We start from the raw sequence: 144,179 nt of genomic DNA on the forward strand, positions 1-144,179 counted from the left end.
TTTAAAACTTCCGTTTGTTTATTGGTTTAATTATTTATTTATTTTTTATTTATGTTTATTTTAGTTAACATTTGGAATAATTGTCTTCACTCATCTTTCCATGTTTATTATTTTCTTACCATATCGTATGCATCTATTGTTTTTCGATCGATCCCTCACATAATGAAAAGAGGCAAGACTGAGTTAACATTTTTTGCGATACAACAGAATTTTTTAAGGTTTGAATATAAAAAACTATATCCTAAAATATTTGTTCACATTTTAGTCATCGGATTATATTAAATATATAATCCGTTGATTGGTGGTAACCACATTCTTATTTTAATGAGCATCATAGAATTATACACTCTACCAATCGCCTAAACCGGCCATTATGGATAAAATACGCATCTTCATACGCTTCGTATCCATCAATATTTCAATGTAATATCAATGATATTACAATTTTAATATGCACTTCGCATCCATGATAACCCTGACGTTCATAGATGTCTTGGCCGGTAGCGTGGTTACAACAGGAAGTGGTAAGTAAGCGTTCATTGAAATAGAATGTTATGAAATTTCTCATGAAATCGCACTTGTCAGGTCAGTATTCTGGTATTTATCTTAGCAAGAAGTGTCGAATACTTAGCAAGAAATATGGAAGTGTGTTAAGGTAATAAATCCATTATTTATGTGGTCTCTGTTGGATATGTTGATTTTTTGTGAGAGGAAGGAAATAATGTGTGTAAATATATGTGTTTTTATGATAAACAACTTTCATCCTAACATTTTTATTATTAATATTATTATTAGCAGTAATCATAATAGTGGTAGTGGAAGTATCATCATCATCATCATTATGATCATTTTCATTATCACCATCATTTTGTTTTAAAACAAAAATTCTTAGACCATCCAAGATACCGATACTGATACGAAGTTTATACAATCTATTTTGGGGTTTTTGAGATTTTGATAAAAATTATTTAGAAAATGTAAATTATAACCAAAAATCTGTTTTATTTCTTCGAAGTAAAATCTTACTTCAGTCTTCTCTACTTTGATAAAATTCAGATATCCTCTTGTGTTGACTTTACCCCAGATCTATCCTTGCACAAATACACGAGTTACGTGCTCTAAATTATCACCATCATACCAGATTAAAATTTATCATCTTATTTTTCAGAACAGGGATTTAGATATTACCCTAACTCATCCCTATTTATCACGTTTCTAAATTTTCGTGCGTTGGATTGCCCTTAAAAAGCGAGTTTATTTTCTTTGATTCATAAGAATTAAAATATATTCAAAGTTTACATATTTTGCTATAAACGTTTTTAAAAATCCTTACTTGAACTAAGAATCAAAATGATTAAAGAAAAGGAAAAAAAAAGACTCGATATGACTTACAGATAAAATACTATGAATAATAATGTGAGTACTTATAAAGAAATTAGAAATAAGGAAAATATTTTTAAAAATATACTTTAATCTATAGATAATTAAAAGTCTATAAAGTTAACTACTTAATTGTATAAAGATGACTTTTAAGTATCTTTGCAGGAAGCTTTTGAAATTAATTTTTATATTCGGTATTTTGCATTTTAAAATTTTTCGTGCCATATCCGATGCACCCGTTGTTTATCAGTAAAATCCCTTACACATCAGTCGAATTCTTAAAATAAAAATAAATAAAAAAAAAGAAGTAATATTGAGATAACGATTTCTCAATATTTCTTATATCTCAGTTCAGGAAACCTATCCACTTAATAACATGTATTTATTCTAATTGAGTTTCAAAAATTTCAGTGATCTTTAACGATATTCCTATTTTAATGCGCGTTTTAGTGTACAAACATAACAACAGATGGCAGTAAGCGTTCATTGGCAAAGAAGGTTATCAAATTACGTACTAGACTCGTTATCTATGGCATTTGTCCAAAAAAGACAGACATTGTTCATTAGTTTCAACTGACATTGAAAATAAAGCAGACATACTCACAGGGTTGGAGGTATCTCAGGTACTGAGCATGGAATGGAATTTTATAAGCTTTGTAGAGAAATGCCTTACAACATACACAATAACCGCCTTTCTTACAGTGTTATGCGCATATCTTATGCTTCCTCGCTTACGTAGTAGAAAGAAACTACCACCTGGTCCGACTGGTTTGCCTATAGTTGGATATTTCCCTTTCATTAAGAAAAATACGCATTTACAGTTGGTGAAACTTACTAAGAAATATGGGAGCGTGTTCAGGTAAGAAACTAATTATTTATGTAGTCTGTATTGGATATGTGCATGTACTGTGAGAATATTGAAATAAATATCGAATTGTTCTCTCCGTTTTCGTAATAAGAACCTTTGATATACTTAAGATTATTATTATTGTGTGTGTGTGTGTGTGTGTGTGTGTGTGTGTGTGTGTGTGTGTGTGTGTGTGTGTGTGTGTGTGTGTGTGTGTGTGTGTGTGTGTGTGTGTGTGTGTGTGTGTGTGTGTGTGTGTGTGTGTGTGTGCGTGCGTGCGTGCGTGCGTGCGTGCGAGCATTTCTCAATCATAGATTTCGTAGCTTCCCAACACAGCAAAAAAACCAATAAATAATAACCAACTGGATCATCCTCAGATAAGCATATATATAAGCTTCGAGGATGAAAGTAGAGAAATTAGTTCTCATCCAAGATGTATCATATGTAACCAAATGCATATAATCTACGTATCACATGCATACCAATGTATGTAATGTACGTATCACATGTCTACCAATGTATGTAATGTAAGTATCATATGTAAACAAATGTAAGTAATGTATCATATGTAATCACATGTATGTAATAACTGTAACAAAAGTATGCAATATAGAGTGATTATATCCATTGATATTTTATATATAGAGTGTAAAAATTGCAAAGAAACATCTGTAATAATCATCATTATGAATATTATAATAATATACGTTGTAAACAGTTATTGTTATTATTATTATTTAAAAAACTTTATGTACGAGAAAGTATTTATTATGCATAATTTGTTCCTATAATGTATGTAATTTATCTGAGAAATAATAAAAATGTTAAAAAAAAATAAATAATAATAATAATAATAATAATAATAATAATAATAATAATAATATTATTATTATTATTATTATTATTATTATTATTATTATTATTATTATTATTATTATTATTATTATTATTATTATTATTATTATTATGAAAAGGAAGTCGCCATATTAGAAATTACAGCAAGATCGTCAGACAAGAAATATGAAGTGCTACAAATGCCAAGAAGACTTAACGGGGAAAGAAAACCACGTAACATGTAGAAACTGCCAGAGAAACATGCATTTTCTATGTTCAGGATTGTCTGAGGCTACTTAGAAGCGAAAATCAAACAAGACTCGTGACGAGTGGAAGTGTCCCCATTGCAAAGACAACAAAGGAATATCGCCTTCGACCGCAGGCGGAAAACAGCACATGCAGAAAACAACCGGAGGCAGTAAGCAGCTATCAAGAACACAGGGAATTAAAAACAAAGAAAATAACAACGGAAACCCTGGTGAGCCAACTTTAAATGCATTACTTGAAAATAGATTACAAAACCTAACAGTTGTTGGAGAACTATTTAAAAAACATACAGCACAAATTACAGAAAAATTCACCCAATATGAGGAATTTATTAAATTTAATAATAACTCGGTAGAAGGTGATTTACAGACCGTTAGAGAAATTAAAAACTGCGTTAAAGAGCTAACGGAAAGACAGCATAATTTAATTAAAGAGACAACGGAACTACAGCGAGAACTAAACTCTTTAAAGCAACAGTACGAACTCTCAAACCAACAGCAGCACAAAAATGATCTCCTCATAAATGGTCTCCCAGAAATAGCTACGGAACATCTAAGAGACACCGTAATACAACTAAACCAAAAAATTGGCTCTCCCATTGAATCAAGTGAAATCCAGTCGGTGCATCGGTTACCACAAAAAAGGAAAAGAGAAAATAATACCCGTCCTTCTCCAATCGTAGTGCGACTCACCAACAGCCCAACAAAAACTACATTTATAAAAGCTAGCAGGATTAAAAAAAACAGTAGTCAAGGATCTGAAAGGAGACCACGACAATACCCCAATATCCTTGTCAGAAAATATTCTACAAAGCAAGGGAAGTAAAAACAGAAAACAATTACCAGTTTATATGGATAAGAGACAGCAAACCATTCATTAGTAAGACACAAGACGCAAAACCAATAGAAATAAAATCCGTAGACGACCTCAACAGGCTGCCACATTGAAAGGAATATTGACAACTCGTAAAGAAGGAACAGCATACCAACCGACATGAATGCAGACCATCAAGCAGACGTAATCACCCCGGAACATGATAATTGTCACATTCTGAAATCAATAACAGAATGGAAACAAGTGAAAATCCCCCAAAAAGGACTATCTATTCTCCACAACAATATCAGAAGCATTCAAAAATACTGGCTGACCCTGCAAGCTTATCTGAAGGAAGATATAGACGAAATAGACATTTTAATACTGACTAAAGTATCTACGACAAACGAAGAGCCATCCACCTACCAAATGCCACACTTCCAGCAACACAAACACTGCAGACAAAACGAGGCGGTCTTATAATAATATTTACCAAACATAAACTAGAAGTAACAGAAATAAACTATAAACTAGAATACGCAGAAAACATATGCATCGAAATTAAAAACATCAAACAAGAAAACTCCCTGATATTAAATGCAATATACAGACCACCCAACTTAAGCACCACAAAATTCCTAGAAGAACTAAACAGATGGCTTTCAGCCACGGAAGTAGGCACCGCAGAATACTTGATAATAATAGGAGACATTAATATAAACATTAGGAACATAAATAACAACACAGAACAATACCTAGACCTATTATCGGCATATAACATAACCCCATCCATACAGTCGTATACACGAGAAGAGATAGTCGGGAACACAACAACCTCATCCTACATTGATCATATAAATATAAGGCCCTCCAAACAGCCACACAGTAGCCGCCATAACATGCAAACTGGCAGACCATTATTGCACAGCATTACAGTTACACACTGAACCAGAACCCATAAAAATCACTGAGACTACAAAACAGTATCATAGCATTGTAAACGAAGCAATAGTGAACGATGAAATCAGAAAAACAGACTGGATTCAGATAGCATCTTTAGAACCTACAGAAGCTGTATATAATAATCTTAAACTTGCATTTAACAAAATATATAACAAAGCATTAACAAAAATAAAAATACGCCCCAAAACGAAACAAAATCCATGGATAACAGACAACATACTAACAGATATACAAAGAAAAGATGCACTATGGAAAGAACTTAAGAAGTCGCCGAATAATATCGCTTTAAAAGCTGAATACAAAAGAAAACGGAATCTCCTAACATCACAGATTAGAACGGCAAAAAGAAACTCTTACAGCAACAAGTTAACAACAGCTCAGAATGACATAAAGAAAACCTGGCACCTGATTAATGAAATGCTGGGCAATATACACAGAACCACTGCCACAGAAACAATAAAACATAGTTTTGCCTGTGACCCCAAATCCCTCAAAGTTGGCAAACAAATTTAATCAGCACTTCGTGAACTCTGTCCAAAAGCTACAAGAAACAATCCTTCCTCACACAAACAAACATTCTCCACTAGGTCCACGAGCAACCCAATCGATGTGGTTCCCCACAGTAACAAAAGAAGAACTATCATTGGCAATTCAACAAATATCCCCAGTCCTTTGTTAGGGTTAACAAAGACGGAATCAGACCAAAAGACATGAAGAAACACTCAACCAATCTACTTCCAGTTATACAAAAACTGTTAAATAAAATCTTCGAAATGGGACACATACCTGAAACTCTGAAGACTGCATTAATCACACATATACACAAACAGGGAAAAAGAAACATTATAAGCAATTACAGACCCATTGCCACGCTGTCTGTAATCAACCAAATCATGGAGCGCATCGTGCATCAGAAACTCTCCACATACGTTGAAAAATTTCAAATCATACCCAAAACTCAATATGGCTTTCAAAAAAATAAAGGAACAGCAACACTCCTGGAAGATTTCACAGATCTAATAAACGCTGCATTGGATAAAAACAGAATAACATGAGTGGTATTCATTGACCTAACAAAAGCATTTGACACACTAACACACAAAACCTTGTTAACGAAACTAACCCATATTGGAATTGGAGGTCCTCTACTCCAGTGGTTTAAAGCATACACGAAAAACTGAAAGCACACCACACGTATAGGATCAGCATACAGCAAAGAGGTACATGTAACCTGTGGAGTACCGCAAGGAGCTATTCTATCTCTCATTCTATTTAACATATACACACACGACATAAACCAAATCCCCCGAAAAAGTAAAATCTTCCAGTACGCAGACGACAAGCCCATAGTATCCATTCACAACAATGCAAATATCGCTTACACAAATATGCAACACGACATCAATCAAATCACTAACTGGTTAACCGAAAATGACATATATATAAACCCAGGAAAAACAAAGCTAATGGTATTCAAAACCCCCCAAACCCTGCCCATAGAAACTAAATATCTCGCTATCCAATATTCATCCTCCTATACACAAATGGCAGAACCTTATATCACACCCATCACACAGTTGAAAATAACACGCTATCTTGGACTTCACTTCGATGCTGATCAAAGTTGGAATAGCCATACAAACTACCTACATACCAAGCTTAGGATAATAGCAAGCAAACTATACAGATTAAAAGACATTTCCCCAACCTACATAAAAATACTAATCTATAAAGCATTATGTGAAAACATTTTAAGATATGCAATCACATCATTCACATTCTGTGCAGACTACAGACTTAACACGCTACAGTGGTTACAAGATAAAATGGTAAAACTGATATTTTGGGAACAACCCACTCTTATGCAGGAAGCACGGACAAAACACAAAATATTTAAGGTGAAACACTTATGCCACTGTAGTAATGTTTTAACATGACTGTGTTAAAACATTACTACAGCCCAACATATTGAATAACCAGGACAACATACCAAATAACAAGACCACAGTCAGAAAACTATATAACATATAAGTACAATAATCAGAATGGCAAAGCCACCCGAAACTTCTACGTACCTGACATGATAAACAAACTGCCGTTTGACAACAGAAACCTAGGAACATACAGAGAGCTGAAACAAGCGCTATATAAATATTATAGCGAGAATGAAAATTAGAACAATTCCTGTTTCTCCCCCCCACACAAACCTATGACAAACCCCCTCTCAAAAACCATCACTACAAGAACACAAAGAAACAAACATACCATGTCTAAATCCAACCCTATTTGCACACAAAAAAAGTTAAACCATAATAGCAGTCGAAGTCTTCCAAGCACGTACCAACAAACAATAAAATCAATACCTGTCTTGTGACCAGTATAGGAATATAACCATGAAACCACCACCATCTATCATCTATTATCTTCCTCAGATAAGCTCTGTTAAGCTGCAAAGAAGAAAATTATTAACTTGCAAGTATCTGTTATTCACAATTGTAATGTGTTATAAATATTATATATATAATTATTACAGCATCTATGTATGCAGTTTATCTGAGACAAAAAATAAATAAATAAAATAAATAAATTATTATTATGTATATTCTATATTCAAAAATTCTGTATAAACTTTATTGTAAATATTAGAAGAACATTGTTGTAAATACATAATATAACGGCAAAAAGTATTATTAAAATTTTTAATTGAAATAAAAAATATATATATATATTATTATCCCTACTTAGATACGATATAACAGTCTATGCAAACACATCAAACAGCCATCTAACAAAATTAGAACTATTACATAGGAAAATTGTGTCAACAGTGATTTGGACACCTTATACACAACAGCCAATAACCTACCAGCACATGGCGATACACAGAATCCTGAACATTAAAAATCTGAAATACTGCATAATATTACTAAGGAATTACTTCAACATCACCTATCGAAACAACCGAAACATATATTATAACACGACCCACAACAACTCTCTACATCTCTACACCCTTTAACAACTCATATGGTTCTTTGGTGAGATCACATCAGATACCTACGCAACTCAACAACCTACCAAGAAATTTAAAACACGTAGATAACTACAGAACATTAAAAAAAGAACTCTGGAAAATATACCAACAAAGTTAATATACCGCTAACGCTAACATGCGCATCACAAATCCCTAGCATCCAATGCCTACATCCCATCCATAAACAGTAACAACAGCATAAATAGTGAAGGTTAAAACATAATCTCTTCATAAAAGCTAACCCAAGCTTCGAAGAAGGTGGGATTAAAATCGTCTCATTCATCTACACGTAATCCTCATAATCAAAGACTTCAAATTATGTTACAATATAGTCAGTACGGTGTATAATAATAATGAAGATACATATATTAAATAAAAGTATATGAATTTGCATCCAAGGAAAGAAATACTGAAAAGAAATAAGTGCTTTATACTGCGTACAGTATAATGTACAGAGCATCAAGTGTAATATTCATTAATTGTAAATATATAAATATTCTGTACGATGAAAACAGAAAAATTGCTATTTTATAAATAACGTGTAAACATGCAAAAAATATCTGTGATAATCATATGTATGTAATTTATCTGAGATATTATCATATTATTATTATTATTATTATTATCCACGAATACACAGCATCCCATAATACTAAATGCTATTTACAGGCCACCAAACCTAACCATGATAAAATTGTTACACGAACTCAATTGCTGGCTTTCAAACCAAAACATATGCTCAACCGAACACCTAATGATAATTGGCGACATAAACATAAATATTGCAAATGAAAACCAGAACACCACTGTACAATACCTAGACACACTATCCATGTACAATCTAATACCAACAATAACATCATGTACTAGAGAAGAAATATTCGGAAATATTATCACCGCCTCCTGTCTAGACCATCTGCATCAAAACTGCATCTGTCATAAAGTGCAAAGTAGCAGACCATTACTTCACCTCTCTAAACCTGCACACCAAGACAATACCCCACAGAAGAAAAACGACAGAAAACAATAATAGACGAAGAAATAGTCAACCACAAAATAAGAAAAACAGACTGAGAACACCTGGCATCAGATTCAGCAGATATCTTATACAACAACATTAAACTCACACTGGAGGAAATATATAAGAAAGCTACAAAGAAAGTCCGAATTCGATCAAAAACAACACAAAATCCTTGGATAACACAAAACGTAATCCTAGAAATACACAGAAAGGAGGCTTTATGGAAAGAATTAAAGCGATATCCAAATAACACAACTTTAAAAACTGAATATAAGATAACAAGGAATCGCCTTACAACACAAATCAGAAATGCAAAAAGAAGCTACTACAGAGACAAACTAACCTCCGCACAAAACAACATGAAACAAACCTGGCATCTGATTAATGAGATGCTAGATTCTGTTCCCAACACCACTGCCTCCGAAACCATAAAAGACAGCTTCATGAAAGACGTAAAACCTATCCAACAACTAGCAAATGACTTTAACCAATACTTTGCAGACTCCATCCAAGAACTTCACAGAAATATTCCCCCAATCACAAAACGAGACCCTCCACTTGGACCACGATCAAAACAGACATTATGGTTCCCAACCATAAAAGAAACAGAACTTCTCTCAACAATACATCAAATCAAACCAAACAAAGGCCCAGGAATAGATGGTATGAGACCTAAAGATATAAAGCAACATGCAACTAGTTTAAGTCCTTCCTACTAAAACTAATAAATAAAATATTTAAAACAGGACAGATACCAAGTATGCTAAAGACCGCCATAATTACACCCATATACAAACAAGGAGAAAGAAATTTAATCAGCAATTACAGACCCATAGCAACATTACCAATTATCAATCAAATTATGGAGCGGATCATACTGAAGAAACTCACAGCATACACCGATATCTTTAATATTATCCCCAAAACATAATATGGTTTTCAGAAAAATAAGGGAACAACATCTCTCTTGGAAGACTTTACAGACGTAATTAATACCGCCTTAGACAAAAGCAAAATTGGCATGGTAGTCTTTATAGATCTAACTAAAGCATTCGATACACTTACACATCAAACCTTGTTAGAAAAGCTGAGGCATGTTGGAATAGACGGACCTCTTCAAAGGTGGTTTACAAACTACCTTCAAAATAGAAAGCATATCATACGTATCGGGTCAAACTGAAGCAGAGAGCTACCAGTAACTTGTGGAGTACCACAGGGAGCTGTACTCTCCCCAACTCTATTCAACATTTACACTCACGGTATTAATCAGTTACCACTCAAAGGTAAGATATTCCAATAAGCAGACGACACAGCAATAATATCCATCCATACTAACGCAAGCATAGCCCAAACAAATATGCAACATGATATAAATAAGATCATAGACTGGCTCACGAAAAACTCCATACACCTAAACTCAGACAAGACAAAATTAATGATATTCAGAAATCCACTGATTCGACCAGTTGATAACAAATATATAACCATACAACATCCACTTTCCAACACAAAAAACACACAGAACAGCAAAACCACTACAATCACTCAGGTTGAAACAATACGATACCTTGGAATTTACTTCGATGCTGAGATGAACTGGAATAGCCATATAAAACATCTACACAACAAACTCCGAACAATAAGTGGCAAACTCTACAGATTAAAAGACATAGTTCCCATACGCCTAAAAACACTAATATACAAAGCAGTGCCAAAATATACTAAGATACGCTATAACAACATATGCGTTCTGTGCACCCTACAAATTAAATAGATTAATGTCGCTACAGTACAAAATGACAAAACTGATCTTTTGGGAACAAAGAGAAAATCACGACCTTATAAACATTGCAATGGCAGAACACAAAATACTGACAGCAAAACATTTATGTCACTATGCAGCCTTGCTAAAACATTATTTCGATGCCAACTACAGGACAGTTAGAAATACATACCGTATAACAAGACCTCAGACTACTAATTATATCACATATAAATACAATAATCACTACGGAAAGGCCACCCGAAACAACCCAGACATAATAAACAAATTACCTTTTGAATACAGAAACCTTACAAACTACAATAGCCTGAAAAGAGCTCTAAGGGCATACTACGAACAAGAATCAAGCATCCAAAATACCATACAAGCTTAATGAAACACAATACAATATATTCGCTCAGGCTTCCAGTTCAGCGACGCATCAGTACATTCCAATTTATTGTATGGGGGGGGGGGGGGGCGCGGGCGCGCGCGTGTGTGTGAGTGCGCGCACGCGAATTTTTCAATCATAGATTCAGTAGCATCCTAACACAGCAAAAAAAAAAAAATACATAATAACCAACTGGTGTCATCCTCAGATAAGCTTACAATTAAGCTTCGATGATGAAAAGAAAAAAAAAATTAGTTCTCATCCAAGATGTATCATATGTAACCAAATGCATGTAATGTACGATCACAAGAAAACCAATGTATGTATTATATGTAAACCAATGTACGTAATGTAAAAATCACATGTAAACAAATGTAAGTAATGTATCATATGTAAACAAATGAATGTAATATATATAATAATTATAACAAATGTATGTAATGTATATAATAAGTGTAACAAATGTATGCAATGTAAAAAAAAAAAAATATTTTTAAAGTAAATCATGAGTTTACACCGTATGTTTGTGAAAATAAGGACACATAATATTCAGATTGCATACGTGTAAATACTTTGCATAATCACACCTTTTCAAACTAAAAAAAAAAATAGTAAACCACAACATGTAATATTATACAACTTATGTAACTCTGAACAATATAATTTGTAAATTATTATTATGATTGTTATATAAAAAAAAACTTATCACCATTACTATTTAAATCTCATTATATGTAGCACAAAGTGCTGAACCTTGTAAAATAATATACTGAATAGATGATCATTGTACATATGTAAATATTTGAAAGAATAATAAAAAAAAAACCCATTATTCAGAAATTCCGTGTAATTTTCATTGTTAAAATAAGAACAAGTGTTGTAATATAGATGCAAAAAAGTATTATCAAAATTTTAATTGAAATGCAATGTAGAAAATAAATCATATATGAAGCATTTAGTGCTGAATTAAGATCACAAGCTGTGAATATCATTTCAGACGATAACTGTAATTGTGTAAAAAATATTTCAGAAATCAATGTAATTTTTATAATCTTTAAATTATATAATTTGTCTAATTTTATAACATATGTAATTTGTATATAATTTTTGTATTATATTTTATGTTATTGTAATGTATTATTATTATTATGTAACACCTCCAGGGAGTGCAAAGACTCCTCGTGGGAGAGTGTGTCAACAACATCGAATGATGGATCCCTTCCAACTGCTAACCGCGCTCAAACTTACTTAACATTTTGCGTGAGCCATTAGTAGCAGAGGCTCTATCAATCGACCAACTTTTGCTGGCATTATATATTAAATTATTATATGTATGCAAACAAAATAAAGTGTTAAAAAAATAGGGTGTTGCTTCGCTCCACTGTGAACAGGCGTGTATATTCTGTGTTCCGTATATTAATTTGCTTGTATAAACTGTTTTTTGTTAAATTTGTTTATAGTAATAATTTGCAATATCAACTTAAGGTAAGCCAAATTCAACTTTTTACAAACACGTTTAGGTGACCTCGATCTGACGTTTCCTCCCGGCGTGCAGTAGGCAATAGCAAATCTCCATAACTGGTTCGAAGGCTTTCTGAGAAAAAAAAATATCATTACAAAAACAAACCATACCCACAGTAATAGAACTGAGATTGTGATATTCCTCAAGGGTCAATTCTGTGGCAATTCCTTTTCAGTATATGTGGAAAGGATTTATCGAACATACATCTATACAGCCAAAACTATTAGATACAGATGAAATACTGCCCATAGCCATACACAGAGACGCGTCAACAGTTTTACAACATTTACAATCAGACCTCAACATAATCACTGTTTGCCTCATGCGCAGTTCTATTGTAATGAACAGCAACAAGCCAGCCTCAACTCATTACATTTAGAAACTCTCTCGGGTAGCTATAAATCTCTTACACATATCACTAAAATGTCACATCCCACAATTTGTATCCTTTCCACAGCTTTTTTATTCCCTTTGAATCCGGGAGACCAAATCTGCCCACAATAATGCAGGTGTGGTCTTATCAAAGCCTTATAAAGGGGCAAAATGACTTCCTTATACTTACATGTTAAGGTTCGCTTCAACATCGCAATTATCCTCTGAGTTGTATTTGCAAATTTTGCTATATTACTCTTGAATTTAAAATTCCTATCCAGCATTACGCCAAAATCCCTTGCTTCCTCAGTTTCTTGTAGCATAACTAGACTAATATAATATGCCGCTGGAACTGCATAACTTTACACTTACTGACATTAAACTGAATCCATTTTCGTTTGCCAAAATTTTGAGCCTATTCAAATCATTTTGTAAGTACTGAATATCAATAGCATCTCTGACTGCCCTATCGCTTCTCATCATCGGCAAACAATTGCAAACATCTGATGTTAGACCCTGCCTGATATCATTAATGTATAAATTGAACATTGATTGCCCAGAGACTGAACTATGAGGTGCACTAAGAGGTTACCTTAAATCTGGAAGAGTGACGCCCACTATATACCAACCATCTCCTGATCCAAGTCAGAACTTTATATTTTAATCAGTTTATGCAACAACTTTTCGTGTGGTATGCTAACGAATGCCTCAGAAAAATCTAACATTGTCATAGTGTATCCATTCTCTTTATCCAACTCGGCCTTAACATTCTTATAAAATATGAGCAAATTGCTAAAACATGACCTTCGTTTAGTAAACCCGATCTTACTTTCGTAAACCCATGCTGCTATTTGCAGAGCATAGCATTTGTGTCTACCTATTTCTGTATGTGAGTTCTTACCAACTTCTCTAAAATCTTTACTATCACATCAGAGATACCGATAGGTCGGTAGTTATACACATCAGTTTTTGTCCCATCCTTTGTACAATGGAACTATCCTACATTCCTTCTATTCCTGTGATATTATTCCTGAGATGATTCTCCAGTTATACAAACATGTGAAAGTCTAACCAATTCGGCTGAACGTTCCTTTAGAAAACGGACTGATATACCATATGTCCCTGTAGACAAATTTTTATCCTAGTTATACAATAGCTCTTCAACCTCATTTTCGTGATCCTCTAACTCTTCATCCAATGTAGTGTTAATACAGTGCACCATGTTGCATACACCTGGTTGATATATCTTTGCAAAGTGAACAATCTCATTCGCTTCCGACACCCGAGTACAATCTCCATTCAACAAAAATATTCTTTCACATTGATTCTTTCCTACAATAATACTACAATAAAAACTACAATAATATACTAAAATTACACAAATAAATTAAAGAAACCATTTAATAAATCAACAAAAATCACATACAGCCCAATAAACAGCACGTCTTTTCATCTGATAGCCTCGAAAGTTTATAAATGTAATGGAAATTCTTGTTTGTTTTTTTTTCATTATATTCCATAGTTTTTCTCTGTGTATTTTATCAAAAGCTTTCTAATAATCTATAAACGCCAGATGAGCCTTCACTTATATCTTTATATCAAGGATATCCTCCCTCATTCTGCAAGTTCTCACTTTCCCTCTAAACTAAACTCAGATATTTTTTTCAATAATTTCTTTTAATACATAAATATTGTATATACAAGAGCATACATGTCTGAAACCATTTGATCTTCTGAAAGTAAACTGGTTGCAATATTTCCAATTCTTTTATTAAGATTTTACTGTAATGTAACCTGTATTTAATAATCTTATTCCTCTGTAATTTTCACAATCATCACTGTTTCCTTTCTTAAATATTGATATAACCTTAGGTTTTAACCAATCTTCTGAAACCTCACATTTTCTCCAACAGTTATTTATTAATTTTAAGAATCTGTGATGTAAATTCTCCGTAATATTTCCAAAGGTATTTATACCATCTAATCCTGTTCCTGTTGATTTTCTATATTTTGATACTTTTAGTGCTTCTTTTATTTCTTCCAACTTTATTGGTGCTATTTAAGTGCTGATTTCGTCATTATTATTTTGTGTAAGTAAATTTGGGTCATATAAATTCTTATGATGTTTTAATCATTTTTTCCCTGGAATTATGTTCATTTTTTGCTGTATTTCTTTCTTCCTTTCTTAATTCCCTTAATATTTTGTAGGCTATGTGTGCCTTCTATGAGTGCATTCTTTTTTTATTAATAAATCTGTTCCAATAATCTTAGTGATTATTGGAACAGATTTATGTATGTTTTTGAATAAGTGATTTGTATGCCCTTTGTTTTCCTTCTGTTCCAGATTTTTATTGTTTTTCTTTTTAATATTTTATTTTTCTTTCCAAGTACTTCAGAACCTCTTTATGGATTTTCTTTATTAAAGTTTTCCATTCTTCTTCTTCTTCTTCTTCTATATCTTCACTTCACTTTCACAAAACTTCACTTATATCTTTATATCAAGGATATCCTCCCTCATTTTGCAAGTTCTCACTTTCCCTCTAATTTCCGATGCCTACAGGAACCCCACAGCTCCTACTGTGTTGCTTTATTTTTACTCCATGCACAGCTGAACAGTTAGAAAATGAAACTGGGAAACTTCCGCTCTAGTTCACATTCGTGTCACACCCTCTTACTGCTTTGAATTTGAAGTTGTATTTGAAGCGATGAAATTCTCTCTTCACAGAGCAGAAAAGTTCTTTAATATTAATTTCAAAATAAAGCAACCAGAAGAATTTATAACAATTCTTCCTTTCTCAATCCTTTAGGACATAACGGTGACTTCTTTTGCTTCTCTTGTAATTTACAACAAGATATCTTGTGGACAACGTTTCTCAACATTTAGAACACGTGACAGTTCATACAAAATTACAATTTAGCTCTAATATCGAATTTAAATAAATTTATTTTACATCTAAGCAAGACTGCAGTATTCAAAGATAAAAATAACATCTCGAAACGTCTTGCTGGCGATATACAAAAGCCAATAAACATTTTAACAAATAACAAAATAGTGTCACGTTACTAAACGCTTAACTTTGATTGATTCATATGTCGCAGGGAAATTATGAAAACAGGGATTTGATCAAATCCCTAAGGGATATGATCAATTCATTTAGTTGAAAGTGAAAGTGTTAGTGAAAAGATGAAATAATTATTAAATGTAGAATAGTTAATACAACAATAGTCATTGAAACACAAGTTATTTATTCGAAACTAATTAACAAAAGAAATAGGTACTTAAGCTGATATTTTTAAAAACAAAAAGGATATTTTTAGTGAAATATTAAACATTTTTCGTGAATGTAATTAATAAATAATAATGTTTATTCGTTTTTATTAAAACACGTTGTTGATTTGTGGCATCTCGAGTTACAAAGTGCGTTACTTTTTTTACAGGCACATCTTTTTGTTTTACATTGTAATTTGGAATGCTCACAGGAACACTTCTTAAATCTTTGACCTCCAAATACGAATAATTTTCCTTCAATCTCACGCAGACTTAGGTTAATCTGTGGAACTGTTTCGGTAAATGTTGCAGTAGCTATTTGAAGAGCGTTTCTAGGTAGCCAATCTTTTATAATTCCAACTGAGGTACCAATTTGGTATAAATTATTTTTTATATATAATACGATCCCCACGATGTTATTTCCATCTAATGGGCCTCTATCTACCTTAGGTACATACACCAAAACTGTGGAATTCACTAACACCTCTTTAAATTTCTTCAAAGAAACTTCTTTCATTTTTTAAGCTGATCTTTTCAGGTGTTTTGCAGCATTTTCCCTTTGATCTTTAATGTTCTCTTCTTTTTGGCATAAATAGCATAGAATTTTCGATCCATATCCTTCTTCTCCTACTGTATTCCCACATATTGAGTGCACCGGAGTTTTACAAATGTCATATGAATGGGCTCCAGTAGATTCCATTCTACAAACAACACAACATGCTTTACTGTCGCTGACAGCTGCTTCCCCTTCTGATGCAAGTAACACTACAGATGTTTTAACTGTTGAAGCAGGAGTTGAAGTAGAGTTGTTAACTGGTTCGAGTTGTCTTATTGTCGATAAAGAAATTGATTCAGTTTCTGGTAGATCCTCTAAATTTATAGCCATTTTGGTGAGTAAATCAGCTGTCGGTAGATCGTGTGACATTGAAGTGTTATTGTTGGTTGATTTAACTATTAATAGATCATTTGAAGTTGAAGCATTGTAATCAATTAATTCAGATGCTGGTGGATCTTTTGAAGTTGAAGTGTTGTTGTTGTTCTCTAGGGAAGCTGCTGGTAAGTCTTCTGGTGTTAAAATAATGTCATGGTCCTGCTGATTAAGAAGTAGATCCAAGTCCTCTTCAGTAACAAGTTTTTCAAGCAACTCTTTCGAAATATGACTAGATTGGAGTCCTGTTTTTGGTTCTGTTCCAAATAAAGCTTTTGTAAGGTGATCGTTTAATGGTTCGATGAAAAGAGGAATTCTTTTGGAATTGAACAAAGTAACAACCTATAGCCCAATTTTTTGTGTCATTGTCAATTAGCCAAGCACGTAACATAGCTTCAACATCTTGATTTGATCGCTCAACAGACCCTTGACTAGCTGGATGTCTAGGCCTACCATTTACAATTTTGCACGTTGGCCATAGGCTTGTTAATTCTTGTATGGCAGCAGCCGTAAACTCACGGCCGTTGTCGCTTTGTAGTATATGAGGACAACCTACTTCCAAAAATATTTTTAATAGCTCCATTGCTACTTCAGCAGCTCTTTTTGTAGTCAACGGTCAAAGAAAGCTGAATTTCGTCGCGTGGTCCTGGTAGTTTAATAGCCATTTGTAATTTCTATCTGGTGTCGACTGTAAGTCAACTAAATCGACTTGGCCACGATGATTGAAGTCGCTAGATACAATTGGGCAAACAACGATTCCTTTGTTTGGAATTTTTTTTTAGACTGACATACCGTGCACAGCTTTAAAAACTCCAGTACAGCTGAAGTAAGTATTAGGTATTTCGATTTCAAAATATACAGCATTTTATCTCTTCCTCCGTGGCCAGTTGACTGATGGGTTTCCCGAAGTATGTGGTAAAAATTTTCCGTTGGTACTATTTTCACAATTGGATCGAATTCAGACTTTCTCTTCAAAATCAAAGATTTTTTAGTACCTAATTCCATAACATCGTATTTTTTTCCATAATAGTACTGTTCATGTGTCCGTTGCAGTTTAAGTAGTGGTGCTAATTTAAATTGTTCAATGACTGTGACAGCTTCTTCTATCCTTTCGCGAGTCCACAAAGGTTTTTCTTTTTCATGCCGCTTGTTCAAAAACATCCTGACGGTTTCATTGAACTGTTCTTCAGATACAAATTCGGTCAGAGTTTGATTTTTTTCTATATCTGAACTCATTTTTCTACGGTAGGTACTTGATAAAACTCGAAATATAGAAAACAATAATAAAAATGCGCGCAACCTTCCTCGCGTAATGTTTGGCCGGCACGGACGCCAGAGGGGAGCTTGTATCCAAAAAATGTTTAAAATTTCATTAAAAATATCCTTTTTGTTTTTAAAAATATCAGCTTAAATGACTATTGTTGTATTAACTATTCTACATTTAATAATGCATGGTTTACTAAATAAATACTTTTAATATCTAAACAATATTATTTCATCTGTAATAAATACTTTTAATATCTAAACAATATTATTTCATCTGTAATAAATACTTTTAATATCTAAACAATATTATTTCATCTGTAATAAATACTTTTAATATCTAAACAATATTATTTCATCTGTAATAAATACTTTTAATATCTAAACAATATTATTTCATCTGTAATAAATACTTTTAATATCTAAACAATATTATTTCATCTTTTCACTAAAACAGTTAAGAGATTTGATCAAATCACTAAAACAGTTAAGGGATTTGATCAAATCACTTACTTTCTTCAGGGAAATCACCCTGCAGAGTTGTTATTTTAACATCTTCCGTGAATTGACCATATCCCTTAGGGATTTGATCAAATCCCTATTTTCATCATTTCCCTGCGACACATATATTTTTAACTTGTGGTATATCTGAATTTTAACGTAGATATCCCACAAGGCAGCTTGTTTCATGGCATTGGAGACAATAATCTCTAAAACTTAATGCACTTTGGGCCTATTATGAGCAGATGAATCAATGGAAAAGGTAGTTATGTCGGGAAGACCAAGGGCATGAGAGGATAAGACGATACATGAGTTGGTAAGTTCTTTCTATTGCTCATGTAACGTCTTGTGAACAAAGGCTCTCCAACTAGAGAGTTGGAGAGCCTTTGTTCACAAGATTTTGAAGAGTGTCGTAACGACTGGATGGTACATAACAACCGCGATATCATATCCACGAACATAAAACACATATTATTACATTCACAGATTTGTTATGAGAGAAAAACAGTTATTTGCATTTTCTTTTGTAAATTTGTTAAATTTATTCGTCAATAATAAGAAAAAAAGGTATAAATAGCTTCATATCTGGTAATCAAAGTCATTCTTTTTAGTAAAAATTAAAGTCCCTTGCGTAGATTTAAATTACTCCCAAAGCAGACAAAGATAAAGTCAACTTATGTCCATTAACACTCTTAATGGACATAAGTACTGACTTAAGCATAGTACTAACTATGATTACCTGTTATAATGCTCTTCTAGGTTTGTATGATTAACAGAATGGTTTCTACGCAAGGTAGAAGACTGGTGACTAACATTCAGCTAATAATCTTCGTATAAAATTTGATTAGCTAACTAGATAGGAAAACAAACCTCATTCTCCTTGATAACTTAATTCTGATTGTGATAAATAAATAAAAAGAAATAGAATTAATGTAACTCCATAACATGGCAATTTTCAAATACTGGTTTTGTGTCTTCTAGCATGAACGTTGGAAGCCGCTATGTTGTTTTTGTAAACGATTTTGAAAGTCTAAAAGAAGTTTTCACTAAATCGATTTTTCTAGACAGACCAGTACCATCGCTCCTAAATCTTCTGCCTGGAAGCACAAGTAAGCAAGGAATTGTTTTACTTTATTGTCTATGCGAATGCAAAGTTTAATTTCTTTCATTCTAGTTTACTTTAAACTGTTATTACACTGAAGCACATTTAATTACAAGTATGAACAATTATGTTTGGACATATTCTCCTTAGTATTAAATGCTTTAAGATTTATTTTGTTTCATTTACCATTATGAACGAGTATGCAGTTTATGCATTTTATAATAATAGATTTTGCTACTGAGAATGGTGCTGTATGGCAAGAACAACGAAGATTTGCTCTTCATGTACTTCGTGATCTGGGATTTGGCAAAGGTCAAATGGAAGATCGAATAAAGGTAATTACAAACAATGTCATGACCTTTATTTGAAATCATTTAAAAGTTTCCAGATATTATATTTATCTTTTTTCCCTTTTCCTTCAACTAAACTTCTTCTTCTTCTGCAGTTTATCCCACTTAAATAGGGTGGCTGTTCTTAGTGAGTATCCTGCACATCATCCTGTGTTGGGCTGTAACCACATCCAAGTTCTTATTCTTCATCCTCAAATACTCTTCCACCGGTTACACCAGTTTCTTCCATCTCTTCTTTGGCCGCCCGCTCTTCCTCCTCCCCTGCACATCCATCTTCATGACCTTTCTTCCCACATACTCATCCTCCCTCCTCATTACTTGATGAAACCATCTCGACCTTGCTTCCTGTATCTTAGCTCCTAAGTTTTTAACTTTTACCGTTTCCCCTTCATTGTAATTTCTCATACGATCCTTTCTGGTCACACCCCACATCCAACTAAGCATTCTCATCTTCGCTACCTCCATCCTGCTGATGTTATCTTTCCTCAGGGCCACAACTTCCATTGCATACATTATAGCTGGTCTCACTATTTTCCTGTAGATTTTGCCTTTTAGATTGATCGACACTCTCTTATCGAATGGCACTCCAGCCATCCCTCTCTCCAGTTCCTCCATCCTGCTTCTGGTACCTTCTTCTCCTTCAGACACTTTCAGACTTCTTGCCTTGTCATTTTATCATTAGCTTTCTCGATATCAATAAAGATCAGATGTAGCTCCCGTTGCTTCTCTCGAAACTTCTCCATCATCTGCCTTAACCCGAAGATAGCATCAGTCCTCGGTCGACCATGCATGAAGCCAAATTGCTTCTTTGCAATCTCCACCTCCTTCTTCAGTCTTCCATAAAGAACCCATTTTAGGATTTTCAAGGTGTGGGAAATCAACTTTATTCCTCTGCAATTCTTGTAGTCTTCTGTATCCCCCCCCCTTTACCCTTGTAGATGGGGACAAGAATACTTTCCCTTGACTCCTCGGGTATATTTTCCTGTTGGCTAATTTTTATGAATAAGTCCCACAACAAGCCAATTCCCTCTTCCCCAGTGCCTTCCATGCCTACACTGGGATCCTGTCAGGACCCACCGATTTTCTATTCATCATCCTCATTATTGTCTCCTTCACTTCCACTTTACTGATCTTCTGCACCATCCCCTTATAAGGCTGCTCATATTCTCTAAGCGTCCTCGCATTTTCCTCATTCAAAAGCCCTTCAAAGTATATGCTCCATCTGTTTCTTATATTCACATCCCTCCGTAATACACTTCTTCCAGCGTCTTTGATCTGCCTCACATGTAATATGTTCTCTGATGCCTTATTTCTATATTTTGCCAATCTATAAATTTTTGTCTGTCCTTCTTTTGTTTATAATTGATCATAAAGTTCTTGATATGCCATTGCCTTCGTCTGCGTAACAACTCTCTTGGCTTCTCGCTTTCTCTCTCTCTCTCTCTCTCTCTCTCTCTGTACTCCTCTCTGTCCTCTTTCCCTCTTGAATCGTCCTACTTTGCTTTCCTCTTATCCGCCACTCCTTCTTTTACATTATTGTTATTCCACCACCAACCCTACTTCTGCTCTCTAATATTTCCAGATGTTTTATCAAGCACCTTGATTGCACAGCTCAGAATTGCTTTTGAATTATGTCTCCAGCAATCTTGTACACTTTCTAGTTAATCCGAATTCCTCTCTAACCACCTTTTCCCTAAAACGGTTCCTCACACTCACTTCTTTTAAGCGAAACCACTTAATTCTCTTCACCAGAGCTTCCAGAGGTTCTTTTCTTCGACTTTATTTTAAAGACTGCGCACAGCAGTCGGTGTGCTGCGCCACTTGATCTGCTGGGATTACATTACAATTTGTTACTTCCTTTAAGTTGTTTTCTTCTAGTCAAAATGTAGTCGATCTATGAACTGTTGATACCACTTGTAAATGTTATCAAATGTTCTTTCCGCTTGCAGAAAAACGAGTTCACAATTGCCAGATCAAATGTTCAAAGCTACCACGAAGTCCACAATCCTCTCTCTCTCTCTCTCTCTCTCTCTCTCTCTCTCTCTCTCTCCTTCCTGGTTCATCATTTCCACTCCATATCCGCCATACACCTTTCATAGTCCATATTCTGTCTCCCTATGTGTCCGTTCAAGTCTCCTCCGACAATCAGCATCTAGTTTCTTCCAGTTCTCTCATATCTTCATCTAGCACGTTCCATAACTCATGTTTCTCCTCTGCTGCACAGCCAACTTGTGGGACGTATACACATAAGACGACCACTTGCTCTTCTCCAAGACCCATTTCATTTGCATGATGCTGTCGTTCCTCCTACCAACTCCCAGTAGTTCACTCTTCATTCTACCACACACCATAATTCAGAAACCATTTCTTCCCTCTATTCGCTCTAGAGTAGAACAATTTATACCCGTCTCCAAGTTCCTTCACCTTTTCTCCTTTTCCACCTTATCTCATGAACACATAAAATGTCCATCTTCCTCTTCCTCATCATGTCTGCCACCTTTCTTTCCCTTCCAGTCATGATTTCAACATTCAATGTTCTCATTCGGAACATTCTCTGCACCTGCTGGGCTCGCTTCTTTAACCGCATCTTCTTCGTCTGCACTGATATAGGAAATTATGAAATATTAAAGACATACGCAGGTCAAGAGAAATACCTGTCAGTATAAACGTATGGAAAATAAATCGTTTCTTTTTTTTTAACTTCTAAATTAGCTTCTAAATTCTAAATTAACTTATCTTGAACAAATTAAAAAAACTAAACAAATTATTCTATTATACATAAAAGATTAATACTATAACTAATGTTGGTTTGTCAATAGAGAATTCTCTGTTATTACGATTATACCAAGTAAAAAGAACAAACCAGTGATGCAAACTAATATTTCTTTCACTTCAATTTTCCCAAATGCGCTTAGATTGATATATTCTAGCAATCAAAAATCGCCTGAAACTGTAACATATCATGAACTTATTCAAAAAATCCCAAATGTTTTACTAACAGTATCTTTAGTTAAACGTATATCGATTTATTGTGAAAAAATCAATGGTTTGAATGAATTCTCACTTCTGCATTAGCGAAAAAAGAGAGAAGGAATGATTTTAGAATTGTGGTGTGTGGCAGAATGAAGAGCGAAGTACTGGAAGTGGGTAGTAGGAACGACAAGATCATGCGAATGAAACTGGGTCTTGGAGAGGAGCAAGTGGTCATCTTTTGTGTATACGCCCGCAAGTTGGCTGTGCAGCAGAGGAGAAAAAAAAACTGAACACTCGCGATATTAAGTTATGACTGCAAGTTTTTATTTTCTTGTTTTATTAATTAACCACAGCTCTATTAATTAACTACAGTAATGAATAAGATATTTTAGTCTCTCTCTCTCTCTCTCTCTCTCTCTCTCTCTCTCTCTCTATATATATATATATATATATATATATATATGTATATATATATATATATATATATATATATATATATATGTATATATATATATATATATATATATATATATATATATATATATATACATATATATATATATATATATATATGTTCATTTTTAATGTAAACTGACTAAAAACCCGAGAATAATAACAAATTGAGATTTATTTGAAAACGCAACATGTTTCGTCGAGATTGACTTCATCAGGCGTTAAGAACATAGAAAGATATTAAAAGACACTGAAATAAACATTGAGACATTCTAAAGCTATATAATTATAAAGTTATGATATTCGACTGTAAATTACAGTTATTATGAACTTGAGCTATAGTCCGTGTTAAAGTTCTATTGTCGTACACTTGTGCGTGTGTGGAACCACGCGATCTCCAGTATCTGATAGTAGAGCTGAAAGAGTGAGGCAAATAATAGCTGAGATTATTGTTCATATGAAGAGGATCCAAGGTGATTTCTTTTGACTCGACAATGCGGCGTTCTACTTCATCGTGGAAAATGTGTAGGTTTGAAGTTGTTGTCCAATTTACTTCATGTTGGCGGCTTTCGTTGTTCGTGTTTATTGAAAACAGGACATGGCCTGATAGGGCAGTTGTTCTGGTTCTCTTATAAGCAATGTCTCTCTGGTGTTCCTCGAATCGTAGTAGGATAAATTTCTCCGTTTGGTCATAGTAAGGTTTTCTGCACTCACATGTGACTTTGTATACACCTGGAAATCGTAGAAGGTTGTGAGATTGTTTATAGTTGCTGAAACTTGATCTTATTTTTGGAAGAGTCGAGAAGCACGTTTGTATGTTGAATTTCTTTAAGATTCTACACAGTTTTTTGGATAGTGTGCTGATATATGGCAAGGCTATATAACCTTTGGAGTCGTTCTGTTTCTCTACGTTGACGGTGGGATAATTGTTTGTTGATACTTTTTAAAGAGTAACCATTGCTTTTAAAGGTCCATTTAAGATGTTGTAGTTCTTTTTCTAGTTCTTCTTCATCTGACAGTACAGATCTTGCACGATTCGCAAGAGTTGATATAATACCCAACTTTTACGCTCGATGGTGATGTGAGGATGCATGCCAACACACAGGGACAGATATTTGCATGAAAATCCTTTTTTGTAAGTAATATACATTCTTATAATATGTAAATAGTCCGTTTTTGTTATCTACTTTCCAATGTATATTTTATCTAGTTTAATAATAATATATATATAAATATATATCATATTTTATTATATATCATATTTTACGTACGAGGAAAACAAAAATTATTGCAAAAATTATTGGGACTAATAGTTTCCTTAAATTTTCACAGGATGAAATATGTTCTTTCTTAAAAATAATTGAAGAGTACGGTGGAGAACCTACTAACCTGAGAGATGTTCTTATGGCTAGTACTCTTAACAATGTCGCCTCCATGATTTTCGGGAAACAGGTGGATGAACAGAGAAGGAAAATACTCCAAGAAATCACTACTACTGCAATTGACACTATTCATTACTTTGAAGTAATTACATACTTTCCTTGGTTGGCTCCAATAATGGTGAAAGTTTTACAGTGTTAGCCGATAGTCAAAATCTTTGAAGAAATGAATCAATTTATCGAGTAAGTGTGAAGGTTTGAAATATTTACTTTATGTACGAATTTCATATTTAAAAAAAATACTTATTCTAATAATAAGATTTGAATAGAATAATAAAAATCAGTTAATTTTGTATACCGAATTTGCAATTCGGTATTTTGCTTTATAAAAATTCCTTTTTTAATTAAGATGGAGGGAACTTATGTTATTCAGTAGCAATCCGAAGCTTTTATAAAGCGTATCAACATTTTAATTAGAGAAATAATAAATCAAATATTTGCAACAATTTAATACTTTTTAGAATTACTTAGATTCAGTAAAATGTCTATTCGATAGTTCGCTATTTCATATATAAACAGTGTTCTTAATTTCAAAGCCAATGTGGAATGCCCCCAATCGAACAGCAAAGGGCACTTGCTTATTTTTAAAGCAAATGCAAAATAGGATTTCCACCTAAGTAAACATTTTGTCAGTAATAAAGGTATTCATCTTTTAACTTACATTCAGATAGTTTTCATAAAATTTGAAACATGTTTTTCATTTGTTTGTAGGGAGGAAGTCGAATTTGTTAAAAAGAGTACGGAAGAAAATTCCATTGGTAATTATATTCAAGGTTTTGTTGTTGAAATGAAGAAACGAGAAAATGATATCAACAGCTCATTTAATGGTAAGAACATATTTAGCAAATTAGATGAATCCTTTCCGTTTATTTATTTTTTATTTTTGTTGTACAGTATTCGCAAAGTAAACATGAAGGACAATTATTTCAATCCTTGGTTCTACAGAAAACAGTCCCCCTTTTCTGACATAAATATTTAAAACTTAAGTTCAAACTTAAGTTTTAACACAAACTGTGTGTTAAATATATTAATCATGTTAATGCTGAGTGTATGTTTTGAAAACGTTACTATACATACTACTAATACTAAATTGGGTTGAAAGTTGGAAAAAAAAAACATATCTACGCCCCCTCCGAGCTTCTTGTAGTTTGTAGTAGTCTTGCAGAAAACAGTCCCCCTTTTCTGACATAAATATTTAAAACTAAAGTTCAAACTTAAGTTTTAACACAAACTGTATGTTAAATATATTAATCATGTTAATGCTGAGTGTATGTTTTGAAAACGTTACTATACATACTACTAATACTAAATTGGGTTGAAAGTTGGAAAAAAAAAACATATCTACGCCCCCTCCGAGCTTCTTGTAGTTTGATTTATTTCATTATAATATCAAATAAAATATGTATTCATATGGAAAATATGAAAAAAGAGTTCTTCAATCTTGATCCAGAGTTGAAGAGACACCGTTAAGTATGGGGATATAAAAAGATGTTCTAAGCCAACCTCTTCGAAATTTTCAATGTTCACCACCTGATTGGATCCTTTGTCGATCTCGGCTTTGAGAAAAATATTTTCTCTGATATATGCATTGAAGAAATCTCGCTGTAGATTTCAAAACGTCTAAAGTAATCCTTCGTTCTGTAAAATATCTGGAAACTTTTATAAATACTATAGCACAAATTTCTTTTACAACCAGTGTTAACTTAACTTATTAACTGTTGATGTTTTAATCAGTGAAGTGTTAGCCTCGCTAATCCTAGACGTTATCAATTAAAGTATATATATATATATATATATATATAGATATATCTATTTTAAAGTAAGCACTTACTGTAAGCACACAGCTATAAGTACTTACTTACTTATTCCTATTCACTCCATTGGGAGAATGCGGCTTCGACCACGATTCTCCATCTGAGTTCAGGTCTTTCCAATCTTTCTAAAATCTTCTTCCACTCCTATCATCTAACTCATCTTTGGTCTACTTGATGAATACGGAAATATCAAAGAAGATCCTCCTCTTTTCTTATGGATTCCACTCTAATTCTTGTTTGACTGTGTTTTCTTAGAACATTGTATCTCCAATTTCTCTGACTGATATCATATATTATTTGTTTTTTAGTATTCTTGCCATAACTCTTTATTGGATATCTTTTCTAGTCTTTTATTTGTATAACCTTCTTAAACATTTATTTCCAAGACTTTTGTTCCATATTTTCATTGATATGTTAAAATTATCTGTGCACTCTGTATCTTAGATTTTATATCTTCCTCTGTTCCTCCCTGTTTATTTATTCTTGATCCTAGGTAATCAAATGTCTTCACTGTTTCTAAAATTTAACCATCTACTACTACTTTTTGTTTATTATTTTATTTTCATTTTCATTTTATTTATTCTTAATCTAAGGGTCAAGTCTTTTTCCTTTTTTTATTGTTGTTTTGTGAGTGTAACAGTAAACTCATAATCTACAAAATCCAGGTTATGTAGCCGCTTTATTAAATTCCACTGCATTTGTGTGACATTTTCATGGCATTTCTCATAACCCAATCTACAACAATAAAAATATTGTTGGGGAGAGAATACAGCCTTGTATGACTCCTGTTTTAATTTTAAACTTTATTGAAAGTTCTCCATTGTGCATGATTTGTATCTTATATATTTCATAAATTTTTACTGTCTGTGTTGATAATTTTATATGGTATACTGTTATATGACATTCGTTTCCATTTTCTCTGTTAATGCTGTTAAATGCTTTTCCCAAATTAACAAAGTTGATATAAAGATCTGACTGCCATTGTTCTGTTGTTATTCCTAGTATTGCTATTTGAGCTATACATGACCTGTTGGCTATAAAGGCTGCTTGCGTTTCTCTTAGCTTTTGGTCTATTTATTTATTTTTTTATTCTTTATAATATCATTCTTATTAGTATTTTACTTGTTGTGTTTAATAATGATATTCCTCTACAATTATTACAATCAGTTAAATCTCCTTTTTTTAAGTAACCAAATATTCCAGTCATCTGGCAATTCTTCCTGCATCTCTGTGGTTATGACATGGATAGATATTCACTCTTAAATCTACATCTGGTTTTAAGAGTTCATTTGGTATAGCATCCATATACCAGTAGTTTTAGCATATTTTTGAATTCTTTTGGGCCTTTTACATATACTTACTTTTTTTTTATTTCTTTGGTGTATATTTTTAATATGTTTTCTTTTCTTTCTGGTATTTGAATTTCTTTTTTCAGGATTTTTTCTATTTATTATCGCTTTAAAGTATTCTACATATCTCTCTATTTTCTTTATTATTGTTTATTTCAATTCCATGTTTGTCTTTAATAATATTTCCTCTACTTCCTTGCCCGCCATTATTTTTGCAATTTTACATGATGTTTTAGTATCAACTTTTCTAGCTGCAATTTTTGCCTAATTTACTAGGTTTTCAATAAACTTCATCATAACTTTTCTTGCATTTTTCTTAATCTCTTTATGTCTTTCTTTATATTTCTCTTATAAGTTGATGCAATTTTTATTTTGTATTATTTTTTTTTCTTAATTTGTTTTCCTTCTTAAAATTTGAGTTTGATGTATGAAGGTATCCAAGTGTATTTTTTCTAAGCACCCCTAGTATTTTTTCTGAGACTTTTCGTTTCAAATTGCTGTCCATATTTCTCCAGTGCTTCAGATTTCTTCATGTTCAGGTTCTGAGTAAGAACGTGATATCTATTTTTAACCTGTACTGCATATTTTCTTTTAGTTTCTATATTTTTAGTTTGTTTATATTATACATTATAATTTTGCCTATTGCTTTCTTTATGTTCATTAATCTTATTTTAATTTATCCTATTATTAAAAATGGTCTGTATAAGCATTTGCTCCTCTCAATGATCTCAAGTACAATAAAGATCTTCCCCATTTTCTTTGTATCATTATATGATTAATTTGATTATATGTTTTTCCATCTGGTACTCTCCATGTTACTTTATGTATCTTTTTATGCTTAATTCTTTATTCTTTTATGCTTCCTATTACAAATTCCTTCGCCATGCACAAATCGTATACCATCTCTCCATTTTCATCCATATTTCCTATACCTTATTTTCCCATTATCATTAATCTGCCTGTGCGATCATTCCTATTCTACTATTTAGGTCCCCCATTACTATAATTATATTTCTAGGATTTGCCAGTAATATAATTACAGAGATATCTAGGATATTTCTATAATTATATCTAGAGATGTAATTATATGTCTAGAGATGTAATTATATGTCTAGAGATGTAATTATACGTTTCTCTGGGATTTATTTGTTTACTTTTCAGTTTACGGTATAGTATGTTCAGGAATTATTAATGTTCGTTTATTTTGTATCGTAATAAAGGAAAGAAAATAATATCAGAAATAAATAAACCAACTTTGCAGTGCACTAAAGAGAACAATTTTATTATATTTAAATAGGAAATATGTTAAAAGGGAATGTAGCATTGTTGTTTGGTGCAGGAAGCGAAACCACTTCAACGACTGTTCACTGGTCTCTTTTACTTATGGCAACATTCCCTGATGTGCAAAACCGTGTTCAAGCCGAAATCGATGAAATTGTCGGCACTGAAAGGATGCCATCATGGGACGATTATTTACATCTTCCGCACACTCAAGCTGTGTTGTGGGAATTGTTTAGATACCAGCCAGTCGTTCCACTGAGCCTGCCAAGAGTGTAAGTGTTCGTTATATTTATTATATTTAACAATACCACAAGAGAATATTAGGATTAGTTTTTTTTTTTTTTAATATTAACAAGCATTATACAGAGATGCTTAATAACGCTAAAGAATTAATATGTCATATGAGATATATATAGTAGACGTCCCTGCAGGGGTGAACTATCAGTATCCATCTAAGGATAATATGTACATCACAACGATTTCCAAGTAGTATTTCTGTTCTATAATTTTCTTATTTTAATAATACGTTAATTTAACCACGACGTGTACTACTGCAAAATTTTTATTCGTACTATCACTTCAAAAACCATTAATTGTATCTTCAACGTTGAAAGGTTTCACTGTATCTATAGCATTTAACATAACGACAAATGTTACACTTGCTATAGAATGAATTTATATATAGAAATATGAATATAGAAATAGAATTGCTATAGAGCCATTATTAAAACTTACGTAACTGTTGGAAGCGATTGATGACATAAATATAAAACAAATGCACCCAACAGAGTAACAGCTATCGATTCACTTACTATATGCGTGAAACAAATCTTAGGTGTTATTAATATAGAATAACAGTTATTTCATATAAATGAAACGTCATATTTCACAGAATGGTATGTAAACGCTCCTTCTGTTACTGCATAATTTAAAAGGTCATCGTCGGACGCACTCTTCTTGAAGAGCTAATAAGTTTTGAAGTAAATGCTGATGTTCTTTCAGCAAATTGCTCTATCACAACAGCCCCACAGTGAATGGTAAATATCGACAAACAACATTATTTTGTTTCTCAAGACTCAAAATTTTCTTGAGTCTTGAGAAACAAAAAATATATATAATAAAATAAACAAAAAAATCACAAATCATTCAGACTACCATTTACACGTTCTACTGTAGCCTAATCAGTCTCGCACACATTTCCCGTACGTCCAAACATCATTTTCAAGGTTTTACACTGACGCCTCCGATTGGTGGCCTGATAGTCTCGTGTATCTCGCAGGTTGCAACACAAGGATGTACGGGGATTGCCGGAACCCGCAGCAGCTTCGATTACTTCTCCCCACATACTTACAGGAGTTCGATGTGTCTAACCGTTTGCGTCTGTGCACGTATCTTTTTCACCAAGCATTTTGCACACTATCTCTAAAAAGAAGCGTTAGTTACGTTCCGCGGGAAAAAATCGGAGAAAGGGCGATAGCGTTAAAAAAATAAATAAAAAGAAATCCTGACAAATGTTAAACGGAAAGAATGGGGTCACCACGTTAGCTGCGCATTATTTATTTGGACTTAACATTGAAAATGGTCAAAAAAGTCAAATCATTTTGACTCGAGATCTTATTATAAACGTGAGTGTGAGAATGAAATAAAATTTAATTAATAAGAAATTACGCAAATAACTGTTTCATTATTTCAAATAGTTCTCGCAAGAAACGAAAATAAAATTGTAGTCGTATATGTTTTATGCCATTTTCTAGCAGAAAAAACACAAGGAGAAATCAAAATCATTGTGCACTGCATTCGGTTTGTTACATAACATGAAACGATTCAATTATGTAACAGAAATACGTATTGCAGCTTATCATGGTAGCATAATTCCTTCAAAACACTTCTGTCAGAACTTCGATTGCTTTTTATTCCTACACACGCGAACTAGATCTAGTTTCTCTCTCTCTCTCTCTCTTTTTCAGATTAATGGTGTTCTACATCGCTGTTGATGTAAAAATCATTTACTATATTAAGTATGGTAAATAATTTTCACATAAACACATCCTATCCTTCTCATCCGTCCCTTAGGACAAGTTGAGTTCCCCATAACGAGGAACTTACCACGAATTAATACAGCGGCCTCGTCACTCTCCTGCTGAATTCACTAAGAGCAAGCATTCATGACTATAGATCCGTGTATGTTGAGGGACAAAACAGTTTGCCTATTCTGGAGACGAAAAATCCCCTGTCTCTATATGAGACAGACTAATTCACCTTTAGTCGAAACAGATAAAGATGCATCACGTCTTGCAACGGAATCGAACCCAGGCCTTTCCGATTATAGGGTTACAAGGATTCGTCTATACCGATTGAGCTACGGAAGCTCACACATAAATACAAGCTTTTAAAAATATTTCAGTGTTTTCATACCATTCTATTAAAAGTATAGGTTAAAATATTACGTTAACAAATGCAAAGGCTAGGAAATAAATATATAAACCTTTTAAAAGTAAGAATTATATTAAGCTATTATTTTAAAGCAAATTTAGAAATGAATATTATTTAGATATACTTCCTTCCTTTTTTTGACATTTAGGGAATATTTTATATTTTTAAAATCACGTATTATAGCTAAAATAAAGTTTTTATGCATTTATATTAATAGAACTGCTGAAGATACAACGATAGGAGGTTACGATATTCCTGCTGGAACTATACTTGTTACTAATATTTTTGCAGCAAATTATGATCCGAAATACTGGAAAAATCCAGAAAGTTTCAATCCAGAGAGGTTTTTATCTCCAGATAGAAAAACAGTGATAAAACCAAAACACTTGATTCCGTTTTCTATGGGTAAGCTTTGATTCATATGAAATAATTTTGAAATAAGTAAAAAGCAATAAATTTATTTAAATAAAATAGCTGAACATTTGTTTAGAACACAGGAGTTTTATAATAGTTAAGTATTTGTATTATCTTCTTTACATTTACTTATTATATGTTGTATAAAGTGAAATATGATTAGTCTGCTCTATTCTTCTTCTTTTCATATTTCATATTAAACATAAAATAAAACGATATCTTATATAATATCAAGACATATAATATTAGAAATTTGTTTTCACATTAAAAGTCCTTTTTCCATTGTAGATATTAAAGACTGGAAACGGCATCATTTCTGTATAACCTTGAGCAAGAGGTGTTAAGTGTAGTGTTTGGGAATATTGTCTGCATTTCTTTCATAAAAACAAGTGGTATAACTTTCTATAGAAAATAGATCGCACAGTGATCACAAATTGCTTATGAATTCCAATACGCTGAAGGAGAATAATTTGCATATAACCAACGCCTTCACTTTCCACGAACTACCGCACTGAAAGAATTTTTCATATGATCGCGTGATAAATTCAATCTGACTGTATTAAAACCTTCAGCTATTGACATTATTATAAGAACCATGTACATAGCTACCAGAACCAATGAAATGTAACGTTCATTTTTTTTTTTTTTATGTTTTTCTTTTCCAGTCAAATGGTTGTGTACCTCAGTGAATGTGGCGTTTGCACACCACGGCGCTTGGCCACATGAAGGAAGACTTAGTTTCGAGTCTAATTTCGAGGAAATTTTTCTAAGCCTTTTTTCGACCGGTTCCCGACTTAGTCGATCTCTGGCACGGGCAAGCAGGTTTTTCCTCCCGGAAACTCGGGTTTTTCGTCCTGTAAACTCAAGAAAATCGACCGTAGAACTCACATTATTTCAGACATTAAATATATTGTGTTAGGGTTAGGGACCACGAGATGGCGGCACATTTGAGCCGTCTCTCTTCACTGTGTACCGCTTAATTAGTGATAGCCTTGGGCCATCTATCTCTGATTAGTACGAGTGGAGATTGAACTGCCCACTCAGTCTCCAAAAGTTAGATAGGGCTAAATGGCCTCGCCTACTCCCCGTATACGGGAATAAAAAGTCGTTAGCTGATTTGTTTTTTTTTTGGTTTGTTATTTCTGATGTTTTTCACATTCATGCAATCCACGCACACAGCTGAAAGAAAATCTGCATAGCTTTGAGAAATACATTTGGGATTCCAAAATATGCACAATGCTCCACCTCACCAGAATGGTTCCGTTTTATTACACTGTTAGGTTTGGGAACAGGAAACTAGTAAATTATATTCTCTCTACCATGAAATGTATATATCCGAATTAAGTTGAACAAACCGATAACATTTAACTTCCAGGAAATCCAATAGGATGTTGTAATGTTTGTCATCGAAATGCATAGAATGGCTTAAAGAGTTCGAAGTTAAAGTTCAGAATTGTAAATTCACATAAATAAATTTCAGTCTATAATTTGAGTATCATCATGATACGCATCCTAACGAGATATAGAATATTATGACATATTAGCACTGGATTATTAAGTTTAAATTATTACTAATGACCTGTCAACACTTTTTCTCTGCTAACAATGTCGTATTCCTGTAAATTCATAATCATATAACTCTACAAATGATTCCATATGTTCACTGTCCTATGTGTTTCTCTGATATGTGTATTCTCGTATTTGATCAATTGTTTTGTTTCTAACTCAACTCTCAGAACCATAAGTTACAATTTGTTTGAACATTGTGTTTATATCGGTAGTTTAGTGTTTTAGCTAAAACACTAACATTTAATCATTTAACCTCTTACTATAGTAGGTTTTTGCTTATTATTTCGTCCATTTCCATATTTAATTTGCCACCTTCGATAAACATTCTGACAAATAACTGAAATGTTTTACTTGTACTAAAGTTTCCCATTCAGGATGCAGTCGCGGTTTTTCGGTATTATAACATATTTTCATAGTCTTTATGTATTTATTAATGACACATCAGATTTAGTACAGCAGTTATTCAGTTTAATTAAGTAATCTACAGACTTTACTGGATTATACGAGTATAACATCATCTGCATAACACAAAGAACTAAGATGACATCTAGTTTTGAATTGAGGCCTTATACTACTTTTCTTCTAAGTTATGAGGAATAACAGTAACGTTCATCCCGTCTAACAACTGATTTTACATCGGATCACCTTCCTATAGTTCTCTCAATTCTAACTACTCTGTTCATTGATCTCTTTTCCCAATGTAGGGCACAGTACAGATTTCTCTTGCGACTTTGTCATAAGCGTTTTTCAGATTTACAAAACTTAAATACAGATCGTTGTTATAGTCTCGAAATTTCTGAACTATTTTTCGTATAGTGAAAATTTAATCCTGAGGACCTCTATTTAGTCGATCCATGTCGGTTTTCTCCAAGTTTCTATTCTACATTTTCTTCTGAGCACTTTTCAGGCATGGTTGCATTAATCTATGAACGCTCGTAATCCCTAATTCGATCCTGTTACTAGTTCTTCTTCATAATGGATTGTACTCAATGTAAAAAATTCATACCATCATATATTAGAGCATTTATGGGCTGCTCATCAATTCAACTGACTTTCTGCATTTTAGGATTCTTATGGCATTTTCTGCTTATATATTTCCTGATTGCATTCCTCGTGAATACTTTATAACTTATGTCACAGCTTGTTCAATTTAAAGGAATCATTCTTGATGTCCAAAATTCTTTTAGCTTCAGTTTTTATGTTACATTTATCATCTCTGTTTCCCTTTTAGTTTACTCTTTCCTTAATTTCGAATCTCAGCATTATAAAAAACAAGAGCTCTTAAAAGTTTTTGCTCTTTTCTCACATTGTATTAATTCGGGGAATTTTAAGTTTGAATAGAAAATTGATAAACAGAATAAAGGACACGCTATTGGCAGCCCCTTGTCTTCAATACTGGCCAACATTTACTTCGAGGACTTCGAGGAAAAGGCCATCTCTAAAGCAACATTAAAACCAAGAAAATAGCTCCGCTGTGTGGACGATATATTCCTTATTTGGGAGCATGGTGTAGAAAATCTTTACATCGTTCTAAATCATTTAAACAACTTCCACCAAGACATAAAATTTACCGTCGAGATTGAAGAAAATAGTTCCCTTTCGTTTCTTGACATGAAACTTACTAAGATGTCTGATTCTTTAAAAATTGCAATCTTCAGGAAATCAACACACACAGATAGATACCTACATGCGTCCTCACATCGCAATCCTGCACAAACGTTAAGCATCTTTTCGACATTGGCTCACGTTGCACGCTCAGTATTGTCCGATGAAGAACTAAAAATGAACTAAAATGTCTAGAAAGAACGTTCTCCAATAATGGATACTTTTCTAAAAACATCAAGAGGCAACTATACAAGCGCCTCGAAATAACACGGAGATTCCTAACAACCCCTAAGGGTTATATTTCTTTACCTTACAACAGCTCGCTCTCCCGGAAACTAGGAAGAATTTTGAAAAAAATTGATATTAAAACGTGTTTTTCAACTCTTCCAAAACTAAGGTCAGTTCTAAGCCACCCAAAACAAGTTCAAAACCATCTTCAGTTGGTGTTTAGAAATAATATGTGATTGTGGGAGGACATAATATGGCAGGACTGAGAAGCCAATGGTCCTACGGCTAGAGGAGCACCAGAGAGACATTTTATACAATAGAATCAGAACAAGCGCATTCTCAAGTCAAATCTTATTCTCAGTGAACATAAACGATGAAGGCCGCCAATACGAAATAGATTAGAATGCAACATCAAACTTTTATATTTGTCACGATGAAGTGGAACGTCGCATAATGGAATCCAAAGAAATTATCTTAGACTCTTCTCACATCAACAGCAACCTCAGTTATAGTCTACCTGACTCGCATAGTTCTGACATTAGATACTGGCGTACGCGTGAATTCACACGCTGGCAAATGAACAACAATAGAACTATAGGACTATAACGACAATTCAAACTTAACTTCAGTTTCTCTTCTTCTTCTTCATGTAGCTTCCTTAGTGAGAGGGTGCAGCACCATGTCCTTCCGGTTCTCTCTGTTGGTGGCTTTCCTTTTTGTTTCTGCATAGCCATGTGATCCCCTGTCCATGATCTTATAACTTCAAGCCATGTCCTTCGTTTTTTGCGTCTTCATCCTTTTCCCATAATTTTTCCTTCTAAAACTGTTAGTATCCTCTGTCCTGCTGAACCTCTCAGTACATGTCCTGACAATCCCATCTTTCTCTGGATCATTTCCTGTAATAAAGATCTCTGTATTCTCATTCTCTATAGGACATCCGTATTTGTCACATGTTCTGTTCATGGGATTTTCAGAGCTCTCCTATAGCACCACATTTCAAAGGACATTATCTGTTGACTTACTCTCTTCTTGAATATCCAGGTCTCACTTCCATATGTGAAAATTGGCCATCCTAATGTTCTTATCATTCTTTTCTTTGTCTCGATACTCACAGAACTTCTGAGCAGATCTTTATTTTTACAGAATGCATCTTTAGCTACGGCTGTTCTTATTTTTATTTCTTTATCTTGCTTTCCATCTGCAGTAAAGTAGGTGCCTAAATATTTGTATTCTGTTGTATGTTCAATTTTCATATTGTTTATGAATATTTCTGTCTCGGATCTGCTTCCTTTTCAGATTTTCATAAATTTGGTCTTTTTTGCATTTATATCTAATCCAAATTCTTTACCCTCTTCATTTGGTCACTGCAGTAATTTGATTAATTTGTTTTTGTTTTCTGCTATTAGAATGGTATCATTAGCATATATAAGATTGTTGTATTTTATAAATTTGTATAAAATACAACAATCATACCATTGATACTAATTCCTATTTTTTGTTTTTCAATCTTTTTCATCACTGTCTCACTATAGATATTAAATAGATTTGGTGAAAGGATACAACCTTGTCTAACTCCTCTTTTTATTTTCACTACAGAAGTGTCATTGTTAAACAGCTGCATTTTCTGTTTGGTGTAAATCATTTTTATAATCTTAAGTACATGATCGTCTGTGTCTAATTTATCTAATATATTGAACATTTTATTATGTTTAACCCGTTTAAAAGCCTTCTGAAAATCTATGAAGCATATGTAAATGTTCCTATTTCTTTCCAGTGATCTTTCTATTAGTGTTTTTAGTTCCAGGATAGCATTAATGGTTCCCATTCCTCTTCTGAAGCCGGTCTGTTGTTCACTCAATTCACCGCTTAAGGCCTTTCAATTTGTTTGTAATGAATTATAATATCTGTCGATTTTCTTTCTAAGCACTTTCCGTGCTATGCTTTCTTTTCAAGGACTGCCTCTTTAATTATTTGCATCCTACTTGAAGTTCTGATTTTGCTGTCCTTGCTGATAACTTCACACTACATGCCACTGAGAATCGGTTTGGTTCTGTTTTTTCTTCTAAATACTTTCTTTTATTTTCTCGAGCTTCTCTCATACAATTATTTTTAAAACTATCTTATATACTTTTCGTTTCGATATTATATTCATTTTTATCTTAAAATGCCAAAATCGATGTCATGTTCACATCCAGTTTCACATCTTTATACTGTTGTATTTTGAACCATTATGAATATACCACGATATCACTATCAACGATAATACAATAAATAAAATGTTTTTTTACTTATATCTTCTAGCCATGAAGATGTGTGTCACACGTTTATATCTAATATGGTGTCAGTGATTATCAATCTGTGCCCTGAACAGCACTCTAGAGAACAGATTAATAAATATTTTATTATATTTATTATTATTTAGGTAAAAGATCCTGTCCGGTGCAAAAATGGGGATGGTTTCAGTTTTTCTATATTTTACAACAATCATGCAATCATGCAATAGTTTGATGTGAAATTACCAGATGGAGAAGTTGCTGATTTTGAAGGAAAATTTACAGTTGCATTTAAAGCATCAGAAACTATGCTTTATTCAAAGAAAATGAAGGATGATGGAAAATGCAGGAAAACTAAAATAGAAATGTTTTCACATTTTTGACATAATACCGTGAGAGAATACCAGATAGACAAGTTGCTCATTTAAATGGAATAACCTTGCAACCAAATCTCCAGTAAAACCTTGAACAAAACAAAATGAAAAAAATGTAATTAAAATGTAAAATTGTGAGAAATTTTGTAGCAGTCGCTTATGAAATTACTACGTCTGGAAGTGGAGGAGTTTGAAGGACAACTTGCAACAACCTTGAAACGAAAGGCTCAGAAACTATTCCTGACTAAAACAATTTCAGTGCTGTAATGAAAGTTATCTAAAATGACTGTACTAACACCCTCCGTTTATGAGATGAACTAGTTGTTTCCGGTATCAGACCCCAAATACTTTTATTATTATTATTATTATTATTATTATTATTATTATTATTATTATTATTATTATTATTATTATTATTATTATTATTATTAGGTTTGCCCTTTGGGATATTTTATCTAAGATTTCCCAAAATTTTTCTATATGCCTGTGATTAATTTCATACACTTCTATCTCCAATAAGCACCAGGTTTTCTTTATGTCGTCTGAATTCTCTTCTCATAATGATTAGAAACATTTCTCCAGAAGTTACTGCTAAAACCACATAGCTTTAGCAGAAACTTTCTGTTTGCTAAACTTCCTATTTGTGCAAATGTTTCTTTCGAAACTTTGGCAAACACTGCTTTCATTACTCGCTAACTTATTTTGCATTTTTTCTCACATGAATTTGCTCGAAACTGACTGACAATCAATAATTTATCATTGTGTTGGTTTTAAATGCATTCGCTACTCCTTCCCTTCCTTGATTAAGACTTTCCAGATAGTTCCTATATTTAGTATTTAGTACGATGATTTCACCTGTTTTAGTCTTCCTTCTCTCAATAGCTACGAATATTCCTCACAGTACAGTTCTAATTCTTACCCTAGTTCAAACTTCTTTTCCGTTGATATTTCTAATGCTAATAATTCCCAACTTCAGTTCTGCCTTGCGTTTGCTGCAGGGCTAACTTTTCGTGTTTGTTCTGGTTCCCGAGGAGATTAGATCATAAAATGCAATATCCTCCTCAAGAAAATATTAGAGCAAAAGATGTAGTAATTTCTTCACTCAGTCTCCCCAGTTATCCTTATTCGACCCTTAAGCGACGGTTACTAACATGATGTAATTAATATTTATGTATTAAATAAAAAGTGTATTTATTTGTATATTTTGTGAAGTAGTTGTATTAATTTATAAATATTTTATTATAATTATTATTATTTAGGCAAAAGAGCCTGTCCCGGTGAAAAAATGGGGCTAGTTTCAGTTTTTCTATATTTTACAACAATTATGCAACAGTTTGATGTGAAATTACCAGATGGAGAAGTTGCTGATTTTGAAGGAACATTCACAGCTACCTTGCATTTAAAGCCTCAGAAACTATGCCTTATGAAAAGAAAATGAAGGATGACTGAAAATGAAGGAAAAACGAAAATGGAAATGTTTTCACATTTTTGTTATAATTCGTTGGGAGAATACCAGACGGACAAATTGCTCATTTAAATGGACCACTTGCAATAACTTTGCAACCAGGTATCCAGTAAAACCTTGAACTAAACAAAATGAAAATAATAATTAAAATGTAAAATTGTGAGATATTTTGTAGCTCTCTCTTATGAAATTACTACGTCTGGAAGTGAAGGAGTTTGAAGGACAACTTTCAAGAATCTTGCAACGAATGCCTCAGAAACTATTCCTAACTTAAACAATTTCAGTGCTGTAATTTAAATGCAAATATACAATGCTTTTTTATGATTTATTATTAAACTAAACCTTGCCGCTATCCGAGAAATCAACTGTTTGCTTTCCAGTTATGTGTGATTCTTACTCAAATTTTCATGCTGATTTCAAATATAGTTCTAATTCTTACCTATCACTTATGTAATATTTGAGAAACAAGTCTATGCATATTTATGATATAAACACTATTAACAATATCATACATACAGAATGAAAATTTACTAAAATGATGTGAATCCGGTATCTAGGTGTTTCCGGTATCAGATCCCAACAGTAATCATCAACCACGGTATGACTCCACTTCCTCTTATACCTACCTTCAGTCCTCATAACCTGGAGATGAAACCTCTGCGCGTTCATCAGGTTCGGACCACAGATCTTCTAATAAAAATTATACATATGAGTTTTGACATCTTGCATTCCATGTCATTATATGCTTTGAGCAAATAAGAAAATATTTCTCTGTAATCTGAAGATTTTTGGTCGCCCAAATATTTTTCAGCAACTATCTTAAAATATGTCCATGCATTAGCGTCCTTTCCGGGTGCTTCATTAACAATCTAATTTCTGGTCCAATGAAAATTACCCTGAATTTTTGCGTCAGTATTTTTGGAAAATTTTGCTTGAAATAACGAAACCCTGCCTCTTCTGATTAATTGCTTTCACAAAGTTCACATGAGTCCAAATTTGACGTAGATTGGTGGCAAATAATTTTTTTCTGTCTCCACCAATAATGCATGTCTAACATCCTCTTCTCCACTGTGTGAAATGTATATACACATGCCACCTGTTTAACAACATAATGATTACTTCTGGTCTTGCTGTCCAATTCACCTAGCAAGCAATAATACTTAGAGTATCGTAATTGTAACTTAAGCAAATCGACAATGATTTCAAGATGGTTTACAGAAAACATGCTAAACAGGATTGAGACAGAGATGCCTAACGAACTAACAGGTTTTAGGAAAGGTAAGGGCACCAAAGATCAGATCCTTTGCCTTAGACAGATCATAGAAAAATATAAAGAATTTAGGCACTCGCTCTGGTAATGTGTTTTTTAGAATACTCTAAAGCTGTGTTAAGCATGTGAAACTGTGGGAAGTAATGAAAAGAATGTTTTTTTCTCAACACACTACCAGGTTGATAGCTGACTTGTACAGGGAGCCAGAAGACATTGTAAGAACAGGTGTTAGATTGACTGATTGGCTTCACGTTGGAAAAGGAGTTAGGCAAGGATGTTTACATTCTTCTCACTTGTTTAGTATAGTTACGGAAGACATCATGCGTGAAGCATTGAATAAGTCCAAGACAGGAAATAAGATAGGAGGTAGATTGATCTGTAATCCGAGGTATGCTGATGATACAGTGCTCCTATGCAATGAGATGGAAGAACTAGGACAAATTCAAATACAAAGTTATCAAGATCAATAATAACAGAGAACTTCAGCTCAATCCTAGCAGGACAAAGATTATGGTTCTCAAAGCAAATATAAACAGGGAAGCCCTTGAGAAACAAGTGTACCTTAATGTAGAAAGAACTGAGGAAGTCAGCATGTTTGAGTACCTGGGATCCATTATTAATGTGAAGAATTGCTGTTCAGAAGAAGTGAGAAGAAATTTAGAAATGACTAAAACGACGGTCAGAGATTTGTCTGAAATATGGAAGGATGGGTATATTTCCATGGGAACAAACTTGAGGATTTTGGATGCAGTTGTTTTTTCAACAGCGACTTATGGATATGAGACTTGGAACCTAAAGAAGTCAGATAAGAAACAGATAAATGGATATTTGAGATGCGGTGTTACAGAAGGTTGCTGAGGATATCATATACTGAAAGGCGTACAAATTAATGGGTGTTAGAAAAGATCCAAAAATACAAAATGAAAGGATGGAAGGAGGATTTTTCAGAACAGTAATAGAAGGTAAAGTTCCTGGAAAAAGAGGAAGGGGTAGCCTATCAATGATATGGATGGATGGTGTGTGTGGAGTGACTGATCTTCAGAGAGTTGAGGCCTCCAGAAAAACAAACAACAGACTACTGTGGTGAGGCCAATTGTGGCACATTACCGATCATGGGAGTAACCATACGGCATCTGTGGATGCCACGTGAACATATAGCTAGACAGATTCATCAAATTCACTAAAAACAATATATAGTAAGATAATTTATCGAATGGGACTTTACCGAAAGTCAGCTTATCGAAAACCCAACTAATAGAATAAACAATTAATCTAAAATCACTTCAACAACCGCTAATACGGCTAATTGAAAAACAATTAATCTAAATGCATTTCCTCGAAAAAATCATCATCAATGGGAAATTACTCGAAAACGCAATTTATCGAAAGACAATTCATCGAAAACCACAATTGATCGAAAAATTACAATTCATCAATTGCAATTTTTCTGCTTGATTAATTGTTTAATTAATCAAACAGTCAAATTAATCAAACAGTCCTTTTACAGACATTTCCATTGACCCTGTTTCAAGAACTGGCCATTGTCATTCCTTTACTTGACAGTAATCATATAAGAACAAGAACTGTTCCTAGTCAACATCGACACAACGTTATTGAACCGACTTCTTGGTCATTTTTTATTCTATATACTCTGTTCTCTGGATCAACGTTTCACACCGTTTTCAGTAACACATTGTAGGTAAATCTTTTCAATTTACCAGCTATTGACAAGAAATACGATGATATTACCTTTATCTGCACTTGCAATTCCCGAAATATAGGAATTTGGTATTAGAAACGGTATGCCTTATATTTTTTTTTGATACTAATCATATAATAATTCAACAATCCTGCACCCTCTAAACTCCACACGATTATATATGTATTGTTTAGAGCAAGAGTTATGTTTGAAATGTGGCATGAGTTTTTGGAAATGTCTATCTTTTAGGTAGACACTCTTCAATGCCACGTGCAATTTTCACCTTCATACCACATGAAAACTTATCACGCAATTTTTCAGAATGGCGGATTCGATATTGCCTTAACTCATCTCTATTTCTCACATTGATAGTTTTTCGTGTGTTGGTTTGTCCTTAAAACGCGAGTTTATTTTCTTTGATTGATGAGAATTAAATGTATTCAAAGTTTAAATTCAATTTAAAGTTTAATTTCAAATATTAATTTCAAAGTAAACTTTTTAGAAATCATTACTTGAACTGAGAATCAAAATGATTAAAAAAAAAGGAAAAGTCTCGATAGATTCACAAATTTACACAGACTTACAGATTAAAATAATATCAATAATAATATGAGTAGGGGCTTACAAAGAAATTAGAAATAAGGTGAAATATTTTTATTAATATACTTCAATCTATAGATAATTAAAAAATTATATAAAGTTATAGACTTAATTGTATAAAGATATCTTTTAACGTGTTCAAAGAATGAAAACAGAAAGATTACCAAAACAAGCCTTAAAGTACAAGCCATTAGGAAAAAGAAAACCAGGACGTCCTCTTAAACGATTCAACGATGACTTCTAAGGCCGGAACAGGCCATGCTAGGCCTAAATCCTTGCTATGTACGATGATGATGATGATGATGATGATGAGATATCTTTTAAGTATCTTTGCAGAAAGTATTTGAAATTAATTTTATATACAGTATTTTGTACCATATCGTATGCACCCATTGTTTATGAGTAATATCTTTAACACACCATTCGAATTCTTAAAAATAAAAATGAATAAATGAATAAGAGAGGTATTATTGGGATAGCGATTTCTCGCAACAGACGTAAATTTTTTAGTGTTTGGATATATATACAGGGTGTTCGGGATAAATTTGACATATTTATAATTAATTATATTTTTCCGTAAGTTACATGTATTAACACACACTTCTCTTCATTTAAAAGTTTGGACCCTTCTTCATTCATATACAAGATGTCAGAAAGGATGGATAGCTGGAACCCACCTGAATCGTGGAAGAGAATAACTTGTATCATGATGATTCGTGCCCGCCATCAAAATAAGGATATTACGACTGCTGCCCAATGCTCCCTGAATACAGTAAAAACAATCCGGCATGAACTAGAGACTTGCAATGGTGACTACGAGGATGTAGCAAGAAGAAAGATCCCTAGCAGACGATCTGATTGCGTTCGTACAGCAGAATTCCTCGCAAATCTGCAGGAACAGGTGTTGAAGAACCCTGGCATTGGAATTCGGGCTTTGTTCGTGGAGTTGCTAACTGTAGTCAAGCCCTGGATAACAAGGGTAGCCAATGGTAGGCCGTATGTATGGCAGCAGGATTCGGCCCCTTGCCACACCTCTGGGAAAAGTCAAAAATGGTTGTCTGAAAATTTCTACGACTTCACCAGTCCAAATGTTTGGCCTCCAAACTCCCCAGACCTTAACCCCATGGATTATTTTGTATGGGGCGCAGTTGAAAAAGACACCAATCGCACTTCCAGTAATACAAAAGCCCAGTTAATGGATAAAATTAAAACAGTTTTTGCGGCCCTTCCCAGGGAGACTGTAGCATCAGCTTGTTCGAGGTTCCGAAGCAGAATTGAAGCTGTGATCGATGCTAATGGTGGTTATTTTGAGTAAATCTTGTTGATAGTATTGTAATTAACTCTGCCTGTAATGTTTTTTTGTCAATTCATTAAATTTAATAGATACAAAGAAGATTTTCTTTTTCCTTACGAAACTGTCAAATTTATCCCGAACACCCTGTATATAGTCAGGGCCGTCGCCAGATTAAATCGCGCCCTGAGGCAAACAATTAAATATCGCCCCTGATTATAAGACAAAATATAAGAACATCTACAATTGTGATTTTTGGTTTTATTACAAGAGAAACATCAATGCAAAACGATTACATAATATATTAATTAAACGTTTCGTCTACGGAGATGTCGCACATTAAAACTGTTTATAAGCTCTTCTAAATTTAAATTATAAGCTATGGCCACCTCTATCGATATAGCTAAACCAACCAATCTTTATTGGGTCATTGCTATTTGCAAATAATTTTTAATCAGTTGAAGCTTGGAAAAACGTCTTTCCGCACTTGCTACGCTGCTTATAGGCATTCTTAGCGTAGCGACGGCGTCTACCGCCATCGCTACGCATAGAGGTGTAGCATAGAGGCAGAGTGCCTCAGGCGCAGCTTAACAAAAAGCTCGTTCCTCCATATGCTACACCCTGTCGACGGTACTGTATATAGTGTATCCTAAAATAGTTCTTATATCTCAGTTCAGAAAACCTAGCTACTTGATAACATGCATTGATTCTAATCAAGTTTCAAAAATTTGACTGGTCGTTAACGATATCATGTTTTAATCCGCATTTTGATATATAAACATAATTTCAGATGGCAGTACATGTTCATTGACCATCAAGAACGTTATCAAATTACGTACTTAGCTCGTGATTCTGGCATTTGTCCAAAAAGACAGACCTTTACGTGTACAGTCTTCATTTATTCCAACTGACATTGAAAAATAAAGCATGCATACTCACAGGATTTGAGATATCTCAGCTATTGAGCATGGAATGGAATTTTATAAGTCTTGTTGAGAAATATCTTACAACATATGCTATAACTGACTTTCTTATAGTGTTATGTGCACATCTTATGCTTCCTTGTGTATTTAGTAAAAAGAAACTTCCGACTGGTTTGCCTGTAGCCCCCCCCCCCCCATAATGTATAACATCATACATGTTCGCAAGGAGATGTGCTTTACATTATGGGAAACACTAAGGAAAGTGATCAGAGCTTATTCCACCTTTACCATGAGTTTCCCTGTCATAAAAGGTTTGCTTGCGCTTGGATCCACCGAAACGTTTATAGTTTCTATATTCGGCACGAAACTCTTGCAGTTTCTCTATTCGGCTTTGAAATAATTTTGGATTCAATATCCACTTAATTTGAATATTTTCCTTTCATTAAGAGAAATACGCATTTACAGTTGGTGGAACTTACGAAGAACTATGGTAGTTTGTTCAGGTAAGAAACCTATTATGAGAGTAATCAAATAAATATCAAATCGTTCTCCATTTCCGTAATAACCAAAACTTTTTTTCTGAAGATTATTATTATTATTATTATTATTATTATTATAATTATAGGTGTCGCTTCATTCCACTGTGAACAAACGTGGAACTTTTGTTTTCCGTATTAATTTGCATTTATAGCCGCTATAAACATTTTTTTGTTAAATTGGTTTATAGTAATAATTTCGGATATCATCTTAAGGTAAGCCGAATTTTAAACGAAAAAAGGTGATCGATCTTTATGTTCCAACGTTCCCTTGTCTTACTACCATACAACGCTTTACGTGATCTTGTTTCCGACGTTTTTTCCTTTCCACCTTGGTGCATATCTTATGCAGTGCCTACATTAGAGGAAATCTCCATATCTGGTTCGAAGGCTTTCTGAAAAACAAAACGAACATTACAAAAATAAATCATACCCAGATTAACAGAACTGACAGTGTGGCATTCCTTAGGGAACAATTCTTTCGCCAATCCTTTTCAATATATTTTAAACGATCTATCCAAACTACACAATCTATACTGTCCCATCTACTAGTACAGATGAGACACTACTCATAGCTTACACAAGGACCCGTCAACAGGTTTACAACATTTATATTCACACTTCTGATAATCACTGATTGGCTCATACAGAGTTCTATTGTAACAAATAACAATATATCTTAACTCATCATATTTAGAAACTCTCAAATAGCTATCAATCTCCTACACATATCACTAAAATGGCATATCCAGCATTGTCTAAAGGAAACTAAAACTTGTCCTTGCCCTGCAATCCAGGAAGTTACACACCTTAAATATAAAATATATAGGCCTGCACTTTGATTAGAATATATGTGATTGAACACACACATTAACTATATACACCAAAAAATTGAGCATATTATTGTATAAAATGCTAAAATGCACTACTCACAAGAAATATTGTTTTCAAATTCTAAGAAAATCATCTAAACACCAATCCCTAGGTGAGTCTATACTGAAATATGGAACATCTTGCTATGGTTCTGCATCGCAATACTTAATAATAATTTAAACTCATTAAAAATAAGCTAATGGCAACAACAGCTTAGGAGTGCATAAATAGTCCTCTTTTCCATCCATCAATATATAACAACAGGTGACAGCGAACTATAAGAAATCTTAGACATTGATCTTTCATGCTAAAACTACTTTTCCAGAAAATATCGAAAAACAATTCAACATTAAATCAGACCTCAGCGTCCAAAAGTTCACAGACTTCTGTCATATCACCCGCTTTTTCTCCTGTTAACTGTCTGTAATTCACACACTTGCAATCTGTCCTCATAATCAAAATCTCATTATCAAGATAAAATAGTTTTAACTCTTCTTTGCATCATGGAGACCAAAAGATGCACAAAATCTTATTTTGTGCATCTGTTTCTTACTACGGATGAGAATTGGATTCACCATTACACACCAGAATCCAAACAGCAGTGAAAATGGACAGAAACCTGTTGTTCAGCTCTAAAGAAGACGAACTTGGTTCCATTAGCAGGAAAGGTCATGACATCGGTGTTTTGAGATGCTGGAGGCATTTTTTGTTAATTAGCTTGAAAAGGTTAAAGCAATAACCGGAGAATATTATTCCGATCTTTTACCCAGAGTAGACGAAAAATGCCTGAGAAAAGACCTGATTTGCAGAAAAAAAATTTTTTTTCATCAGGACAATGCACCTGCCCACAAAGGTGTTTTGGTAATGGGAAAAGTAAGGGATGTGCACTATGAATTGTTGGAACATCCACCCTGTTTTCTAGATTTGGCTCCCTCTGACTTCTGTCTCTTCCCAAAACTAAAACTCTTCCTCGCTGGTCAGGGTTTTTCTTCGAATCAAGAGGTGATTGCAGCTGTGGAGGGGTATTTTGATGATCTTACTGAGAACCACTACAGGGAAGTGATAATAGCGCTGGAGCATCGCTGGAATAAATGTATTAGTCTTAAGGGATATTATGTTGAAAAATGAAAATAATTTTGAAATTATAAATTCGATTTTTCATTGTTAGGAAAGAGACCATTTCAGACCACCCTAGTAATATGATTACCAAGTTCAGTACTTTCCTGCCTGTTCTTCTTCTGATCATTTTTCTTATCCTTTCTAAGTTTAGACAAATGTTTTTCCACCTTTTCTAAGTCTCTTCTCGAGTTTCTAATAATTTCTTTTAATCGAGATATTTCTAATGTCAACTTATCGTCACAGAAATTATCATCATCACTGCAGCAGTACTTTTCTTCTCCAGGACAAACAATTTCCTCAGTAATGTCATCTTGAGCTTTAGTTCTTCCTTTTTATAACGAGTATTTGGCGCCATTCTTAAGAATAGCAAAAACCAGAAACGCGCCAAGGGTATTTGCCACTCGGGTGCAAACTTTTAGCGGCCGTCCCTTAAAAAATAACTAAAAGAAAAACCATATAAAATAAATATTTGATATTTGTTTCTTGTCGCCCTTTCAATGTTGCCGTCCAGGTGCGGTGCACCCTTTGCATACTCGGGTTGGCGCGGCCCTGGTAAAAACTAATCATATTTCTGTAATAATGTCATAAAATGCTGTAGCACAATAATTATACTAAAAATTACAACAATATACTAAAATACCAATGAAATCTAAAACAGAAACACTTAATAAATCAACAGAAATCACAGATCTTTCAGGAAATTTCTAACAGCAGGTTAGTTATCATCGAAAGTTTATCCATATAACGAATATCCTTTTTTTTTTCATTATATGCCATAGTTTTTCTCTATGTATTTTATCAAAAGCTTTTTAATAATCTATAAAGGACAGACGAGTCTTTAAACTAAATTCATATCTTTTTTTTAAGGATTTGTTTCAATACATAAATATTGTATATACAAGTTTATTCATGTCTGAAACCATTTGGTCTTCTGAGAGTAAATCGTTTCAATACTTCCTAGTCTTTTATTCATGAATTTAATCTAAATTTTTTATCCTGTATTTAATAATATTATTCCTCTGTAATTTCCACAATAATCTCTTTTTTCTTTCTTAAATATAAATATAACCTTAGCTTTTAATCAATCATGTGAAACCTCACATTTCCTCAAACAGTTATTTATTAATTTTAAGAATCTGTGATGTAAATTCTCTGCCATACTTCCAAAAGTCTTTATTTATGCCATCAAGTCTTGTTAATTTTCTATTTTTTGACACTTTTATTATTTTTTTTCAGTTATTCCAATTTTATTGGTTCTATATGAGTGCTGATTTCTTCATTATTATTTTCTGTTATTAAATTTGGAAACATATCATAAATTCGTATAATGTTTTATTCATTGTTCAAATTAAATTATGTTGATTTTTGCTGTCTTATCTTACATATATGCCCTTCTTTTTTATTAATAAATCTGTTTCAATAGTCTTAGTGAGCTTTCTGTATACTACGATTTCACCTATATTTCTTTCCTTTTCTTTGTATAAATAAGTGAATTATATGCCATTTTTTTTATTTAATTTTCTATATTTGTGTTCCAGATATTTAAAGTTTTTCTTTTTAATATTAAATTTTTATTCCAAGTACTTCAGAGGCTGCTTTATGGATTTTCTTTATTAAAGTTTTCCATTCTTTTTCTATAGCTTCACTCCACGTTCACAAAAACTTCACTTATGTCTTTGTATTAAGGATATCCTCTCTTAGTCTGCTAGTTCTCACTTTACCTCTAATTCCCTATGCCCACAGGAACCACACAGCTCCTGCAGTGTTGCTTTTTTTACTCCATGGACGGCTGAGCAATTAGGAAAATGTAACTTGGAAACTTCCACTCAAGTTTACTACCGTTTGAGAGTATTACTGCTTCCTAGCGTTGGCGTGAAGCGATGAAATTCTCTCTTCACAGTGTAGAAAAAATTTCTTTAATTATAATTTCTAAATAATGCATCCAGATGAATTTATACCAATTCTTCATTTCTCAATCCTTTATGGACTGAAATAAGTTCATTTAATCTCTTCGGAAAATATAGCTGTGACTTTCGCTTCTCTTGTAATTCACAACAAGATATCTTGTGGAAAACGTTTGTCAACATACAAACAGCACTAACATTTACAACACGTGACAGCTCATACAAAATTACAATTAAGTTCTAATATCGAATTAAATAAATGTATTTTATATCTAGGCAAGACTTCATTATCCAAAGATAAAAATAACATCTCAAGACGTCTTGTTCGCGACATATAAAAGCAAATAAACATTTTAAAAAGAACAAAATATTGTCAAGTTACTAAATGCTTAACTTTAATTCATTCATATATTTTTAACTTGTGGTATATCTGAATGTTAACGTAGATATCCCACAAGGTGTGTTTAATGGCATTGGAGACAATGATCGCTAAAACTTAATGCACTTTGGGCCTATTATGTGAGCAGATGAATCATTTCAAAAGGCAGTTATGTCGGGGAGATCAAAGGCATGAGAAGACAAGACGGCAAAATAGTTAGATGAGCAACATGAAGGAACTTACCAACTCCAATTTGCATACAAAAAGAAAAAAAAATCAAGACATCTAGTGAATCGGAGAGCCTTTGTTCACAAGATTTTCAAGAGATTCAGAAAGCACAGGATGGCACATAACAACAGCAATATTAAAGAACATAAAACACGTATTATGAGATTGATAGATATGGTATGAGGGTGCAACAGTAACTTGGATTTGGTGTTAGTTTTATTCTTCGATAATTTTCAAGAAGAAAAAAAAGGATAAATAGCATCATAACAAGTAATCATAGTTCCTTTTAGTAAAATTTAATGTCTCTTGGTTTGATTAATATTCCTACCAAAAGGTCGATTGTCCTCTTCCTGGTATGCCTGTTTCACAGAATGGTTTCATACCTAGAAATCATTCTGTGAAACAAGCATAACTTACATTATCAGATTATTAAGTTATCAGTTCTCACTGATAACTAAATTCTGTTTACAATAAATAAATAAATTGAAATATAATTATTGTAACTTGATCACATGGTAATTTTAAAATGTTTTTGTGTCTTCTAGTATGAACATTGAAAGCCGCTGTTTTTTTTTGTAAACGATTTTGAAAGTATAAAAGAAGTTTTCACTAAATCAGCTTTTCTAGACAGACCAATACCATCTTTCTTAAATCTTTTGCCTGAAGTACAAGTAAGCAAAGATCTGTTTTATTTGATTGACACGCGAATGTGAATTTCAGTTTTCTTCATTCTGGTTTACTCTAAACTGTTATTACAAGGAAGTGCATTTAATTACAAGTATGAACAATTATGTTTGGACATATTCCGCTTATTACTGAATGCTTTAAGGTTTCTTTTGTTTCATCTACCATTATCAATGAGTATGTAGTTTATGCATTTTATAATAACAGATTTTGCTTCTGAGAATGGTGCTGTATGGCAAGAACAACGAAGATTTACTCTTCATGTACTTCGTGATCTGGAATTTGGCAAAGATCAAATGGAAGATCGAATAAAGGTAATTACAAACAATGTCATGGAAGCTTTGAAACTAAAGAATATGTGATCTTTATCTGAAATCATTTGAAGCGTTTTCAAATATTATATTTATCTTTTATCCTTTTCCTCTAACTACATTTAGAATGAAATAATGAAAACATACACAAATCAAGAGAAATGCTGGCCTGGTTGGCCGAGTGGTTAGCGTGTTTGCTCTCCAGCTAAAATGCTGCGGGAGAACCAATTTTTCTAATTGGGAGAATTAGAAAAATTGAAGTCGGAGAGTTGTAGAGTAGGTGCCCTCCCTCGATGAATCTTAGACTCCCTCGAGGTGTCAAATAATAATAATAATATATCATTTTTAGTGAAAAACAAATCTAACCTCTGTTGAACAAATAAGAAACTATGAACATGATTTATTATTTATCTTCTATGCGTAAAAGATTAATACTATAATTAATGTTGGTTTGTCAATAGAGAATTATCTGTTATTACGATTTATACCACGTAAGAAGAACATCCCAATATGATGCTAACTAATATTTCGTGCACTGTAATATTAAAAAATACTCTTTGATTGACATAGTCCAACAATCAAATATCGCCTAAACATATCGTGAACCTAATCGCAAAACGGCAAATTTTTTACAGTATACTTCAGTTGAACGAATATCAATTTATTGTGAAAAACAAAACAAAAACATGGGTTGAACGAATTCCTAATTCTGCATTTAAAAACAAAATGAACGCTGGTGACATTATGTTATGAATGCAAGTTTTCTTGTCTCGTTCTTTTATTATGGAAATTACATTCGATGCATAGTCTGGAAATGTAGGCGAGTTTATCTTAATATCAAATACATAAATGCATTGCCTGTGTAAAAGTAAACACAGCCTATCGTTAAGAAAACACGATTGCATAACATCAAATTCTTCTTATGTTATGAAGAACAAAGTCAAACAAAGTAATTCGAATTTATTTATTCTTTTAATTAACTACAGTACTGAATAAGATCTATTACTCTCTCTATCTAACTATCTATCTCATCTTTTGAATAATACGAAAACAAAAATTATGCACTTGGTACTAATAGTTTTATTAAATGTTTACAGGATGAAATATGTTCTTTCATAAATATAATCGAAGTGTACGGTGGACAACCTACTAACCTCAGAGAGATTCTTATGGCTAGTACTATTAACAGTATCACCTCCATGGTTTTCTGGAAACAGTTGAATGAACAAAGAATATAAGTACTTGAAGAAATCACTGCTGCTGCAATTGACACTATTCATTACTTTGAAGCAACTACATACTTTCCTTGGTTGGTTCCAATAATGACGAAAGTTTTACAGTGTTTGCCGATAATAAAAATGTTTAACGAAATGAATCAATTTATCGAGTAAGTGTGAAGGTTTGAGATATTTACTTTATGTACGACTTTCACACTTATAAAAATAATAGCTACAATTATCTCTGCTAATAATAACATATATTAAATAGAATTACAAAAGTCACTTAATTTTTTATCTGTGGAAATCGGTATTTGCTGTAGAAAGTATCCCATTTTTAATTAACGTGAAAAGAACTTTGTTATTCAGTAGCAATCCGAAGATTAGATAACTATTATAAAGCGTGTAAAGATTTTAATTAAAGAAATAATAAATTAAATATTTCAACAAGTTAATACTTATTAGAATTACTTAGATTCCGTAACATTTCTATTGAACCTTATTTTTATAGCAAATTCAAAATAGGATTTCCACTTTAAGACAGGAAAGGGAGGGGACTATTCAATCCTTGGTACTACGGAACTAAGGATTGTACCGTCCCCCTTTCCTGCCTTAAATATTTAAAACTTAATTTTAAGCTTGATTTATCACAAATGACCATGTTAACGCTGGTGACATGTTTTAGAAAAACATGATACCATAGTATAGTACTACTGAAATTCTAAGAGCTTGGCTTTATTTGATTATATAATTATATAAAATATTTGTTTCATGGAGAATACAGTATAACAAAGAGTTCTTCGTTCTTGAGCCAGATTTGAAGAGTTCAGTCTTGCTCTTATGCATCTTTCTCTAATTGGTTCCCATTCTACCATTGCAGCTGTTGCTTTACTGGACAGCATAGTCGTTACTCCTTTTGCATATGTACTATCCTCGTCTTTGTTTCCAGCATATATTATTGTTTCTCCTGAACTCAATCGGATCAGTCCCTTTCCATTCTATCTTGTTTTCGCTTATTCCCAATGTTTCAGTTTTGCAATATGTCATTTCTTTGGCTATATTGGCTGCTTTTGATGTTTCGTACATAGTCCTCATATTCCAACATCCAAATAGTTTATATGTCTATTTCAGTTTTTTGGTGTTTTGTCCAAATTTTCTGTTATATTCCTCAATTTCTTAGTTTCTTCATAATCGTTTTCGATAGGGGGATGTCATTCTCAACAAATTGTCTTCATTTAGTATTACATTGTAGTCAGATGTTTCTGTGGTCCTAGTTTTTTTTTTTTTAATAACAAAGCGCTTTTTTACGAGGATGGATTGCTAGCCGTTTGCTCAATCCTCACCTATTTATCCTGGCTTGGGACTTGGATCATGTGGCCTAGCTACATCATAGCTGGTTTATAACAGCTGTAATACTGCAAGGAAATATATATCTCTCCGATGACCTCTCCGATGAGTACTCTTAAAACATTTAAAGTTCTCATTAATTTTTAGAACATAGAAATTTGCAGTTTCAGCTACTATGATGGTCTACAAAGAATAAGCAGCATCATGTAACATTTTCAAATGACTTCAAGATCATCATCCCATAGAAATATATCTGCTAGCTCAAAGACGTTTCACACAAATTAATGTATAAATAAATCCTCTACCGCCTCTAATTCTCCAATGGGGGTAACCAAAGCTGTTTTATCTCGAAATTAAGTTTTGAAATTGGTTGGGAGCCAACCTCCACTCTTTTGAAGGCATAAGCGCAAAATACAGCAGAGAACAACAACTATGCCACTCCATCGTATTCCTCAATTCTAAGTAATAACGTTATTTTTCTGAATTTAAAATTTAAAATTAAAATTTAGAATTTAAAATCGAGTTCTAAGTGAAAAAAACATCATGTATCAGCGATCAGCTAATCCATGATATACAAAAATAAATGAAATAAATTATAGATTAACGTTAAGTTTTAGTTCAGAAAAATTATATTTTTTGTGATCTTTGAGAGATTGTAGGGCTGTATTCAAACAAAAAGATTTGAATTTTAATTATTTGTGTACTTATCAATTTACGGTAAAGTTTGTTCAAGAATTTTTAGTAGCTATTTATTTTGTATCGTAATAAAGGAAAGAAAATAATGCATTGCAATGCACTAAAGGATAATATTTTTATTATTTTTAAATAGGAAATATGTTAAAAGGGAATGTAACAGTGTTGTTTGGTGCAGGAAGCAAGTCTACTGCAACATCAATTCACCTTTTACTTATGACAACATTTCCAGATGTCCAAAAGCCTGTTCAAGCTGAAATCGATGAGATTGTCGGCACTGAAAAGATGCCATCATGGGACGATTATCTACATCTTCCAACTGAAGTTACTTTATGGGAAGTGTTTAGATACCAGGCAGTCGTTCTACTGAGTCTCCCAAAAGCGTAAGTCTTCATTATATTTAATTACACCACAAGAATATATTACGATTATTTTTTAATCAAATATAAACAAAAATTATACATAGACCTTCGCTTTATTTTAACAGAGACTTTGTTTATTTTTGAATCTGTTTCTCGGCAAATTTGAATTGAATTCCTACTGATAGCATAAGTAGCAAACGAATTATCGGAATACAAATGATATGTGGTAGGATTTCCATGTAGGTTTGAACCATCAGTGACCAACTAAGGATAATTACATGGATGACCATATAATTTATCATCCGAACCGAAACATTTTTTAGAGTGAGCGAGAGGCTAAAAGAATTAAAATTATACATATTGGAATATTTATTTATTAGCCGACAGGTTGGTTTTTCTTTGTTTCTATTCAAAGTATCTTTCTTCAACATATACAGTATTTTACAAAACAAATCTGGTCAAATAGTTGTCTCTATTTCCGATTCTTTTCAATGTTTCATCAAACTTAGATAATGCAAAATCGTAGATTTTTTGACTTTCATTCCATACTGGTAAATGCAGGATAAAATGCATATTTTATCCAAATAATATATTTATTTAGATAAAATAAACTTATCCAAATAAAAATAGACGCTTCATCAAAAGATTTTTCCCACAGGCCAAGATATTCCAATGCAATTATAGAATTCCAACATTAAATCTTTTGTACACTGTTCGAGCTCTCATAATTTAATTTGTTCTGTTTTTCCCTTGCTTTTGTAGGAACAAATTTCAATTTCTTCCTGTTCGCAAGTTTTTTTTTTGTTCGATAATTGTAATTCTCTAAAAGCTTTAAAAGCTATAGTTCTTCGACGCTCCATTTATTGAATATTTTGATGAAAGATTTCCAACTGATTTTGAGCAATAGATAACCGAAATATCCAGGTCGTTCTCGTTTAGGTTGATTTATAACGTTTTTCTTCAAACGCTCAACAATTTTTAAATTCGGGTGATGACGGACAACAGAAACAAAAAGAGTAACGCAATGCTTAAGTAATATTTTGAATTTGGCATTTTGTAATTCAGTAAAGCAAACTGTGTATGTAAGTATGCATGTATATATGAGTGAGATCATTTAAATTTTTACAAATACAGCTGCTGTCTCAATTGGTAGAATAATACAGATTGTTTTGGACGCTGTTATGAATTATGTGTACATCACAACTAATTCTAAGTGGTGTTCCTGTTCTATAAGTTCGTTAATTAATTAAGAGCGTTGTTTTAAATCAAGACGTGTATTACTCCAAAATCTGTATTCATATTATCACTTCAAAAACAAATAATTCTGTCTCTTGAACGTTGAAAGTTTTCACTGTACCTGCAACAGCATTCACAATAAAGATTTTGTTTCACTTGCTAAAGAATGAACTTCAAAAGCTTTGCTTTGATACCCATGAAATGAATGAATAAATCGAGCAACTATTGAAATTAAGTTAAGAGATTTTTCTATTGGAAGCGTCTGATGAAAACTAATTAGCCAACACAGTAACAACTATCGTTATACTTTCTGTATGCGCACAAGAAATCTTGGAATAGAAAATATGCGTTATTAATTTAGAATAACAGTTTATTTGACCTAAATGAAACGTCACATTTCATTTAGGTCAAATAAACGCTCCTTCTGCAGCTGCATGAGCTGAAAGGTGTCATCTTCGCTACTAAGAACTACTAAGTTTTGAAGTAAATGCTGATGCTCTTTCAGCAAATTTGTGTGTTGTGGTTTACATATGGTTAGTGATATCACAAAAAGCCCCACAATGAATGGTAAATGTCGACATACAATTTGTGCTAGTTATCAGCAACTTTCTTGAATCTTGAGAAACGAAAAACTATAAAATAAAATTAACAACAAAACCACAAATGCGTATAAACTACTATTTATACGCTCTATGGTAGGACTATTCAGTCTTTATTTCTCTCATACATTTCACGTACGTCCAAACATAATTTCCAAGGTTTTACACTGACGCCTCCGATTGGTGGCTTGATAGCCTTGTGTATCTCGCAGGTTGCAACACGAGTATGCAAGCGATAGCTACCATCTAGTACACCACGTGTACTAAATGGTAGCTATCGCAGCAGCTACCGAAGCAGTAGCGTCGATTATTTCTTCCCTCTTTCCCACCGAAGTTCGATGTCTACCCGTTTGTTTCCGTGCACGTATCTTTTCATCAGCAAGCACTATGCACACTGTCTATAAAAAGAAACGTTAGTTACGTTTCGACAGCGAAAGGTCGGAGAAAGGACGATAGCGTTAAAAAAAAAAATTAAAAAAAAATAATTAACATGATATCAGGTGTCATCATGTTAATTGCACATTACTTATTTTGACTTAACTCTAAAAACGTCAAATCATTATGATTCGAGATCTTATTATGAACGTGAGTGTGAGAATGAAATAAAATTTAATTAATAATAAATTACGCAAATAACTGTTTCATTACTTCAAATAGTTTTTGGAAGAAATGAAAACAAAATCTCTATGCTGTATCTATTGAATCGTTTCATGTTATGTAACAAACTGAATGCAGTGCATAATGATTTTGATTTCTCCTTGTGTTTTTTCCTAACAGAAAAAACACAAGGAGAAATCAATCATTATGCACTGTATTCGGTTTATTACATAACATGAAACGATTCAATTATGTAACAGAAATACGTATTGCAGCTTATCATGGTAGCATAATTCCTTCAAAACACTTCTGTCAGAACTTCGATTGCTTTTTATTCCTACACACGCGAACTAGATCTCTATTCTCTTTCTCTCTTTCAGATTAGAGGTATTCTGCATCGCTGTTGATGTGAAAATAATTTCCAATATTAAATATAGTAAATAATTTTCACATAAATCCAAAGCTTTAAAAAATATTTCAACTTTATCATACTTGTTCCATTCCATTAAAAATATAGGTTAAAATATTACGTTAACTAAAACAAAGGCTAAGAAATAAATATGTAAACCTTCTAAAAGAAACCTTCTAAAAGAACCTTCTAAAAGAACCTTCTAAAAGAATTCGATGCAGAATACCTCTAATCTTTCAGATTAGAGGTATTCTGCATCGCTGTTGATGTGAAAATAATTTCCAATATTAAATATAGTAAATAATTTTCACATAAATCCAAAGCTTTAAAAAATATTTCAACTTTATCATACTTGTTCCATTCCATTAAAAATATAGGTTAAAATATTACGTTAACTAAAACAAAGGCTAAGAAATAAATATGTAAACCTTCTAAAAGAACCAGTTGTATGAAACAGTTATTTAAAAAGCATATTTAGAAATGAATACGTGTAATATATCCAATGTTTCCTTTTGCACATTTAGAGAATATTTTATATATTTCCAGTCAAAAATTATAGCTAAAATAAAGTTTTTACACATTTATATTAATAGACTGCTGAAGATACAACGATAGAAGGTTACGATATTCCAGTTGGAACTATACTTGCTAATATTTGGGAAGCACATTATGATCCGAAATACTGAAAAAATGCAGAACATTTCAATCCAGAGAGATTTTTATATTCAGGCGGAAAAAAGCCATATAACCTAGCTATTTGATGGTGTTTTCTACGGGTAAGCTTTGATTCAAAATAAATAATTTTGAAAGTAAATAAATAAATCAATTTATTTAAATTAAATAATTGAACATTTGTTAATAGAATGAGATTTTTATTACTAATTAAATCTAATGAATTTTGTATATTTATTTATTCTAAGTTATATAAAGTGAAACATAATTAGTCTTATGATTTGTTCTTCCTTTTATATTTCAAATTACACATAAAATAAAACGAAGTATTAGATTTTAAATGTATGTGATGTTAAAACAATTACATTTAATCAGAAATCTTCTTTCACTACGCGTTATTTCCGCTTCCTATGCAGAGTCCGCGTGTTACTTAGATGCGACTTCTTGTTACTACTACTCGTAGCCGACCTGTCGCCTGGTCTGCCGCTGGGGACATTTAATCAGAAATAATTAGTTATATTTATAATTAATTAAATTTAACCAAAAATAATAATTAGATTAATAAGCAAGTATTACAAAATGCAGGCATCTTGCTTTCAAAAACTGTATGAATGATATTACTGGTGGACGCTTCCTGGTCAGATTAGATTACCACTCCAAATACTAGAGTGAGAGATGGATAATTTAAATTTTGATACGATTTTTAAATACAGCCATATAATATACACAGAAATCAGAAAAAATAATCACTTTGGATATTATTAATGTCTGACTCCTCCTAATCTTCTCTGTAGATGATGTTGCCCGTCTACCATCGTATATGAGTGATTTTATGGCACTGTCACGCCATGAGATAGTACTGTCATTGGGTTACAGTGAGGTTTTGAGTGAGACAAATGCTAAACGGCCTCCATACCCTGTTAGTGACTACCGCTATTGGTCCGTGACTGCTTATTCGTCAGGTTTCTCTACTTGAGAAGAACGCAGAACTCTAATGGTGCAGAGGATGAAGCTTAGCGCTTTTCATACTCCCCGTTGTCTGTTTCGGAAGCAGTGGTGGGAAACAGTTTGTGAGCGTTTTAGCTCGCCCTGTGGGGGGAAGGAGTGGTTATGTGTCATCGTTAGGTATTGGGATCCTGGTCAGATTAGATTATCACTCCAAATACTAGAGTGAGAGATGGATAATTTAAATTTGGATACGATTTTTAAATACAGCCATATAATATACACAGAAATCAGAAAAAATAATCATTTTGGATATTATTAATGTCTGACTCCTCCTAATCTTCTCTGTAGATGATGTTGCCCGTCTACCATCGTATATGAGTGATTTTATGGCACTGTCACGCCATGAGATAGTACTGTCATTGGGTTACAGTGAGGTTTTGAGTGAGACAAATGCTAAACGGCCTCCATACCCTGTTAGTGACTACCGCTATTGGTCCGTGACTGCTTATTCGTCAGGTTTCTCTACTTGAGAAGAACGCAGAACTCTAATGGTGCAGAGGATGAAGCTTAGCGCTTTTCATACTCCCCGTTGTCTGTTTCGGAAGCAGTGGTGGGAAACAGTTTGTGAGCGTTTTAGCTCGCCCTGTGGGGGGCAGGAGTGGTTATGTGTCATCGTTAGGTATTGGGATGGCTTTGGGTCTCTGGAATTTGCAGTGATCTTTTTCGTCGTAGTTTGCAGCTTGCTGTATTAGTTATTTGGATGGGTAGCGTCTTCTTGACAAAGTTTTCTGCTAGGGAGTGTAGTAACGAGGAGATGAGCGGGGAGATAATTGAATCCCTGTGAATCTGGTCGTTTCTGACGAACCATGGGGCGTCCAGAATCATTCGTAGGCATTTGTTTTGCAACGGTTTCCCTACGTATCTCGTGGGTAGCTTTTATATCTAAAGGTCATTCCCCTATCCGCAAGCCTTGTAGCAGTCAGCTCTTACTCTAAGAGCTGAAAAACAATGAAATGAAATGCTTGGTTAGAGTAAGAAAAAATATGTATAATATCCAGAATATAATTTTTATTAAGTACACTTTACCATCTAACTCAGGGAATAAAAATGATATAATTTGTTTAACCTTTGTCTCTCAATACACCAACTCCCCACGTATTTAGTATGAGGTATTGTTCAAAATTATTAACTTTTACCGTCTTACAGTTAGTAAGCAGTTATTCTACCTGTGACTACCATCATTGGAAGCAACTTGATTTCAATACTGGATGTTTGTAATTCCTGAGTTGATCATACCTCATCCTAAATTTTTATACCCATTTTTATGCCCATTAAATCAAGAAACACTGAGGTGCAGTCATTTCAAAATTTGCTACTCTAAGGCTAGTTAGGAGAAAATGAATAAAAGATGAGGCCATTTAAAACGTATTTTCATAAGGAAACCGCCGCGAAACAAATATTATAGGGATGGATGAATTTAGCTCTGGATTACTCATATTAAGTACTGGACTTCCAATAAAGCAGAATACAAAACGCTCGTGTCAGTAAAATTCAATTCGCTACGATTACTAAGAATGGTACGGTGTTTTAAATTTTAGGGCATCACTTCATTCAAAAATGCATATCTCCATGTTTTTAAATTTGGACTCACCTGACACACTGTAACTTACAATGCATTCTCTTGCAGTCCCTCATTGTACTGAACATCGTTTAACCAATTATTACACGTCTCTGCATTTTGAAATCCCTTATCTTCTTGTCCCTTTGCTATTACATGTCCAACTTAAATTTTCTATTTATCTCATTGTTCTCAACAATTCGTTTCAGACACTAGGACACGTTTATTTTACGAATACTTTTCAAAATAGACATTAATGATGTGCTCTATTACTTTACTAATTACACGAGAAGTCGATCTATTATTATTCATTAATCCTTAATTAGTAGCCTCGGTAATTTACTCAAAACTCCTAAGTGCATTTTGCATTACTTCCATAAGAACGGCAAAACATATGCCTTTATTAGATCTTATATTCCACACCAGATATAACTAGATATTGATCTGACTGTCTTTGATGTACAGTTACACAACACTTTGAAGCATCTTCTGCGTCCTTAATTCTCATCACCAAGCTAACTTTGATTATTCATCTGGGGAAAATTTATTTCTACTGATTGCTCAACTACTGAGCTCATCTTTCTTGAAGGTTGATGTGCATAATTCAAGCTAGATTCCCTTCTCTATTTTCACATCTTAATCTGGAATGTTAGCAAATCTGTATTTAGGAAGTTTGAGGGAAAAGAATTCCTTCTAATTAAAGTCAAGATTATAGGAAAAAAGTATATTCATGATGTTTTCTTAATTTAGAGCAATAGATCAGATTATTTAAAGGTGTTCCTGAACTATCTCAAAACTCAAGAATACAATGTACCTAGAAATTGGAAGGTAACAGTTCTTTCCTGTTCCTCTATTTTAAATTCTGTCGAATGTAAGACATACTGAAGACATCGATTTATAGTAAAGGTATGCATACCAACAGATATCATCATGCACAATCTCATCATTGTCCTCCCGGGAAAAACTTGGCATCATTTCTACATGAGGTGAACGTGTTCGTCCCTTCTTCTGCTCGTAAGCTTCTAATTAATCCACTTGCTCATCGTACTGAAAATAGTAGTGATGTCTCTACCGTATATCAGCTCCGTTTTTATCATGGTTAGCTAAAATTCTCAAGAAATTTAAAATCTGGACTTCTTTTACTCCTCTTTCCAAACTCTGTTCCTTACTCAATAGACCTAAAACGAAACATGACAGCCTAAATTATCCTGTAATCTTTGGTGTCACTGCAATGTGCCCTATGTTGGTCAGACGGAGAAATCCATTGAGCTGCGTATGGAAGAGTATAATAGAGACATCGCGTATAGCAGGACCAGAGACAGGGTTCTATCTAATCACGTTCTTAATTCTGCTCATCATAACGATGAAGATTCTATCACTAATCCAGTGATCTGGGACAAATAAGAATCTATTTTAGTTGCTAAGATGAGCCGAAGAAAAGAATTGTGGAATCACTAGAAACTGTCGTCAATCTGGTCCATTTAGCAGCGAATTTCAGTTCTCTTCAAAACACAGCGTTCAACTAATTTTGGGGAATTAGTTGAAGGTTGAAGAATCTTACTTCAATCTTATTATTGTGTGTATTGAGAATGAAAGTAACTTTACAAAAATGGTTCAGTGAGTATATCCCTTTCATCAAATGTCGTATCAATGGCTGAGGATTCAAGGGTTCTGTGCAGTACACTCACATATTCTTCCTGATACGAGGAAGAACTTCCTTCTCTTTCTTCTTCCTCGTATACTTCGAGGACCTTCTCTCGCTCTAATCTAAAAATCTAACATTACTTTCATTCTTCTTCACCCGAAAATCTTGTTTTGCACCAATATCTACGTAGATTTTCAATAGCTATTTTCTTCATGACGAAGTGATCTCCTAACCATTTTCGAAAGCAAAGTATCTAATTAATTTGTATTCAAACGAATCACCTCTCTAATTTCTTGTAAGAATAGTCTTTACAACATATAAATCCACTCTTTTTTTAATTGTACAAGAGACCTATCCTGGTATATTACAATCATAGCTTCATCATCCTCAGAAATAAAAAAAAGAAGGTAAAAAGGTGTTATTTTTCGTTCGGAAACAGAAAGTAGCTGTCTTCACTTATTACTATATTTCCGCCTCTCTCTATCTTTCTCTGTCAAAAAGACTTTCCATCCTCTATTTCTTCTATCTACCGATATTTTTGGAACGAACAGATTTTTCGTATTATTTTCCATAACAATTTGTAGGTAGATCTTTTAAGAAATGTTTTGATATTTCCTTCATGCTTAGATACCATTCACAAAATGTAGGAATTTGTTATTAGCAACTCTGTTATATAAAGGATTAGGTAAGTATTGTTTATAGCAAGCAAATAATTTCAACGTGAATGGTTTGAGTTGCAAATTTGTTTAAGAATGCCGTTATGGGATCGATTATTTTCAACATCCATGCACGACAAAAACATTACTCTTCTTAGAAGCCTGACACTTGTAAATCATCACGTTATAATTTAACGAAGCGTGTTTTGGATTATTTAAACTTAGCTTATTCATATACTGCTTGGAAAGAAGTTAACAGACATCCCCATGGGCAAGGTGTATTGTGCCATCTAACTAGATATTGTAAGCGGTATAAACTGAAGCGTTTTAATTCTCCCAAGTCAGTGCAATTGTGTCTGGGCGAAATTGCGCCGAGAAGAGAACTGACAGGCATTGTGATAGGATGCCGTGTTACAGGCCTATCTATCCTGCAAATTGTTAACAAATTGGGCCAACCCAGTCAAAAATCTGTGATGCCATGCTAAGATGGAAACGCAGGGAGTCAAAAACAAGTGCTACCGGCAGTGGACGATCCCACCTATCACATTCATTGAACGTGGCCGTAGGATATTTCGAAGGATAATATGTAAAAACCGTCATTCTTCGCAGAGTCGTTGAATGTAGAGTTCAGTGCATCGACTGAAACACAAACATGCACAAAAGTATTCAGAGCCAAGAATCACAACATGGGTTTCCTTGATAGGACCGCAATATGCAAGCCCCACATTACCGAAGCACGTGCAGGGTCTTCTTCAGTGGTGCAAAGAAAGGTGGAAGCTTAATGTTGTGTTATGGAGCAAGGAATCACGCTACGCTATCTTCCAGGCAGATGGACAGGTGTGGGCATGCCAGACGAACTGCGAATGTCTCTTACCAGAGTGTGCAACCCCAACTATGAAATGGAAATTTGAACTCTGTGTGTGTTGCCACTGACATTGAACTCAGAGATGTATCTGACTGAAAATTCTGCACAGCGCAATGCTTCCTACTTTGTGGTGTTTGGTTTTAGGACAAGATCGTCACAACACTTCACTACCCTCCACAGAGTGTTCACCTCAACCTTATGAGGTGGAGCATCGGGTGAGGTGAAGAGACATCCGCTCTCCGACATTACAGGACCTCATTACATGTCTACAGGAAGATTGGTACAAAATTCCAATTGAATGCTATTTCAAGCATGTAGAAATTATGCTCCGTAGGATTGTTGCAGTTATTGCAGCGAAAGGATGCTCTACATGCTATGAAATTAGTTTGTTTATCATAATATGATGTCCGTTGGATTTTTTCAAAGCCGTATATGCTCATAGAAGTGAAACATTCTACTTCACTGTGATTTCAATATTTAACTGCTATAATGCCCAATTCTCAAATTCTGATTTTCAAAAAGAAATGTGAAAGAAATGTTTTAAAGGAGTTAATGTTCTTATCAGCAGATTACATATCTTCAGCACTGAACTTTTAGTAAAGGGTAATGAAAAAGTCATCTCTAAGAAATCCATTTTGCTAGATTACTTAGAACGATACTTTCATTTTAAAATAGAAGTTACTTCTTAGTATAAAGATATGATCTCAAAACAATGTTTGACTTCATATTTGTTGAATTCATTCTGGATAACGGCTGACATATTTTTGTTAAGTTACATTCATGATCAGATTACCATTCACTCTGCCGAGCTAGAAACACGATTATTTTGGATCCCATTAAAAACCTCACACATCATTATCACGACTTTGTTTTTGTCCCATACACTGAGAAAATGGACACCATAGAACTCAAATTATTTTAGGTAATAATATGCTCATCATCTCTTCACTGGATGTCGTTTAAAAGTTAGTGTTATTCTTGGGAAAACCATTTTCGATTGGCTACGGTGGAGTTTGACTGCTCCTCTGGCTACAAACGTAGATATAGCTAAATCAGTTTCATCTGTTCTTTATGATATTAAAAGGCATTATGGAATTTTTGTTTGTTTTCTAACAGTGCAGTAAAGCATATTCTGGAAAAATCAATATCTCTTAAAATCAGACTTTGAATGGCTAAATATAAAAAAATTAATAAATAAAATATGAAAGGAAAAAGAAAAACAAAAATTGTCTTGCACCAATAGAGATCTAACTATCCTATCCCTCGAATAATCTTCCCAACTCCTTCTCTTCTATGACTCCACCTACTCAAAAACAGAGGGTGGGTGGGGAACGGATGCATCACCTAAAGATCAGACATGATTTAACATTGATCCTCTCCATTTTAAATATATCTTATTCAAGCACTAAGGAAAATAGTATCTAATTAGACCACGAAAAACCATCTCATATCTTTTGGGTTCTTTCACCCAAAACGATAGCAAAATATTCCTCAAAATTATAGAGAATTGGAAATCCTCTGGCCCACTTTTTAACCATTGTAATTTAATCAATGTGCGAAAAGTTAGTTTTCGAGAATGAACTCGAGTGCCATTTCAAGAGTCCGGTTAATGTCACGTTGTTCTCCTATACCTAACTTTTGACGCTTGTTTAATTGAATATGTGAATGATCTTCTGACGTACGCTGTAAAAGTCGCCTTACATAGGAAAAATGGGAAATTGTAGCTAAATGGACCTTTATTTTAATACGCTCTTCTTTTGAGAGCAGCATTCTTTTAGGGTATCTGAAAGTATAAAATATATAAAAATATATAAATATAAAAAATATTAAAATATAAGATACAATATGAGTTTGTTAATTTTTCCTATGTATGGCGATTTTTGGGACACCCAATAGAATAACTTGCAGACACAAGGAATTAAACTGACACCGAATAGTAACAATGAATAATTTTTATATATAGGAGACGGCAAAACCTGGGTCTGTTTTATTGATAGGGTCGTGCGTGTCAAAAAGAATGACATATCTGAAACACCAAACATTTAATATATTAGGAAATTTTGATATACAGGGTTGAAATCTGTGGAAGGTATTTCTTCTCGCAGAATTTGGAAACAAATGGTAATAATTCTGTCAGTGATTGTAGTCTTTCAAAACAGATACTTGCCTTATGATTGAAATTTATTGTTTCGAATTATATATACACTGCTCAAAACAATTAGTTATTATTTTGGTTTTCTTGTAAATTATAAAGTTATAAAAATAATTGGCAAATGTAACACATTTATTTTAAAACATTCTTTATATACAACAGTGTAGAAAACGCAACTGTGTACAAAATCATGTTCAGACTTGCCCAAACGGTATGAAATATCAAACGATATAAATATTAAATTGTTTTCACAGAATAGTGTGGAAATATCTCCGAAAGAACTGTTTCATCATCTTATCCAGTCCATGCACTCAAGACGTACCGCTGTTTTGGCTGTTAATGGAGACAATACGCCGTATTAAAAATTAATAAAAGCGTTTTTGGTTATTTCTTGTTGTTATTCTTTGAAACTTATTTCAAGCTAAAATGTATAATTTGTTAAATTTGTTATATATATATATATATATATATATATATATATATATATATATATATATATATATATATATATATATATATATATATATATATATATATATATATATATATATATATATATATATACAGTAAATGAAGATTTGTTAGTTCCATTATACTGAAATCTAACGCAAGTATTCTAAAATCTATATATAGAATTTAAGGCACGTAGCTTATACGATATGATCATAAAGCATTTAGAATGATTTAAAATATTTTATTCATATTTAGAGATTTAAAGTGAGAGAATGATTTGTGATATATTTTGATGACAGTAAATGTAAATCTTCTTTATAATTTCATGTGAGGCAGCTTTTTCAAAGCCTTCTTGTGATGTGTCTTTATACGATTTCAACAAAAGTTAATTAGATTCCATTTTACAAGATTCAACTAAGGTGACTTGGAGGAGTGATAGAATACCGATAATTCGAGATTTGCACCGGAAATGGACGTTTGCGTTCCTTAAATGTGACAATGCTGGATTTTCCTAGAATGACATTTTCGAAAGTGAATGTATATCCTAATCGGGAGAATACTTTCCAAACCGTTATCATCGGGATGGAAAGTATTCTTGACATCAATTTTATAAATTTATAAATGGCCAATAAACTAGAAATTAGAAATAATCAAAAATGAATGCCAAATGAAATCATCAAAATAGATAATGATATATTTAATCGTGAAATTAATTTAAGTTAAACTTTCTATAACTTACATAGTCAGTTCATCATACTCGATAAGGAAACGAGAGTGGCATTTGGATTTCATGTAGTCCCTTTTTTTGGGGGGGGGGAAGAGGGTTTTTTTTTTTAAAACAAAACCATTCAGTGCTTTAAATAACGATGTAGAAATCTGGGATAGATTTTTCATTATTCTGTTCGAATAAACTTCAGTAAATGTATTTATTTATTATTTTATTTTATTTTATTTGCTCTTGTACATTGTCGTCAAACTGATCTGCCTTCGAATTCAGTAAACTGATCACTTAGATAGCTTTATTTAATTAGACAGCAGTGTTAGTTTATTTTAAATCTTTTGTTTCCTCAACAATTATTAATTATTATCTAATTATTGTATTTTATGATCAGCTTTAGTCTCTGAGCGTGGTCCTAAATGGCCAAAGCAATAAATATTTATTTTTCATGTCCTTGATGATTTGGTATCTGGCAAAAGGTCAGAATGAAAGATCGAATATAGGTAAATAAAAACATGGTTATGAAAGCTAAAAAAGCAAACCAAAAATGTGAATGGTATCTCAGGATGTCATTTACGCTTAATCTTCAACCACAATGATATACACAAAAGAATGAAACAATGGTAGTGTGAAGATAGGGTAAATGATAACGTATTATCCTGAGATAACTTTCACATAACTATCAATTCGATTGATTGATGAGTCGTTTTCGACCGTAGGTGACTTTGTAGGCATTGCCCACAAAGTAAGTACTCCTGATTTACAGGTGGTTCACCATTGCTTCCCCCCTCCCCCAATTTTATCCGGGCTCAGGTCAGAATATGGCTGGAAGGTATTCATGACTATAATCCGGGGCCGGTATGCCTGTTTTGGGGGACGAAAAACCCGAGTTTCTGGGTGAAAAAAACCCCTACCTCCGTAGGAGACCGGCTAACTCACCTTTCATCGAAAGATGACCAGATAAAGGTTCCTCACGTCACTGACGGGAATCGAACCCAGGTCTTCCGACCAAAGGGCTTCGTCTGACTGAGCTACGGAGGCGCAACTATCAATGAAACAAATTTATTTATACTTATTGCTTTGCTTAATTTTAATAATAGAAAATTGTATACTGATACCTATAATTAATATTATTAATGTTGGTTGTCAGTATACAATTTTCCGTTACTACAATTAAGCAAAGAAATAAGTAGAAATAAATTTGTTGAATTGATAGTTCGTTCACACGAAATACCATGAATGCGTTTAACTTGAGATACTTGCAAAATGTAATACCGGCTGAAAGTGTGTAAGAAATAGGAAAATCATTCGGAAAACTCTAATTCTCTTCAAGTCTAGTTGGAAAGCTATTGTTCAGAAGCTAGATTTATTCTAGCTTCTCAATCAAAACCTATTGTACAGGTATCCATAATTTAAAAACAAAAAGTATATCAGTGTTAGGGGGATCGCGATTCAAGAAATTAAAATAATTGTTTTCAGGTGCATATTATTCACATTCTTTACTACCCAAATTATTTGTTAATGCAAATTTTTTACAAAATTATCTATTTAAGAGAGGTGCCATTGTTCACCTGTTAAAATTTATAAGCGAATGTCTATTTGTTGCAGTTAATTAATAAATTAAATAATAATAAATACGTAATTACGGTGTAAATTAAAAAATACACATACCTGCCACTGAATTATAAATTTTCATCTAATACCGTGTTTTGGACTGAACCTCTTGTACCTTTTAATCCTCTTCATTTTCCTGCACTCAGTTCGGTAAGATAAGGATCCGGAACATCATTTATTAAATGCTTCTGTCAATTGCTGTAAACAGGAAGCTCTGTTTTTTCAATAAATTATTTAAGATTTAATTGAAGTCCTTCACGAAAACGTACTTAGAAATGTAAAAACATTTAAATCCGATAAATTATTTTAGAATTTTTTTAGTTATACTTTATAATTAAAATAGGAACATGAATTATAGTAAATAAATTATATTTTTTTATCTATCCATTTCATGTGCGTTTAATAAAATGTGAATCGATTTTATGAGATTTCCATATGTTATTTATTCCTATTATGAATTGACAAACTTTAAAATTTGGGATATAGAATCACTTTATAGGCAAAATTAAGCAAATCATACTACAGTGCGCTAGCAAAAAACTGCTCTAATTTCCATCGCTATGACGAAAGCTGCTACATTGATATTACAACAAACGCTTTGAGTACGTGCATTTTTTCTATATTAGTGAACAGATATAACACCAGATGGCAGAAAATGTTTTCGTTTATCACCCAAATGTTTACAACACGATATGTATCAAGCACTTTCCTTTCATATCAGTTTTGCGAGATTTCTTCACATAATAGGACAAAGTTTATTACATAATGATCAGAAATTGATGAGTTTGAAAAGTAAATAGCGATATTAATGTTCCGCAGTTAAATTAATTATTTTTTCGATAACTATGAAGAACGTGGCATCGCATATTCTTAGTTTTGTAGAGGAAAATGTTACGTCGTCTGCAATAAGTGTTTTTATTGTGGTACTTTGTGCATGTGTCATCCTTCCACGTCTAAACAGGAAAAAAAGACTTCCACCAGGTCCGATTGGTTTGCCTATAGTGGGATATTTTCCATTTCTGAAAAGAAGTGCTCATTTACAGTTGGTGGAGCTTTCCAAGAAATATGGAAAAGTGTTGGGGTAAGAAAACTATATATATGTAAGGAGATTACATAAGATACAAGTTACGTAATGAAATTATAATCATTTTATTTTATATTTTTTATGAAAATCTAAAACTAACTGATAATTTTGGGGTAGATTGTAATTTCTGGATCATTTAGCAATCTAGAAAAAAGTGAATTTTGAGTTGTTGATTGTAAAGTCTGCAAAGTACCTCTGGAGCTGTGAGTTCCTCTGCTTCCACAGTTTTCTGACTAGATATCATGATTATTAATCGATTTTTATGTATTATCCGTGAAAATTTCCTTTTTTTTTCTACTTGTTATTTATAAAGGGTTAAATAATTTTCCCTAATGTGGTGACTTCAAAAAGAGACAAAAGATTGTTATTGGTCATTGACCGAATATCTATGTAACATTCTTTCTAAATATAAAACAGAATATTAGAATTAAAACAGTAGAATATTATGAAGAATTTAAATGTTATGGATATCAAAAAGCAGGGAAATCAGACAATTTATTTTCATGAAATAATACACAATCGAAATTCGAAACATTAGCATTTAAAGACCCGATGGTCATCTTCTACAGTTTGATACATAAGGCGGAGGTCACAAAAAGTCTTCTGAAAACATGATATATTCTATTTATATATCATGATATATTCTATTTCATTCTTTTTTGAAGGTCGATATTTGTTGAAAATCAGGAAAAAAACGCATTCATATTATAATATCAGATTCAATTTGAATTCAATAATCAAAATGTTGGAAAAATCTTGATGCGAAATGGCGCTGCCTGCAACACGTGGCCGTGACTAACAACAAGTGCGAGACACTCTCAAGGAAATCGTGAGATGAGTCACCCACGGAAACTCTCGCCTTGCATATGATCCCTTGCAATCTTATTATTGCTATTCTGAGAAAGGTGTGATAATCCAAACTCATGAAGTCAATCTGACTCATGCAACCACAAGTAGACCGATGACAGAAGCAGACAAAAGGACCAACAGTATGCGTGTTAATAATCGATGTCCTGAATTAGGTATAAGAGCAGATGACTTCTGAGGACACTGTGCCTATCGAGGAAGAGTAAATTGGACACTACGAGAATCTGAGAAAGACTTCATGGAGTGATGAATCTCAAACTGAAAGACTGAATTACGGCTGGCCAAAATCTATCCTTTCTTATGTATCTCTGACCCAAGAAAAGCTGTACACCTGTGATAAATTAATACCGTTGATTGACAAAAATTGATCCTATTTTTTCATTAATTTTTATACATTTTTTGTATTTTTAATTATTTTTACCTGATCAGGTAACCATGCTTTAGTGACAAAACAGCCAGCTTTTTAAAGCGCTTCAGGTCTCCAATAAACAAATGGTAGTCTTATACTTGGCGATGAAATTAATCCGCTACCTTTTCACCCTAGTCACTAATTTGGAAAATATCCAAAAAAAAAAAAAAGGGGTGTCGGGAGTCCTGTTGGCTTAAATATCTCAAAAATACGAGTTTATTTAACTTTATTTATCACCAAGTGGATTAGTTTGATAATTTTGCCTCGATACGGATGTGTATCTCAATCAAATTTTATACACCGTAATATGCTGTGATTTTTTTTTCAAATGGTTTCGATCGTGATACTTAATGCTTAGACTGAATAGTCACGCATGCGTATATAACTCTATCACTTTGTAAATAACTATCAACAAATTGGTATTAACCATATTAATAATAATAATAATCGTATGATGATACACGGCCGTGAGTCCCCTTTTTACGGGGAAGTACGGCACCATTTTAGTCCCCCCAAATTTTATCCGGGCTCCGGAACCGGCATAGCTGACGAATCAGACGTATAGCTGGGTCAGTATTCCTGACTGTAATCCGTGTGTGTTCACTGGACCGGTTTGCTTGCTTGCGGGATGAAAAACCCCAGATATACTGGTGGAAAAAACCCTGCTGTCTACGCCCAAGACCGGCTATCTTGGCTATGGCTAAGGAAGATCCTTAAGCTCCTCGCGTCGTCGACGGGAATCGAACCTAGGACACTCCTTCCCCAGGCATATGGTTGCGAAGCGCATAGCCACTTGGCTAACCGCGCGGACAACCATATTAAAACACTACGTTTTGGAAACTATAATGTGTATAATGTCACAGTTGTTATCAACAGAGTTTCAGGAAGACCACTATTATGCCTTTCAGTTGGGTTCTACCGGGCCCTACTGAAAATAACCTGTATTAAAATAAATTATTTTCAAATTCCTTTAAAATCATGGGCATATATTGTTTAAAAGAGTGAAATAATAGAAAGAAAATCAGCAATTAATATGATAAGGATTTGGATAACGCTCCTCTGTTAATGTAAGTAAACGTAATATTGTAATGTAATGCTTCTCTGCTAGCATACTATAAGCAAAATAATGGATTTAATATATTGTTCATTCACTGTGATAATAACGATTTTATTTATTTATTTTTAGTATGAACATTGGAAGCCGCTACGTTGTTTTTCTAAATGATTTTGAAAGCATAAAAGAGGCATTAACTAAATCGATTTTCCTTGATAGACCACATGATGCGACTTTAAATCTTATTCAGGAAAACCCAAGTAAGTAAAATGATTTATGTAAAAGATTTTGAACGGATGCTTACTTATATTTGATTAATTTGCTAGATATTCCTATTAAAGTTTAATAAATCATTAGACTGTATAATCAAATAAATTGAATTCTCTATTATATATAATTCGAATGTTTTATTTTCAGTTTATTTGGATATATAAAAATGATGTATCTTAATTTAATAAAATTAATCCTTTTTGGATCTACCATTGTAGTTGTGCACGTTCCAATAGTTCACTTATCAACAATATAGCTTTCTCTTTGCCAGTGGGACTGAATATTGAATAAGACGATTTTTATTATCATAGGTTTTTGGTTGCTGTGTGAGTGCTTGTTCTCAAGCTTTCTGCTTTGTCTTTAAAAAAACAGTAGAGGGAGATTTACTGTTCTATTTAGAAGGAGCAACCTTTGTTAGGTCACTCACAAGTTTCGGAATTGGGCAATTTGAACAAACTTATTGCCTGGTGTCTGATGAAAAAAAAACAGTTCAAAGTAGTTACGAAGTGTAATGAGTGTATCTAAATGAGGCAATGAATATTAATACTACATTTATTTTTATTGTACAATTAGGATTAATTTTTTACTCTTATTTACTAATGTGTATGTGTGTGTGTACAATGACACACATCCTTAATAAGTCTTTGGCAGATGTAGACGAGAATTTTACTTGAAGATTTTTCTCTTAGAAAGCCTTACTACTACCTAATACCGAAATGTGAATAGAAGTGATCAATTCAATTCTACGTTCACACGAAAGATGAAATAACATTTTTTCTAGTGACTCTATTTATTATCATAAGAATATAATCTAGACCAGTTTTAAGGGCATAACATAATAGTAGGTATGTACCTAACTAGTATTTTGTTTTTCTTGTAGTTCTGTCGGTCTAGTTGCTACCAAATTAACGCCTCTTGTTTGGACGGATCCAAAACAATACCTGGAATCTCTAAAAACATTATTCTTAACTTATCTCGATTTTAGTTTAAATTTAATTCTAAAATTAATCAATATTACTTAATGAAAATTATTTCAAACTATTAGCAGTTTTGTTAAAATATTTGGATTAGACTTTTTTTAATCAATTAGAGTGAAATTGATATGGAATTTCTGAATTCATAAAAGAATATTGTCACTTTGGACAGTGTTGTCATTTTTTTATTTACTGTATGTAATTTCATTTAGTAGTCTCAAATTTCATCATAATTCATTGATTTAAAATGCTCCTTATATGTCATAATAAGACAGGTCTAAATAGGTGCTTATGCTTCTGGTTATAGTGGGAGAAAAAGCTTCATGAAAATCCGAAAATAACATGAAAATATCAACTACTGTTTCAGTAGAATATACTTCGAACTAGTAAAATGTTTCAGCTATTTAGGTATATATTTTTAAAGCGAACAGATTAAATATAGGAGAAGAAATGGAATAATCAAAACTCCTATGGCAGTTGTCCAGTTGAGAGGCACATTAGCCAAAAGCGATAAGCTATCAGTATACAAACTGTAGTGGATATCGCTAATTTTATTATGAAGCCAATTAGAACTAAAGGAACAGATAGTTTTGGGCTAGAAGTAAAAACTGTTGGCTAAAGTCTAATAAATATAAATAAAGCATTCTGAGAAAAATTCAGGTGTTCTCACTGGCACAGTCATATTGAAAGCTGATATCAGGAAAGAACTTGGCATCGTCAGTTATTCAAAAGTGTGCGAGTAGCACTAACATATGATACGGCTATTAAACAGAAAGCGAGAGGAAAGTTCAGAAAATAGGCGCATGCAGTGCCACGATGACAATAAAAAATCCTAGCAGATGAATAAGATCCAGATACACATCATTGTTGTGATGATAAATTACAGATTAATTTAGAGAAACTTATTAATAGCAAGGAATAATAAATACGTAATTGTGTTGGACCAACGTAGTATGCTGTTTACTACTAATTATGCATATTAGCTATTGATGAGAATGAAAGTATATTTACGTATCTTACGTCACGTTATATACTCTTCATCTGAGGCTATCTTATGAAATATCTTTTGTAATAACAACAACCACTGTGAAAGGCAATATCAGTATATAAATTATAATGCCTTATTTGGGTTCTTTGTAAGAGAAATTCTTAAAATTTTTATTTTTGATATATCATATCTTATTTCATTATTTCAAATAGAATATTACAGATTTACGTTACACTTTAATATTTTCTTTGTTAACAGGTTTCGCTACTGAGAATGGTCCTGTATGGCAAGAACAACGCCGATTTGCCCTTCACGTACTTCGTGATTTGGGGTTTGGGAAAGGTCAAATGGAAGAACGTATAAAAGTAAGTCAAAAACCACTCATGTTATCTTTAATTTGAGCATTCACGACATGTTATTTATTTTATGTTATCTGAACTTTTCAAGATGTTTTTCTTGGCAAGCTTCATAAAATGATATTGCGCTGATAATGTCTAAAATGACAGCAGAAATGTGGAGATAACATAATAAGAACTGCACAGTTAAACTAATTGTATTGTTTCTTCGAGAGAAAAAAAAAACTAGCATTCTGAAAAAGAGACTAATCAACTTCTATCTAGAAAAATTCTAGAAGTCTTCTAGAATTAATATATTACAATTGAAATGAATACAGTATAAAGAATTTATTAAGCAGTAGCGTGATAATTCTAATATTTAATCTTTATTAGAGAGATATAATCTAGAAAATACTACAATAAATGTGAAAATGCACAAAGAAAATAACTGAAAGAGATCACACTGAAGACCTGAAGTCTGAGAGTGGCTCCCCCTTACGGGAGTCATAGTCTTTTCAGTTCGGATTGGATATATTTCCCATATCTTGGGATGTTTCATACAATCATATTTACTGCGGTATGGTTGGATTTTAAATGCTCTTTTGAGAGAAAAACAGAGTCCTAAAAGCATATTACCTTCTTCACATTTGATTCCATATAAGGTGTTTAGGACATAAGGTGTTTATGATGTAACGTAAGTTTGACAGCGGATACATATCTCATCTTATTTCAAGACGGATGTGGGCCGATCTTCCAGTTTATAATAAGAACACTTTCAAAATAAGGATTTCGTATACCTGTAATAGAAAGATAGGAGAGAGTTGGTCTTTATGAGGACGAATAAAGGTAATCTTATGAAGGCTTGGCAGTGCAGAGATTATACTTTTTTAAAGATCAAGCTATTTTTTCTAAGGGGTGTGATATGTGGAAATAGTAATGGCATAATTGTGGTTTTAATGTTATTTATGTTATGTTTATGTTATATTTATGTTACTGTATGTTTATGTTATATTTATGTTATGTTTATGTTATATTTATGTTACTTAATGTTATTAATGAGATGGAGGGAGGTGCAATGAATAAAACTAATTCAGCTATAAGAAGTTTGGTGGAAACTGCATTTGATTGCTCTACTAACAAGAGCTTTAATAACATGATACTGTTGGAATATCGGAGAGGAGATGAGAAAATTCGTGAGTGTATCAACTATGTAGGTAGGTTGATACATACGTTTTGATATATGGAAAAATATATATTGCAAAAATATTAAAATATATAGTAGTGACATATAAATATGTGATTACTATAAAGTTCGTTTAGAAACATCAGTAGTTAGCTGCCAATAGTAAGCTGTTGAAATGAAAAGCAAAAATCAGCTGCTTTTCATTTCAAAAAAGAAAGCACGCGTTTTTTTTGTATTCTAGAATTGGAATTACTACCTGATTTTTTTCTCGACAGACTACGATAATAATTTATGATTTTTTCGCAATACATATATTTATTAAAGTAGTCTTTTAGTATTTAAATTTCTTTTTTTCTTTGATTTCACAATTTGACTAATTGTTTTTATGTATGTTTTCAGGATGAAATAAGTTCATTTATCAAAATAATTGAAAAGACCAAAGGAAACCCCACTGATCTAAGAGCGGATATTTTCGCCAGCGCCGTTAATAATATCACCTCCCTGGTTTTCGGAAGACAATTGGATGAACAAAGAATGAAACATGTTCAACAACTTAATGCTGTTGCAACTGACGCGCTTTCTCCCTTTGACATCCCCACGTTTTTTCCTTGGCTGGCACCGTTATATATGAAAGTGTTGCAATTCATTCCACTAATGAAGTCTATTAAGTTATTCGATCAATTTGTACAGTAAGTGTGATTTAGTCAAACTATTTAATCAACGCAGCAGTCTATTTTTATCTTCTAATATTAAAATTAACATTACAGAAACCAAACAGAATATGAGCAATAATTTGTATATTTATTATATTTAATATATTAAGTATTATTTTTACAATCGAGTTTTTTACATTGGGTTCTGATTTTTTTTTTCACTTTTTGATTCTAAATGAAGACAAAAAAAATAAGAGAATTTCTTTTCATTATTTGTTTTTTTTTCTTTCTTTAATGTATCTTTAGCAATAATGTTCATTCAAAAACATCAATAGTTTTTGTTTGCTATTTGAATAAGGCAGCATTCATTGTTGTTATTGTTGTAACAATAATGAGACCCTCAGTAGCTCAGTTAGTATGGACAAAGCCCTTTGGTCGGAAAGACCTTGGTTCGAGTCCCATCAGTGAAGTGAGGAACCTTTATCTGGTCTCTTTCGACGAAAGGTTGGATAGCCGGATTCATACTGAGGGGGGTTTCTCACACGGAAACTCAGGTTTTTCTTCTCCCATAACAGGCAAACTGGCCATGGATTGCAGTCATGAATATATCCCAGCCATATGCCGATGCCTAGCCCAGTTAAATTGGGGGGCAATGGTGAATTACCCTTAAAAATCTCAAAGGGCAAGGTACAAAGTCAGTTAGGGTTCGAAAACGACTGAAAGGGATAAATCATGTTACAGTAATACATTTGAAGCGCCTCCACTTCCCAAAGGTATAAAGGAAAACCTTTAGTTGGAAACATATGAGTTCGAACACCACTTCTAGGACACGAAGAGCCCTAGAAGAGTTACCAGATCTCATACTGAGATCGCTGGATTTTTACCCCGGAAATTAGGGTTTATCGTCTTGCAACTAAATATATATTTATTGGAAAATTATGAAGAAAATCTATTAAGATCGGAAGGAGAAGAGAAAAATTCATGAAGCGGTTTGTATATCTGATGAACCTCATCTTCAGAAGAGTGACTTGTGAACTTCGACACATGCGCTGCTTCTTCACTTTTTATCAAATCTGTGGCCCGAGCAACATTTACAAGATATTTTCAGGTGGACATGATTAGCCTAACGGTCTCGTACAAAAGGCGAACGTTATTCCTGTATACGATCCTAGTTTCTTAGAACTGTTGTTTGCGAAGAAGAAAGCGTTCTGCACAATCACTAAATACATAGAAATATAATGCTTAGTTTTTTTTTTTTTCCTGATCGCTAGAGTGCACCGATACTGCATTGAATAACGTAGGATGAAAGTAGATAAGATCATAGAGTTAAAATCTTATGGGAACGATCTATTAGATGGCGATCGCTGATTAGCTGTTAGATTTTCTATTATATTTTAAAGGTTCAAGGCGATAGTAATAAAGCAACGTAATTTATAAATGTACCAATTGCAACGTATTTTACAATGTTTTTTTTTTAAATCTTTTATATAGGGAGGAAATAGAGGTTGTGAAAAAGAATGCAGATTCAAGTACTGTTGGAAATTACATTGATGCCTATTTGGTAGAAATGAAGAAAAAAGAAAATGATACGAAAGCGTCATTTAAAGGTATTTTCTTTATAGAAATGAATGACTAAATATTTTAGTTTTATATTTATTTATTTTTGTACAGCCTTTATCAAACTGAAGATTGACTAAATTAAGGAGTTTCTATTTTTCAATTATACAATTGTGTTTGAGGAGAAAAGATCGTATTCACTTTAACAATCATCATATTTAGGAATAATGCACTCCTGATTGTGGCATTTCTATAAAATGCCCCAATCACGTATGGTTTGGTTTTCATCAAGTATGTTTTCTGTTTTTGCTGTGTTAATCCAAAATAGCATAAAATGTTAATTTAATGTGATTTTCAGATGAAATTGTTTACTCATTCCATTTTATCCAAAATTATTTTAAAATCCTTGAACAATGAACATAATAAACATGCTAATATTTCAATCACATACTGAAAGCAACTTTTGTTATTTTTCATAGAAGATATGTTAATAGGAAATGTAGCAGCGTTGTTTGGTGCAGGAAGTGACACCACTACAACATCACTTGAGTGGTGTCTTTTAGTCATGGCAGCATATCCCGACATCCAACGACGTGTTCAGGCTGAACTAGATGAAATTGTCGGTAAGGAAAGAATGCCATCTTGGGATGACCGTTTGCATCTTCCCTACACGCAATCAACATTACTGGAAATATCCAGATGGCAGTCAACTCTTCCACTGAATCTACAAAGAATGTAAGTAGTAAATTAGTGTACATAAATGTTTAATGGTTCTTATAAGAAATAATAGTGTTATTCTATATAAATATTACAATTTTGAATATATGTATCTAATTCTACGTAGGATGCATATTGTGTTACTTTCTAAAGATATTTTAAGTAACAAGTCATGTTTTATCAGATTCTACTGAGAAAGTTATTGCTACTGTGAGATTCATGAAAGAAAAACAAACGCCTGAATAAAATATGAGTTAAGGGGGAAAATATTTCTTTGAGGGTGCTTAAGGGTTAAAAGTGTATAACTGAGAAGAGACCTCCACATAGCCTTTAAAGGAATGCGGAGAACCGATCAAGGCTTCTGACCTAATGTTCAATCTTCACCTTCTCGTGGTGCACACTGTTGGGTATCTACCTGGATACCGAACGAACGAAGATGGTCTGGCAATTTGGGATTTAGCCGACCAAATTGTATTCTTATTGGCTTAAACCAGTATACAACATGATTGTACAACATTACATAATCTCATGCGGGCTGGGGCGTCGCCCGGTTAAATAAGGTCCCCGTTATTTTCACCAGGGGACCAGGGCAAACAGCTAAAAGTTAGTTACTGGAACAAATCTAAAAGCACACCCCAAATCAACATCACCAGAGTTAAAGATCGGTACTATCAACATAAGAAGCCTGAATAGCAAAGAAATGGAGCTAGCTGAGGAATTAGATAAGTACCAGATCGACATAATGGGGGTGACTGAAACAAAAAAGACAAAACCTGGTGAGATCTTTCTGAGCAATAAATACAAAATGTTATATTCAGGCAATGAAAATCAATGAAAAGAAGGAGTAGCCATATTATTCAACACAAAATACGAGGCTAATCTTCTTGAATGACAGGTAGTCTAAAGTAGAGTGATGTGGGCAAATATTAGAATGGGTAACTGGACAATGAGACTTATTTGTGCCTATGGTACCACAGAAGGTTCTACTAAGGTAGAAATGGAGGAATTTTTTGTGGCTTTAGAGAAAGCAACTGACACAATGAAAGGAAAAGTTGGTCCTTGTTGGGGATCTAAATAGCAGAGTAGGAAACGATTGTCAGACGTACAAAACTATTTTGGTAAAATTTGAAGAAAACAGCAAAGCTAATAATAATGGCAAATACCTGTTGGATTTCTGCTCAGGACATGGACTAGTTATTACTAAAACCATGTTCCAACATAAAAATGTGCACACATTCACATGGAGAGAAGAGGCAAGGAATAAGAAAAGTCTCATTGACTATATTATTGTTGATAATGATGTTTTCTCTCTGGTACAGGACACCAGATTGTACGGAGGATTTGAAATTGGAAGTGATCACTATTTTGTCTTGAGCAGGATAAAATTGAAATTCATATTGAAAAGAATAACATGTAAGAAAGTTATAAAGCGAATAAAAGTTGAGCAGCTCTCAGATGCGAACTGTAGACTAAAATACAAAAAGATTATTGAAGAAAAAATGAAAGAGTTTGAGAACAGGAACCAAACCTTGGAGATTCAGTGGCAAGCCGTGAAGAAAACCCTGATTGATTCAGGCAGAGAGGCATATGATAAGGTTGTCTGCAAGGATAGAAAAATCAGAACTCCATGATGGACACAGGAAGTTAAGTAGGTAGTGAAGGAAAAGAAGAAAGCATATCAAATGTTCCTGGCAAGTAAGACAGGAACTTTTACCAACTCGCCTTCTAGCTCAACCTAATAGTCTGTCTTCTGTCAACACCATCGAAAATTGTTGATCGATATTAATGTATTTTCTTACCCAATGTTTCAATCAATCCCTTTTATTTTGTTTGCAGAATCTTGCTGTTTTCTTTAATTACTCTTTTTTATTTCTGCGTATTGACAAATGAAGATAAGTATTGGTGATCAACAAGATTGCATTTGCACATCGATTGTTGGAATTCGATATATTCTTTGCCCCCAGTCTTGTGTTATCTGGCTGTTATATTATTTCAGTCGTTTTAACCATTCGATGCAGTGTTTAATCATCGCTCATTTCATTGAACTCATTCTTTAGTTTTTGTCCCTTTTCAAATTTACCGTTTTCGAGCATCCTCTCTTATTTCTATCAGCTTGTTTTATCTGTACTTCAACAGAAAAACTATATGGGCTTTCTAGGGGAAAAGAAAAGACTATAAGGATATGCTGAAACACTTTTTTATAATTGATTACAGATAATTTTATCAACGTAAAGTGTGGAAATGTTTTGTAAAAATTATTTATATTATCCATTACAGAGCTTCTGAAGATACAACTATAGGAGGATATGATATTCCTAAAGGAACTATGGTTATCGCCAATTTTTGGGCTGTTCATCGTGATCCCAAATACTGGAAAAATCCAGACAAAATTTGCCCAGAAAGGTTTTTATCTTCGGATGGGAAAACAGTGACGAAACCAGAATACCTGATTCCATTTTCTATGGGTAAGAATGGTTTCAAATTAAAATAATATATGTTTATATAATAGGAATTGTATTCTGCTTAACTAGGTATTCGTTTATAAATAGTAATCTAGCACCTATTATTTTACAAAACTGTTATATGAATAATTAACCATTCCAGAAAAAAAATTCAAGAAAGGAGTAAGACAGATCCTAACAGAATTTAGAAGTAGCTAAGCCACTAAAAAGCAAAACGTTCTGTCACGAAATCATTACGTTACGCCATCTGGAACAAACAAAACGTTTATTAAAGAAATGATAAAAATAGTCTTCACCTAAAGCAGCAACCGATGCATATGTAATATGGTAGCTTTTAGAGCAATTTTATATTTCTTTTAATAAAAGGGAATGCTATTTCTTATTTTCAAGATAAACCTTTAAAAATAATAATGTTTTATGCTATAAAAAATCATCGACTTCTGTTTTATAGAAAAATATCTAATTGACTACAAAATTCATATTTTTTTCCGTATTTTAAAATAATTTTTATCTTACATTATTTCTTTACATTTAGGTAAAAGATCATGTCCAGGTGAAAAAATGGCTCAAGTTTCCATCTTTCTTTACTTTACAACGCTCCTTCAACAATTTGATGTTAATTTACCAGCAGGAAGAAAGGCTGATTTCGAGGGCAAACTTTCAATTTCGCTACAAGCTTTGCCACAGAAAATTTGCCTTACAAAAAGGAAATGAAACACGACCATATATTTAATTAAAAATACAGATTAAAATGTATTACCCTGTGATTGAATTGTTGTTTTCCTAGTAATTGTTGCCATTATGATATCCATTTCCACTGTTATTCTATGTAATCAAATGCTATAGTTTTATCGTTTCTACGATGGTCGGATATCCAAAAGATAATTTGGAGGGTTTCCAGTTAGAAGCTCAGGGAATAATTGTTTCTAGTAGTGCAACCAGGGAAATGTTAAATAACTTTTTAGAATTAAATTTTTAAAACAAATATTCAATAAATCTGTACTAAGTTGTATTATGTGAAGGCTGTAGTAAGTCCCAAAGGACTAAAGACAATTCAAATGGTTATTTCGAATAATGTACTTTGATTTCTTTGACAATATGAACACTCCTACAGGACTATTCATTATTATACAGATACTTTCAAAGTGAAGTGTTCTGATGAATTAGGCACTATCATTACTTCACTTTCCTCCAAATCAGTAAGTACCAAGAGCAGCAGCTAGTTAACACTTTACACCTGCATATATCTTTCCATCCAACTAAATTTTTGTTAAACCAACTTTTCATTTAATAACCAAGAATTCTGAATTCTGTTTTCTGTGCATGCTTTCTTATGATATTGCTGTGTTAATGGAAGAACAAGATAACACTAATGAATTGCATTGCGATGAATTGTCTGTTAAAATCACATAAGGAGAATTTCATAATCTATGTCAAAAATTATTACATTCGAAGGTAAGGTCTTTTGATCTTTCGTTAATGATCTTATCAGTCCGAGACGTTTCACCTGAAGATGAGTTAATGGGTCTATTACACCTGTGAAAACCCCGCTGTTTGTTCCTCAGTAAAATTAGTGTTGCATCAGGAGAAACTTGCAACCTGGCCAGAAAAACACACGCAGATAACAGTCATAATAAAATGGCATCATAATCGATGTTACGATACTATCGTATTATTACAATTTAAATTAGAACATTGCAGTTCAATATAGAATGCGAAACTCATCACAACAAATTAAATTCGATACGAATTGCAATTATCACATATTTATAAGTAGAACTACTATACTGACTGTAGATTGTTAAAGAAAAATTACAGTTTGGAAAACCAGAAGCGATGTAAGAGTTGTATGATATGAAAGACATTAGTGCTTATGTCCATATGGAGAAATATCTATAAGAAGGTGAAATGCTCTCGTTAAGCTACTAACTTCAAGTTCGATTACTCCGTTTATCGAACTTGAAGTTGACTTAGGCGACAATTCTTGAATTAATTCTAAAAAAAGCAACCAGGAATCCAAAATCCCCCAATGGTTAACAAAACGTCAACTTCAAAACTACCTTCCTTCTATCATGGTACTGTACAAAAGCTGATAAACCAAAAAACCTGATTATAGACTGCCTGGTTCATCTCAGTCAGCTGTCTTTATTCTACGTATATGCTCCAAACATTAAACATTAAAATCAACTAAATGGCCATCCTTCTCTCTCTTTTCCTACGTGAAACTTGGAACTATAGGAAATAGGAACTCCAATAAGAACTATTGTATACATTCTAATGAAACGCCAAGAGTGGAAAACTTTCTAGGGTTTACGGCTAAAGATTCTCAAAATGAAAAATCAATATCAAAACCTGTAAACAACGATTATGATAGCTTTTACAGATATCAACATATCATTTCACCTAAACGAATCAGAATTTCAAATAGCATCTCACTAGAACTCACTTTTCAACTTGTTATATGAAATCTCTGTCGCTTATTCATGCACAATTCGCGAACATGTAGGGCATTTCCGATCAGCAAATTCCGAATATTAGGCTCTTGATAAGCCTGCATCAAAGCTTCATTAACAGCCTCGTATGTACTCTCAGTGGAATCCTTACACAACCATGTGAACAAATCAGGTGCAAACCTACACAGGAGATTGCAGCACAATATTTTATCTGGCCTGATTACAGTTTATCTTTGATAGTTCACCTTAACAGATAGGTGATGAAAACCAGAGGTCGTTTTTTCTTTCAAAAAGTTATGTATAAAAAGTGTTTTGCTAAATATGGTTAAGAATGAGCGAAATAAATTGTCTTCAAAACTAATAATATTTTTTCCAACTGTTCTTATTTATGACAGTTACGAGAATTTATAATTAAGATAATTTCATTTGAACAACTGGCAATGAAAGGTTACTTGCTGTTTATGAAATCTCTTAAATTAATTAAACTAATAAAATTGTAAGATATAATTTAAAAACAAATCAGCATAGAGACTAGTATTTTGATCTAGATTAGAGGTTAATCTTGTAAAGTCATTGCCAACATTTTTACCATGAGAAATATCAAATGACGAGATAGCCCACAAATATATACAATCCACTAAAACAGATAGAACAATGTTATTAATTAATGCAAAAATAAGTATATGATTGGAGAAATTAAAATACCGCGCGACTGGCAAGTTCATGGCAAGAATACAAAATTCAGAACTGCCAGAAATAATAAATATATATGTATAAGACAGATACATATATATGTGTTTAAAATGTTCGAATATTATATGGAAAACTATTAGAAACATTATTCTGACAGGTTTCCCCCCCCCCCCTCTCTCTCTCTCTCTCTCTCTCTCTTTTACTCTCTCTCTCTCTCTCTCTCTCTATGGCACCGATTATTGACTTCAAACCAACTTGCAATGAATTGACATGGGCAAATTAAAAAAAATTCCAAAAATTCTGGCTAATTTTCATAAAAATGCATCCAAATACAATCTTCCTGAATAAATTGCAGACAGCACGAATGTATTGAGTGGATACGCATTTTGCAACAACACGTAACTAAAATTATTTTGTCACAGTCAAGCGAGTGATTCCATTTTTCTTATTGGTACTGGGACTCTCATTCCTACTTATGAGTTGTTTTCTTTGATGATTATTGTCATCTGATATTTCGCTATAAGGATGATATATTTTCAGGTTGAGCAGCTTGATAACCATTCTTTTATTCGTATGACCAAAACAGAATGACCGTGATCTCAATGAAACTGCATTTTATCATTAATGAATAATATTACATCACGTCATATTACAGTTCTTTCATAAACATTTGTTGGAGAGAATATATTTATAGATTTTCAATAAAACATTTCGAAAAAACAAAAAAGCAAAAATTCATTTCTTTGTAAATATGCTTGGTAAGTTGAGTTATTCTTCAACGGACCCTTCATTAATGAAGGTGAATACTTTCCCTACGGTGACGTTCTTCCGACTTAGGAAATATTCCTTGAAGGCCCACGTCAGGAATATGCAGAGATGTCAATCTGTAGGGGTTTTATTATCTGCGTTTTCCCAGCTGACGGCTGCTTAGCATGAAATATGAAACCTGGCCATGCCATTGTCGCGATATACAATCTAAGTCATATTCTTCATCCATTTGGAAGTCTTATTTTGCTTATGAAGAATACAAGAAACAGAAAACAAGCTCCCAATTTCTATACTTTATTCATTACTCAGCAAACTAGTTCACGACTAAGGTGAATATGAAGTATGACATCATTCCACTGACTAAGCATGCGCAATGTGAAGAACGTTTGAAGTGACTCTCATAAATACTGTATCAATAAATAAGATACTAGTAAGTTTAGAACTGCTTCGTCTACACGTGAATTATCTTCATAAGGCGGGAAACGGGACTGATGAATAAACATCTGAAAGTAGTCAAAATAATTTTAAGGACTCACGAAATTCTTAAGGAAAAAACAGCTCGAATGGTAAAAAGTAAAAGTTACTCTTGATTTTGCAGGCGCAATGAATGTAAGGAAAAGGAGTTAAATTTGTATCCTCACCATGCTCCCTTACTTCTTTCTGTGAATTCTAAAGGGCTTTGGTATGTAATCCATTCAGAAAAAAAAAAAAAAACTGAGCTTCTGTAATGTGACCAACTTCCAAGCAATTTTAATCACCACCAACACGACTGGCCAAGTTATGTCAATTACTACTAATTAAATTTTCTAGATTTTTTAAATTAACTTGACATTCAATATGGATTAAATCAGTTAAGAAAAACAACTGATTTTCCTATGGGGTTTGGCCCATATATGCAGTCTTGCAAGTTCTCCTGGCAGATTTGCTGTTTTTGCAGATGAAAACCGGACTTCCAGAAGAAATACCTTCCTTCCAACTCCGTATGAAGCCGGCTGTTCAACTTCCATTGAAAAGGTTTGATAAAGTTAGTTCTTCGAGTCACATCCAACCAAAGATGATTATCAAAAACCTACTGAGCTATGGAGGATCTCAAAACTGATGATACACTAAAAATAACCTTTTGGTTACTTTTGGTAACCGATTATTTATGCCGATTTGAAATTGACAGAAAGACTGTATGATAACTCTTTCAAACAAATATGTGATATAAATTATATACTTCTGGTGGGGATGAAGAAAATTAGTGATTACGTAAAGAGATAAATAAATGCACTCCAATATAAGATATATTAGAGTGCATTTATGAACTCCATAATTATGCTAATTAAGCAAACCAAAACATTGCCTTTTTAATTAAAATGTGTACTGTAGCAGGTAAAAAAACAGACAAGCTGACAAATAAACTGAAAAAACATGTTATGAAGAAAATGCAACAAATATTTTATGAACGGACAAATTAAATTGTAATAAACGCCCACAGACGTAGCGGGAATTCAAAATTCAGAATTATCAAACTAAATCAGTAGAATTATTCAGAAACCAACGAAGAAACCAATGTCTAATAATTATATATTGGGTTTTATCGTTTATTCAAGTGTAAGCAAACTAAGTTTGTACCTGAAGTACTTTCAGGACCATACTTTCCACAAACCAATGTCTACGTTGAGTACAAACAAAATAAAATAATACGTGGATAAAAGGTGTTTATGAAACATATTCCTTTAGTGGGTACATTAGGAAACAATTTTTTCCATTTTTTCCTATTTTCCCCCCTTATTTTACCACAACAAATAGTTGGATGGATATTACAACTGAAGAAATGCAACAAATTTTAACAGAGATTTAATCTAGACATATTGCTATATTTCTAGTGTTAGTACCGAATTATTAATATCAACCGAGAAGCACTTTGCTATTAAAATGATTCAATTTGATATCACAAATAGACCCCATTGGCATCCTCTGCTTGATTTGTACTTTCTGAATTTCAAGTTTTATTAAATGTAACACAATTTCAGTGCAATTTTGAAATGCACTTTGTTTTCCTCTTTATATTGCTGCAAATTTACCGCAACAAAAATTGTATACTACTACTAATAATAATAATAATCAGCAATCGTCTTTTTATTCCCTTATAGGAAGAAGGCGAGGCCTTTTAACCCTCTCTAGCTTTGGGAGACTTTGGGAGTGGGTAGTTCAAACTCCGCCCGTTAAATCCAATAAATGGACAGCCAATCAAAGATAGCTGGCCCATGACTATCACTCATTATATGCGACAAATGATTAAGAGACTCGCAAAGTTGCTGTCATCTCTTGATACCTAATCCTAACAGGATCTGTTAGTGTCCTGTTACAGGATCTGTTAACAGGATCTGATAATGTAAATTGTGCGTTCGATTTTCTTGAGTTTACTGGACGAAAAACCTGTTTTCTTATGCTGGAGATTGACTTTCTCAGCAGGTCGAAGAAAGACTTAGAACCAGTTCCTTGACTCGACTACTAAGCTAGAACTTAAGTCTATCTTCGGGTGGTCTAGCACAAAGATGCAAGCGTCACTTCCAACAACCAAATTTGTCTAAAAAAATGTCAAAAAAATATCCATATTTTCCCGAAAGATCATTTGCTTCATATGATATATGTGACTTCTCATTGTTATGATATTGTCACGATATATAACCCAAGATTCTGGATCATTTGGAAGGCCCCAGAAACAGAAAAGGTGCACAGGATCCATTTACTTGTCTTTGCTTTACTCTGTGTCTGGCTAATGTGAAAAACAAACTAACGTGAAGATCGCAACTATTGCATTGTCCAGCTTACCTTCCACACATGCGTAAGGTGTGCAACATTTAATATGTCGCGTAAATAGCAATAAATGAAGTTAGTTAATGTTTTTTTGCTACTTGATTTAGAAATGATTTAGATATATGTGAGCTATCTTCATAAGGCAATCAATCGGTAGGATGGATGAACATGTTTACTTTCAGAAGGGATAGGAGAAATTCACTTAAGGAAATATTCAATTAAGGAGAGAAAAGATAAAATTATTTCTAATATCAGATTTCTAGAAAGGAAAAAACAGTTCCGAAGAAATAGTTTCAATTTTATTTGATAAAATTTAAATACCTTTTACTAATTTGTCCATTTAGTAAATAGTCTCTTACTAAATCTTTCTATTTAACGAAAAGGTCTTCATTGGCACGACCACAATGAAGTAACAAGAAGGTTCAAATGTTTTAAGATCTCCTTCAGCTAACCGAGCAAACCATTAGTTCAACTTGAAAAATAAATACGTAAATAAATAAATAAAAAGATTCTAGCTCATTAAACTTAGTGGTTGTTGTGTGCACAAAATGCTCGGAGGTCTAGCTTTGTTTTTAAAAAAAATAAAAAAACTGGTTTTTATCTTAAAAGAATTTGTGTGTGTGTGTGTTAAACTATTGTCTTTAACTGCCGTTATGATGAGTTGCAGTCAACTATAAATCATTTTTATAAAATTACTCTTCTAACAGTTAAAAATAAAATTTTTAAAAATCGAACTTACTAAAGTATCTTATAAAAACATTGTAATTTTTATCTATAAAATAATGAAGAAAGAATTATATTCTTCTTATTCTTAAACAGAAGTTTCTGTTTATGTAACTATTTACGTTTACATTTTTAGATAACATGTACTTATCTTTGTCGAAGATTAAGTGGATTTTTTTCAGAACTAAGTCAAGGTTTCTATTGTGTAACATTGTAAAGCACAGTGCACGCTGGATGGCAGCACGTGATTGAGAAAATACAAATGGTAGTCTGTGTTTCTTAAAGACCACATAAAGAAAATATCCAGCTGTGTTACTCTCAAATTCTAAAACTCTGTTTCGCTTGAAGAGTACATAATATTTACATTTGGTTATTAAGCGAAACAGAGTTTTGAAATTTCAGAGGAAACCAGCTGGATATTAATTTATTTAATAAAATGAACCTATCTTTTAGTTCAAAAATGTTAACTCAGCTCGTATATTTATACTTGACACTCCTTAATTAGGAGAGGCTTTGTTAGACTCCACATTTTTAGTATCTAACTAGAATGTGAAATTGCATGCAAAATTATTCTTGTGACGTCTAACAAAGTTTACCCCAAATTAAAGATTTATGTGTTGCCGATTAATTTTAAACATGTTTGTAAAGTGCATGTCACCGAGTAACTGGTATATTTATTTTAGGATTAAAATGATAAAAATTTCTTACATTTATTAACGGGAATCGGACATACGATCAACAAATAAGTACGCTATATGTGAAAGATAAATAAACCCCAGTTTCTTTGACGGACTACATTTTTGGCATTTTAAAACTTGAATATAAATTAACAGTTTCCTCTAATACATTTTTAAAATATTTCTGATTTATTTATACTTCTGAGATATGAGTGGTAGTATAGAAATGAAATACCCCACATGTATTAACAGGCAACAGTAGCATCTTATTCATAGAGGGCTGCTGCAAACAGCGTCTCTTCTACATATGAAGGGCTGTTGAAAGAACCATTAAGGTTGGTCAGATGAGTGGCGATACGATGACTAAAGAAGACACGATTGAAATCTGATGTAATATGGACGTGCAAAGGAAAAGTACAACATGCCATTCAAAAGTGCACCATGCCGGCTCGTTTGAGCGATCGAGGATGGGTCGACAACTTAGTTACCGAAAGAAGTGCAATAAAATTAAAACTAGCAATAGAAAAAGTATGAATGGGAACAGGGTGCTGGATGGCTAGACTTTACGGGGTGCTGGATGGCTAGACTTCAAGGAGATGGGACAATACCGATGCATCATCCGTGGATTAGCGGATATTCGATGGGGAGATTTTGCTCAAATGAGAGGTGGAAGAATCATCTGGTCTGCAACTGTGCTTGTTACAATGGGCGATATAAATAGAAGAGGATGGCCAAGGCAAGAGTGGGCAGTGATATGGTGGAGAAAGAATTTACAGGATTTGAGTCAGTAATGGACAGAGACTAATGTCAAAGATGGAGAAACAAGCATAAAGCACGAACCGACATTACACTGATGGGCAGTGATTATAATGGTGATGTATATTGGAGGTTGTTACGTTGTTTTGCTAAACAATTTTGCAAAATGCAAAAAAATATCATTTCCAGTTCGAATTGCCTAGGTAGACATCATAAATCAACACAGATTATTCCTGGAAGCAATCAAGTGAAGTACTTTTTTATTTATCGTGAGTTTCTTTCCACTTTCCTCAAGAATTACTTAAATATCAACAAAAGCAGTAATTTGTTTATTTATTTTGTATTTATTTCTTTACTCATTCTTTCTTTCTTTATTTTGTGTTTATTTTTAGCACGAAGATAGAATGTCCAAATCTCCAAAAACGTTAAATGTCTAATTAAACCTACCTATCACATTTTGTGTATGTTATGTTTTGTCCAAATTAGTCGAGCAGCTATGGTTCATCGTGACGAACACCTTGATGATATCACATTCCATACCGGGAACAATAGCGACTGGCAGAACATGTCATTTCCATCAAACGTCGAGTCTCATAAGTTAAGGGCCATAACAAAAACAGTTATTTTATGAAACCCTTATATTAACCCCGTAACATACAAAGACGTCTGTGACACGTCTTTTGTTTATTGCACCAAAATTGATTTTGAATTTTGGTTTCACATATAAATACAAACGAATATAGACGCTGACACTTTGATTGAAAGTTTTTGTATAACCTTTTTGAATCATGTTGTCCAAAAGTTGCCAAGTTTCTTCATCTAGGATATTAGAAATGTCTGCGAATAGTCATAGCACTGGGAGTCTATTTGGTTGAGTATGAATCTCGAATGACAAATTCTTTCTCTAAGTAGAGCGAATGGTGTATTGAGGTAAATTATATTAGCTCTTTTTGACTTAAAAAGTTATTTTTGGCGATGAAATTTTGGTATAACGTTGTTGTCGCGACACCTTTTTAAGAATGTCAAATGGTTCAAATACCTAGCCTTTCTACATTTTAAACTTTAAAGATTGCGTACCTTTCGTTTTGTGATTTCGTCGATTCTATTCATATTATGACCTTTTTCTTGACTACTAGTATTAATAAATTAAATACTTAATTCTGTATATTAGTCAAGTAAATATTAGTTTAATATCCAACGTTTCACTGACTGATATCTGTCAGCATTTTCAAAGGAATACACTGGTAAGCAATAGAAAGTAACAAAAACTAGGAAACTAACCGACAATTCTAAAAATTATATAAAGTTATCACTATGCGTGATACAATAATATAATACGCGTGTCGCAAGTGCAACGTTTTATTTGTTGAGATATTTAATGTAATGTTCACGAAAGTTCATTTCTTTTTCGTTAAATTATCTGATTAGAGTTTTTCATATATCTGGTAAGATTAGGTCTTGACTTCCAATGCTATGACTTATTCACAGACATTTCTAATATCCTAGAAGAAGAAACGTGGCAACGTTTGGACAACATGATTCAAAAAAGTTATACAAAACTTTCATTCAAAGTAAAAAGACACAAATTAAAAAATATAACGCACTATATGATAATCACATAAACTCCAAACCTTCCCTACCAGACAACCAAGTCATTGTGAACCAATCTAATCACATCTTAACAAAACCAGAGATTTCTATTCTCAAAAAAGGATTCAATTTCGCCTTGAAACCAACTACTATTCCAAAAATGGACTTTATCTGCAACTTAGAGAAAGTCTTCTCATTATTTCCACACGCAATAGGCCAATGGCTTACGATTAAAAAGCAGTGTAATCCTCTCCGCTCCCTCAAGATATTCTCATACCAAATCTAGCACTATGGAAAGAAAAGCACTACTGAAATTAAGTATCAACAAAGAAATCATTATACTGAGAGCAGACAAAGGTAACAACACTGTCATCTTAAATACTACGGAATATGAAGAAAAGATCAATAATCTTTTATCCGACACATCTGTCTATGTTGTTCTTAACACAGATCCTACTCACAAAAACCATCTTGATACCAATGAACTATTACGTCATATGACCAACTGGCCTGGGGACTTGATCAAAAAATTAAAATCTATGCATCCGTTAACTCCAAGACTATATGGTGTTCCAAAAATCCATAAAGTCGGCACACCATTACGTCCAATAGTAGATGGTATCCATTATTGGTTAGTTTCCTAGTTTTCGTTACTTTAAAAATGCTGACAGATATCAGTTAGTGAGACGTTGGAATTTTAAACTAATATTTACTTGACTAACATACAGAATTAAGACTTTAATTTATGAATACTTTACATGTTTAATTAAATTTATACACTCAGGACCTCAATGTATTTTAGATTGAACAAATTTATATCATATACGAGATTCATGCATTTTTATTGTTAGCTGGTTTTCTCTGCTACAGTAGGGCAAACATTGTATGTTTAAAAAAGTATCACTTGCAATAAATCCTATAGTCGTGTAATTCTTTATTTATTTAGATATGCCGGCTTACATAATAATACGGCATTTTTTCTATAGGTTTATCATAAATACGGTTTCATTTTTGTTGCACACTTAAACCTGTTATTTTGTAAAGTCTTTTGATTTCTTTGACTTCATATGGATTCCAAATTTGGAAGGAAACAGTCTAAATACCTCCTGAATCATTCGCTTGATAGATAAATGAAAATTAAATAAACCGAACAAAATAAAATTGAAACGACGACTCTAGTTCGTCTAATGATGAATATCGTAGATAACACCAGATGGTAGGAAAGGACTTGTTTGTAGCGAAATGTGATCATCTTACATGAAGGAGTGCGTGATAGTAACTGTGTATAAGATCAGTTGGGCGAGCTTTTGTGTAATTAATAGCACCTAACTTATTCCATAATGATTAAAAATTAGAGTTTATAATAAACAGTAGTATTGAATTCTTCCCCAATTAAACTAATTAATATTCGAATAACATGGATTCGCATATTCTTAGTTTTATAGAGAAAAATATTACATCGTCTGTAATAAGTGTATTTACCATAGTACTTTGTGGATGTGACATCCTTCCCCATCTAAACAGGAAAAAAAGACTTCCGCCAAGTCCGATTGGTTTGACTATAGTGGGGTGTTTTCCATTTCTTAAGAGAAACGCCCATTTACAGTTAGTGGAACTGACCAAGAAATATGGAAAGATTTTCACGTAATCAATCTTATAGTTGTGAATAGACTAAATTAGATACAAGCTTTAATAACGATATTAAAACAATATTTGATGTTTTTGAGAACATCCCAGATTATTTTATAATGTTAATTTAGTAGTAGAATTTGACTAATAGACCATTTACTAAGCAAGGAAAACTGAATTTCAGTATGATTGACCTACATCAGGACAAGTGCCATATGTCGAATTCGTCTGCTGCCCAGATATCGAAAAGAATTTTCCCCCCCTAGTATTATAGAAGACAGATGTTAGCAAATGAATTATGTGTTCATAGCGATCACGCAACTCTCATCGGATAAATCGCTTTCTAACGTTCATTTTAAATATATTCTATCTTTTATCCACTTTCTCCATACATATGCACCCCTAAATCCAATTTCCATCCAGTTTGAAGAAGGGCCGACTCCCCTAATTAGTGGTTTTAGGCAACTGTTTTCAAGCTGCCTGAACACCGACTACCTTAAAAGTATCTTTAACTGAAAAGCCCTGATTAAGAGATTCGTCATCTCATAGATAGGATCCGAATCCAGATACTTCCAACCAAATGGCATTTGCCCAACCTCACTTAGATAACAAGTGAGCTAAGGTGGTACCCTAAATAAAATTGTGCACTCTAAAATAAAATGAGAATTTTTTGTTAAATTGTTATCATCTCGAAACTTCCTAAAAATGATTGAGACAAGAACACACCAGCGCCTGCCCGCATATCGCTCTCTGTACGTGTAAACAACTATTTTAGTTATTTTTTGCAATGATTAACATGATTTGTTTTAAAACAAATGATTATCATAATCATTGCTGTTGACGTATGTGCCATTCAAAGTGAAAGAATACGAAAACGTTTTCAGAGTTCAATAAGATGACTGTTTGATAAATAACTTTACTGTTATCAAGCAAAAGGAAAATAATGGAAATAATATTTGTATTCAGTTTTATAATACTGCGTTTCTTTTTATTTTTCAGCATGTACATCGAAAGACGCTATGTTGTTTTTGTAAATGATTTCGAAAGTGCAAAAGAGGTATTAACTAAATCGATTTTCCTGGAAGAACCGACAATTTCAGCATTAAATATCCTTCCTGAAAACAAAAGTAAGCAAAAACCTTATTTGATCTGTAATGGGAAATCCTAAATTGTATTTAAAAAAATTCTATTTAGGATAAAATACTATAAATGAATCAACTGATACTGAAGATTGTTATTGTTCTCCCCCTAGAGCTTTTATACCGTTGCCATACATCAGCTCTCTCTCTCTCTCTCTCCTAAAAACTGGCAAAAATTCTTAAGAAATTCAACATTAGAACTTGCTTCACGACGTTTCCAAAACTTCGCTTCATATTAAGTAGACTTAAAGTGAAACATCTTCCTATTCTGTATCCACGAGTTTACAAGATTTTGTGTGAATATGGCAAACCACATTACTGCTAGACAGCTAAATCCATCCTTTTACGTATGGAAGAACACCAAAGAGACATCTCCTACAATAGGACCAGGGCTACCGCTCTCTCTAGCTACGTTCTCTTCTTTATCTACTGGGATGAAGGCCGCCAACACCTCTTAGACTGGCCACGAATTTCTAATATTCATGCGTGTTATGATGAACTCGAAAGAAAGATTACCGAATCTAGAGAAATATCGCTCGATTCATCCCATATTGACAACAGCCTTAGCTGCAATCTTTCTGACGCACACATTACCACTGTCCAGTATTGGCGCACTCGTGACAGCTCACGCACGTGGTCAACTTCAATTGGAACTACAGCACGTATTCCTGGTTTAAAATGTATTATTGTCTTTTATACTAGATCTGCTGATGTAATCTTATCATGTCTCTGGTATTTGATGTAATTCTTTGCCAGTGATACCCGAAGAAGTTGATTTATTCAACGAAACTAATAGTATCTTAACATTAAACCTTTTCTTTTTCATTCTCCGTATATAGTCATTCAAACTAATTTTTATAACATTATCTACCGAGTAAATATGAACGATAATATCAATTTTTCTGATGACGAGGAATTTAATTTTCTCATCAAAGAATATGAGAAAAATCTCAGGACCATTGGATTATTCATTAACAGACTAGTCTTTCTTAAAGGTGTAAGTGCCATTCTATCATCCCCCGTTTTATTAATTTTAAGGATTCCATTAAACTGCTAGAGCTGAAAGAATTTACCATAGAGCTAAATTGGAGCTTTAATCCGAACACATTTTTGATACCAAACGTAGTCTAGCTGCTTATTTCTCTAAGAAGAGCTCTCTTGAAATCCGTTTATCTAATTCTCTAGACACTTCATCTTGGAACAATTTAAAAGAAATTAACCTCTAAAAGCTTCTAAATCCCAGAATACAAATAAAATTAATCTCATCAGAAAATTTGATTCTATTAAATGTATACAAGATCGTGCCACATCCCATCATAATTCCACCTTTTTTTTTAAAAAAAGTTGTAATAAATAATTCTTCCCATCCACTTTCATCGGCAGAAGAAAGTGTACTTGTTAAAGGTCTCAATTTTGTTATCGTTCCTAATTCCATACCTGAAGAACTATTCTTAACCAAGATAGAAAAAGCAGCATCCTTATTACCAAACCGAGAGGCAAACCTTCGTAGTTAGTTTGGAAGCTATATTCACCATAAATCATGCAAGACCGCCATCTGACAAGATATCTCATTCTGAAAGAACAGCTATAAAAAACTTAAGAAATAAATAATGACACCATTAGTCTCCCTGCAGACAAAGGGAATGCTACTGTCATCTTAAACAAATCTGATTATCATAACAAAATTTTGGAACTACTAAGCACTGACACTTACTCTGAACTAAATAGTGATCCTACAAAATAACTGCACAATATGACCAACAATTTACTGAAAACCACCTCAGAGTTACCAAGAAACATCCGTCTTTCCCTCAGGTCAATTGATCCGCTAATCCCAAGATTTTATGGACTCCCAATTAAACTCTCCATTCAGAACCAATCTTTTAGGGCATAAACTCCACTACTTACAACCTATCTAAATACCTCGCATCCTTTTTAAAAACCTATTTGGAATTTCCTTGTTTCATATAAAAAATTCAGCTGATTTTGTGTCCAAAATCAAAGACATCAAACTGAACAAATCAAGTTTAATGGCAAGTTTCGATATAGTTTCTCTCCTCACGAATGTACCTATTCAAGTAGTCCTCCATCTTTTCCAGAACAAACTATCCAAGAAATTTTTTTTCTTACTTTCTCACTATGTAAATTCAGGATACTTCAAATACGAAAACAAGTTTTACAAACAGAACTCAGGTTTGGATATATGGCTACGCTCCCTCCGATTCTTACTGACATATTTCTTAAGGATTTTGAAGAAAAAGCAATTAATTCATCTATTCTAAAACCCAAAATATGGTATCGTTATATAGACGATGTATTCCTCATCTGGAAACACGGTGTCAACAACCTCAATTTTTTTTCTAGTCCACCTCAATAAGTTTCAGGAGAAAATCAATTTTACCTACGAACTGGAATCCAACAACTATCTCCGCTTTCTGGACCTAAAACTTACGAGATTCGCTGAAAATATCAAAATTTCCATTTATAGAAAACCCACACACACAGACAGATACCTTCATGCTTCTTCTCGTCACTACCCTCGGCAAAAATTTGGTATTATTTCAACCCTGGCACATCGAGCCAGATCTGTACTAACAGATGAGACAGAAATTGAAAATGAACTCCATTTACTAAAAAGGACTTTTGTCAACAATTGTTTCTCTTTTAAAACGATTGATATTTTTTTTCCATCGCTCAACTGCTATTGAAAATTCTTCTCCCCAAAGAGCTTTTTATATCATTGCCACACATCGGCTCGTTGTCCCCAAAACTACCAAAAATTCTTAAGAAATTCAACATTAGAACTTGCTTCACGACGTTTCCAAAACTTCGCTCTATACTAAGTAGACTTAAAGTGAAACATCTTCCTATTCTGTATCCACGAGTCTACAAGATTTTGTGTGAATATGGCAAACCATATTACTGCCAGACAGCTAAATCCATCCGTTTAGGTATGGAAAAACACCAAAGAGACATCTCCTAAAATAAGACAAGGACCACCGCTCTCTCTAGCCACGTTCTCTTCTCTATCAACTGGGATGAAGGCCGCCAACACCTCGTAGACCGGCTGCAAACTTCTAATATCCATGTGTGTTATGATGAACTCGAAAGAAAGATTATCGAATCTAGAGAAATATCGCTCGATTCATCCCATATTGACAACAGCCTTAGCTGCAATCTTTCTGATGCACACATTACAAATGTCCAGTATTGTCCCACTCGTGACAGCTCACGCACGTAGTCAACTTCATTTGGAACTCTAGCACGCATTCCTGTTTTATAGTCCTTATAAGGACTGGCTTAAAGGGGCGAAGCAAGAATGCTTTTCATATCCCCCGTTATCTGTAGAGGACAGTGTAGGGATAAGGTGTTATTGAGCAATTAAAGCTCTGATCATGGCAGGAGGATAACAGCAATAGCCGAGCCTCAGTTAGAACTTCATTGGCTACAGCATTGCCATCCATTATCCTCCAAGAGTATTGGATTGAATGAATCAATCACCGCATCTCACGGTCGATTGAACCACCCCTTATTTCATTCCTGTTTTAAAATGTACTATTGTCTTTTATACTAGATCTATTGATGTAATTTTATCATGTCCCTGTTATTTTTTATAATTCTTTGCCTGTGATACCTGAAGAAGTTGATTTATTCAACGAAACTAGTAGTATCTTAACATTAAACCTTTTCTTTTTATATGTTAAAGATACCAAGCAGTTTTATATATATAACCTTGGTTTTAATCCTATTTCCCAAGTAAGTGAAGTTTGCGCCTGCAAGTATTGCAAGTCTGGACGACTCCGCAAGTAGTGCAAGTCTGGGCGACTCCGTACGTAGTGCAAGTCTGAGGCAACTCGTGGTAAAGGTGGAATAAGCTCTGATCACTATTCCTAGTATTTACCCTAAATTAAAACCCAGACCGGTTTCGACCGGATCGGTTTAATATATAAAATTGCTTGGTATCTTTAACGTATATTGTACCCAAGGTAAAAAACCTTTCTATATATATATATATATATTATAACAAACTGAGATTTATTTGAAAACGCAACATGTTTTAGGGATTGACTTCAGCAGGCGTTAAGAATAAATATAGAAAGTTATTAAAGGACACTGAAAAAAACATTGCTACACTCTAAAGCTATACAATTATAAAGCTATGATATTCGACTGTAAATTACAGTTATTATGAACTTGAGCTATAGTCCGTGTTAAAGTTCTATAGTTGTACACTTGTGCGTGTGTGGAACCACGCGATCTCTGGTATCTTGATAGTAGAGCTGAAAGAGTCAGGCAAATAATAGCTGAGATTATTGTTCATATGAAGAGGGTCCAAGGTGATTTCTTTTGACTCGACAATGCGGCGTTCTACCTCATCGTGGAAAATGTGTAGGTTTGAAGTTGTTGTCCAATTTACTTCATGTTGGCGGCTTTCGTTGTTCGTGTTTATTATAAACAGGACATGGCCTGATAGAGCAGTTGCTCTGGTTCTCTTGTAAGCAATTCTCTTTGGTGTTCCTCAAGACGTAGGAGGATAGATTTCCCAGTTTGGCCAGGTTTTCCGCACTGACATGTGACTTTGTATAAACCTGGGAATTGTAGAAGGTTGTGAGATTGTTTTTAGTTACTGAAACTTATATATATATATATAAAAGTTTCAGCAATATATATATATATATATAAAAGTTTCAGCAATATATATATATATATATAAGTTTCAGCAATATATATATATATATATAAAGTATTTTAACTTGGGTAAAATAAATGTTAAGGATACCAAGCTATTTTAAACCTGGTTTTACTCCATTTCCCAAGTATGCAAACAATTAAGTTTGCGCTGGAAACATAGTTCAAGTCTAAAGATGGTACAACACCAGGGCAACTCATTGTAAAGGTGGCTAAAGCTCTGATCACTATTCTTAGTATTTTCCCATAATGTAAAGCACATCTCACTAAAAGATGTATACTGCAATACATTATGGGTGGGATCACTACCCAGACCGGTTTCAACCTTTTTTGAGGTCTCCTCAATGAGTAGCTAGACATTTGGTTGAAACCGATCTGGGTAGTGACCCCACCCATAATGTATTGCAGTATACATCTCTTAGTGATATGTGCTTTACATTATGGGAAAATACTAAGACTAGTGATCAGAGCTTTAGCCACCTTTACAATGAGTTGCCCTGGTATTGTACCATCTTTACACTTGAAGTATGTTTCAGGCGCAAACTTAATTGTTTGCATACTTGGGATTATGAGTTAAATAACCAAGCTTAATAAATTACTTGGTAACCCTAATATACAGTATTCCCAAGTTAAAAAATTAATTACATATATATATATATATATATATATTTAGTTTAAATGACTGATAACGAGAGATAAATAGGTGACATGGTTTATTTAAAAATATACTACTAATTTACTAGTTTCATTGAATGGATCAACTTCTTAAAGTATCACAATCAAAGAAATATACAAAAAGATAACAGAGACTTAAAAATTGCGTTAACAGTACTAGTACAAAAGACGGTAGTACATTTTGAAAACAGTAATACGAGCTTGAGTTCCAAGTAAAAGTTGACTACGTGCTGTCACGAGTGCGCCAGTATTGAACAGAGGCATTGTGTGCGTCAGAGAAATTGAAACTTAGGCTGTTATTGAAGGTAATTAGAAGAATCTAAGGTAATTTCTCTACATTCGACAATCTTTCTTTCAAGTTCATCATAGCACACATGGATATTAGAAGTTTATGTCCAGTCCACAATGTGTTGGCGGCCTTCATCTGAGTTAACAGAAAAAAGAACGTGGCCAGAGGGAGCTCTGGCTCTAGTCCTGTTGTAGGAAATATCTTTACGGTGTTCTTCCATACGTAAAGGATGGATTAACAGTTTGGCCGTAGTACGGCTTTCCACAATCATAAAATCTTGTAGACTCCTCGAATCCGAGTGGTAAGATGTTTCTCTTTAGATTTACTAAGTATGGAGCGAAGTTTTGGGAACGTAGAAAAGCAAGTTCTGAAGTTACATTTCATGAGACTTTTAGCTAGTTTTGGTGAAATAGAGCTGATGTAAGGCAAAGAAATAAAGGCTCTTGGGGGAAGAGGAATCTTCAGATGCAGTTGAGTTATGGAGAGAAAGAAATTTTTCAATCTTATTAGGAGAGAAACCATTATTAATAAAAGTCTTTTTAAGAAAAAGGAATTCGTTTTCAATTTCTGTTTCTTCTGTAAGTAAAGATTTGGTCCGGTGTGCATATTTTTCATATTCGTGATATATTTTGATGACAGTAAAAGTAAATCTGCTTTATAATTTCATATGAGGCAGCATTTCTCAAAGTCTTCTTGTGATGTGTCTTTATACGATTTCAAGTAAAATGAATTAGATTCCATTTTAAAAGATTCAACAAAGGTGACTGAGAGGAGTGATAGAATACAGACAATTCGAGATTTCCACCCTTAAAATAAAGAGACAAATAACAGAAAAACAGGAATAATACACTGATCTTATACCTATAGTTGCTGTGCCTAATTCCAACTAAAATCCATCGAAATGAGAAATTGGTCTTATTTCTACTGCCTAAAAATCCTTCAATATTTCGCACTCAGGCCCAGAAAACGCTGCACGAGCGCTTTGCTGCTAGACTCTCTATCAACATGTCACAATCGTTTGAAAAAGTGAAAGCCCACGAAGAAAAAATATTCTGAATAAACAAAATGTATATAAACGTTATAGAACAGAATAACATTGTAGTGGAAAGTAGAATAATCCATTTCTTGGCGGTTTTTGAGATTCCTCTTTAATAAAATGCTCTTCTTACATTTTATCATAAATAGAACTTACCATCCATATTTATTGCAACACAGTAAATCAAAGTATATTAACCTCTGAGATTAAGTGCCGAAAACCATGGGTTTGCTGTGAATTTCTATGTGTTGATTTTTCATTGACTGTGGATTCGTTCTAATATGAACGGGGAAAAGGACGTTTGCTCTCTCTAAATGAGACAGTGCTGGATTTTCCTAGCATGACATTTTCGAAAGTGAATGTATATCCTAATCGAGAGAATACTTTCCAAACAGTTATCATCGGGATGGAAAGTATTCTTGACATACATTTTATAAACATATAAATGGCCAATAAACTAGAAATTAGAAATCATCAAAAAATTAGTGAATGCCAAATGAAGTAATCAAAATAGATAATGATTAATTTAATCATGAATAGTCAGTTCATCATAGTCGGTAAGGAAATGAGTGTGGCATTTGGATTTGATGTAGTTCCTTTCTTTGGGAGGGGGAGCTGTTTTTAAACAAAACCTTTGAGTATTTTAAATAACGGTGTATAAACCTGGGGCAGATTTTCTTTATTCTGTTCAAGCATTGCTTAAGTACGTTTATTTATTTATTTTTTATTTTATTTTGCTCTCGTACATTGTCGTCAAAAGGATCTGCTTCGAATTCAGCAAATTGATTACTTAGGAAGCTTTATTTAAGTTGATAGCAGTTTTTGCTTATTTTAAATCTTTTGTTTCTTCAACAATTATTAATTAATATCTAATTATTATATTTTATGATCAGGTTTGGTTTCTGAGCGTGGTCCTAAAAGGTCGGAACAATAAATGTTACTTTTCATGTCCTTGATGATTTGGTATCTGGCAAAGGTCAGAATGAAAGATCGAATATAGGTAATTCAAACAAGGTCATGAAAGCTAAAAAAGCAAATAGCACGTGAATGTTATCGCAGGATATCATTTACGCTTAATCTTCAACCACAATGATATACACAAAAGAATGAAACAGTTGTAGTGTGAAGATAGGGTAAATGATAACGTATTATCCTCAGATAACTTTCTCATAACTATCAAATGAACAAATTTATTTATACTTATTGCTTTGCTTAAATGTAATAACAGAAAATTGTATACTGATAACTAAAATTAATATTATTAATGCTGGTTGTCAGTATACAATTTTTGTTTTTACAATAAAGCAAACAAATAAGTTTAAGTAAATTTGTTGAATTGATAGTTCAACATTTATTGTATTTCGTTCGCACGAAATACCATACATGCGCTTATCTTGAGATACTTGCAAAATGTAATACCGGCTGAAAGTGTGTATAAATAAGAAAATGATTCGGAAAACTCTAATTCTCTTGAGGTCTACTTCGCAAGCTATTGTTCGGAAGCAAGATTTATTCTAATCTAATGGTAGCGAGCGAATTTAATTGAATGCACTCATTCTCAGCAGAAGAAATCAAAACCAATTGCATAGGTATCCATAATTTAAAACAAAACAAAAAAAAACTAAACAAAACATCAGGATTAATGGGATCGAGATTCAAGAAAGTAAAAAACTGTTTTTTCAGTCACGTATTGAAACCGCACACTCAGTTGGGTAAGATATGGATCGGGTTCATCATTCATTAAATGCTTCTGTCAATTGCTGTACACAGGAAGCTCTGTTTATTCAATAAAATATTTAATATTTTATTGAACTGCTTCACGAACACGTAGTAAGAAATTTAAATCCCATAGATGAGTATTGATTTTTTGTTATACTTTTTAATTAAAATTGGAACATGAATTATAGTAAAAAATTTTTATTTTTTTATCTATCCATTTTATCTACGTTTAGTAAAATTAGAATCGATTTTATGAGATTTATTTTGTCCATCCGTATGTTATTTATTCCTATTATGAATTGACAGGCTTAATTAAAATTTGGGATTTACAATCACTTTATAAGCAAAATTAAGCAAATCATACTACAGAGCGCTAGCCAAAAACTGCTCTAATTTCCATCGCTATGATGAAAAGTGCTACATTGATATTACAACGAACGCTTTGAGTACCTGCAATTTTTCTATATTAGTGAACAGATATAACACCAGATGGCAGAAAATGTTTTCGTTTATCACCCAAATGTTTACAACACGATATGTATCAATCACGTTCCGTTTCATATCAGTTTTGCGAGATTTCTTCACATAATAGGACAAAGTTTATTCCATAATGATCAGAAATTGATGAGTTTGAAAAGTAAATAGCGATATTAATGTTCCGCAGTTAAATTAATTATTTTTTCGATAATTATGAAGAACGTGGCATCGCATATACTTAGTTTTGTAGAGGAAAATGTTACGTCGTCTGTAATAAGTGTATTTATTGTAGTACTTTGTGCATGTGTCATCCTTCCACGTCTAAACAGGAAAAAAAGACTTCCGCCAGGTCCGATTGGTTTGCCTATAGTGGGATATTTTCCATTTCTGAAAAGAAGCGCTCATTTACAGTTGGTGGAGCTTTCCAAGAAATATGGAAAAGTGTTGGGGTAAGAAAACTGTATATATATGTAAGGAGACTACATAAGACACAATTTAAGTAATGAAATTATAATATTTTTATTTCATATTTTTATGAAAATCGAAAACTAAAATCTGATAATTTTGGGGTAGATTGTAATTGCTGGATCATTTAATAATCTAGAAAAAAATGAACTTTGATTTGTTCATTGCAAATTCTGCAAAGTACCTGATCATCTTCTACAGTTTGATACATATGGTGGAGGTTACAAAAACTATTCTTAAAACAGGGTATATTCCATTTCATTATCTTTTGGAATGTCGTTATTTGTTGAAAATCAAGAAAAATTACATTCACATTATAATATCCGATTCAATTTGAATTCCATAATCAAAATATTGAAAAACTCCTGATGAGAAATGGCATCTACCTGCAACATGTGACTAACAACAAGGAAATCATGAGATGAGGCAACCCTCGGAAACTCTCGCCTTGCAGACAGATGACCACTTGCAACCTTGTTATTGCTATTCTGAGAAAGGTGTGATAATCCAAACTCATGAAGTCAATGTGCCGCATGCAACCACACGCAGATTGATGAGAGAAGCAGACAAAAGGACCAACCAGTATGTGTGTTAATAATATATGTCCTGAATTAAGTATACGAGTAGATGACCTCTGAGGATACCGTGCCTGTCGAGGAAGAGTAAATTGGACACTACGAGGATCTGAGAAATGTTTCATGGAGTGATGAACCTCAAACTCCAAGACTGAATTACGGCTTGCCAAAAATCGTTCCTTTTTTATGTAGCTATCACCCAAGAAAAGCTGTACATCTGTCGTACATTAATACCATTGGTTGATAAAAATTCTTCCTATTTTTTCATTAAATTTTGTGTATTTTTACCTGATCAGGTAAGCATGCTCTAGTGACCAAACATCCAACTTTTCAAAGCATTCAGAACCCTAATAAACAAGTGATAGTCTTACACCTGGCGATGAAATTAATGCCCGACCTTTTCACCCTGATCACTAATTTGGAAAATATCCAAGAAAAGGGTCTCAGGAGTCCTGTAGGCTTACAAATACGAGTTTTCTTAACTTTGTTTATCACCGAGTGGATTATTTTGCCTCGTTACAGATGTGTAACTCAATCAAATTTTGTACACTCTAAAATGCTCTGAGTTCTTTTCAAATCGTTTCCATCGTGATACTCAATGCTTTGACTGAATAGTCAAGCATGCAAATATAGCTCTATCAGTGAGTAAATAACTATCAACAAATTGGTAGTGTTTTAATATTGGTAAACCATATTAAAACACTACTTTTTGGAAACTATAATGTGTATAATGTCATAGTAGTTATCAACAGAGTTTTCGGAAGACCACTAGTATGCCCTTCAGTTGAGTCCTACCGGTCTCTACTGAAAATAACCTGTATTAAAATAAATTATTTTCAAATTCCTTTGAAATCATGGGCATATATTTTAAAAGGGTGAAAGAATAGAAAGAAAATCAGGAGTTAATATGATAAGAGTTTGGGTAACGCTTCTCTGTTAATGTAAAAAAAGTAATATTGTAATGTAACGCTTCTCTGCTAGCATACTATAAGCAAAATAATGTATTTGATATATTGTTCATTCGCTGTGATAATAACGATTTTATTTATTTATTTTTAGTATGAACATTGGAAGCCGCTACGTTGTTTTTCTACATGACTTTGAAAACATAAAAGAGGCATTAACTAAATCGATTTTCCTCGATCGACCAGAACAGTCGAGTTTAAATCTTCTTCCGGAAAACCAAAGTAAGTAAAATGATTTATGTGAAAGGTTTTGAACCGACGATTACTGATATTTGATTAATTTGCTAGCTATTCCTATTCAAATTTAATAAATCATTAGAAATGTTTAATAAATCATTAGACTGTATAATTTAATAAATTGAATTCTCTATTATATATAATTCGAAAGTTTTAGTTTCAATTTAATTGGATATGTAGAAATGATGGATCTTAATTTAATAAAATGAATCCTTTTTGGATCTACCATTGTAGTTATGCACGTTCCAATAGTTCACTCATCAACAATATAGCTTTCTCTTTGTCAGTGAGACTGAATATTGAATAAGACGGTTTTTTCATCATAGGTTTTTGGGTGATGTGCAAGTTCTTGTTCTCAACCTTTCTGCCTTTGTCTTTAAAAAGAACAGTAAACCTTGTACTCTGTCTGCTGCTTCGCTAACCGAAGGCTTTTCGCAGTGCTTCTAGTTTACTTGCTTTTTACTTGCTTCTAGTTTCGTGATGGGATGAGGTTCGGCTCATTGTACGGGCGGAGCGCAAAAATTTATTAGAGATTCTGGGCTTGAGCTACTGTACTTGAGAAGGAGTAACCTTTGTTTGGTCATTCACAAGTTTCGGAATTGGGGAATTTGAACAAACTTATTGCCTGGTGTCTGATGAAAAGAAACAGTTACCTTGCCAGCGAAGTCTAACGAGTGTATCTAAATGAGGTAATGAATCATAATTACAGTTATTTTACTGTAGAATTAGGATTCATTTTTTACTCTTAAGTCTTTGGCAGATGTAGTCGAGAATTTTACTTGAAGATTTTACTCTTAGAAAGCCTTATTACTACCTAATACCGAAATGTGAATAGAAGTGATCAATTCAATTCTACGTTTACACGAAAAACAATGAAACTACATTATTTCTAGTGACTCTATGTATTATCAAAAGAACAGAATCTAGACCAGTTTTAGGGGCATAACGTAACGGTAGGTACATGCCTCAATGATATTTTCTTTTTCTTGTAGTTCTATCAATCGAGTTGCTGCCGAATTAACACCTCTTTAGTTGGATAGATCCAAAATAATATCTGGAATCTCTAAAAGCATTTGTTAACTTATCTCAATTTTAGTTTAAATTTAATTCTAAAAATTAATGAATTACTTAATGAAAATTGTTTTAAACTATTAGGAATTTTGCTATAATATTTGGATTAAACTTTTTTTAACCATTTAGAGTGAAGTCGATATGGAATTTCTGAATTCATAAAAGAATGATGTCGCTTTGGAGAGTGTTTTCATACAGTGAGCATACAGACTGTCTCACTGGCACAGTCATATTGAAAGAAGATATCAGGAAAGTACTTGGGAACGTCAATTATTCAAAAGTCAATTCAAAAGTAGCGCTAACATATGATATGGCTATTAAACAAAAATACAGAGGAAAGTTCAGAAAAATAGGTGCAATCAATGCCAAAATGACAATAAAAATCCTCGCAGATGAATAAGATCCAATCCAGATACACATCTGACAATATAGGAGGCTTGACAAAGAACATATTAATTTAGAGAAACTTATTAATAGCAAGTAAGGAATAATAAATACGTAATTGTATTGGACCAATATAGTATGCTGTTTACTACTTAAGTATGCATATTAGCTAGAAATACAATTTTATAAATACAGACCAGTATTTTACAATAAAAACATTTATTTAAACCTACCAGTTTCTCCAGCAAACTGTCTGGCTTTTTCAAGGCATTACGGAGATATGAAAGTTAGTAAATGCAAATTAAAAGGAACATAAAAATTTTATGTTCCTTTTAATTTGCATTTACTAACTTTCATATCTCCGTAATGCCTTGAAAAAGCCAGACAGTTTGCTGGCGAAACTGGTAGGTTTAAATAAATGTTTTTATTGTAAAATACTGGTCTGTATTTATAAAATTGTATTTCTATTATAAAACGACCAAAAATGTATAATTTAAATTTATGCATATTAGCTATTGATGAGAATGAAAGTTTATTTACGTATCGCACGCAGCGTTACATACTCTTCATCTGTGGCTATTATATGAAATATCTTTTGTAATAACAACAACCACTGTGAAAGGCAATATCAGTATATAAATTATAATTCCTTATTTGGGTTCTTTGTAACAGAAATTCTTAAAATTTTTATTTTTGATATATCATATCTTATTTCATTATTTCAAATAGAATATTACAGATTTACGTTACACTTTAATATTTTCGTTGTTAACAGGTTTCGCTAGTGAGAATGGTCCTGTATGGCAAGAACAACGCCGATTTGCCCTTCATGTACTTCGTGATTTGGGGTTTGGCAAAGGTCAAATGGAGGAACGTATAAAAGTAATTCAAAAACCACTCATGTTATCTTTAATTTGAGCAATCACGACATGTTTTTTATTTTATGTTATCTGAAGGTTTTTCCGATGTTTTTCTTGTCATGCTTCATAAAATGATATTGCGCTGATAATATTTAGAATGACAGCAGAAATGTGGAGATAATACAATAAGAACTGCACAGTTAAACTTATTGTATTGTTACGTCGATAAAAAAAACAGTATTCTGAAAAAGAGATTGAAGCCACTTCTATCTAGAAAAATTCTAGAAGTCTTCTAGAATTAATATATTTCAACTGAAATGAATATAATATAAATAATTTATTAAGCAGTGGTCTGAAAATTCTAATATTTAATTTTTGTCACAGGGATATAATCTAGTAAACACTATAATAATTGTGAAAATGCACAAAGAAAATAAGTGGAAGCGATCACACTGAAGGCCTGAAGTCTGAGAGTAGCTCCCCCTTACGGGATCCATGGTCTTTTCTGTTCGGAATGTATGTAACAGTTAATATTTCCCATATCTTGGGATGTTTCATACAATCATATTTGCAGCGGTATGGTTGGATTTTAAATGTTCTTTTGAGGGAAAAACAGAATCCTAAAAACATATTACCTTCTTCTCATTTGAATCCGTGTAAGGTATTTAGGGCATAGTTGGCCAGACCTGACATACCATAAGTTTGACAGAGGATACATATCGTATGTTATTTCAAGAACGGATGTGGGCCGATCTTCCAGTTCATAATAAGAACATTTTCAAAACTAGGATCTCGTATACCTGTACTAGAAAGATAGCTGGGAGTTGGTCTTTAAGAGGACGAATGAAGATAATCTTATGAAGGCTTGACAGTGCAGAGATTATACTTCTTTAAAGATGAAGCTATTTTTTTTTCCTAATGGGTGTGATATGTGGAAATAGTAATAGCATAACTGTGATCTTTATGTTATTTGGGCAATGAACAGGAGGGAGGTGCGATGAATAAAAATAAATCAGTTATAAGAGAAGTTTGGTGGAAACAGCACATGATTGCTCTACTAACAAGAGCTTTAATAACACGATACTCTTGGAATATCGGAGAGGAGAGGAGAAAATTTCTGAATGTTTCAACCTACGTTGGTAGATAGGTCTTCTTTAAACCGTGCAAAAATACACAGAAAAATTATTAAAATATATAGTAGTCACAGATATAAATATGTGACTACTATAAAATTAAGTGTGCCTCCCTTATCAGAATTTAAGCTTCATAAATGATCTTCAACCAGCATTTAAACCTGAGTGCACAATTTCAAGGCGCATTTTAAATACTCGGAGAGTTAGCTTTGAATTCTGCGAAAGACACAAATTGGCCAGTGGACAAAGCAGTTAACGGACATAACTCATTGCCTTCCTAGTCGTAATTTCAAACAACTCAACCAGATGTGGCTGTTTGATGAACTTATTTGGAAAACACGGATTTATTGAATTATCATTATATGGAATGAAATTAAAATTGGTCGTTGTAAATGTATCTTTAACATTTTCAATCTTTACCATTATGGTCATTAACAATAAAGGCCGTTGAGAACATCAATAGTTAGCTGACAATCGTAAGCTGTTGAAATGGAAAGCAACAATCAGTTGCTTTCCATTTTAACAAAGAAAGCACGCACATTTTGTATTCTAGAAATGGAATTACTACCAGATTTTGTTCTCGGTAGACTAGAATAATAATTTATGATTTTTTTTCAAGATACATACATTTATTAGAATTTAGAATTTAAATCAATTTTTTTACTTTCATTTCACAATTCGACTAATTGTTTTTATGTATGTTTTCAGGATGAAATAAGTTCGTTTATCAAAATAATTGAAAAGACCAAAGGAAAACCCACTCATCTAAGATCGGATATTTTCGCCAGCACCGTTAATAATATCACCTCCATGGCTTTCGGAAGACAACTGGATGAACAAAGAATGAAATATATTCAAGAACTTAATGCTGGTGCAACTGACGCGCTTCCTCCCTTTGACATCCCTACATTTTTTCCTTGGCTGGCACCGTTATTTCTGAAATTCTTGCAATTCATACCACTAATAAAGACTTTTATGTTATTCAATCAATTTGTAGAGTAAGTGTGATTTAACAAGCTATTTAGCCAACACAGTAGTCTTATTTTTATCTTCTAATATTAAAATTAACATTACAGAATCCAAACAGGATCTATGCAATATTTTGTTTATTTATTATATTTAATATATTAAGTAATATTTAATAAGAAAGCATATAATAATAATAATAATAATAATAATAATAATAATAATAATAATAATAATAATAATAATAATAATAATAATAATAATTAATAGCAATATTTAATATATTAAGTAATAGTTTTACAGTCAAGATTTTTTACATTGGGTTCTGATTTTTTTCTCTTTTTGATTTTAAACGAAGAGAAAAAAAGAGACGATCTTTATATTATTCTGTTTTTTTTTCTTTAATTCAGTTTAGCAATAATGTTCATTCAGAAACATCAATAGTTGTTGCTTTTTATTTGAATAAGGCGGCATTCATTGTCGTTATTGTTGTTACAGTAGTTAATGAGACCCTCCGTAGTTCAGTCAGTATAGACATAGAAAGATAATGCTGAGGTTTTTTTTTTTTTTTCGTGATCGCACAAGTGCACCTATACTGCATTGAATAACGTAGGATGAAAGTAGATAAGATTATAGATAATATTTCTATTATATTTCTATTATCATATTTTCTATTATATTTTCTATTATTTTAAAGGTTCGAAGCGATAGTAATAAAGCAATGCAATTTATAAATGTACCAATTGCAACGTATTTTATGTTGATTTTTTATCCTTTTTATAGGGAGGAAATAGAGGTTGTTAAAAAGAATGCAGACTCAAGTACCATTGGAAATTACATTCATGCCTATTTGGTAGAAATGAAGAAAAGAGAGAATGATACGAAAACTTCATTTAAAGGTATTTTCTTTAGAAAAATGAATGACTACATATTTTAATTTTCTATTTATTTATTTTTGTACAGCCTTTATCAAACTCAAGATTAACTAAATTAAGGAGTTTCTATTTTTCAATTATACAATTGTGTTCGAGGACAAAATATCGTATTCTTTTAATAATTTAGGGATTGTGACACTTCCATAAAAGCCCCGATCACATATGGTTTGGTTTTCATCAAGTGTTTTTGGGTTTTTGCTGTGTTAATGAAAAATAGCATATAATGTTTATTCAATTTGATTTTAAGATGTATTAAATTTTTTACTCATTTCATTTTATCTAAAATTATTTTAAAATCATTGAACAATGAACGTAATAAACATGCTACTATTTTAATCACATACTGAAAGCAACTTTTGTTATTTTTCATAGAAAATATGTTAATAGGAAATGTCGGAGTGTTGTTTGGTGCAGGAAGTGACACCACTGCATCAACAATTGAGTGGTGTCTTTTAGTTATGGCAGCATATCCCGACATCCAACGACGTGTTCAAGCTGAACTAGATGAAATTGTCGGTAAGGAAAGAATGCCATCCTGGGATGACCGTCTGCAGCTTACCTACACTCAAGCAACATTGCTGGAAATATCCAGATGGCAGACAACTGTTCCACTGAATCTACAAAGAGTGTAAGTATTTAATGAGAATACATAAATGTTTAATGGTTCACATAAGAAATAATAGTATTATTCTATATACATATTGCAACTTTGAATGTATGTACGTTTGTATATCTAATTCTATGTAGGACGCATATTGTATTATTTTCTAAAGCTATTTTAAGTAACAAGTCATGCTTTATCCGAAATTACTGAGAAAGTTGTTGCTACTGTGAGATTCATGAAAGAAAACCAAATGCCTGAATAAAATATGAATTAGGGGGGAAATATTTCTTTGAGATATTAGGGACACTTTAACAATATATCAAACATAATTATCTATCAGTAGCATCAATTAACAAGCCTTAACCTATACTGCTTGAGTTTTTGCGTATATAGTATCTTATGAGTATGCCCTTGGAATAATTATCAAAGAAAAAAAAATATATTGTGTAATGCTCAGAGTAACATTACTACTTCGGGATCATCGAACATTCCTGGCAGTTAAAGTGCAGCGTACTCAATTCCCTCTTTCTCAATGTGTAGCTTTTTCCCTCAAAGATCTTTGACAAAGCTCATTTGAAAACATCCATACAGTCATACCAGAGCATTTGGAAGAAATAATAACAGAAAATAGTACTTAATTTTTATGGAACTGCCAAGGTACATTTTATTTGATTCTGTACATTCTCTTTGATTGCAAAATTAGATTAGCTAATTTTGCAATCAAAGAGAAGACAGCCTTGTAGTTGATCATTACACGACGCAACTCGACGGGATGACACATAGTTGTAGACACCAATAAATTACTTTCAAACACTTCCAAAATTAGAACACAAAAGCTACACTTTCTTGTATATTTACACAACTATAGCCTACAATGTGATTTACAGATTTCTGGTTTTGCCTGGTTAACTAAAGTTCGTATCTCTTCTTCTTCGATGAGTCATGTTTAGATTAAATTACATATTCAGATATTTGAAAATATTATACGCAAATTTGGTTTTTAGCAAAGCTGATTACTTCTATTTGTGAACCTTTACACCGATAGAGTAAATATTCTGCTTTAGATACTCATGTAAAGATTTATTTTCTTTCTTCTTAAGAGAGATCCATAGAAATCAGACCAATTGTTTAGTGTTCGTAACGCTGCAGATTCTTTTACGCTTTCTTTCACCAACTCGCCTTCCAGCTCAACCTAATACTCTGTCTTCAGTCCACAACATCGGAAATTGTTGATCGATATTCACGCATTTTCTCACCAATGTTTCAATCAATCTATTCTTTTATTTGCAAAATCTTGCTATTTTCTTTAATTACTCTTTTTTATTTCTATTTTATTTATTTATTATATTTTATTTCGATATATTCTTTGCCCCCAGTCTTATTTTATCTGGCTGTTAAATTATTTCAGTCATTTTAACCATTCGATGCAGTATTTAATCATCGCTCATTTCATTGAACTCATTCTTTAGTTTTTGTCCCTTTTCAAATTTATCGTTTACGAGCATCCTCTCTTATTTATGCACCATCAGCTATCTGCACTTCAACAGAGAAATCAATATGGCCTTTGTAGGAAAAAAACGAGTACAAGGTTATACTGAAACACTTTAACTTTTTTTATAATTTTATTAACGTAAAATTTGGAAATATTTTGTAAGAAATCATTTATATTATCCGTTACAGAGCTTCTGAAGATACAACTATAGGAGGATATGATATTCCTAAAGGAACTATGGTTATCGCCAATTTTTGGGCTGTTCATCATGATCCCAAATACTGGAAAAATCCAGAAAAATTTTGTCCAGAAAGATTTTTATCTTCAGATAGGAAAACAGTGACGAAACCAGAATACCTAATTCCATTTTCTATGGGTAAGTAAATGGTTCAAATTAAAATAATATCTGTTTATATAATAGGAATTGCATTCCACTTACTAAGTGTTTGTTTCAACGTCAGTAATATGCACCTACTATTTTACAAGACCGTTATATGAAAAATTAACCATTCAAAAAAAAAAATTCAAGAAAAGAGTAAGACAGATCCTAACAGAATTTAGAAGTAGCTAAGCCACTAAAAGCAGAACGTTCTGTCATGTAATCATTACGTTACACCATCTGGAACAAAGAAAACGTTTATTATAAGAAATCATAAGTAGTCTTCACCTAAAGCAGCAACCGATGCATATGTAATATGGTAGCTTTTAGACCATATATTAAGAGCTTTTAGAGCAATTTTATATTTCTTTTAATAAAAGGGAATGCTATTTCTTATGTTCAAGTTAAACCTTTAAAAATAATAATGTTTTATGCTATAAAATCATCGACTTCTGTTTTATAGAAAAATATCTAATTGACTATAAAATTGATATCTTTTTCCGTATTTTAAAATAATTTTTATCTTACATTATTTCTTTACATTTAGGTAAAAGATCATGTCCAGGTGAAAAAATGGCTCAAGTTTCCATCTTTCTTTACTTTACAACGCTTCTTCAACAATTTGATGTTAATTTATCAGCAGGAAGAAAGGCTGATTTCGAGGGTAAACTTGCAATTACGCTACAAGCATTGCCACAGAAAATTTGTCTTACGAAAAGGAAATGAAACACGACCATATAATTAATTAAAATTACAGATTAAAATGCATTACCCTGTGATTGAATTGTTGTTTTCCTAGTAATTGTTGACATTATGATATCCATTTCCAATGTTATTCTATGTAATCAAATGCTATAGTTTTATCGTTTCTACGATGGTCGGATATCCAAAAGATAATTTGGAGGGTTTCCAACTAGAAGCTCAGGGAATAATTATTCTCTAGTACTGTAACCAGGGAGATGTTAAATAACTTTTTCTAATTAAATTTAATAAATATTTCATAAACCTAAAATACGTTATATTGTGTGTAGGCTGTAGTAGTAAATCTAAGAGGATTAAACATAATTGGAAGTTCAATTGGACTATGAATATCGAAATAAAATAGTTATTACGATAAAGAGCCAAGAGACTATTTATCCGGCGACATAAATTAAGTTAAGGGGATAATAAATCCCGTATTATTTTATATCCGGGTACGAAACTAGGAGATCGAAATCCATCGAAATCTAAGAGTTTCATGCCGAAGAACTATCGGCGAGTCCAAGCGTAAGTCATCACTTGGGTAGTACAACACTATATCAACTCGTATCAAAGGTGGAGCAAGCTCCGTCACTATCTTTAATATTTTCTCATAATGTAAAACGCAGCTCCTAGGAGATGTATTACTGTTTTAAATTATGAAGAGAAGTCACTACCCAGACTGGTTTTGACCTTATGAATAAGTAAAGCCGTCTCTAAAAATTCGGATGATCCCAAGGCCACTCAATTGTGGGCGAAAGACCGTCCATCTCAGCGTTGGCTCCACTCAGTGATGGTCTTCCACCCACCACCATCACCGAGCAGAAGCGCTCATATTCCGAAGAAAAGCATTCACCGACAAAACCCCTCACCGGGCCGTGCCGGAAAACACTCTCCCCGGAGACTCAAATTGCTCCCTTAAGGCAAAAACCTTAAGAGAGCAAACTCCTAATAGCCCCAACCGGTTTTGACCTTTATTGAGGTCTCATCAGTGAGTAAGTAGACCTGGAATATCAAGGTTTAAGTGAACCGAACTTACACATACCCCTACAAACGAATTGCCAGACCGGTGTACTCATATATTATTATTACTACGATAAAGAGCCAAGAGGCTATTTTTCCTGCGACATAAATTAAGTTAAAGGGATAATAAATCCCGTATTATTTTACAGCCGGTACGAAACTCGGAGATCGTTTGGACTCGCCGATAGGTCTTCGGCATGAAACTCTTGGATTTCGATCTCCGAGTTTTGTACCCGGCTATAAAATAATACGGATTTATTAACCCCTTAACTTAAAATAAATATTGTCATTATCATATTGGTCATATATGCAATAAAATGAAAGAAAGAACGATGCTTCTATACTTTTATCACAAACACCATTTTATTTTACTCAACACATATGTAACTTTGTTATTTAGAATAAAATAGTTTGATTTCTTTGACCATATGAATAATTCTACAGAGTTATTTATTATTCTACAGGTACCTTCATGAACAGCGCTCAGCTGAACTGGTCACTGTCATTATTTCACTTTCTTCAAATCAAAGAGCAGCAGCTAGTCAACACTTATCACCTGAAAATATCTTTCTATCCAGCTAAGGTTCTGTCAAACCAGTTTCTCATTTAAATAACTAAAAATTCTGATTTCGGTTATACGTACATGCTTTGTTATTATTATGTTGAATTAATGGAACAACAAGATAATACCAATGAATCACATTGCGAATTGTTGTCCGATAATTCAGCACAATAATAACAAAGCATGTACGTGCAACTTTTCACCTGAAGATGAGTTAATGTATTTTTTACACACAGGAGATATGATTTTTTCTTCCTTGAAATTCGCTGTGTTTTTTCAGTAAAACTCGAGTTCCATATGGAAAAACAATCAACCTGCCAGAAAAACACACGCATATAAATGAGATATTCTATAATAAGGTACTGTACAAAACTGATAAACCAAAAAGCCTGATTATAGACTGACTGGTTTATCACAGTCAGCTGTCTTTACACATCTTACATTCTCCGAACACTAAACATTAAAATTCGACTAAATGGCCAGCCTTCTCTCTTTTCCTACATGAAACTAGGAACTATAGGAAATAGGAACACTAATATGAACTACTCGTATTGTATATACCTTCTAATCAAAAGCCAAGAGTGGACGGTGTTTACGGCTAAAGATTCCCAAAGAGAAAAATCAATATCAAAACCTACAAACAACGATTATGATAGCTTTTCCAGGTATCATTTCATGTAAACGAATACGCATTTAAAATAGAATCTCAAAAGAGATTCTATTTTAAATGCGTATTCGTTTTAAATTTGTTTGAAATCTTTATCGCTTATTCCTGCAGAATTCAAGAACATGCAGTTCACTTCCCATCAGTACATCCCGAATAACATTTGCGCCTGCATCAACAACAGCTTGCTTCATCACGACTATGTGCCACTGAAGTCTCAGTGGAATACAATATGATACAATCTTCTCAGACCTACAGAGAAGATTGTATCATAATATATTATCCAGTCTGAATACAGTTTATCTTTGATAGTTTTTCTTAACAGATGTGTAAGTAGGAATTCAAAATCAAACTCGTTTTTCTTTCAAAGAGTTATGTATGAAAAAGGGTTGTTGTTGAGAATGGTTAAGAATGAGCGAAATAAATTGTCTTCATAACTAACAACATTTTTTACAAATGTTCTTATTTATGACAGTTACGAGAATTTATTATTAAGTTAATTTCCATTGAACAACTGGCAATGAGAGGTTAACTGCTGTTGATGAAATCTCTTAAATTAATTAAAATAATAAAAAATGTGAGATATAATTTCAAAAAAATTCAGCTTGAAAATTAGTAACGATGTATGCTGATGCTTTACTTGGAGGTGCATGGTGGTTATCACGATTAATTTGGTACTAAAATAATGAGAAGCATGAGAAGATTGAATTATGCTGAAAACTGCAATTACACAAATCGGGAAATAATAACGCTATTCATAAAACATACACACCACATGAGTTCTCACAGTTTTATCAAATTTGCTAAAGTTCATCCACAGGCATGAATTTCTCGTTCCATCATTTCCTGAAGGTAATCACTGGTATTAAAATAGAGTGGCAATCCTCTGAGAATGGAATGGCTAAGCTCTTCCTCGGGTCTTCCTGCGGCATCCCAGCTAAGTTGAATTCTTAACATGATTTCTTCATCATAGCCTTCCTCTAATGTGATATTCCGATCAAGATAAACATAGGAAGTTAGTTACTATAGGTATACAGCGATTTTCAAGCAGTCTTTCTTTCCACAGCCTTTCACAATAAGTATGAAAAAATGTTGCTTAAAACATAATCTTTTGTTGGTTGTCATCATCACTATCACCATCAGTAGCAGCCATTTTCTGTGTACTGTAGGACGAAGGCTTCCTCCAAAGTCCTCCATTCAGTCCGAATTATTATTTTTATGTCACGCGGTTTCTTTAATCTCGTATTCTCACGTTCTGTTTGGTCTTCCGGCAAACATCTTTCCATCTCTTGTATACCATTAAGATATCAACTTTGTATACTACTGGTGCAATCTGAATAGCAATATGATGTGCCCATTACTACTGGGAGCTTTTTACGGCTGTTACAATGTCTTTCACCCTAGTCATAGCTCTAGTGCATGTATCGTGCTTTTTATAATTGAATGGGAAAATAGACCAACTAGTTAACGGCAATCCTCTAGACAGTTCTCAGCTTGTTCGTCAATTTCTTTTCTTTTAAGGCAGACTAGGATATCGCTTTGAGTGCTTCGTGGGGTCTTCTTAGTATATCCCAACTAACTTGATTTTTTAGTATGATTTCTTCATCAACTTCCTCTAATATGATATTTTGATCTAAATCAGGGGTGAGTAACTCTTGGCAGGCGTGCCAAACGTGGCACGCCAACGACTTTTTTCCATCACGCAACCCAGAGCTCACCTTAAAAAATAATTAAATAAATAAATATCTAAAATCTTTGCTGAGCTGGGTATTTTAACTTAATAGAATACAGTTTTATTAAGTAGGGCGATACCATATAAAATTGCAATAAAGAAACAAATGCTATCAACTGTTTTAGTTATAATAAGTAATAAGAAAAAGAAAGAAACATTCTATTTCTAAGTCATCTATCCTCGCGGTATACTGATGTACAAGTTTTGTCCCGTTCAGTTGTTGCATCATTCGCCAGGCAGCCAGATGTGGCATGACTCCTTTACCATCATTTTATATTTTTTTTTGTGTGTCTCGTAAAGAATATATCGGTTTTCTAACGTGTGTGTATATGTGGATTTGGATTTAATTAAATCGTAAGTAATTAAAATATGGATTGGAAGTATTGTCGATTAATATGTTTAATTTATTAGACATATATAATCACTCTTAGAGAATTAGACAATAACCACTTATATATTCTTTGTATAATCTTGATTTTACCGCTCTAGCGTGATTTATGATTATTTGAAAAGGTTCTCCCAATATTTAAAAGACAACGATAATAATATGTTCCCCAAAATTTCGATTGGCCGTAAGAAAATTTTGTATCAAATATTTGACGATTTTGACACACAAAGCTAAAGGTTGCCCACCCCTGATATAGAAAAACATAGGAAGTTATTATGCGTATACAACGATTTTCCAGTAGGATTTGTTTCTGCAGCCTTTCCGAATTAGCATTTTGCTAATTCGGAAAGGCTGCGGAAGCGTATAATAATAACTCAGGCGTATAATAATAACTCATCTGACGCCTCTGATGCACTCTTAGCACCTCTCACATGTTTCTAAAGCGACATGGACCTATAAACTTAAATATTGAATAAAAAATGTAAATGAGATGTTAGTGATTATATGAAATACATTAGTACAAATAATACAATGCAGCTTCTTCATTGTTTTTTTTATCAGGAATCAGAACAATATCTATAATTTAAGACCGATTACTAATAACTTTTTTTTTCAGTGTTTATCCACTCGATTTGCTTCAAGCCTACTTTCTATACCCTTCTAAGACGATCGGGTAACAGTTCTCTGTATATTTATAAATACAGCGACTTTTTTCCCCTTTTGTTTGATACATTAAATCTTGTAAAATCATTGCCAACATTTTCATCAGTAGAAATATCAAAGGACAAGAAGGACAAGATAGGTCACAAATATATACAATCTGCCAAAACAAATAGAACAATGTTATGAATTAATGCAACAATAGGTACATGATTGGAGAAATATGTGTTAAAAATGTTCGAACATTAAATGGAAAGCTATTACAATCATTATTCTGACACGTCTCTCTCTCTCTCTCTCTCTCTCTCTCTTCACTCTCTCTCTCTATGGTACCGATTATTGACTTCAAACCAAATTCAATAAATTCACATGGAAAAGTTTTTAAAATAATTCTGCCAGATTTTCATAAAAATGCATCCAAATATAGTCTTCGTGAATAAATTCCAGACAACACGAATGTATTGAATGGATAGGCATTTTCTAACAACACGTAACTAAAATTATTTTGTCGCAGTCAAACGAATGATTCCGTTTTTCTTATTGGTACTGGAACCCTCATTCCTACTTATCAGTTATTTTCTTTTTTGAAGAGTGTCATCTGATATTTCGCTATAAAGATGATATACTTTCAGGTCAGCACTTGATAACCATTCTCTTATTCGTATGACCAAAACGAAATGGCCTTGATCTCGATGAAGCTGCAGTTTAGCATTAATCAATAATATTATATCACGTCATATTCCATTTCTTTCATAAACATCTGTTGGAGAGAATATATTTATAGATTTTCAATGATGTCTACTGTTTAGTTAAATAAAATATTTCGGAAAAACAAAAAAGAAAAAATTCATTTCTTTGTGAATATGCTTGGTAAGTTGAGTTATTTCTTCAACATACCCTTCATCAATGGAGGTGAATACTTTTCCTACGGAGTTCTTCCGACTTAGGAACTATTTCGTGAAGGCCTACGTCAGAAATTTGCAAAGATGTTAATCTGTAGGGGTTTTGTTATCTGCGTTTTTCCAGATTATAGTTGCTTCGCGTGAAATATGTGACCTGGCATTTGCCATGACATTGTCGCGATATCCAATCTAAGTCATATTCTTCATCCTTTCGAAGTCTTATTTTGCTTAAGAAGAATACCACAAACAGAAAACGGTCTCCCAATTTCTGTACTTTGCTCATTATTCAGTAATAACTAGTTTACGACTGAGGTGAATGGAAACTATGAAATCATTCCGCATGCTTGGATAAATATCAATAAATATCAATAAATAAATATCTTTCTTTTCTTATTTATTGATATTTATAATCATAAATATCAATAAATAAGATATTAAGTTTAGAACTGGTTCGTTTACACGTGAATTATCTTCCTAAGGCGGGAAATGGGATTGATGAATAAAAATTTCAAAATAATCAAAATAATTTTAAGGACTCACGAAATTCTTAAGGAAAAAACAACTCAAATAGTAATAAGTAAAATTTACTCTTGATTTTGAAGGCTCAATGAATGTCAGGAGAAGGTGTTAAATTTACGTCCTCATCATGCTCCCTTACTTCTTTCTTTGGATTCTGAAGGGCTTTGTTAAATAATCCATTCAGAAAAAAAAAAATGAGCTTCTATAATGTGACCAAATTTCCAAGCAATTTTAATCGCCACCAGCATGACTGCACAAACTATATCAATTACTGCTAATTACACTTTCTACATTTTCTTAATTAACTATGTATCTAGCTTTGGGAGACTGAGTGGGCAGTTTCAACTCCGTCAGTAGCAATCAATGGTAGCTGGCCCATGACTATCACTCATATGCGGCAAATGATGAAGAAACGCGCAAACAAGTGCTGCCATCTCTTGATTCCTAACTCTAACAGGATTCGCTACTGTCTGAAATAATGTGGGTTGTACGTTCGATTTTCTGGAGTTTACGGGACGAAAAACCTGTTTTCTCATGCCGGAGATGGATTATCTCAGTCAATATAGGTCGAAGGAAAACTTAGAAAACGTTCCTTCAGTCGACGATTAAGCTTGAACTAAAGTCTATCTTCAGGCGACTTAGTACAGAGGATGCAAGCGTCATATCCAACTACCAAATCTATCTAAAAAATTCAAGTAACATTTTATCGACTACTAAGGAATGATAACCTATCATATAACATTTCCTCTCCTATAGTCTCTCTCTCTTTTACTCGTTCTTTCTCTCTTTTCACATCATATAAACAAAATTTGAAAAACGCTGGTTATTGTTGTTAAGCAAATGTTACTTTACCAACATGTATTTACAGGGCTTCAGTGTAATCTCCATTCGACAGCGTATCGCTGCTTTCAAACATTTTTGACAGAAAACATTTTTGTGATTTTTGATAAGATGGGCAGAAGCATGTGAATGGAGGTGAAGCTTTTTATGTGCGAAACAGTTTTATAGACTTAAGAAACAGTTCTGGAAGGCTCATGTTAATAACTGTGTAGGAAGGTTGAAGGTAGGATTCTCTATCCATATTTTTCCGTACGTTAATGTACTTGACATGATATATGTGACTTCACATTGTTATGATATTGTCACGATATACAACCCGAGATTCTGGATCATTTGGAAAGCCCAGAAACAGAAACGTTGCACATGATCCATTTACTTGCCTTTGCTTTACTGTCTGGCTAACGTGAAAAACAAACTAACGTGAAGATCGCAAATTATTGCATTGTCCATTTTATTAATGGTATTTGCTGCTTGGTTTAGAACGGATTTAGATATATGTGAGCTATCTTCACAAGGCAAACAATCGGCGGGGTGGACGAACATCTAAAGGTATTCACTTTTTAGAAGGGAAAGGAGAGATTCACTTAAGGAGAGAAAAGATGAAATTATTTCTAAAGAATATTAGATTACTAGAAAGGAAAAAACGGGGCACCGAAGAAATTATTTCAATTTCATTTGATAAAATTTAAATAACTTTTATTAATTTGTCTATTTAGTAAATATTCTCTAACTAAATCTTTGTATTTAGCGTTCGAATGAGTTGCGATCTCATTCAGCTAATAGAGCAAACCATTAGTTCAACTTGAAAAATAAATAAATAAATAAAAAGATTCTAGCGTACTGAACTTAGTGGTTGTTTTGTGCAAAAAATGCTCGGAAGTCTAGCTTTGTTGGTAAAAAAAAAAAAAAAAAAAAAACCACTGGATTTTATGTCTAATTATTCTAATGATACTCTTTGTATCATATTAACTGCCGTTATGATGAGTTACAGTCAACTATAAATGATTTTATAAAATTACTCTTCTAACAGTTGAAAATTTTAAAAAATCGAACTTACTTTAGAAGTTTTATTAACAAAAATTATCTGAGAAAAACATCGTAATTCTTTATCTATGAAATAATGAAGAAAGAATTACATTCTTCATATTCTTAAACAGAAGTTCCTGTTTACGTAACTATTTACGTTTACATTTTTAGATAACATGTACTTATCTTTTCTTGAAGATTAAGTGGAATTTTTTTCAGAACTAAGGTTTCCATTGTGGAAAATCGTAATACACAGTGCACCCCAGATGAAAGAAAATATCCAGCTGTGTTACTCTCAAATTCCAAAACTCTGTTTCGCTTGTAGAGTACATAATATTTACATTTGGTTATTTGAGAGGAAACCAGTTGGATATTAATTTATTTAATAAAATTAACCTATCTATTTAGCTGAGAAACATTAACTCAGGCCGTATATTTATCAAGGAATATATTATCATATCGACCATCAGTCAATATGATAATATATAGGAAAGAGTTGATTAGACTCCACATTTTTAATATCTAACTAGAATGAGAACACTTGCATGCAAAATATTCTTGTGACTTCTAACAAGTAAAGTTACAGTATGTGTTGCCAATTACTTATAAACATGTTTGTAAAGTGCATGTCATCGAGTAACTGGTATATTTAGTTTAGGGTTAAAATGATAAGCATTTCTTATATTTATTAACGGAATTCGGACATACGATCAACGAATAAGTACGCTATATGTGAAAGATAAATAAACCGTAGTTTCTCAGACTACATTTTTGGCATTTTAAAACTTGAATATAAATTAACAGTTTCCTGTAATATATTTTAAAAATATTTCTGATTTATTTACACTTTTCAGATATGAGTGGTAGTAGAGAAATGAAATACCCACCATGTGGGTATTTCATTTCAGAAATGCCTCTTCTGCATGTTAAGGGCAGTTGAAAGAACCATTAAGGGTAGTCAGATGAGTGCCAATACGATGACTAAAGAAAACACGATTGAAATCTGATGTCATATGGACGTACAATATGCCGGCTCTGACTTCGCTGGCAGAGCAGGCATAGTAGGTACCTGGACGATCGAAGTTGGATCGACAACTTAGTAACCGAAAGGAGTGCAATAAAATTAAAACTGGCAAGAGAAACATATCAATAGGAACACGGATGTCAGTGCTTTACGGGATACTGGAGGGCTAGACTTACACTTCTAAGAGATGGAACAATACCGATGCAACATCAGTGGATTAGCGGATATTCGCTGGAGAGATTTGTGACAGATGAGAGGTGGCAGAATCATCTCGTCTGCAACTGATGATTCTACATCTGATCTGCAAAACGTCAGGCAAGAATTAGATTTCTTCTCAGTAAAAGAGGAAGAGAAACATTATTAGGATACATACCAAGAAATGACAGAATAGTAATGGGATGACATGCAACAAGACCATTTAACATCATGGCGGTTCAGGTCACCACTAGAGAAAGCATTGAAAAAGATGAAATACAGTTATTCTATAGCAAAGTGGAAATATCCTTGAAATCAGTTCCAAAGTAAGATATACTTATTAGGGGAGGTGATTGAAATGCGATGATTGGAAAGGACAATGAAGGATGGGAAAGAATAATGAGCAAATACGCATGTGGAATAAAGCAAAAAAAGACGAGATAAAATGAAAGTGCTTTTAAGCATGACATGCTAATTTGCAACACGCAAAATACAACTGGATGTGTGTAAAAGGTAACAAATAAAGAACTATATCGCAAAGTAAACACTGCAAAGAAAATCTAATGCAAGAAATAAGTGAAAGGAAACTAAAGTGTTTGGACATATCTACAGAATGGATAACTGTAGAAAGATCAAAACTATGATGCTTATTGCAATGGGCGATATAAATAGAAGAGAATGGCCAAGTTGAGAGTGGGCAGTGATGTCGTGGAGAAAGAATTTACAGGATTTGAGTCAGTAATGGACAGAGACTAATGGCAAAGATGGAGAAACAAGCATAAAGCACGAGTCGACATTATACTGATGAGCAATGATTATAATGGTGATGTATATATTGAAGGTCGTTACGTTGGTTTGCAAAACTATTTTGCAAAGTTCAAAAAATATCATTTCCTCAAAAATTACTTAAATATTAACAAAATTAGTAATTGTTTATTTATTTTGTATTTATTTCTTTAATTATTCTTTCTTTCTTTATTTTTTGTTTATTTTTAGCGCGAAGTTAGAATATCCAAATCTCCTCAAACGCTAAATGTCTAACTTTAACTTACCTATCACATTCTGAGTTTGTGTGGGTTACGTTTTGTCCAAATTAGTCGAGCAGCTATGGTTCAACGTGACGAACATCTTGATTATATCATATTCCATACCGGGAACAATAGCGACTGGCAGAACATGTAATTTCCATCAAACGTCGAGTCTAAGAAGTTAAGGGCCATAACAAAAACAGTTATTTAATGAAACGCTTCTGTAAAGAAAGCTCTGAACCCGTGCCTCATCATTCAAACCGAAACATTCCATAGTCAATAGTTTTTAATTAATACTTTACGTGTTTAAATTTGTACAATCAGGACCTCAATGTATTTTAGTTTGAACAAATTTTTATCATATACGAGGTTCATACATTTTTATTGTTAACTGGTTTTCTCTTCTTAAGTAGAGCAAAAATTGTATGTTTAAAAAAGTATCACTTGCCATAAATCATTTCGTCGTTAAATTCTTTATTTATTTAGTTATGCTGGCTTACATAATAATTCGGCATTTTTGCTATAGGTTTATTATAAATACGGTTTCATTTTTGTTGCACACTTAAACCTGTTATTTTGCATAAAGAGTTTTGATTTCTTTGACTTCATATGGATTCATTTGTTTACATTGTTCTCAATGGTAATTTAATGGCAAATTCTAACAAACGAAATTTTTTCTATCATGCAATATATAGATAAAGGATAAAAATAAATAAATAAAAGAAAATGAAATAAACTAAGCAAAATAAAATTGAAACGACGACTCTAGTTCGTCTAATGATGAATATTGTTACATTGTTATTGTGACTCATGCCATTTTAGGATTAGTAGAACCTCTTTTTTTTAGTATTAGTGAACATACATAACACCAGATGGCAGGAAAGGAATTGTTCGTAGCGACATTTGATTTTACATGAAGGAGTGCTTGATAACACTGTATAAGATAAGTTGGGCGAGATTTTGTGTAATTGATAGCACCTAATTATTCCATAATTATTAAAAATTAGAGTTTATAATAAAGAGCAGTATTAAATTCTTCCCCAGTTAAACTAATTAATATTCGAATAACATGGATTCGCATATTCTTAGTTTTATAGAGAAAAATATTACATCGTCTGTAATAAGTGTATTTGCCATAGTACTTTGTGCATGTGTCATCCTTCCCCGTCTAAATAGGAAAAAAAGACTTCCGCCAGGTCCGATTGGTTTGCCTATAGTGGGATATTTTCCATTTCTTAAGAGAAACGCCCATTTACAGTTAGTGGAACTGACCAAGAAATATGGAAAGATGTTCAGGTAATCAACCTTATAGTTGTGAATATATTAGATTAGATGCAAGCTTTAATAACGATATTAAAACAATATTTGATTTTTTAGAACATTTTATTTTAACCAGATTATTTTAAAATGTTAATTTAGTAGTAGACTTTGACTTATAGACCATTTACTAAGCAAGGAAAACTGAATTTCAGTATGATTGACCTACATCAGGACAAGTGCCATATGTCGAATTCTTCTGCTTCCCATATATCGAAAATAATTTCCCACCCCTAGTATTATAGAAGACAGATGTTAGCGAATGAATTATGTTTTCATAGCGATTACGCAACTGCAGTAAGAAGCGTGTTTAGAATCGTTTTTCTCATCGGATAAATCGCTTTCTAGCGTTAATTTTAAATATATTCTATCTTTTATCCAGAATGAATAGACAGTAAGGGTACAAAGAATAGGTTGCCAGTTTACTTAAATTTGTTAAACCACCATTTGCTATATTTATCATAATTGGAGCAGCTTAATAAATTCTTCCCCTAAATCCAATTTCCATCCAGTTTGAAGAAGGGCTTACTCTCCTAATTAGTGGTTTTAGGCAACTGTGTTCAGGTTGCATGAACACAGTTGCCTGAACACCGGCTACCTTACAAGTACCTTCAACTGAAAAGCTCTGAAAAAGTGGTCCCTTATCTCATAGGTAGGATTAGAATGCAGGTGTTTCCACTAAAGGGCATTTTCTAACCTCCCTTAGATAACAAGTAAGCTAAGGTGGTACCCTAAATCACAATTGTGCACCCTAAATTACAATGAGAAGTTTTTATAAAATTGTTGTCATCTCGAAACCCTAAAATGACTGGGTTAAGAACACACCTGCGCCCGATATTTTAGATATTTTTGTCAAGATTAACATGATTTGTTTTAAAACAAATGATTACAATACTCATTCTTGTTAAAGGGTATTTGTGTGCATGCGGATATATGTATATAAAAACATGCCATTCAAAAGTGAAAGAATAGAAAAACGTTTTCAGAGTTCAATAAGATGACTGTTTGATAAATAGCTTTATTTTTATCAAGCATAAGTAAAATAATGGAGATAATACTTGTATTCAGTTTTATAATACCGCGTTTACTTTTATTTTTAGCATGTACATTGGAAGCTGCTATGTTGTTTTTGTAAATGATTTTGAAAGCGCAAACGAGGTATTGACTAAATCGATTTTTCTAGACAGACCGACAATTTCAGCATTAAATATCCTTCCTGAAAACAAAAGTAAGCAAAAACCTTATTTGATCTGTAACGGGAAATCCCCAAAAATATTATTTTTAAAAATAAGGAGTATAACAGTAAATGATTTTAATAATTCTTACAGACATTGCGCAATTGTAATGAAAGTATGTTTTGTACTATTGCAAGTTATTGCTATTAAAATATTAATATTTGCTAATTAAGGATAGTGTTTAGGAAAACTTAAAGAATATTCAAGTATTAAATAATAATTACTCATATTAATTACTCTCTGAACACAATCTTTTTATATCCTGTAAACCTCTTAAAGGAAGATCCTCATCAGGAATTGATGATAGTGGTGATAACGATGGCACTAACAACATTTGATAATTCTAAATAATCTAATACGTCTTTATGTACACTTCTTTAAAAGCATAGTCTGACACTAACATGTTCTCGTTTATTTACTAATTCACTTCTACAAAGAGTTTGTGTCCTTAATACGTCTACAGCAGAGGTATACAACAAATTCACTCAGAGTATTTGCTGGTTTAAAGCCTCCATACAGTACTATATTATCTAATGCTAGATACATTTTTTCTTTAATTGCAATTGTTTTAAAATACAGTGTTTCTAATATAATTGAGCGAACAGTGCAGTTTCATTCTTATCTACCATAAAAGGCTCGTTTCAGGAGCATATACTCATAATTTCTAGGTACCTAGTTGTCATGTTTTTGTGTTTCTTCAGATCTGTCCATACGTGTGCTTGCATATTAATAATTAATCTGGTTGGACGGATTTCAATGAAATATCCAATTACATATTTAGATTCGTTAACAAACGTTCTTGTTTTATCACAAATTCAGTATAATTTGGACCATTCTTTTCAGTAAGTGGTCCAATCCATTCGCTGATCATTTTTGCAAACGATCAGCGAATACACTTAACCTAATATTTGCAATAAAAGTTTACTACATATTTAGAGCATAGTCAGAATTAAATTCATGATTTCTGCAGATAAGGTTTAGGTGTCAGGGTACTGTGTGTGTGTGCCATCAGTGCGAAATCACAGGATTTCCCACTGATCTCCTGAACAATTATGCAGCTGACTGGAATGAAGACGAGTCAACAATGCAGAAACATGGCTGGCCCTGATGGGCGTATACTACAAACTGCACGCCAAAGAAACAAGAAGCTGTTTTCTTTTGTTGATTGTGAGTACAGAAAGAAGTATTCCGATCACAAGAAAGCGACGTTGCTAAAATAGAAGCAGAAAAGTAGTAAATTTAAGAATTTGTAAACTTTCTATTAAAGTGTTTGAATAATAAAGTTTCTTTTTGATATTTCTTTATAATTGAGTTGATGATAGTTTGAAAAAAAATAACGTTAAAATTAGTAAATTTAAATTAGAAACAAAATTAAAAAGCAAATATTACGTAATTAAATAAATCCTCTCATATTTTCACAGATATTTTTAGTATTATTATAAAAACAATGAGCAAGTGCCTCATACAAAATTATAAAGATTAAAATTTGCAATTTTAAAGAAGCAATCTAGAAAAGCTCTATAGAGTAAACGAGACATTAGCAGAAACAATAGACCTGTCATATACAAGACGATGTTCTATGCTGCTTGTTTTTTGTTTCGGCTGTATCTTTTCTTGTAACATGTTATTTATTTATAACTGATTTATATAAACTACGATGCGCTAATCAATCAAGTTATAATTACAACCATTGATTTGCGAGTTGCATGCTAATTTTTTGGGGGTTTTAATAGGTTTCGTTTTTGAAAATGGTGCTGTATGGAAAGAACAACGCATATTTGCACTTCATGTACTTCGTGATCTGGGATTCGGCAAAGGTCAAATGGAAGAGCATATAAAGGTAATTTCTCCAAATGAGAGTGGCATAAAAGAATTTGCGATGATAATGTGTGGAATAATTAGAGAACAAATGTGAGAATGATGTAATAATAAATTGTATGATGGAAATGATTGTGTCATAATTTAGCGATAAATTATTTATACTGCAGCTAATTCAGTTCGTTCATAATAAGACAATATGGTGTCGATATAATTTTTATCTTGTTTCCCCGATGTTGTCCCTTTTACAGTAACGAAATATTGGAATCTTCAAACGGAAATTAATTAGTAATGTTGTTGCATTCATTCATTTAAACCATAATATGAACGTCAACCAGCACTTAACCCTAGCTCCAAACTTGAAAATATCCTTATTCACTTTCCCCTTCCAAAAACTCTGGCTTTGCAAGCCATGAAACAAAAATGTCGGCGAAATAATACACGCAGATATAATTCACTGATCTTGTAGATTTAGGTGCATTTTTAAAATTAAAAATACACCTAAATTAAACCCGTAATTAAAATAAAATCCAACCTAGCCTCTGAGCTTTAGGGATTACGTTTAATCAACTTTATTGCTGAGAAGAGTCTTATTTTTATCATTATTAATGTAGAACGCGATTTGTTAAATTTTCAGTATATAGTATGAAATTAAAAAGAATTTTTCACTATATATGCATCTTTAATAGTTAATTAGAATATTAACAGATTGTCCCTTCAGAAATGTTGACAGTTGGTTCACTCAGAAACATTCACATTAAGTCTGTCCAGAATGACAAAAGTTAGTCTATTCACAAGCATTGAAAGTTAGTCCGGTCATAAACATTCATAAATAATAACAGTTTGTACATTCAGAAACATTACAATTAGAGTACAACAATTAGTTGACTTTTATTTCATGAAAGAAATCACCTATAATTAATAATAGTAATGAGAGGACAGCGAAATTCAGGGATACTAGGAAAACTCGATAAAGTACTTACTTTTTTAGAACCTAAGCATATTAATTAGAATAATAATTTATATTTAAATTTACTTTTGATATCATCTTGGATTAATAGTTTTGATGTATGTTTACAGGATGAAATAAATTCATTTCTCAAAATAATTGAAAACAAAATCGGAAAGCCAAATCATCTGCGAGCTTATATTCTGGCCAGCACCGTCAACAATATCACCTCCATAGCTTTCGGAAAACATTTCGATGAGCAAAGAATGAAAATCTTTCAAGAACTCAATGCCATTGCAAATGACGCTATTCCTCACTTTGACGTACCAAGTTTTTTCCCTTGGCTAGCGCCAGTATTTGTGAAAATGTTGCATTTCTTACCACTAATGAAGATTTTTAAGCAATCCAGTCAGTTCATACAGTAAGTGTGATAGTGTCAAGGTATTTATTCACCACTTTTCTTCTATTTTGTTTTCACTGACCTTGTAATATACAGGGTGGTTCAAAATTCGACGTACAAACTTTGAGGGGAGGTAGAGAACATCAAAATCAACCATATTCAAATAGAAAAACATGACCAGAAATGCCACCGGAAGGTACTAACAGAGACACAAAGATACAGAAATAACAAAAGGTAGTAAGTAGTATAAAAAACTTTATTAGGCATAACTGAACCGTTCAATTGTAGTTGGATACATAATATGGTTCACATCAGGCTCAAAGTTATGACCATTAGCAGTGATGCATGCCTGACACCGACGACGCATTGATTGCCGAACATTTTCGAAAATACCTGGAGTTTCCCGGATATTAGAAGCTGCGGTGGCGATTCTTGGCACGAGATTCATGTCAGAGGCAACAAGCGTTTCGTACACCATGACTTTAAGGATCCCCCCACAGAAAGAAATCAATGCTCGATAAATCAGATGAGCATAGGGTCATGCGACGTGTCCACCACGCCCAATCCATCGAGACCCAAAGGACCTGTCCAAATACTAACACACAGAAATGCCAAAATGGGCTGGAGCCCCGTCGTGTTGGAACCACATCTGCCGACGTACAGTCTTTGGAACATTGTTCAGTAAATCCGGCAGAACTTCTTCCAGAAAGGTCCAATACTTCTGGGAGTCCAGAACAGTCAGCAACGATACCTGCTCGTACATTAATGGCGAAGCGTTGTTGTGCAGCATGTGATCGCACAGCGTGTGGGTTCTCATGGGTCCACATATGAGCACTGTGGTGATTGAAGATCCATTCGCGGGTAAATGAAGCTTTTACCCGCGAATTCGTACAGTGGCTCGTCCATTACCGTCAGCTCACCCGTAAACAAGATGCGTGTCTGCAGTCTCAGCGTTCGTTCTTCATACGACGTCGAAAGCATGAATGAAGAAGCCCCAATTGCTCACCTGGAGCGCTGGCGAACAACGTCACCTATCACTTTCGGGTGGCGTTTCTGGTCATGCTTTCCTATTTGAATATGGTTGATTTTGATGTTCTCTACCTCCCCTCAAAGTCTGTACGCGGAATTTTGAACCACCCTGTATATCACAAATAGCATTATAGTAATCATACAGAATTCTATTAATGTTTTGTTTATGTATATTTACAGAAGTGTAAACAGTTACTTTAAAAATTTGCACAAAATAATATCATATATGTATATTGATTATCTGCCGATAAGTATTCATGAAGGTCCCGAAAATGTGACATACATTAATAAATATGCAAGTATAGCAAGTACAGAAGTAGAATTTAATGTGAAAGAAGAATGAGATGACTCACGCAGATTTGTATATCATTTTATAGGGAGGAAATTGAGGTTGTTAAAAAGAATGTTGACTAAAGTGCTATAGGTAATTACATTGATGCCTTTGTTGCCGAAATGAAGAAAAGAGAGAATGATGCCAAAACTTCATTTGAAGGTATTTTTATAGAAAAATGAATGAATAAATATTTTAGATTTGTTTTATTTTTATATAGCCTTTTTCAAAATGAAGATTGCAGCGTAATAAATGTTTCCCGCTGCAATTTTCAGCCTTTCCGCTGCAAAAATGTTAATTTACAGAATAAAGAATGTATAGGTCCCAACACATTATATTTTACATGATTTTGTTTGCAGATTTCCTTGTCATCATTGGAAAACATTATGGGAAAACGTTTCCAAAGAGCAAAAGCGTAAGACATGAAGGCAAAAGATGAGAAGTTAGTTCGATGAGTTTGGAGTTTAATACTATATGGGTGTTAACTGACAGCTGGTATGTCGTTGGTGTGGAGTAAACGAAAGTGGACGAATGGTAGTAGCCAGATTAGGACAGCAGCTATTTGGGCAATGCAGCAATAGAGAATCTGTCACAAAGCAACTACAGGGATCATTGATGTCATTGGTTAAACGAATCGTTCTCTCCTGAATATACTCGAGTACAGAGATGCATGCTCGGCTGTGAGGTCTTTGTTGCACCACCACAAATGAATAGCAATCTAAAGTTGAACGGATTTTAATTTTATAAAGTCCAAATCCGTTTAAGTGTCGGAAGTTTAGCAGTTGAGAAGTACTGTTTAGAAGGGAAAAGAACACAAAGCCTTTTGGTGGCTGAAGTGGGTATGGTCCTTGGAAGTTATTTGGCAAGATTTTAATACAATCTCATCTGGATCTTGTGTCCTGGTGTCGCACGTAATGAAGAATGTGTGGAAAGAGTACAAAGGGAGAAAATATGATAAATGAAAATATGATGTTATCTGGTCTATTGTAATAATTCTCAGTGTTTTCTCATAATATACTCTGAATGTAGATTATGAGAAAAGACTGAGAATACGTGGACGGCAAACATTTACAAACGCCAGAAAGAAAGGCAAAATGATTGAAATCCTGAAAACTTCTTAAAGGGTCATATACGATAAAAATAGAGATAGTTTTTATCTTGAAGAATGAGAGAGCGTCCATGGAAGTTGATAATCCATGCAGTCAAGACAGAAATGTGAGCTCAAAGTTTCCTCTCAAAAATTTTGCTTCGATGGAATGTCTTGCCTTTGCAGGTGGTGAATGCAGGTAGAGTTAATGAATCCACGAAAAATATGATACAAGGTTTAGATGATATATTGTCTGTCAGGTTCCGTTCGTGATTCCATGAAGATTTATGGTAATAATAGTAATTTTTTTTCTTAAATCGATTTTATTACTTATCATACATACATTGCATACATGTGATTACATATAATACAACATTGCATACATTTGTTTACATATGATACATACCTAATTATATATTTTTCTTTAAAAAAAAAGTCAATCTCTTTTTTAAATTAAAATTATGATTAATATTATGATTACATATTTATAACATAAGATAACTTATTTATAACAGGTTTAATTATGTTTTTTTGTTGTTTTTTTGTAACAATGAAATTCACACAGGGTTTTTTCCTTTCTTTTTTTTCCCCTGTACAGTATAATGTATTAATATTTTTTTTGACAAAGTTTATTATCCTCTTCATATATACAAATATTTACAAATATAAAATTTAAGTATACTATTACATTTTTGTTCACTACAAATATTCAGTATTTAATGTTAAGTGAATATCTTATTTAAATACGTAAATAATAATAACTAACAATGTATTTTCCATTTTTCCATACATATTTAAAATTATTCATTTCATGTGTCAAGAGAGAGATATTTTTCATCTTAACGATAATGATTGTGGAATAATTTTTTTTTAGATAAATATACATAATTTTTATCAGCATTTTGTCATTTACTTTTATATTTTCACCTGCAGTTCAGTTAATTCACACATTATATTCATAGTTTATTTTTTGGTATCAGCAGGGAATGCTGAATGGATTTATTTCACTTTTTCACAATGCTATTTTTAAATTGAAAATAATATTAATCATATTTTTTTATTTATTAATAATAACATTGTATTTTATGCTTTTTCACATACATATTTACAATGATTAATATAATATACTAAGAGTAATCTCTTTCATTTTGACAATATTCGTTATGGATTAACTTTGTATAAATATATATACTAGCTTTTTTCTACATTTTATCTATTATATTTATATTTCAAAATTAACAACAAATAATGATAATAGAAACAATATTTTTTTTACATTTTTTAAATTTATTTATCACAATACATACATTTGTTACAGTTATTACATACATTTGAACACATATGATACATTTATTTACATTTGTTAACATATGATACTTACATTATGTACATTTGTTTACATATAATACATACATTACATACATTGGGTTTCATGTGATACCCACTTTAACTTGAATTTGGTTACATTTGATAAATAATTTTGTTTTGGATGAGATATAATTTCTCAGCTTTCATCCTCGAAGCTTATTTATAAGCTTATCTGAGGATGACACCAGTTGGTTATTATTTATTAGTTTGTTTGCTGTGTTGGGAATCTACGAAATCTACGGAAGCTACGAAATCTGAGAAATTCGCGCGCGCGCGCGCACACACACACACACACACACACACACACACACACACACACACACACACACACACACACATACGACAACTTGGAATGTATTGATGCATCTCTGAACTGGCAGCCCGAACTAATATATTGTGTTTCATTAAGTTTGTATGGTGTTTTGGGTGCGTGTTTCTTGCTCATAGTAGGTTCTTAGAGCTCTTTTAAGGCTATTGTAGCTTGTAAGGTTTCTGTATTCAAAAGGTAATTTGATTATCATGTCTGGGATGTAGAAGTTTCGTGTGGCCTTTCCGTAGTGATTATTGTATTTATATGTGATATAATTAGTAGTATGAGGTCTTGTTATACGGTATGTATTTCAAACTGTCATGTAGTTGGCATGGAAATAATGTTTTAGCAAAGCAGCATAGTGACATAAATATTTTGTTGTCAGTATTTTGTGACATTGCAGTGTATATAAAGTCGTTATTGTCTCTTTGTTCCCAAAAGATCAGTTTTATCATTAATTTATCTTAGATACATTAGTCTATTTAGTTTGTAGGGTGCACAGAAAGCATACGTTGTTATTGCATATCTTACTATATTTTGGCATAGTGCTTTCTATATTAGTGTTTTTAGGCGTGTGGGAACTGTGTTTTAACCTGTAGAGTTTGCCACTTATTGTTCGGAGTTTGTTGTATAGATGGTTTATGTGGCTATTCTAGTTCATATATGCATCGAAGTAAATTCCAAGGTATTGTATTATATCAATCAGAGTAATTGTAGTGGTTTTCTGTATGTTTTTCTATGTTGGAGACTGGATGTTGGATGGTTATATATTTGTTATCAACTGGTCGAGTCAGTGGATTTCTGAATATCATTAATCTGTCTTATCTGAGTTTTGGTGTATGGAGTTTTTCGTGAGCCAATCTGTGATGATTTATAACATGATGTATATTTGTTTGGGCTATGCTTGCTTTATTATGGGTGGATATTATAGCTGTATCGTCTGCGTATTTGAGTATCTTACCTTTGAGGGATAGCTGATTAATATCATGCGCGTAAATGCTGTATAGAGTTGGGGAGAGTACAGCTCCCTGTGGCACACCACTGGTTACTGGTAGCCCTCTACTTCGGTTTGACCCGATACGTGTGATATGCTTTCTATTTTCGAGGTAGTGTGTCAACCACCTGTGCAAAGGCCCATCTATTCCAACATGCCTCAGCTTTTCTAACAAGGTTTGATGTGTGAGTGTATCAAATGTTTTAGTTAGGTCAATAAAGACTACCATGGCAATTTTGTTTTTGTCTAAGACGGTATTAATTACGTTTGTTAAGTCTTCGAAAAGATATGTTGTTCCCTTATTTTTCTGAAAACCATATCGTTTGGCGATAATATGAAAGGTCTCTGTATATGCTGTGAGTTTCTTCAGTACGATCCGCTCCAGAATTTGATTGATAATTGGTAATATTTCTATGGGTCTGTAATTGCTGAATAAATTTCTTTTTCCATGTTTGTATATATAATAATAATAATAATAATACAGCATTTGTTCATTTAACAATGGGTTATATATATATATATATATATATATTTACAATTATTTAAATACTGTAACTACAGCACTGAAATGTGATATATGGGTTGAGATTTTTTATTTATTTTATTATTTTATTTTTTTATTTTTATTTTTTTAAAATCTTGGATGAGATGTAATTTCTCAGCTTTCATCCTCGAAGCTTATTTGTAAGGTTATCTGAGGATGACCTTAAGTTAGTAAATTGTGAAATTTCTGCACGCCACGCGCACTCACGCACGCACGCGCGCGCGCACACACACACACACACACATGCACGCACGCACACGCGCACACACACACACACACACACACACACACACACACACACACACACACACACACACACACACACACACACACACACACACACACACACACACACACACACACACACACACACACACACACACACACACACACACACACACACACACACACACGATAACTTGGAATGCTTGGAATGTCTTGATGCGTCACTGAACTGGAAGCCTGAACGACTATATTGTGTTTCATTAAGTTTGTATGGTATTTTGGGTGCGTGTTTCTTGTTCATTGTATATCCTTAGAGCTTTTTTTCAGGCTATTGTAATTTGTATGGTTTCTGTATTTAAAACGTAATTTGTTTATCATGTCTTGGATGTAAAAGTTTCTTGTGGCCTTTCCAAAGTGATTATTGTATTTATATATGATATTAGTTGTCAGAAGTCTTGACAACTTATTATACGATAAGTATTTCTGACTCTCCTGTAGTTGGCATCGAAATAAGGTTTTAGCAAAGCTGCACAGTGACATAAGTGTTTTGCTGTCAGTATTTCGTGTTCGGACATTGCAGCGTATATAGAGTCGTTATTGTCTCTTTGTTCCCAAAAGATCAGTTTTATCATTTTGTACTGTAACAACATTAATCTATTTAATTTGTAGGGTGCACAGAAAGTATACATTGTTATAGCGTATCTTAGTATATTTTGGCATAGTGCTTTGTATATTAGTGTTTTTAGGCGTATGGGAACTATGTCTTTTAACCTGTGGACTTTGCCACTTATTGTTCGAAGTTTGTTGTGTAGATGGTTTATGTGGCTATTCCAGTTCTTATCTGAATCGAAGTAAATTCCAAGGTATCGTATTGTTTCAACCTCAGTGATTGTAGTGGTTTTACTGTTCTGTGTGTTTTATGTTGGAGAGTGGATATTGGATGGTTATATATTTGTTATCAACTGGTCGATCCAGTGAATTTCTGAATATCATTAATTTTGTCTTATCTGAATTTAGGTGTATGGAGTTTTTGGTGAGCCAGTCTATGAGCAGATTTATGTCATGTTGCATATTTGTTTGGGCTATGCTTGCGTTATTATGGATGGATATTATAGCTGTATCATCTGCATATTGGAAGATCTTACCTTTGAGAGGTAGCTGATTAATATCGTGCATGCAATTTTGTTTTGGGTTGGGGAGAGTACAGGTCCCTATGGTACTCCTTCCGGTTACTGGTAGCTCTCTACTTCGGTTTGACCCGATTCGTGTGATGTGCTTTCTATTTTTTAGATAGAATTTCTATTTGAATATATTATATTTTTAATGCATATATTAATAATAATAATAATAATAATAATAATAATAATAATAATAATAATAATAATAATAATAATATGCTAATTGTTCTGGTGGCGTTTCTGCTGTCTTCCTTGAAGCTTGTGCTGAGCTACTCTGCAGAAGATATTAGATGGTAGTGGTGGTGGTGGTTTCGTTGTTTTGTTTCAGTACCCACGATAAGTCAGGTGCCACAAACACACGTGTGTGTGTGTGTGTGTGTGTGTGTGTGTGTGTGTGTGTGTGTGTGTGTGTGTGTGTGTGTGTGTGTGAGAGAGAGAGAGAGAGAGAGAGAGAGAGAGAGAGAATTTTGTTCTAGTTTAGCTTGCAGAAGCGAGTACACGCACCCACATGCAACTATTGCATGTGCACGCTTTGACCCGTTTGAAAGTGGTGAGGGACGTGGTTGTGTCATTGTATAGTTGTCTGAGAGAACATCATTATGTTTTTGTTTTTTTATTTCCCTCTAATTTCCTTTCGTTTTCATTTCTTTTGTATATCCAAGTATGTTTTGTGTTATTAATGGATTCTGTCTAGTTTGAGTCATATATTTTTATTTTCCTTATTACTTGGTTATGTATTTTATTAAATGTGAATTTAAGATTAGTATAAAGTATATGAGCAGAATATCACGAGGCTGTTTTCATACATAGTCTGCATTTCTGATTTTTCCACTTGCGCTGTTAACGTTTACAATTCTTTTGATATATTATAGACTCAGTGCATTTTAAAGGTGTCGATTTATTATGCAGCTGTAGTGTGGTGACAATATTCTGCTGGATTCCATGTTATAACGGAAGCTATATAGCAAGCTTAAAAAACGAGTTATACTAGTCTAATATGGGAGGCGAAATTACGAGATAGGTTTGTTTATGCTCTACTTGTCTAATATTCTTTCCATAATTGTGCATGGATGCCTAAATCATCTTTCATGTCTCAAAAAAAGCGTCTGTTTTGTGATGATGATGTTGTTGTGTGGTTGTATTGTTTGATTTGAATTTTAATATTCCTTTTTGAACAATCAGTTGCCTGATATTGTGTACCTACTTGCAAGGAAGTCTTAATCATTTGCCAGTCCTACGTAGAAGTAGCTGTGTTTCTTGGCGGTGATGGTAGCTTAGTTTATTTTCTTTTATCTTTGAGAATAGATTTTAATATGTATGTTTCTGATCTAATTGCCTGAAATTATTCTGGTAGTTGCAAACTGGAGTGGAACCATTTCCACGTGTCTAGCATTGAAGTGACTATATTTCTTGTTGGTGATGATTTATTTTATAAATCATGTGTTCTTTATATGAAGGAGGTGAATCATTTTCATTTCTGAAATATTAGCTGCTCTTTTGAAGTGTTTGAAAAATCGTTATATTCTCTGATTAAGGATAGGGAGTGCAATTGAAGTTATTACATTATGAGAATGATTAGGAAGGATTCATATTAAATTGCATAATTTAGAGTATTGTGATAAACACCTATGACTCCTCAGCCCAAAGAAATTTATGGAATTTTTGTTTTCTATTTTTGTATTCCATGCTAATTATATTAGATTTTCTAAAGTAGTGCTCCTGTGTTTTTCTGCGTACGTTGGAGTGGGCAGTTGCTTTCAGTTTGCATTCTTGTTTGCCGCTAGAATATGGTCTTTCAGACTTCTTCTAGTGAAATAAATAATGAATTCTAGTAGTCGTTTCGTTTGTCATTATAATAGCCGATTAACAAAAGGGATGTTTGTAGTTGTGAGTGGTACACCAATTTGTTTGTGCAGTCAACTGCACTAGAGAGTTTAAATCTTCAAACATTTTTCTTGATACGAACTCTATTTACAAATAAACACTTAAGACTGTCTGTTTATATTTTCAGTTCTTTATTCTCTTAATTTAATTTTCAAAATTCACCTTGAAAACGTGAGAAAATTCACTTAATTTTCTCAGGTTTTCCTACATTTCTGTTGCTAGTAATGGTTTCAATTTTATATCACACACAGTTCCAAGCACGCCTGTGCTGTCATAATTCTACTCTATGTTGTTGTTGTGCTTGTATTCCTGAAATATATTTGTTCAGTGTTGTAATATGTGATCTCCGTATCTTGCCACTGATTACCACTTGTAATCAGTGGTAAGATACGGAAGGGAATTTTTGTTTGCTGCCTTTTGTTTCATTTGCAGTTATAATTTTCGTTTCATTTTTCCCATTGAAGAAATCGCCATTCTGTGCATTTGATTAGTTCTTTTGCTTTCTGTTTGGTTTCAGAGATCCTGGGGCGCTGATAATTTAGTGTTAGTGTCTATCGATAGCCACCATGACTCATCTCACTCAAAACGCAACGATTCACTGGACCTTTTTGAGCTCACTGTTTGCATGTATGTGACCTAAACTGTTTTGACGAGATGCATACCAGACAATAGCTGAGATTGTGGAATAACATGGCAGCTGCTTCACTATACTAGCCTTCAATTGTGGAATATGAAAAAGATGGTATTTAATATCCTATGCTAGTTATTCAGATCTGTTGATAAAGTGAAAGGCGTGCACTTTGTCCAGTGATTGTATTCATAGATTAATTATAACATATTACCAACGATAACTTGATTTTAATGAGAGTATGAATGCTTGTCGACATACGAGGGTGTGTTGAAAGGTTGCGATAATCACCATGAAGGAAATGAGGTAGAACCACGTAACTTACATATATTCTACACATTCCTTACGAAGTGTTATACAAACGCTGCTGTATCATTTGCAATCCTCTGAGGGAAAAACAAAAAGTCTTTCCCTTTTAGCACAAACCAGCGATTTTTGTTCTAGGTGTTTATCAGAACTTTTCAGTCCCTCCTCTCGTACTCCTATAGAGCAGACAGTGCCGCAGACCATGATCACATTATTTATTATTGTTATTTATTATATACAAACTAAAACTAATTTCTTTGATATTGTACTTATCCATCATTATAAGCTTAATGCGATGCTATACTCATCCAACATATTGATGTTAGAATTCACACATCTTCTATACTGTTTTATATGATCAAAGGCGAATTTTAAATTGTCAATATTTCAGTTATATTAGCATCATCTGCAATGCTGTTTACGACAAAATTAAGATATTCAAAGAACTCTTACAAATGATGATATTTTTTTAGCGAGCTAATAAATCTGTCCAATGTTATGCACGTTTATAATGCGTCACATCATTTTTGGTTAATGCACTCTCAACATATAATTTCATTTATTTATTGAGGAATCTATTCCTTAAAGAAATTCCTGTGGAATAATATGCCTGACAGTTATTTATTTTAATCATTCGATTGCATAACCAAAAAATATATCTAAAAATCACTAAACAAGAAACATAAGGAACATATTAAACATAAAATTCCAGCCTACTACTGAGACCAAGTTTTGTCCTTTCCATAGAAAACATGTTAAGAGGAAATGTAGGAGTGCTGTTTGCTGCAGGGAGTGGCACAACTACAACAACGATTGAGTGGTGCCTTTTAATCATGGCAACGTATCCCAATATCCAGCGACGTGTTCAGAATGAAATAGATGAAATTGCGGGTAAGGAAAGATGCCATCTTGGGATGACCATCTCCATCTTCCCTACACTCAAGCAATATTACTGGAAATATCCAGATGGCAAACAGTTGTTCCACTGAATCTACAAAGGGTGTGAGTATTTAATGAGAATACAGAACTATTTCACAATTTTAAAAATTTCAATGTTATTCTATACAAATATTATAAAAAAATATATATTTTATAGGAGATATTTGTATAAAAAGATACACTAGAACTTTCATGCATACATGAAAGTTCCAAGTGTCTTTAACTAGCAGAGATTTTATTGTTGTTAGGCACTATTAAGAAAGCCGTGTGATATATCCTAAACACAATAGTGCCGGCCTACCAAATAACTCTGAATTCATATTATGACATTTTTTCTTGACCACTAGTATTAATAAATTAAAGACTTAATTCGATATGTTAGTCAAGTAAATAATTGTTTAATATCCGACATGTTTCATTGACTAATATCTGTCAGCATTTTTAGGGATACAATGGAAAGTAACAGAAACTAGGAAACTAACCGACAATTCTAAAAAATTTTAGAATTGTCGGTTAGTTTCCTAGTTTTTGACTAACATATTGAATTAAGTCTTAATTTATTAACTCTGAATTCAATTTAACTATGAACTAAATATGAATTAGAGGAAAAAGTTAAAGACTTTGACTAGGCTGTGTACTTGAGCAAGATACTGTATATTCTTCCAAAACTGCTGCCAGCAAGAGATTAGGAAGCCACTATTCACAATGCTTGAATTTTCGTAGAAGAACAATAACTCATAGAATGCCATGTAGTGTATTTAAAAATTTTAAGAACGTTTTTCTGTATAATTTCCAGAGGAACATTAAACAGACTAAAGAACTATCTAAGACCAATACCAGAAGACAAATGCAACATTCAGACATCTGCATTTACTATCCTTGTTCCCCCTCCCCCCTCTTCTCTTATGTTAAGACAGCCGGTTTGGTCAGGCCGAGTGATAATCGTGAGAATATCTGCTCTTTAACCAGCACACTGTGTATTCAAATGTCATTAGGAATGGATTTTTTGGATTGTCTAAATTAGGTGGGAGATGGAGTTTATTGCACTTTGGGAGACGATCACTCTGCTTATTTGAAATCTGAATTGGAAAGAAAAGTCCCCAGTTCGATGTATGCGGTCTGTACATGGTTTGCTGATTATACACAACCTTGATTTCTTTCATGGTATTCATTTTAAGATTTTGTTACAACGTTTCGTGGGTGAGATTCACAAAAAGCGAAACCCATCCAACTTTTCTTGGGGATTCTTTCAAAATCAGAAAGAGTTTATGAGATTATGTAAGAAAGTTAATCTTCAATCTTCATTCAATTTTTATAAAATCTAAAACAAATTCATTTCAAGTCTCTCACACACTGAAGGTCTAAGCTCTAGAATAAACAGCTAATGAGTACTTCGCTTCAGTATCACTAGACGGAGTGAATAATCTTAGCAACCTTCCAATGATACTCTGCACACTTACCGGACACATATATGCTTAAGCTTTCTTGCATTTACTTGTAAAAAGATTGAGCTGATGTGTCTATTTAATGGAACATTTATCATCACTCACTTCACTGACTTGCTAATGTTATTTAGACGTTTTGGTTACTGTTTAGATTGATTGCTTTCGACCTCCATCTCTTATTTCGTTAGCAACTTACCTCACCTGCTCTTAAGCAGAACATATCTATCCGGAAAGGTATAGAAATAGCG

At 33.0% G+C, this 144,179-nt stretch overlaps 4 protein-coding genes across 8 annotated transcripts in view; all 4 read left to right on the top strand.

The window, feature by feature from the left end:
• Positions 1 to 20,468: 20,468 nt before the first annotated feature.
• On the top strand, positions 20,469 to 59,251 carry LOC150101515 (cytochrome P450 2J6-like). The gene is made up of 7 exons (XM_090400820.1): positions 20,469 to 20,603; positions 25,377 to 25,588; positions 26,195 to 26,310; positions 29,944 to 30,199; positions 32,578 to 32,765; positions 52,002 to 52,108; positions 59,159 to 59,251. The coding sequence occupies exons 1-7, from the start codon at positions 20,469 to 20,471 to the stop codon at positions 59,249 to 59,251; spliced, it is 1,107 nt and encodes a 368-aa protein (XP_090256946.1).
• LOC150101516 (vitamin D 25-hydroxylase-like) lies at positions 51,650 to 83,524 on the top strand. Of its 5 annotated transcripts, none has more exons than XM_090400570.1 (11): positions 52,039 to 52,108; positions 53,203 to 53,492; positions 55,499 to 55,745; positions 59,159 to 59,341; positions 73,453 to 73,580; positions 75,811 to 75,917; positions 77,470 to 77,759; positions 79,215 to 79,330; positions 79,760 to 80,015; positions 82,275 to 82,462; positions 82,995 to 83,524. In XM_090400570.1, exons 5-11 carry the CDS (start codon positions 73,454 to 73,456, stop codon positions 83,171 to 83,173), a joined length of 1,263 nt encoding a protein of 420 aa, XP_090256696.1. In that variant the 5' UTR covers positions 52,039 to 52,108; positions 53,203 to 53,492; positions 55,499 to 55,745; positions 59,159 to 59,341; position 73,453; the 3' UTR covers positions 83,174 to 83,524. The 5 variants fall into 5 exon arrangements, with proteins under 5 accessions (XP_090256697.1, XP_090256696.1, XP_090256699.1 ...); XM_090400573.1 differs by having other exon boundaries at positions 55,595 to 55,745; XM_090400571.1 differs by lacking the exon at positions 53,203 to 53,492 and having other exon boundaries at positions 51,650 to 52,108.
• Positions 83,525 to 104,699: 21,175 nt separating this feature from the next.
• LOC150101517 (cytochrome P450 2J6-like) lies at positions 104,700 to 116,828 on the top strand. Its single transcript, XM_090400093.1, has 8 exons — positions 104,700 to 105,026; positions 106,677 to 106,804; positions 109,050 to 109,156; positions 110,976 to 111,265; positions 112,017 to 112,132; positions 112,541 to 112,796; positions 114,453 to 114,640; positions 115,191 to 116,828. The coding sequence occupies exons 1-8, from the start codon at positions 104,791 to 104,793 to the stop codon at positions 115,367 to 115,369; spliced, it is 1,500 nt and encodes a 499-aa protein (XP_090256219.1). The 5' UTR covers positions 104,700 to 104,790; the 3' UTR covers positions 115,370 to 116,828.
• An 8,319-nt stretch (positions 116,829 to 125,147) lies between these two features.
• The window catches only part of LOC150101518 (cytochrome P450 2J2-like), a 64,198-nt gene continuing 45,166 nt past the window's right edge, over positions 125,148 to 144,179 (top strand). The window contains exons 1-5 of the mRNA XM_090400821.1: positions 125,148 to 125,242; positions 127,121 to 127,240; positions 128,362 to 128,489; positions 130,230 to 130,336; positions 131,395 to 131,684. Coding sequence (XP_090256947.1) covers positions 125,148 to 125,242; positions 127,121 to 127,240; positions 128,362 to 128,489; positions 130,230 to 130,336; positions 131,395 to 131,684 — 740 coding nt within the window. The remainder of the gene's footprint in view (positions 125,243 to 127,120; positions 127,241 to 128,361; positions 128,490 to 130,229; positions 130,337 to 131,394; positions 131,685 to 144,179) is intronic.

The sequence above is a fragment of the Typopeltis vanoorti genome, chromosome 11 (genome assembly GCF_054136105.1).
Source record: "Typopeltis vanoorti isolate ZY-2024b chromosome 11, IOZ_Tvanoo_1.0, whole genome shotgun sequence".
Classification (NCBI taxonomy): domain Eukaryota; kingdom Metazoa; phylum Arthropoda; class Arachnida; order Uropygi; family Thelyphonidae; genus Typopeltis; species Typopeltis vanoorti.

Coding starts and splice junctions, on each gene's coding strand:
- LOC150101515 (XM_090400820.1), top strand. CDS start 20,469: ATGCAGTTTATGCATTTTATAATAATAGATTTTGCTACTGAGAATGGT. Junction 25,589..26,194: donor GTAATTACATACTTTCCTTG/GTTGGCTCCAAT, acceptor ATTTGTTTGTAG/GGAGGAAGTCGAATTTGTTA. Junction 52,109..59,158: donor AAATGGAAGATCGAATAAAG/GTAATTACAAAC, acceptor TTATATTAATAG/ACTGCTGAAGATACAACGAT.
- LOC150101516 (XM_090400569.1), top strand. CDS start 70,752: ATGAAGAACGTGGCATCGCATATTCTTAGTTTTGTAGAGGAAAATGTT. Junction 77,760..79,214: donor TTATTCGATCAATTTGTACA/GTAAGTGTGATT, acceptor TCTTTTATATAG/GGAGGAAATAGAGGTTGTGA. Junction 82,463..82,994: donor CCTGATTCCATTTTCTATGG/GTAAGAATGGTT, acceptor CTTTACATTTAG/GTAAAAGATCATGTCCAGGT.
- LOC150101517 (XM_090400093.1), top strand. CDS start 104,791: ATGAAGAACGTGGCATCGCATATACTTAGTTTTGTAGAGGAAAATGTT. Junction 105,027..106,676: donor AAATATGGAAAAGTGTTGGG/GTAAGAAAACTG, acceptor ATTTATTTTTAG/TATGAACATTGGAAGCCGCT. Junction 111,266..112,016: donor TTATTCAATCAATTTGTAGA/GTAAGTGTGATT, acceptor TCCTTTTTATAG/GGAGGAAATAGAGGTTGTTA.